This window comes from Muscardinus avellanarius (genome assembly GCF_963383645.1).
Source record: "Muscardinus avellanarius genome assembly, chromosome: 13".
Taxonomy (NCBI): Eukaryota; Metazoa; Chordata; class Mammalia; order Rodentia; family Gliridae; genus Muscardinus; species Muscardinus avellanarius.
In genome coordinates this window covers 6,613,285-6,717,526 of record NC_137799.1, presented here as the reverse complement: position 1 = coordinate 6,717,526, position 104,242 = coordinate 6,613,285, and the positions used below count along the sequence as shown (strand labels likewise).

Genomic DNA, 104,242 nt, shown 5'->3' with positions numbered 1-104,242 from the left:
TGCCCTGTGCTTCAGTTTTATCTTGAAAATACTGGGGGCCAGGAGTGGTGGTGCAGGTTTATAACCCCAGCATTTGGGAAGCTGAGATAGGAAGATCAAGGTTCAAGGCCAGCCTCAGCTACTTAGGGAGGCCCGTTTCAAAATAAATAAAAAATAGGGCTGGGTGTGGAGCTTGGATGAGAATGCCCCTGAATTCCATCCCCAGTACTGCAAAGCAAAAAAAGTACTGGGGATGGAACCGGGGGCATTCTACCTCGAGCTACACCCCCAGCCTTATTTATTTATTTTTATTCTTTATTTTGAAACAGGGTCTCATTTAGTTGCAGAGGGCCTCACTGAGTAGCTGAGGCTGGCCTCGAACCTGTGACCCTCCTGTCTGGGCCTCCCAGTGCTGGGGTGATAAGCGTGCACCCCCGTGCCCGGCTCCCCTGCACGCTTCTTCGCAGTGTTTGTTCCTTCCCCTCTATTAAACTATAAGCTATTCAAAGGCAAAGGTCCATGCTCACCAAAACGCCTTCAAAGAAAAAAACAACCCTTCCCTGCCACGTACGTGCACGGACAGCCCTGCTCACTGATTCCCACTTATTACTGGAACATACACATGAAAATGTTTCCCAATTATGACTGTAGAAAATTTCATCCATAGACAGTAGAAAGAACAGTGTGGTGAGCCCTTCCGTACCCATCACCAGCGTCCATAATCACAAACTCAGGCCCGGTCTTATTTGGAGATCCCCTCCTCATGACCTCCCCGATTTACTGTGAGGAAACCCAAGATTCCCTATCTGCGCTGAGCACGGTGGTGCGCACCTGTAATCCCAGCGTGTGGGAGTCTGAGGCTGGAGGATCCCAGGCGGAGGCCGGCCTCACCAACTCACTATATTTCAGTTCCCACTGATTTTCAGTAACACCTGTCCCTGCCTCCCTTCCCCTCCCTTCACAAATATGTACAGAATAATGCAGGCAATTCTAGCTATTTTATCAGTTTCTTTGGGAGTAGGGAGAACTAGGGATTGAACACGGAGGCACTCTACCTCTGAGCTACACCCCCAGTTCTTTTTTTTTTTTTTGCAGGTCTGGAACCCAGGGGTATTTGACCTACAAGCTACACCCCCTGCCCTATTTTTTATTCTTTAGTTTGAAACCGGGTCTCGCTGAGTTGCAGAGGGCCTCACTAAGTAGCTGAGGCTGTCTGCGAACCGTGATCCTCTGGTCTCAGCCTCCCGAATGCTGGGATGACCAGCGTGCGCCACCACGCCCGGCTCCCCCAGTTCTTTTTACTTGGATGCAGGGTCTTGTTAAATCACCACACACTGGCCTTGAGCCTGCGGTCCTCCTGTGTGGGCCTCCCCAGTACTGGGGGTCTTCTCTGGGCCCCTCTCCTCTTTTGAGGACCTGCTAGACACTCAGACACGTCATCATGAAACGCCCATCGCCACAGTCAGTTCCTAATTCACTCGGAAGCATAAGGTATTTCCCCCTCTATCCTCCTGCTTGAACAAGTGGGGGGAAACTGTGCCAGATTTCCTTTTCCCTCGATTAGGAGCACTTCTAATTTGTTTTCACAACCCAGGCAACCTAGTACGAACCCAAGTCATACAAGAGGAACCGAGGAGGAAAGTTATACGGCCCTTAAAAGGGTCCACTTTTGCTAATTAGGTGTGTGCAAACACTTCCGGCCATCTGTTAATTTATTTTCAAAATGGATATTTGTAAGCATAAGCCGAGATTCTGTCGTGGATCTGTTTAGACAGAGGGTGTTTATGAAATGAACTAGTGCCCTCCGGATTGCAGAAGGAGTAACAGTAGCTGCTTCCGAGGCTCAGAAATGGTTATGTAAAAACAACTACAGCCAAAGAAGAGAGCTGGGGAGGCCGCACTCCCCGCCCGCAATCGCTCCAGCCCTGCTTTACTCTGACACGCGCTTCCTTGGCCTCCTCCCAGCTGGGCCTCGCCCGCGCCCGCACACCGCACACCGCACACCGCACACCGCGGGGATCGCGGGCCGCGCGGGGGCGGCGGCGACTCCGGTCCCGCCCCGGCCGGCGAGGGCGCGGCCGTCGGTCCCGGCCGTCCTGCCCGCGGCGGCCCGGCCCGGGCGCCGGCCTCGGTACCGGGAGGGGGCTCCGGCCGCCGCCGCCCACCTGGGGACCGCCGCCCGACCCCGCCTCCTCCCGGGCGCCGCAGCCGAGCCCCGCAGCGCGCGGCCCCAGCCCCGGCCCCGAGCCCCCGCCGGGACCCCAGCGGCCCCGCCGCCGCCCGCCGCCCGCCCGCCGGGTCCCGCTCGCCGCGCTCGGCCCGCCGCCCCCCACTCACCCAGAGCTCGGCGCCCCAGCTCATGGTGCAGGGCGGGCAGCGCGCTCCGCGGCGGGCGCGGCTCTCGGGTCGCTGCCGGCGGTCGCTGCGCTGAGCCGCGCCGGCGGCCGGGCTCGCGGCTCGGCCCGGGTCTCCGCCGCCGCTCTCCACCGCCGCTCTCCGGCAAAATGGCCCGAGCAGGCAGCAGCCGCGGCCGCCGCAGCGCTCCCGCCCCACACCGGAGCGGGGGCGTGGCCTGGGGGCGGGGCCCGGCGTGGCCTGGGGGCGTGGCCTGGGGCGGGGCCCGGGTGGGCGGGGCCGCGGAGGGGCGTGCCCGGGCGGGGCCGCGCTGACAGCTCGCGCAGGCGCACGCGCAGCCCCGCCGGCCCGGCGCGCGGGGTCGGGAGGGCCGCCCGGGCTGCGGAGGGCCGCCGGCGTCCGCCCTAGCTCCGAGCCCGCGCTCGGCCCGAGGCGGCCGGCTCCGCGCGGGGCAGCAGCACCCTGCCGGGCGCCGGTCCCCAGGCCTGGCGGCTTGCAGCCGCGACGCGGAGGCTCCAAGGGCCCGGGGAGGGGGTCGGGGCGTGCACGCAGGGACTCCTAATCCCTGAGCCTGCGGCGTCCTACGTGCCCGGCCAGCACTCGGCCTTGAATGGCGTTACCGCCGGCTGCGGGGCAGGGAGGCCGCGGCCTCCACTGGCAGCGTGCTCGCTTCCGACGCCGTCCCCCGCGCCGCCTGCTGGCCGGGGCCGCCGCCTCTGGAAGGCGAAGCCCACCGTGCCTGCTGCCGCTGCGGGGCAGGCGCGGCCCGGCCCGGCTCGGTAGGCCTGAGCCGAGAGCCTCTGACCGGAGGGTGCTGGGCTCCCTCTGGACCAAAGGTCCACGCGAACGTCCTGACGAACTGGGGAAATTCAGGAGTCCCACCGGCTTCCCAGCACCCACTGGGCCCTTTCCCCACAATTTCTCCTTTTATTTCAGTCAATGCTGCTACTGAGCCTTTTCTGAGTAACTGTGGGGTCCCCAGAATAGGCCGATATACAAAAACTACTCCTCAGCCATGCATTCTTCCAATCCCAGCCCCCCACACCACACCACACACTCAACCTGCTCATCATTCTCCACAGGGGCGGAGCTGCGAACCCCTTGCAGATAAACCTCCAAATCCACTTCCTGTGTTGAACAGTTACTTTCAAACTGTCAGAGCTGCTTTGGTCTGTCTGTCTTCAGTTACAAGGCCCCAGCGCCCGCCCACCCACATTTTTGTGTCTGTTTTAATACTGTGCCCTTAGAGTTACCAGGCCTCAGTCCTCTTTATTCCGGAGACGACTACACACTTCACAACCAGAAGGGCCAGCGACCTCCCCTCCAGGGCTGGGTATTTAAATGGTGCTGCCCAGTGTCGCTTGCTAGCACTTGGAAATGGCCAGTGAGAAGTGGTCATCTAACAAGACCGTGCCTGGTAGCCGCGCGTGGTGGGCACGCTTGTAATCCCAGCGCTTGGGAGGCTGAGACAGGAGGATCGCACGGGTTCAAAGCCAGCCTCGGCTACTTAGTGAGGCTCTCAGCAAGACCCTGTTTCCAAATAAAAAAATATAAAATAGGCCTGGGAGTGTAGCCTGGAAGTAGAAAAGCCCCTGGAAAGGTTCCACACCCAGTACCAAAAAAAAAAAAAAAAAAGATCCTGTCTGGTAATAACGGCAATTTCCCTTCCTCCTAGGGCTTGAATATTCTTGTGTCAAATACGACGATCTAAGCCAGGTGTGGTGATGCACGCTTGTAATCCCAGCATTTAGGAGGATCTGGGTTCGTGGACAGCCTCAGCTACTACTTAGTGAGGCCCTTTGCAACTCAGTGAGACCCTGTTTCAAAATAAAGAATAAAAAAACAGAGCTGGAGGTGTTGCTCGGAGGTAGAATGCCCCTGGGTTCCATCCCCAGTACCGGGGGGAAAAAAATGATCGAATCTTGCCTGAGTTCTCCCAGACTTGTCCAAGCAGAGTGCCCCTTGCAAAAACAGGCTGATCGGAAGGTAATACAAGCTGCTGCCTCAGAGAGAAGGGGAGGAGAAGGAGGGAGAGAGACGAAAAAGAGCACAGGAAGAAGGAACTCTAAAATGAGTAAGCAGGAAACTGTTAGTTATAGGAACCCACTGAAAGCCACAGCAGAACTGTAGGGCACTAAGTTAACTGTACCACACCGCGAATATCTGTGACTTGATTAAGTTTTGGGGGTGAGCGGAAATGTTTAAAAAACAAAGGAAACCGGCATCATTAACCTTGAAGCAATGGAAACAACACGCTCGGGATAAAGAGGAATAAGTCAGCAGGAAAAAGAGATACAATAAGCACCGCACAGGATTTTAGGAAAAACTAAATCCATTTCGGTTTCCCTTAGAGTAAGGCTCAACCTCGTGGGTGTGCCTGTGGCACTGGGGACTGAACCCAGGGTGCCTCTGAGCTGCACGCCCAGCTCTGTCTTACTTTTTTTTTTGGTGGAACTGGGGTTTGAACTGGGGCCCTCTCCCTCTGAGTTACATCCCCCACCCTATTTTACTATTTCGAAACTGGATCTCACTAGGTTGATGAGGGTCTCACTACTTGCAGAGGCTCCTCAAACCTGTGATCCTGCTGTCTCAGCGCCACGTGCTGGGATTATAGGTGTGTGCCACTGTGCCCAGCTACCCGGGTATCCAGACCCTCTCCATGCGAATGCTGACTTGACGTAAGAGGTCAGTCTGGACTCGGACGTGGCGGCGCACGCTTGTACTGCAGCACTCGGGAGGCAGAGACCGGAGGATCCTGGTTCTCGGACAGCCTCGGCTACTTAGCGAGGCCCTTCGCAACTCAGTGAGACCCTGTTACAAAACTAAAAAGACAGCTGGGCGTGGTGGCGCATGCATGTAAGCCCGGTGCTTGGGAGGCAGAAACAGGAGGATCGCGCTGGTTCGAAGCCAGCCTCTCTGGCTTAAGAGACCCTGTTTCTAAATAAAAATATAAAATGAGCCTGGGAGTGTAGCCCGGAGGTAGAAGGGTTTCCAGGAACCCCAGTGCCACCAAAACAAAACAAAACAAAAAGACTAAAAAATTGGGCTGCAGGTGTAGTTCGGATGTACAGTGACCCTGGGTTCCATCCCAAGTACCGCAAAAAAAAAAAAAAAAAAAAAAAAAGAGGTCTGGGTTTATCAGTGATATTCAGGGGACGCTGATTAACAGTGATCATTACAGAGTAATGATTTTGGTGGTGACTATAAATATTGTCAGTGAATAATCTAATCACATGGAAACGAGGTATCTAGAAATAAGGTATCTGAAATATCTGAAATAAAGTATCTGAAATAAGGTATCTAGAAAAACAAAGCAGAGACCCACCTGCTCTAGGTTTCTATATAGTTAGAAGGAACAATTCACTATTTGTTTTTTTGGCAAGTCTAGCCCTGCTTGCAGTTACTAAACATCTGATTCGCTGGCTCAGACATACAGAGACTTCCACGGCTACAGACAGATATGAGATTTAAAAGCAGATAGGGTTTTGTAATTGCTAGCTGGGATCCCAATGTTCTACTTATTAGGCGTGTGGTGTTTGGCAAGTGACTTAGATTCTCTGGGCTTCAGTGTCCCCATTCATAAAACAGGGGCGTCAGAGGGTGTTACGAGGCTGCCCACGGGCTGTGCTGCGCGCCTGTGATGTCAGCCCGGGGAGCTGGGCCCCAGCTGTACAGCTCCCTTCCCCGGTGTCGCCTCTTCAAATAGAAACAATGCTACGTACTTCAAAGGTATGGCACAGATGAAAAGAACGAATATGGAAAATGCTTGGCACGTAAGGGCCTAAGTATTAGCTCCCTTCTACTCTTGCTGTTTTTACTTATCAAAGAAAGCAATTCTTTATTTTTCTTTCTTTTCTTTTTGTTGCTACTGGGGTTCCTGGAAGCCCTTCTACCTCCGGGCTACACTCCCAGACTTATTTTATATTGGAAACAGGGTCTCTTAAGCCCGCATGGCTGGCTTCGAACCTGCGCGATCCTCCTGTCTCCGCCTCCCAAGCGCGGGGATTACAAGTGTGCGCCACCGCGCCCGGCTAAGAAAGCAGTTCCTGAAGCATTTTTTTTGATGCAGCCAGCACCTTACCTGAACTTTAGCTGCTGCTCATCTGTTGGCAGACTGCTACTCTTTTTTTTTTTTTTTGGTGGTACTGGGGATGGAACCCTTCTACCTCTGGGCTACACTCCCAGACCTATTTTCTCATATATATATATATTTTATTTGAAACAGGGTCTCTTAAACCAGCACGGCTGGCTTCAAACCTGTGCAATCCTCCTGTCTCAGCCTCCCAAGTGCGGGGATTACAAGCGTGCGCCATCATGCCCGGCTAGAGTGCTATTCTTAATAAAGTGCTGTGTGTGTGTGTGTGTGTGTGTGTGTGTATGTGTGTGTTACTCGGGAAGGGGGGCTGAACCCAGGGGTTTTCTACTTCTGAGCTACAACCCAACCCTTTTTATTTTGAAACAGGTTCTTACTAAGTTGCTGAGGCTGTCGTCGAACCTGCAATCCTACTATCTCAGACTCCCAAGTACTGGAAATACAGGCACGCACACCACTGTGCCCAGTTTATGTGTGCATGTATGTATTTATTAATTTGTACCAGGGATTGAACCTAGATATACCCCAGCCCCTTATTTATTTATTATTTTGGAACAGGGTCTTGTCTGAGAGGCTGGTCTCAATCCCCCAGGAACTGGAATTATAGGTATGTACTATCATACCCAGCAATTCTTGGCATTAAAAAAAAGTAGCTTCCATCAAATTTCAGCTGAAAGTTTCCTCTTTTTTTCTTTTATGTGGTACTAGGGATTGAACACAGAGGCAGTCTACCTCTGAGCTACCTCCAGCCCTATTTTATTTTTATTTTAAAACAGGGTCTCAGTGGTTGCGGAGAGCTGAGGCTGGCAGCAAGCCTGCGACCCTCCAGTCTCAGCCTCCCAAATACTGGGATCACAGGCATGCGCTGCACGCCCAGCTGTTTGCCATTTCTTTAGCGTTAAAACTATGGACGCTTCTTGACTTACGATGGGTTACATCCTGACCCGTTTTCTTTTGGTGTTGAAGGTTGAATCCAGGGGGTACATCCACAGCCCATTTTTATTTTATTTTATTTTTTGCAGGTCTGGAGATGGAACCCAGGGGCATTCTACCTCTGAGCTACACCCCCTGCCCTATTTTTATTCTTTATTTTGAAATAGGGTTTCATTAAGTTGCGGAGGGCCTCACTAAGTAGCCGAGGCTGTGAACTGCGATCCTCCGGCCTCAGCCTCCCGAATGCTGAGATTACAAGGGTGCGCCACCACGCCTGGCTTTTATTTTTTATTTTTTAAATTGCAAAACAGGGTCTTCATGAGTTGCTGAGGGCCTCTCTACATTGAGGAGGCTACCTTTGAACCTGCCATCCTCCTGTTTCAGCCTCCCAAAGACTGAGACCACAGATGCCCGGCTCTGATAAACCTGTTTTAATACAAAATGCCATGAACCAAAACTGTACTTAATATTCTGATAAACTCATTATAAAGTTGATAAACTCATTATAAAGTACATGGCTGGGACTGTACCGACCAAGGAGCCAGGAAAGCAGCGAAGGGGAAGAAGCTGGAGTAGGATAAAACAGGAATCCTTACAAGCTCCTAGCATGCACTCGCACGTGCCACCACGAGCGGCTCTACGCTGCATACAATTTTTTTTTTTTTTTTTTTTTTTGCGGTACTAGGGATGGAACCCAGGGGCGTTCTACTTCAGAGCTACACCCAGCCCTATTTTTTATTCTTTATTTTGAAACAGGGTCTCACTGAGTTGCAGAGGGCCTCACTAAGTAGCTGAGGCTGTCCACGAACTGCGTTCGATCCTCCTGTCTCAACCTCCCAAATGCTGGGATGACAAGCGTGCGCCTCCACGCCTGGCTGGTGCATACAATCTTAAACTGCAACCAAAGTCAGGCATGGTGGCATGTGCTTATAATCCCAGTACTTGGGAGGCGGAGACAGGAGGATCCCACGTTTGCAGCCAGCCTCAGCCACTTAGTGGGGCCCTCTGCAACGTAGACCCTGTTTCAAAATAAAGAATAAAAGCCGGGCGTGGTGGCGCATACGTGTAATCCCAGCATTCGGGAGGCTGAGACAGGAGGATCGCGGTTCACAGACAGCCTCAGCTACTTGGTGAGGCCTTTTGCAACTCAGTGAGATCCTGTTTCAAAAATAAAGAATAAAAATAGGGCAGGGGGTGTAGCTTGGAGGTAGAACACCCCTGGGCTCAATCCCCAGTGCCAAAAAAGAAAAAAGGAAAAAAAGAAAAACCCAGAGCCATCATTATGCTAAATAGGGAAAAACTGAGAAAATTTTCTCTAAAATCAGGAACGACACAAGGATGTTCGCTCTCATTACTCCTACTCACTACGCTTCAGTAGAGTACTTCAAATTACCACAGCAATTAGGTAAGAGAAAGAAATGAAAGTGATACAAACAGGAAAGAAAGAAGTCACATGATCCCTATTTATTTATTTATTTATTTATTTATTTATTTATTTATTTAGTGGTACTAGGGGTGGAACCTGGGGGCCTTCTACTTCTGGGCTGCACCCCTGACCTATTTTATATTTTATTTGGAAACAGGGTCTCACTAAGCTGCTGAGAGCCTCACTAGGTAGCTGAGGCTGGCTGTGAACCTGTGCGATTCTCCTGTCTCCGCCTCCCCAAATTACAAGCGTGGGCCACCACGTTTATCCTTATTTTCAGATGCTATGATACATACTTAGAAGACCCTTAAGACTCCATGAGAAGACTTTTAGATATGACAAACAAATTCAGCAAGGTGGGAGGATACAAAATCAACATGCAAACATCGATAGAGGCTGGGCATGGTGGTGCACACCTGTACTCCCAGTACTTGGGAGGCTAAGACAGAAGGATCGCAGGTTCAAGGCCAGCCTCAGCAACTTGGCGAGACCCTCGGCAATTTAGGAAGATCTTATTTGAAAATTAAAAAAAAGAAAGCCCGGTGTGGGGGCATATGCCTATAACCCCAGTGTTTGGGAGGCCGAGATAGGGGGATTGCAGGTTTGAGGCTAGCCTCAGCAATTTAGCCAGACTGCTTGAAAATAAAAGATAAAGCCAGTCGTGGTTGCCTACACTTGTAATTGGGAGGCTCAGACAGGAGGATTCAGCCTCAGCAACTTAGATCTGTTTCAAAATAAAAATAAAACTAAAATAAAATAAAATAAAAGGCTGGGGGAGTAGGTCAGAGGTAGAACTCCCTGGGTTCCCTCCCCTGTATAAAAGAAAAGTAAGCCAGAGGGTTGCAGGTTCGTGGCCAGCTTCAGCTACTTGGTGAGGCCTCTGCAACTCAGTGAGACTGCTTCAAAATAAAGAATAAAAAAATAGGGCTGGAATGCCGGTTTGAAGTCAGCTGAGCTGGTTTAAGAGACCCTGTTCCCCAAATAAAAAGAGTGTAAAAATAGGTCTGGGAGTATAGTCTGGAGGTAGAAGGGTTTCCAGGAACCCCATTACCACAAAAAAAAAAAAAAAAAAAAAATAGGGCTGGGGGTGTCCCTTGGAGGTTGAATGACAAAGTTCCATCTGCAGCACCACAAAAATAAATAAAAAGATAAAAAATAAAAAAGGGCTAGAAATGTGGCTCAGCGGGAAGGGTTCAATCCCGAGCCCCCCCCCCAAGTCAACTGTCCGTCCTGGGGCTGAGCAGGCGCGCTCTGCCACCAGGGTCAGGGAAGGGTTTTGAAGCATCTTCACCTCGCAGGAGTGAAGGTGCCAGGACTTGTCCTGACGTCCTGCCTATCAGGATCGGGCTTCTCCACGAAGACGGCTTGCTTTTTTTTTTTTTTTTTTGTGGTACTGGGGATGGAACCCAGGGGCCTTCTACCTCCGGGCTACACTCCCAGACCTATTTCATATTTTATTTGGAAACAGGGACTCTTAAACCAGCTAAGGCTGGCTTTGAACCCGCGCGATCCTCCTGTCTCAGCCTCCCAAGCCGGGGATTACAAGGTGTGCCACCACGCCCGGCTCGAAGGAGGGCCTCTCCCAGGCCAAGAAACGCCTCAAGAAGTTCCTAGCTTCCATCCGGGAAGACATGGTGTTTCCAGTTAAGAATGAAAGTGGTAGTGGCTCTCTGAAGGTCCTGCAAGGCCCAATTTATCTCTAGCCCCCATAGTGCCATCTATGGGGGATGGAGCTGAAATACAACTCTTCTGAGTGGTGCTCAAAATGCACTCCAGCCCCTTACTGTGAAACGTGGTGGCGCTCACTGGTACTAATACTTAGGAGGCTGAGCCTGGAGGAGCGCGGTTCGCGGGCAGCCTCAGCAACTTAGCGAGGCCCTCTGCAACCCACTGACACCCTCTTTCCAAATAAGAAAATCAGCCTGGGGGCGTAGTTTGGAAGTAGAATGCCTCTGGGTTCAATTCCCAGGACCACGCACGCACGCACGCACGCACCCACGCACACACCCACGCACACACAAATGGCAAGTGTACCTTATTCAAACAAGAGGCTATTCATCCCGGAGGATCGTGGACAACCTCAGCTACTTAGTGGAAACCCTGTTTCAAAATAAAAATACAAAATAGGGAGGAGGGTATAACTCTGAGGTTGAATGCCCCTGGGTTCCATCCCCAGACCCACAAAGAGAGAGAGAGAGAGAGAGAGAGAGACAGACAGACAGACATGGAGACTATTAACCCATTAGTTACTTAGGAGATTTCTGAGAATGTCTAAATTGATGCCAAATATTATTACTAGCACATTCTGCTGCTAGTGACAAACTTAGACGGATCCTGCAAAATTAGAGACAACAGAAAAAGAAAACGTACTTGACTCAAAGCGTAAGGCTGAAAGCCAAGTTCAGAAGCTTAGTCTTTCCTGCCCCTCTAGGGCTTTTTGGTGAGTACCTTAAAGTTTAATGCCCCTTTGAAAATACTGCCAGCGAAGAGCAGGCATAACTCGTTCTGTTACTCAACATGGCTGTTTCCAGTTACAGTATGATTATGCAAACAGTCTTTTCTTGAAACTCTGAAATCACATGCCTAAATATAATTGCCAAAGTAGAATTTTCTTTTCTTTCTTTCTTTTGGTGGTACTGGGGTTCCTGGAAGCCCTTCTACGTCCTGGCTACACTCCCAGACCTGTTTTTATATTTTTATTTGGAAACAGGGTCTCTTAAACCAGCGAGGCTGGCTCCGAACCAGCGTGATCCTCCTGTCTCCGCCTCCCAAGTGCGGGGATTACAAGCGTGCGCCACCATGCCCGGCCAAAGTAGAATTTTCTTAAGTGTGTATGTGTGCTTGTGTGTGTGCACGCGCATGTGTGTGTGTAACTGGGGTTGAACCCAGGGGCATTCTATCTCTGAGCTACACCCCAACCCTATTTTATTTTTATTTGGAAACAGGGTCTCACTAGGTTGATGAGTCCAACTACTTGCTGAGACTGTCCTCGAACCTGCAATCCTCCCGTCTCAGCCTCCTCAATACTGATATCACAAGTGTGTGCCACCATGCCCCACATTTTCTTAGAATATGAAAAGTACTTGTCTAAAAATTATTCCATATTGTTTGTAACCAGTTAGCAAATACTCTGTAACCAGTTTGTCTGTTTGTCTTGTGGTACTGGGGATGTAACCCAGGGCATTTCACATGAAAGATATAATCCCAGCCCCTTTCACTTTGAAACAGGGTCTCCTTAAATTGCTGAGGGTTGCCGGGCATGGTGGCGCACGCTTGTAATCCCCGCGCTTGGGAGGTGGAGACAGGAGGATCGCGCAGGTTTGAAGCCAGCCTCTCTGGCTTAAGAGACCCTGTTTCCAAATAAAATAAAATAAAATAGGTCTGGGAGTGTAGCCTGGAGGTAGAAGGGTTCCATCCCCAGTACCACTGAAACAATAAATAAATTTAAAAAACTGCTGAGGGTCTCAGTAAATTGCATAAGCTGGCCTCAAAACTGGGATTCTCTTGATTCAGCCTCCAAAATACTGGGATTACAGGTGCATGCTACAATGCACAGCTGAGCTTTACCTGTTTTTTGTATTTATTTATTTTTGTGGTACTGGGGATTGAACAGAGGAGCATTTTAGCTCTGAAGTACACCCCTATTATATTTTTTATATTGGAACAAGGCCTTACCAGGAAGAGGCCAACCTGTGATCCTCCTGATTTAGCCTCCCAAGAAACGGGATTATAAACTTGCACCGCCACGCCTGGCCACTTTACCTTTTTCAAAAAATAAAATTAAGCCGGGTGTGGTGGTGCAAGTTTGTAATCCCAGTACTTCGGAGGCTAAGACGGTTTGCAGACAGACTCAGCTACTTAGTGAGGGCCTCTGCAATTCAGTGAGATCCTATTTCAAAATAAAGAATAAAAAAAAAAAGCCGGGCGTGGTGGCGCATGCTTGTAATCCCCACGCTTGGGAGGAGACACGAGGATGGCGCAGGTTCGAAGCCAGCCACACTGGCTTAAGAGACCCTGTTTCCAAATAAAAAATATAAAAAAATAGGCCTGTGAGTGTAGCCTGGAGGTAGAAGGGTTTCCAGGAACCCCAGTACCACCAAAAAAAAAAAAAAAAAAAAAAAAAAAAATAGGGCCGAGGGTGTAGCTTGGAGGCAGAATGCCCCCGGGTTCCATCCCCAGCCCACAATAAATAAATAAATAAATAAATTTATAAGAATTAGAAAGCCATATGTGGTATAGTGTAAGAAGCTCAGATTCAATTCTGTAGCAGCTGAGTTTCTAGTCTTGCTCTGTGTGTGTGTGTGTGTGTGTGTGTGTGTGTGTGTGTGTGTGTGTGTGAGAGAGAGAGAGAGAGAGAGAGAGGGAGAGAGAGAGAGAGAAAGAGAAAGAGAGAGAGACATACATACATACATACATACTGGGGATTGAACCCAGGGACATCTTGTTTTTTAAAAAAAAATTTTTTTTTGAAGCCAGGAGTGGTGGCGCACGCTTGTAATCCCAGCATTCGGAAGGCTGAGACTGGAGGATCACAGTTTGTGGACAGACTCAGCTACTTAGTGAGGCCTTCCACAACTTAGTGAGACCCTGTTTCAAAATAAAGAATAAAAGCTGGGTGTGGTGGCGCACGCTTGTAATCCCAGCATTCGGGAGGCTGAGACTGAAGGATCATGGTTCACGGACAGCCTCAGCTACTTAGTGAGGCCCTTCTCAACTTAGTGAGACCCTGTTTCAAAATAAAGAATTAAAAGATAGGGCAGAGGGTGTAACTCGGAGGTCGAATGCTCCTGGGTTCCATCCCCAGACCCCACCAAAAAAAAAAAAAAAAAAAATTGTGTGTGTGTGGGGGTGGGGGCACTGGGAATTGAGTCCTGGAGCATTCTACCTCCAAGCTTTACCTCCAGCCCTATTTTATTTTTATTTTGAAACAAGGTCTCATTAGGCTAATAAGAGTCTCACTATTTGCTGAGGCTGTTCTTAAACCTGTGATCTTTCTGTCTCAGCCTCCCAAGTACTGAGATTAATGGGTGTGCCACCATGCCCGGCTCAACACTTTGCTTCTGAGCTACATCTCCAGCCCTATTTTATTTAATTTGCTTATTTATTTATTTCACAGTACTAGGGATTGAACCCAGGGGCATTCTATCTTTAAGATATCCCCCAGCCATATTTTTTATTCTTTTTTTTTTTTTGGTCATACTGGGGATGGAACCCAGGGGCATTCTACCTCCGAGTTACAACCCCAGCCATATTTTTTATCCTTTATTTTGAAGCAGGGTCTCACTGAGTTGTAAAGGGCCTCACTAAGTAGCTGAGGCTGTCCGCGAACTGTGATCTTCCTGTCTCAGCCTCCCGAATGCTGGGGTTACAAGCCTGCACCACCACACCCAGACTAACTTATTTTTTTTCTTTAAACAGTATTTCACTAAGTTGTAGAGGCTTGCCACAACCCTGGAATCCTCCTGTCTTGGCCTCCAATAATTGGGATTACAGGCACGTACCACCACGCCCAGCTCCAGGCAATACAGTTTGCGAGTATTTTTTTCCTCATACAATGCAGGACTGAAATTATGTGCTGGGCTTTGTGAAAAGGATGTTAATGAGAGTTCCAGATGGATCATTTATTTAACGGCGGCTTACCCTCGAATACACACGCCTAAGCATGCCTCATCTGGAAAAAAAGGGGGGGATAAAAAAGATAAGCTTTCCCAATACTCGGGAGGCTGAGACAGAAGGACCACCGGTTCTCGGACAGCCTCAGCAACTTAGGGAGACTCTGTTTCAAAATAAGAATAAAGCCGGGCGTGGTGGCGCACGCTTGTAATCCCCGTGCTTGGGAGGCTGAGACAGGAGGATCTCACAGGTTCGAAGCCAGCCTCAGCTACTTAGTGAGGCTCTCAGCAACTTAGTGAGACCCTGTTTCCAAATAAAGTATAAAATAGGTCTGGGAGTATAGCCCAGAGATAGAAAGTCCCTGGGTTCCATCCCCAGTACCACAAAAAAAGAAAGATTTGCCAAACTTAAAATTGTATTTCCCAAGCCGGGTGTGGTAGCACACACTTGTAATCCCCACGCTTGGGAGGCTGAGACAGGAGGATCGCGCAGGTTCGAAGCCAGCCTCAGCTACTTAGTGAGGCTCTCAGCAACTGAGTGAGACCCTGTTTCCAAATAAAATATAAAATAGGTCTGGGAGTATAGCCCAGAGGTAGAAAGCCCCTCGGTTCCACCCCCAGTACCACACACAAAAATAAGTAAGTAAATAAATAAATAAATAAATAAAAATAAATAAATAAAAAATAGGGCTGGAGGTGTAGCTTACTCTACCTGTACCACCCCCAGTACTGCAATAAATAAATAAATAATAAAGAAAAGTAATAAAAAATAGGGCTGTGGGTATAGCTCAGCGGTAGAATGTCTCTAGGTTCCACCCCGAGTACTGCAATAATAAATAAATAATAAAGAAAGAAAGAATAGCCAGGCATGGTGGCGCACGCTTATAATCCCCGTGCTTGGGAGGCGGAGACAGGATCGCGCAGGTTCAAAGCCAGCCTCTGCTGGCTTAAGAGACCCTGTTTCCAAATAAAAAATATTTAAAAAATAGGTCTGGGAGTGTAGCCCGGAGGTAGAAGGCCCCTGGGTTCCATCCCCAGTACCGTAAAAAAGAAAAAAAAAAAATGCCTTCGAAGGGTTTTGTGATATTAAATGAGATAATGTGTATATAAAATATTTAACAGAACACTAAGCATATTTAATCACTCAGTAAATAACCTGCTATCTCCATGTGTGAATTCACAAAATAATTCTTGACTTTCTTGTTCTCAGTTACTTTATCTTATGGGCAGAAGCAGGATCAGTGAAAATTCTGTTCAAACATGTAAGATTCATATGCAAAATAGATGGCCCAAACCAGGAGCCAGGGAGAAAGGAGACCTCCTCCACTCCTGGCGGCCTTCTCCTTTCCCTGGGAAGGCATCTGAATAAACTACCCTCTTCTAGCTCCACCTCAGTGCCCTCCTTTGGGTTTTGCATAGGGTGTGACGGTACCGGTACCGGTTTTTGAGGGACGGGAAGATTTGTGACCAAGATTTCATATAATAAAAACATCTTGCCGGGCGTGGTGGCGCACGCTTGTCATCCCCGCGCTTGGGAGGCAGAGACAGGAGGATCGCGCAGGTTCGAAGCCAGCCGCGCGCGCTGGCTTAGGAGACCCTGTTTCCAAATAAAAATGTAAAAATAGGTCTGGGAGTGTAGCCCAGAGGTGGAAGGGCTTCCAGGAACCCCAGTACCACCAAAAATAAAACAAAATAAAATAAAAAACATCTAGGCCTGGACGTGGTGGCACACAACTGTAATACCAGTACTTGGAAGGCTGAGAAAGGAGGCTCACGGGTTCGCAGCCACCCTCAGTGACTAGCGAGACCCTTAGCACCTTGATGAGAACCTTTTAAAAATAAAAATAGCTGGGCGTGGCGGCGCACGCTTGTAATCCTTGTGCTTGGAAGGTGGAGACAGGAGGATCGCGCAGGTTCAAAGCCAGCCTCCCAGCCTCCGCTGACTTAAGAGACCCTGTTTCCAAATAAAAATATAAAAAATAGGCCTGGGAGTGTAGTCCAGAGGTAGAAGAGTTTCCAGGAACCCCAGTACCACCAAAAATAAATAAATAAATAAATAAATAAATAAATAAATATATATATATATAAATAAAAAACTAGGGGTATAGCTTGGAGATAGAATGCCCATGGATTCAATCCCCAGTACCACCAAAAAAGAAAATAAAGCTCTAGGATCCTTTTTCCCCTACACTCTACTCCCGGAACGTAAGAGCTGGGTTTGGTGGGCATGCTTGTAATACTAGTACTTGGGAGGCTGAGACAAGAGGATCATAGGTTTTGAGGACCGTCTCAGAAACTCAGCAAGGCTCTCAGCAACTGTAATGAGATCCTGTTTCCAAATAAAAAATAAAATAGGAGCTGGGTGTGGCACAAGCTTGTAATCCCAGCATTCGGGAGGCTGAGACTGGAGGATCGCGGTTCACGGACAGCCTCAGCTGCTTAGTGAGGCCCTCCGCAACTTAGTGAGATCCTGTTTCAAAATAAAGAATAAAAAATAGGGCCGGGGGTGTAGCTCGGAGGTTAAATGCCTCTGGGTTCCATTCCTAGCTGGGGTTGCACCTGGAGATAGAATGCCCCTGGGTTCCATCCCAGCAGATTGTACTAGCACACACACGTGTCAGAGTGTAGCACTTTTGTATTTGTGTGTGGTACTGGGGGTAGAACCCAGTGACATTCTACGTACAAACTACACTCTCAGCCCTATTTTATTCTTTTATTTAGAAATAGGGCCTCATGGCTGGGTGTGGTGGCGCACACTTGTAATCCCAGCCCTTGGGAGGCTGAGACAGGAGGATTGCGTAGGTTCGAAGCCAGCCTCAGCTACTTAGCGAGACCCTGTTTTCAAATAAAGTATAAAAAAGGTCTGGGAGGACAACCCAGAGGTAGAAAAGCCCCTGGGTTCCACCCCTAGTACCACCAAAAAAAAAAAAAAGAAAGAAAGAAAGAAAGAAAGAAGGAAGGAAGGAAATAGAGTCTCACTAAGTTTGTGAGGCCGGCTCAAAACCTGGGGTCCTCAGGTCTCAGCCTCCCAAGTATTAGGATTACAAGCGTTCACCACCAGTGCTAGGATTACAAGTGTGTGCTACACCACGCCCGGCTGAGTGTAGCACTTTTATGACATGAAAACATACCGTGTTTTTCTCTGGTCTCTGAAAACATGGAGAAGACTCAGGGACACCCGTGTTTGGAAAGCAGGGTGGTGGCGCACAGGCCGTGGTGCGGCTGGGGCTCTGAGGCCCACTACCTTCGCGTCCGACCTGTAGCAAAGGTGGCTACCGTGCTAAGCACAGGGCAGAGTCGAACGTTGCGGCTCATTCTGCAGCAGGGTGTGAAGGTGCGCATCTGCGATCTCAGCATTCGGGAGGCTGAGAGAAGAGCAGGTCTGAGGCCAGCCTCAGGAATTTAGTGGAGGCCCTCAGCAACTCAGTGAGAGCCTGTTTCAAAATCAAAAATAAGCCGAGCGTGGTGGCACATTCCTGTAATCCCAGTAACTTGGGAGGTTGAGACAGGAGGATTGAAGGTCTGTGGCCAGCCTCAGCAACTTAGTCAAGTCCTCCACAACTTAATGAGACCATTTCAAAATAAAAGAATAAACCAGGCGTGGTGGCACACACTTGTAATCTCTGCGCTTGGGAGGCTGAGACAGGAGGATCACAGGTTCGAAGCCAGCCTCAGCTACTGAGTGAGGCTCTCGGGAACTTAGTGAGACCCTGTTTCCAAATAAAGTATAAAATAGGTCTGGGAGTATAGCCCAGAGGTAGAAAGCCCCTGGGTTCCACCCCCAATACCACACTAAATAAATAAATAAATAAATAAAAGAATAAGCCGGGCGTGGTAATGCACACTTGTAATCCTAGTACTAGGAAGGGCGAGACAACTTTATGAGACTGTTTCTATCATTGTGTGTGTGTGTGTGTGTGTGTGTGTGTGTGTGTGTGTGTGTATGGTGCCGGGGACTGAACCCGGTGCATTCTACCTTTGAGCTACACCCCCAACCTGGTTATTTATTTATTTATTTATTTATTTGCAGGTCTGAGGATGGAAGCCAGGGGCATTCGACCTCTGAGCTACACCCCCAGTCCTATTTTTTATTCTTTATTTTGACACAGGGTCTGACTGAGTTGCAGGGGGCCTCACTAAGTAGCTGAGGCTGTCTGCAAACAGTGATCCTCCAGTCTCAGCCTCCCGAATCCTGAGGATACAAGTGTGAGCCACCACGCCTGGCTTGTATTTTTTATTTGGAAACAGGGTCTCACTATGTTGCAGAGGGCCTCACTAAGTAGCTGAGGCTGGCCATGAACCTTTGATCCTCCTTTCTCAGCCTCCCAAATACCTGGATTTTAAGTATGCACCACCACGCCCAGCTGAGAACCTGTTTCAAAATAAAGAGTAGAAAGCTGAGTGTGCTGGCGCAGGCTTGTAATCAAAGCCAGCCTCAACTACTTAGTGAGGCTCTCAGCAACTTAGTGAGACCCTGTTTTCAAATAAAATATAAAAATAGGGCTGGGAGTATAACCTGGTGGTAGAAACCCTCTGAGTTACACCCCCAGTACTAAAAAAAAAAAAAGAGTAAAAATAGGACTATGGGCATGGCCCGGAGGTAGAAGGCTCCTGGGTTCCACCCCAGTTCTCACACACACACACACACACACACACACACACACACACACATACACGAATAAAAATTAGTGGTAGAATTTTGTCACAAAACACACTAATCCTAACCCCAGGGATTCAGGAGGATTGCAAGTTATAGGACAGCCTGGGCAACTTACAAAGACTCTTGTTTCAAAATAAAAAATAAAATAATCTAGGGCTATAACTCTGTGATAGTACCCCCTGGGTCAAACCCCCCAGTACCTCAAACATAAAATAATAAAATAAAACAGGCTGGGGACATAGCTCAGTGGAAGAGTGCTTGTACCAGACCATTAGTTCAATCCCTAATACCCTGGGGGAAAAAACAAAAACACAAGGGCACTAGTGGTCACTTGGAATTGGGATTCCTGGGGGGTTTTATTTTTTTCCCCTTTTGCTTAAACGAGTACACACAAAAAGAATGCATTATTGGTGTGGCAAGTGAAATATAAGAATCTGAAAACCAAATAAAGCTGGCCAGGCTGTCAGTACTTCTAATAAGCATGTTCCTCTCTATGTCCTTGATGAAGATCAGTAAGTAGAAAAGAATCTGTCACTGAATTGTTTCTTTAAAGAGGTGTCCATAAGTTCTAAAGATTAGTAGGAACGTTTACATACAAAATTAAGAGAAAAATTGGCTGGCACATGGTACATGTCTGTAATCTTAGTACTTGGGAAGCTAAGACAGAAAGATGCAGGCAGACTTGAAGCCAAGCATGTAACTTAGCAAGACCTGTTTCAAAATAAAAAGTAAAAAACAGTTGGGTGTGGAGCTCAGAGTTAGAATACCCTGGGGTCTAATACTACACACAAATACACACACTATGCTGGGCATGGTGGTACATGCTTATAGTTCCAGTACTTGGGAGGCTGAAACAGGAAGATCACAGGTTTACAGCCAGCCTCAGCTACTTAGTGAGGTCCTCCAAAATTGAGTGAGACCTTGTTTTAAAATAAAACACAAGCCAGGTGTGGTGGCGCACGCTTGTAATCCCCTTGCTTGGGAGGCTGAGACAGGAGGATCACACGGGTTTGAAGCCAGCCTCAGCTACTTAGTGAGGCCCTCAGCAAATTAGTGAGACCCTGTTTCCAAATAAAATGTATTTTAAAAAAAAGGTCTGGGCCGGGCGTGGTGGTGCACGCTTGTAATCCCAGCATTCGGGAGGCTGAGACCTGGAGGATCGCAGTTCGCAGACAGCCTCAGCTACTTAGTGAGGCCTTCTGCAACTCAGTGAGACCCGGTTTCAAAATAAAGAATAAAAAAAAAAATAGGGCAGGGGGTGTAGCTCGGAGGTCGAATGCCCCTGGGTTCCATCTCCAGACCTGAAAAAAAAAAAAATAAAAAAAAAAAAGGTCTGGGAGTATAGCTAGGAGGTAGAAAGCCCCTGGGTTCCACCCCCAGTACCACACACACACACAAATAAATAAATAAATAAGTAAATAAAAAATATAAAACAATAGGGCTGGGGGGTGTAGTTTGCAGGGAGACTGTTCCTAGGTTCAATCCCCAGACCGCAAACCAACAGCAATAATACACACACACCAAATAGAATTAAGAGAAAAATGTTTAGATTGACTCCAGTGGTGGCAAAAAAAAAAAAAAAAAAAAAAAGCGCGAGGAAATGTAACCCATTAGTGAAGACCTGGTTTCCTATTTTTTCCTTTATTTATTTATTTTTTTTTAGTGCTGGGATGGAACCCAGGGCCTCGGGCATGCTAGGTGCCACTGAAGTATACCCCCAACCCCAACAGCTAAAGAGCTTCCACGCGACTCCCAGCTTAGTGGGACCGATGACAATCCCTCGGGGGCTCAGGCTGCTTACCTGCAAAGTGGGGAGAACCGGGAATACCTACCTCCCATCTCACCCGAGGGGTCCAAGGGTTAACCGCCACCAAGAGCCCAGCGGACTGCTTCCTAAGGACGCCAGGCATCCTATGACTGCCAACTATTTCTCCTGAGGTTTCCGTGGGAAGGAGGGTTCTGGGGGGGGGGAAGAGAAAGAAACAGTGGACAAGCCGGGCACTCGTGCCCCGCTCATGCCCGCCGGGCACCGAGCGGCCTGGGTCCCTCCGCTCCGGGGTCGCTTCCAGAGGCCCGGCCTGGTCCCGGGCGGCCTCGTTGTTATGGCAACCGCCATCGCGTCCCCACCAGCGGTTTCACTTCTCGGCTGAACCCGAAGTCCGCAAAGGGGAGGCCGGCTGGGGGCCGGCGGTGGCCGCAGAGACCCCGCGACGACGTCCCGGGGGGTCGCACGCTCCGGCCAAGCCGCCCCGCCCTCCTGGGGCCGCCGCGCCCCGCCCCTTCCGGCGCGGCGCCCTTTGACCCCGGAAGTGGCGGGAGGAAACAGCTGGTGATGCTGGAACCAACATGGCCGCCTCGGCGCGCCTCGGCCGCTCGCGCTCCCGCTGGCCGCCGCTTCTTCCGCTGCTGGGGCTGCTGCAGCTGCTGGCCGAGCCCGGCCTGGGCCGCGTCCACCACCTGGCTCTCAAAGTAAGGGCGTTGGGCGGCGGGCGAGGCCGAGGCCCCTCCCGGCCCGCCGCGGCCTGCCTCGGGTCTGCGGGCGGCCGGGGCGGGGGCTGCGGGCTGGCCCTGGGAGCCCGCCCCGCCGCGGCGCCGCCCGGGCCGACTCTCCTCCGACTCTCGGCCCCACTTCCCGGGCCCGCGGGTCCCGCTCGGCCCTGCCCTGGCGTCCGGCGGCGCGGAGGCGCACGGGGCCTCCGCCGCGGTCCACCGACTCGGGGCGCTCGCGGACTGACCCGAGCGGGGATCCCCGGGTGCTTTTCAGATCTCGCTTGATGGACGGGGCTAAGAATGGCAGGTCAGCATTAAAACTGTGTTCCTACCTAGGGAACCTGCCTTTGCTTCCTTGCTCCCGTTACTTAAGGGAGAGATCGTGATGATAAGCTTCCGGTCTTGCTTGACAACTCACAGTTAAAAGTCCTCTGAGACGTCCACGTACCTGCAGGTGTCCAGCAGGTTAATGACTGTACCCCGGAAATAAGTCTTCTCCTTTTTCTTTTTCTTTTAGTACTGGCGATTGAACGCAGGGTGCTCTACCACCGAGGCACGCCCCCAGCCCTCTCTCTCTACATATGTATATATTTTATTTTGAATCAGGGTTTCACTAAATCTTGAGGCTGGCCTTTAACCTCCAACCCTCCTGTTTCAGCCTCCAAAGTACTGAGTTGTCCTACTCATCACTGTCCGGCCATAAACGCGTCCAGAAGATGCCACATGCTGGTTTGTTGTTAATTCCCGGGCTGGCCTCTAGCTCCAGGCAACCACTCCTCTGCCTGGTGCCTCTGTGGTTTGGCCCTGACTGGGTATTTTATAAAAAATAAAAGCACATAGTAGGTGGGCTTTTGTTCCTGGTTTCTTAGTTATGTTTCTGAGGTTCACTACTAGTAATTCGTTCCTGTGTATTGATGGATATTCTACCATCTGAAGAGAAGGGTAGATTCCTTTTTGCTTCGCCATTCCCCAGGTCATGGACATTTGGATTGTTTCCACTTCGTGAGAGTGTGTGTGGGGGTGCTGGGGTTTGAAGCCGGGGCATTCTGCCTCCAAGCCACCCTCTAGCTCTATTTTATTTTTTTGGAACAGAGTCTCTGTAGGTTTATGAGAGTCTTACTCTTTCCTGAGGCTGTCTTCAAACCTGTGTTCCTCCTGTCTCAGCCTCCCAAGTACTGGGATTACTTTGATGTGCCGCCACACTGGGCTTTGTTTCCACTTTTGACCATTATATAAAAAATGCTTCTGTAAGCGCTCACATGTGCAAGTCTTTATGGGGCCAAGTGTTTTAAACATTTCTCCTGCGTGATTCTCAGCAGTGGGGTAGAATTTCTGGGTCATATGGTAGGCTTATGTTTAATTTTTAAAGAAACTCCTGAGCTGTTTTCCAAAGCTAGAAATACGGACTATGCCTCCTGGCTCCCACTCCAGTGCCCTTCTTTATTCTTCAAATTAAAGTACCAGTTGGCAGCCGGGCGTGGTGGCACGCGCTTGTGATCCCAGCGCTTGGGAGGCTGAGACGGGAGGATCGCACAGGTTCCAAGCCAGCCTCGGCTACTTAGTGAGGCTCTCAGCAACTTAGTGAGACCCTGTTTCCAAATAAAATAGAAAAGAGGTCTGGGAGAATGGCCCGGAGGTAGAAAGCCTCTGGGTTCCACCCCACATACCACCAAAAAAAGGTACCAACTGGATAAATGCTGGCTCTGTAAGTTTACCCCCCACCAGCGTTTGTGAGAGTTCCTTCCCCTTTACCCTCATTGCTGGCAGCATGTGTCATTGTCTTCCCATATTATTTGAGAGCAAATTAAAGGGATCATATTATTTCATCCACAAAATTTTCAGTATGTACCTATAAAAATGTTAGGGCTCTGTTATTTTTTTATTTATTTTTTGGTATTGGGTATTGAACCTAGGGGCATACTACTTCTGAGCTATACTCCCAGCCCTACTTTATTTTGAAATAGGACCTCACTAAGTTGCCGAGGGTCTTGCAAATTGCCAGACTGGCCTTGAGCCTGCAATCCTCTGGTCTCAGCCTCCCAAGGACCGGGATTATCCACAGCGCTGGCGCGTGTGGACGCCGGAGGCTTACCTACATCCTTTGCTCTTTATGTGTGCTGAGCTTTTTCATGACAGAATTTGGAGTCTTATGTTAAGGATTATCTGAGTATAGTTTTTACAGTGTGCTAAAAAGCACAGCTGGGTGTTGTGGTGCACTTATAATTTCAGTACTCGGGAGGCTGAGACAGGAGGATCGCGGGCTTGCGTCCAACCTCAGCTACTTAGTGAGGACCTCCACAATTTAGTAAGACCGTGTTTCAAAATAAAAAGTAGGACTGGGGGTGTAACTCAGAGTTAGAATGCCCCTGGGCTCAATCTCAAGTTCCACAAATAAATAGCACAAAATATAGCCAGACGTGGGGGCACACACCTATAATCCCAATACTTGGGAGGCTGAGACAAGAGGGTTGCCAGTTTGAGGCAACTGTCAAGCAATTTAGTGAGATGCTGTTTCAAAATAAAAATAAACAGGGCTGTGGATGTATTGCAGTGGCAGACTGCCCCCAGTTTCAACCCCTAATACCAAAATGCAAGTTATGTTGGTAACTGCTAATTGGAGCTTTCGGGTGGCCACTGCGTGTGAGGCTGGTGGGAGGGAGGAAGGGAAGCCGCGGCGGGTGAGGCCCACTGCTCTTTGGCAGGTAAATGAGGGGGGAGGGAGGAGTTGGCACCAACACTGCTGGGGAGGGCACAGTGGTAGATGTTGGTGCCACCGCCCAGCAGACCCCACCGGGAAGATGAGGTACTGTCAGTGTGCCTCAAGAATCGAGAGGGAGCGTGCGCCAGGCGCATTTGCCTGATACCATGCAGGCCCGCCCTGCACTCGCGTTCTGGGTTGGTTGGAGGATGTGATCGCCTTCCTGGTGTGCAGGCGGGCGGGCCGGGCCCCTCTGCCTCATATTGAACCAGCAGCATGAGCTTTGCCGCCCTTTAAGCAATTGTGTGGCCCCAGGGCAGCAGACTTCCGTTTCGTTGGGCTTGGATAGGTGAAATTGATAAATTGAGGGGTCCTCTTCATTTACCTGCTTACCTTTAGGCACCAAAGTGGAATAATCTATAGCGCTTTCAAGTGACTCTTTTTTTTTTTTTTTAATAATACTGGGGATGGAACCCAGGGGCGATGCCCAGCCCTATTTTTTTATTCTTTATTTTGAAGTGGGGGTTCACTGAGTTGTGGAGGGCCTAAGTAGCCGAGGCTGTCCACAACCACGATCCTCCTGTCTCAGCCTCCTAGATGCTGGGATGACAAGCACGCGCCACCGCGCCCGGCCATTGTTGAAGTTTTTTAATACAAGGCTGGAAAAATTTCAGAGACTCTTTTATCTTCTTGTGTGTGTGTTTGTGTATGGTACTGTGGATTGAACCCAGGGGCATTCTACCTCTGAGCTACACTCCCAGCCCTGTTTTATTTTGACTTTGATACAGTGTCGCTAGGTTGATGAGAGTGCACTGCTTCCTGAGGGTGTCCTTGAACCTGTAGTCCCCCGTTTCAGCCTCTAAGTAGGGGTCACTAGTGAGTGCCACCCTGCCATTCTGTGTCCCTATTTTCTTTTTTCTTTTGAAACAGCTTTGTTAAATCACCAAAGATCTTTTAACAGTGCTGAAATTAGCCTGGAACGTGTGCTCTTCCTGTCTCAACTTCCCAAGTACTCAGATTACAGGGGCGCCCCGGGCTGGCCTTGCTGTTGGGCTGCTTCCTCTCCCTCTCCATTTGTAGTACCAGGGATTGAACCCCGAGGCATCCTAAGTCTGACATACACCCCCAAACTGTGTGTGTGTGTGTGTGGTGGTGGTACTGGGGTGGAACCCAGAGGCTTTCTACCTCTGGGCTACACTCCCAGACCTATTTTATATTCTTTGGAAACAGGGTCTCACTAAGTTGCTGAGAGCCTCACTAAGTAGCTGAGGCTGGCTTTGAACCTGTGCGATCTTTCTGTATCCGCCTCCCAAGCGCAGGGATTACAAGTGTGCTCCACCATGCCTGGCTTTTTTATTTTGAAACAAGGTCTCAATTGCTGTGGGACCTAAGTTGCTGAGGCTGGCCTCAAACCTGTGATCCTCCTGTCTAAGCCTCCCACATACTGGGATTACAAGCACGTACCACCACACTAGCTTTTACTTTTTATTTTGAAACAGGGTCTCACTAAGTTGCTGTGGGACCTCACTCAGTTGCTGAGGCTGGCTTCGAACCCGTGTGATCCTCCTGTCGGAACCTCCCAAGAACTTGGATTTTATTTTTATTTATTTATTCGTTTATTTATTTTTATTTTGCAGTATTGGAGATGGAACCCAGGGGCATTGTATCTGAGTTACGCCCCTAGCCCCAGTTTTTAGTCTTTTTTTTTTTTTTTTTTTTCGGGTCTGGGGATGGAACCCAGGGGCATTCGATGTCTGAGCTACACCCCTGCCCTATTTGTTTATTCTTTATTTTGAAACTGGGTCTCACTGAGTTGCAGAGGGCCTCACTAAGTAGCGAGGCTGGCCGCGAACCGTGATCCTCGGGTCTCAGCCTCCCTAGTACTTGGATTACAAGTGTGCGCCACCACACCCGTCTAGTACTGGGATTTTAAGTGTGCGCCACCACATCAGCTCTTATTGTTTGTTTATTGTGGTACTGTGGATTGAACTCAGAGATCTTCTACCTCTGTGCTATACTCCAAGTCCTATATTTTATTCTTTCTTTAGAAACAGGGTCTAAGTTGGGAAGGCTCAGTTCACTAAGTAGCTGAGGCTGTCTGTGAACCATGATCCTCCGCTCTCAGCCTCCCGTGTGCTGGAATTACAAGTGTGCGCCACCACGCCCGGCTAATGGCTCCTCTTTGATAGGAAACTTTCACCAGGAGAGGGAGGAGGAGGTGCGTGGAGGTGATGTCACTTCGGTAGTCACAGGTTCAACTACAAGCATCTACATGCTGAATTAATTAGAAGAAGCACTGTTTAAATTTCAAGTTTTACTGAAGCCAGGCATGGTGGCCTATGTTTGTAATCCAGCGCTTGGGAGGCTGAGACAGGAGGGTCACAGATTCGAAGCCAGCCTCAGCAACGTAGCGAGACCCTGTTAAAAGAAAAGAATAAAGTAGGGTTGGTGGTGTAGCTCAGAGGCAGAATGCCCCGGGTTCCATCCCCAGCACCACATACAAATATTTACGTATAATATAACATGCTAGCTGGGCCTCGTGTGCACGCTTATGATCCCAGTACTTGAGAGACTAAGACAGGAGGATTTCAAGTTTGTGACCAGTCTCAGCAATTTAGTGAGGCCCTGTTTCAAAATAAAGAATAAAATAGGGCTGGGAGTGTGGCTCAGAAATAAGAGTTCTCCTAGGTTCCATCTCCAGTACCACACACACAAACACACACAATTAATGAAGTAAAATATAAAATGGTAGACAGGCATGGTGGCGCATGCTTGTAATCCCAGTACCTGGGAGGCTGAGACAGGAGGATCTCAGGTTTGAGGCCAGCTTCAGCAGTTTAGTGAGGCCCTCCACAACTTAGTGAGACTTTGTTTCAAAATAAAGAATAAAATAAAGCTAGGATGACAGCGCAGAGGTAGAATGGCCTGGGTTCCATCCCGGGTACCGCGCACATGCTGAAAATGACTCAGATTACCATTATTTAGAATTTACACTTAAACCAGTGTTTTATAGTTTTACAATCCTTTTTAATCCATTCAGTGGAGAATGCCAGATTTCTCCCAAGTTGTATGTTAATTCTAGTATGTATTCAACACCCAAGATAAATACATAATAAACATGGAAATAAAGTCTTAAAAATGAGAAGATCCTCACGGCCCGCCCTCGCCGCGCCTCCAGGCCCGGCCTGTGCAGGCGTTGTGAGCTCAGGGCCGCGACTCGGATGTTCCTTCCTGTGCCCCTGCAGGCCTGCTCACGGCCCGCGCCTGGAGTTCCTTCCATGCTGTTGAGTTATTCTCTCTCCTGCGCACCCAGCATGGTGGTAGATGTGTACCGTCCTGGTAGTGCGCGATCCTCTGAGTCCTGAGAAGGGCGACGAGGTGCCGGCTGCTGGGCTTCCCCCCGACAGCTCGCAGCGCCTCGGAGCTGACTTGTGTCTTCTCTGTGGGAGTGCAGCCTTGCTCCAGCAGGCTCTGTCCTAAGGGGAGTGAAGTCCAGCAGACAGACACCTGAGGAAGCGGGATTCCCAGAGGCCTCCGCAGCCAGCAGGTGAGAGGACAGGGAGCGCTGCGGATGCTGGGCCTGGAGCCCTGCGGCTTTTGTTTGTTATTTGAGTGCACTAGGAGTGGGACCCAGGGACCTTTGACCTCCAGGCTCTGCCCCCAGACGTAGTGTTTTTATTTGGCAACAGGGTCTCATTGAGTCGCAGAGGGCCTCACTGAGTAGCTGAGGCTTCTGTGACCCTCGATCCAGTCTCAGCCTCCCAAACGCCACGCCCGGCTGCATGCTTCCTTTTGCATTGGGTTTTGTCCCTTGAAACTCGGCCAGATCTTGCTGAGTGTGTGTGTTTGGTTACTGGGGATGGAATTCAGGGACATTCTCCCTCCAAGATCCAGCCCAGCCCCATTTTATCTTGAAACATGGCCTTGATAAGTTGCTGAGTCTGGCCACAAACCTGCAATCTCCATGTCTCAGTCTCCCAAGTACTGGGATTATGGAGCCACCCTGGGTGTTGGTACCCTGTCCTTGGTTATCAGAAACACTAAGGTAAGCTGGGCGTGGTGGCGCACGCTTGTGATCCCTGGCTTGGGAGGCTGAGACAGGAGGATTGCACAGGAGGATTGCGCAGATTCGAAGCCAGCCTCCCTGGCTTAAGAGACCCTGTTTCCAAATAAAAAAATAAAAATGGGTCTGGGACTGTAGCCCGGAGGTAGAAGGGTTCCCAGGAACCCCAGTACCACAAAAAAAAAAAAAAAAAAGAAAGAAAAGAAAAGAAAGAAAGAAAAAAAAATACTATGGTAAGCCAGGTGTGGTGGCGCCCATTTGAAGCCCCAGCATTAGGGAGGCTAAGCCAGGAGGATCGCAGTTCGAGGACAGCCTCTGCTACTTAGTGAGGCCCTCTGCAACTCAGTGAGACCCTGTTTCAAAATAAAGAATAAAAAATAGGGCTGTGCCGGGCGTGGTGGCACACGCTTGTCATCCCCGCGCTTGGGAGGCTGAGACAGGAGGATTGCACAGGTTCGAAGCCAGCCTCAGCTACTTAGTGAGGCTCTCAGCAACTTAGTGAGAACCTGTTATCAAATAAAACATAAAATAGGTCTGGGAGTGTAGCACGGAAGTAGAAAGCCTCTGGGTACCACCCCTAGTACCACCAAAAAAAATAAAAAATAGGGCTGTGGGTGTAGCTCAAAGGTAGAATGCCCCTGGGTTTCATCCCCAGTACTGCAAAAAAAAAAAAAAAGAAAAAAAAGAAAAGAAAAGATACTTTGGTAGCTTTGGGTCTTGGGATTGGTGGTTTTTTTTTTTGTGTGTGTGTGGTACTTGGGATGGAGCCCAGGGGCATTATACCTCCAAGCTATGCTCCCAGCCCTATTTTTCTAGTCTTTGTGTGTGTGTGTGTGTGTGTGTGTGTGTGTGTGTGTGTGTGTGTGTGTGTTACTGAGGGTGGAACCCAGGGGCTTTTCTACCTCTGGGCTACACTCCCAGACCTGTTTTATACTTTATTTGGAAACAGGGTCTAAGTTGCTGAGAGCCTCACTAAGTAGCTGAGGCTGGCTTCAAACCAGCACGATCCTCCTGTCTCATCCTCCCAGGCGCGGGGATTACAAGTGTGTGCCACCAAGCCCGGCTTTCATACTACATTCTTGATCACACAGATGGGGTGTGTGTGCAGAGGGATTGGAAGGCCAGCTGAACCAACAGAGCTGCGTTTGACTGGATTTTATTTATTTAGTTAGTTATTTCTGCGGTACTGGGGATGGAACCCAGGGGCATTTTGCCTCCAAGCTACACCCCCAGCCCTATTTTTTATTCTTTATTTTGAAACAGGGTCTCACTGAGTTGCAGAGGGCCTCACTAAGAAGCTGAGGCTGTCTGCAAATCGTGATCCTCCTGTCTCAGCCTCCCGAATGCTGGGATGACAAGCGTGCGCCACCACGCCCGGCTTGACTGGATTATTTTGTTCTTTGCTTCTTGTGTTTTTGTTTTCTGTAATGTATGTATTAATGTCAAAAATAAAGGTATTGTACAAATCTGGAAAAAAGAAATAACCTGATTAGATTACTATATTTATTTATTTATTTATGGTGGTACTGGGGTTCCTGGAAGCCCTTCTACCTCCGGGCTATACTCCCAGACCTATTTTTACATTTTTATTTGGAAACAGGGTCTCTTAGGCCAGCGCGGCTGGCTTCGAACCTGCGCGATCCTCCTGTCTCCGCCTCCCCAGCGCGGGGATGACAAGCGTGCCCACCGCGCCCGGCTGATTAGATTAGTTTAAATGAGATGAGTGTGCAGGTGCCCCCTTCATCCCGCGGTGAGAGGAGTCAGGTGAATCCAGGCCAACTGAGGCACACGTGACAAGTGTGCGCCCGGAGTGAGCGTGTGTGCACCTGGAGTGAGCGTGTGTGCGCCTGGAGTGAGCGTGTGTGTGCCTGGAGTGAGCGTGTGTGCACCTCCCCTCCCGTGCCCATCCATGGTGGGCGCCTCCCTGATGCCAGCACTGTGCTGCCAGGGAGGACTTGAAGATGCGGAGACAGGGCTCATCCTGCCAGTCCTGGAGCGCGCCTCAAGCGCCCTGGGATGACCTAACCCACCTCACCCTCCCCCAGACTGCCGCGCCCGGGGGTGTCTGAGGCGCGCCCTCAGGTCTGAAGGAAGGATAGGCTGCCAGGGCTGTGCCTGAGCGCTCTGCGGCCAGCTCTCCGCAGTGCTGACTGCTCCACCGCGTGTCTCTGCAGGACGACGTGAGGCACAGAGTGCACCTGAACACCTTTGGGTTCTTCAAGGATGGGTACATGCTGGTTAACGTCAGCAGCCTCTCCGTGCGCGAGCCCGCAGGAGCCGCAGACCAGGACGCAGCCGTGAGTGCCTCTGAGGCTGGGCCTGTGGCTTAGTAAAATGTTTAAATAAAGTTCTAGCTGGGTGAGGTGGCACAGGCCAGTAATTCTAGTACTTGAGAGGCTGAGATAGGAAGATTGCAGGTTCAAGGACAGCCTCAGCAAGTAGTGAGACTCATCAACCTAGTGAGACCCTGTTTCACAATAAAAATAAAATAGGGCTGGAGATGTAGCTCAGAGGTAGAAGGTCCCTGGGTTCAGTCCCCAGTAACTAACTAACTAACTAACTCTGTCTCTGTCTCTCTCTCTGTCACACACACACACACACACACACACACACACACACACACACAATGAAACATGTAACAAGATGCATAGTAGGATTAGTTAGGGGTTGTGTGTGTACTATGTCAGTACATCATAGTGTGCCAGTATGCTTCTTGTTACATGTTTTATTTTGTGTGTGTGTGGTGCTGGGGACTGAACCCACAGGCATTCTACCTCTGACCTATACCCCTAGTCTTTTTTTTTGGGGGGGGGGATCTGGGGATGGAACCCAGGGCCATTCAACCTCCGAGCTACACCCCTGCCCTATTTTTTATTCTTATTTTAAAACAGGGTCTCACTAAGTTGCAGAGGACCTCACTAAGTAGCTGAGGCTGTCTGTGAACCATGATTCACTGGTCTCAGCCTCCCGAATGCTGGGATTACAAGTGTGCGCCACCACGCGTGGCTACTCCTAGCCTATTTTATTTTTTATTTGGAAACAGTCTTGCTATATTGCTGAGGGCCTCCCTGAGTCACTAAGGCTATTGCTGAAGTCTCAGCCTCGCAAGCACTGGGATCACAGGCGGACACCACCACACCTGGCTTAGGTTTTTTTTTCCTTCACCTTTTTTGTATCGCGATTGAACTCAGGGCTCACATACGCTAGGCAAGTACTTAACTATGCCCCCAGCCCTTTTTATTTTGAGACAGGATCTTGCTAAATTGGCCAGATTGGCCTCAAACTTGTGATTCCCTTCCTCAGTCTCCCAAGTCACGGGACTTACAGGCATGTGCCACTGCCCTGGCTCTCAAGTTGTAATTCTTTTTTCTTTTCCTTTTTGAGGTACTGGGAGCCCCTGAGCATTCTAACTCCAAGCTCCATTCCTAGCCCTTTTATTCTTTGTTTTTGAATCAGTCTCACTAAGCTGCAGAGGGCCCCACTAAGTAGCTGAGGCTGGCTGGGAACCTGCGATCCTCCTGTCTCAGCCTCCCAAGTACTGGGATCACAAGCACGCGCCACCACGTCGGCTCCAAGTTGTAATTTTTTAATAAATCTAATACTTAGTGATTTTACTCAAGCAGTAATTTCTTACAAAATTAATGCTGAGAAAATTGAGAAAAATTTGGGCCCAGAAAACTCCCTTTTCTGCTCTTTGAATAAGAAAGGCAGTTGTGTGGATATTTACTTCTCTTTTACCTGCCCGTCTTCCCTTAGATTGGATTCAGCCTGGACCGCACAAAGAATGATGGCTTTTCTTCTTACATGGTAAGTGTTGGAGGACTGCTCTCATCCTCGCTGGAGCCCGCACGAGAGGCGGCCGCTCTGCCCCTGCGCGCCCTCTGCCCTCTGCCCTCTGCCCTCTGCCCTCTGCCCCCACAGTTCACTGGCTGGAGCTGCTCATTTGCCTTACGCCTGGAAACGTTCTCCTCTTGGTCTTGGGTAGCGGCTGACACGCTGTACAACTGGCTTTCTCTCTCAGGATGAAGACGTGAACTACTGCATTTTGAGGAAACAGTCTGTCTCTGTCACCCTTCTAATCCTAGACCTCCCCAGAAGTGAGTAAGTAACCCTCGTGCTCCTTCCTTTGGCTCCTAGCGAGCCGCGGGGCAGGTGGTAGGACGCCACCGCCCGGCAGGCCACGTGCCAGTGCTGCAGACCGAAGGCCAGAGCGCGGGGACGCGGCGAGGGCAGCGGAGGCCGAGGGCAGCGGAGGCCGAGGGCAGCGAGGCCGAGGGCCGCGAGGCCACGGGCCTCCCGCAGAGCAGCTCCTACCCCACCAGCTGCTCGGGAGCAGGCAGCGCCGGTGGGAGCAGCCGTCTCCGAGGCGCTCCTGAGCTGGTTATGCATAGAGAACAGAGGTGGAGGGACATGGTAAGAGACGGGACTGGCCTGCTCGCAGACCGTGGGCCCGCTGGCTCACCCGCGGGGCCGGGGTGCAGCCGAGACGTGACGCCTGTGCAGTGTGCCTGAGGTCCTGGGGTCCATCCCCAGCACAGAGCAGACCGTTGGCGAGGAGCGCTGGCAGTTAGCTTTGTAAAATATTTGAATCTAGGTGAGTTTCATGGGACTTTGTTTTCAAGTTCCGCACATTTTCACCTGACTACTTTATAGGTCCCTTGTGTGTAATTTCTTTTCTTTTGATACAAGGTATTGAACTCCGGGGCATTCTACCTCTGAGCTATACACCCAGCCCTGTTTTATTGTATCAAGGTCTTTATACTAAGTTGCTGAGACTGGCCTTGAACCTGAGCTCCGCCTCTTGGCCTCCCAAGTAGTAAGATACACTATGCCATCATGCCTGACCCCTGTGTGTAATTTCTTTAAAGGGTTTTAAGGTGGGATAATTTGGTCAGACTTCCTGGTGCATGCCTGTAATCCCAGTTCTTGGGAGACTGTGGGAGGTTAAGACAGGAGGATCACAGGTTCAAGACCAGCTTCTACAACTTAGACTCTCAAGCAACATGGCAAGGCTCGGTTCCAAAATAAAAAATAAAAAGGGCTTGGGTGTAACTCAGAGGTAGAATGCTTCTGGGTTCAATCCATAGCAACACACACACGCGTGCGCGCACACACACGCGCGCACTCGCACACACACACGATCGGAGCTGGGGAGACTACTCTGAGGACGCTTCTTAAGAGAGCAGTGCTGTACCATGAAACTGAATTCTAAATACCTGCTCTGAAGGGCTCTTTTGCTTGTTTGATTTTGTGGTACTGGGGATAGAACCCAAGGGAATTCTACCTCTGAGCTACACCTCCAGCCCTCTTTTATAATTCTTTTATTTTGAAACGGAGACTCACTAAATAGCTTAAGTTGGCCACAAACCTGTGATTCTCTTTTTTTTTTGCAAGTCTGGGGATGGAACCCCAGGGACATTCAACCTCCGAGCGACACCCGGCCCTATTTTTTATTCTTTATTTTAAGACAGGATCTCAGTAGTTGCGGAGGACCTCACTAAGTAGCTGAGGCTGTCTGTCTGCGAACCGCGGTCCTCCTGTCTCAGCCTCCGAATGCTGGGGTGACAAGCGTGCGCCACCACGCCCGGCCGGTGATTCTGTTGTCTCGGCCTCCCAAGTACTGGGATAACAAGCGTGCACCACCACGCCTGGCTCTCTGTTTTCATTAAAAAGTTAAATCTGACAGTTTCTTATATGCGCCAGGATACATTTATGAGCCAGCAACCAAAGCCCCGGCTCGGCCTGGCTTGACCGAGGCAGGATCTCCTCATGCCTGAAGATCCAGAGGTGGCGAGGTGCGCCCAGGGGCCAGGTGGTCAGTGTCGGCTCACCAGTGCCAGGGCTCCGGCTGCTCTGCGGCTCTCCCTTGCCATCCTCAGGGCCACTTCCTCCTCGGGCAGTGTCCCCGCCATCTGCTTTCTCATTCCTGGCCAGCAAGGGGAGAAGAGGCTGCAGGCTCCTCCAGGGCAGGCAGTGGTGTCAGCGAGTGCCGGGTGAGGTCAGGCACCCACTCAGCAGGGAAGCTCCTCCACAGCAGAGGTGGGGAAAACAGTGGGGTCTTTCAAGAAGGGGGAAGGAGTCAGGCGTGGTGGTGCACACTTGGGAGGTTGAGACAGGAGGATCACAGGTTCAAGACCAGCCTCTGCAAACTCTCAAGCAACTTAAAAGACCCTGTTGCAAAATAGAAAATAATAAGAGCTGGGAGTGTAGCTCGAAGGTAGGATGCTTCTGGGTTCAATCCCCAGAACCACCAAATGAAAAAGAAGAAGGAAGTCAGGCATGGTGGTGCACACCTGTGACCCTAGTACTGTGGGAGGCCTGGAGCGTCCGACTCAAGGACAGCATCCGCAGCTTAGTGGGACCCTGTATCAAAATGAAATACAAAAAAGGGGCTAGGAGTGTAGCTGAGTGATGGAGGGTGTGTCTAGCATGCACAAGGCCCTGGGTTCAATCTCCAGTCCCACAAGAAGACAGAGAAGGGAGGAAACGGCTGCACAGCACCCCCTAATGGTGCCCTCAGTTTTCTCAGGGTCCCCGGGCCTCGGCTTTAACATATTACTGGGTTTCTGCCTCCTCCGTTTCCCTTGCGCACCAGTCTGCTGAGCACATTAAGGAGCCTTAAGGGAAACATACCTAGCAGAATTGTGCGCTTGCTAAGAACCCTGGCTTTAGGAGACTGCCAGGTCCCCGCCCAGCACTCCTGGCTTGGTGCCCTTGGGCACCTTGTGGTCCTGTTCAGCATCTCTAAGATGTGCTCAGTAGAGTCTCCGTTGCAGGATGGCCCTGGGACTGCCCGAGAACGGGACTTAGAGCTCATGGCGATACCTAGCACCGCTCGAACGTATTCTCTTGTATCTCATTTGAACGTAGAGTGAAAATCAGGGCCCCACCAGAGGCTGGTGCCCAGTTACCGAAGATCGTCTTCAGCAGAGATGAGAAAGGCCTCGGCCAGAGCCGGGAGCCTGCCGTCGTTGTCAAGGCCTCGGGCAGCCCGGCTCGGGAGACACCAGGTAAACGGTACTGGGGTGGAGCCCAGGGCCTTTCTACCTCCAGCCTTAGTTTATTTTTTATTTGAAAACAGGGTCTCTCTTAAGTTGCTGAGAGCCTAAGATAGCTGAAGCTGGCTTTGAACTTGCAGTCGTCCTGTCTCAGCCTCCCAAGTATCGGGATTATAAGCGTGCGCCACCACGCCCAGCTTAGTATTTATTATTTATACATTTTCCCCTCGGTTTGTCAAAATTTGACCCAAATCAGAAATCATAGAGCAGCATCAGATTTGTGTCAGGGCGTCTTCCTGTTCAAGGCCAGGTTCCTTGTGTTCACGGATCTCTTTTCCTGGACAGAAAATAAACCTGTTTATCATTCTGAAACTTTCCCGATTTCTGCAGAGAGCCTGAATTCCTGTCTTTCCAAGGAAAGTATCTTTTTTTTTTTTTTTTTTTTTTTGTGGCACTGGGGTTCCTGGGAGCACTTCTACTTCCGGGCTACATTCCCAGACCTATTTTATATTTTTATTTGGAAACAGGGTCTCTTAAGCCAGCGAGGCTGGCTTCAACCTGCACAATCCTCCTGTCTCCGCCTCCCAAGCGCAGGGATTACAAGCGTGCGCCACCACGCCCGGCGGAAAGTATCTTTTTTAAATTTAATTTTTTTGGGGAGTACTGGGGATAGGAACACCTCTAGCCCTATATTTCTATTTTTTTTAGTCTGGTTTTTTGTTGTTGTTTTTTGTAGTGGTGGGTCTGGGGATGGAACCCAGAGATATTCAACCTCTGAGCTATACCCCCTGCCCTATTTTTTATTCTTTAATTTGAAACAGGTCTCACTAAGTTGTGGAGGGCCTCCCTAAGTAGCTGAGGCTGGCCTTGAACTGCCGTCCTCCAGTCCCCGCTTCCCAAATGCTGAGATTAAAAGCGGTCACCCCCACACCTAGCTTATTTGATAACACATAAAATATATCACATTTCAAGCCGGATGTGGTGGCGCAGGCTTGTACTCCCAGCATTGGGGAGGCTGATACCAAAGGATCACAGTTCATGACCAGCCCCAGCTACTTAGTGAGACTTTCCTCAATTTAGTGAGACTCTGTTTCAAAATAAAGAATAGAAAATAGGGCAGGGATGTAGCTCGGAGGTCGAATGCCCCTGAGTTCTATCCCTAGACTCACAAAATAAATAAATAAAATAACCAATCAATCAATCAATCAATCAATAAACTTCACATTTCATTTGCTGCTTCTGTAGCTTGTGAGTTATGTTTTGGGACCTGAGGAGACGGTAGGCCACAAGATTTGGGGGGAAAGTGGTTGCTTGTTTATTAGCCTGTGAGCTTAATTGAGAAAAATGTTTGTTGTTATTATTTTTTATGAGACAAACTGGAGCCTTATCGAATGATGCCATAGTGTGTGTGTGTGTGTGTCTGTGTGTGTGTGATGCCATAGTGTGTGTGTGTGATGCTATAGTGTGTGTGTGTGATGCCATAGTGTGTGTGTGTGTGATGCCATAGTGTGTGTGTGTGATGCCATAGTGTGTGTGTGATGTCATAGTGTGTATGTGTGTGTGGTGCCATAGTGTGTGTGTGATGCCATAGTGTGTGTGTGTGATGCCATAGTGTGTGTGTGATGCCATAGTGTGTGTGTGTGATACCATAGTGTGTGTGTGTGATGCCATAGTGTGTGTGTGTGTGTGTGTGTGTGAGTGTGTGAGCTGAATTATGCAATAATGTTTTTTCAACGTTTGTGCTTCCAGACGGTGTAAAGTCTAAAGGAAGTACAGTGGATCCGAAGGTAAGAACTCACCACCTCTGCCCCGCTGTTCTGGATACATGCACGTATGTGTGGAGTGTGCGCGCCCACGTGCATGTATTTACATACATGTACACATGCGCACACACTAATACACGTGTGTATGTTCCTGATCAAGGCGTCGTCTTGTTTGGGGAGACAATTTCAGAGGAAGGTTGAGGGCTGCTGCGCCACCTGTGTGTGGGTTCCCAGCAGTCTGGAGAGCGCCCTGAGGGAGGCGTCCCCAGGGCGGGGCTTGGCGCCTCTCCAGGGAAGGGGAGGAGGCAGGAAGAGAAGCACACTCACTGAGCGCAGGGTGGGAGCGCGCGTTTGAAGTCAAAGGCACACGTGAAGGGCAGACAGAAGAGCGAGGGCGACCCGGGGCCAGACAGCAGCGGGGCCTGGCACACAGGCCGTGGGAAGGAAAACCGTGATGAACACGGTTCACTGGGAAAGCAGCATGCAGGGTGGCCGTGGGGCGGGCGCGGGGAGCGCACACGTGTGGGCTCACAGTGGGCGCGCTGGCGCGAGCTGAGCAGGGCCTCGCGACGTGAGGGGCTGGCTGCCTGAGAGGCTCTTAGGGGAGGGATGGGAAGAAGGAGAGGAAGATGTTTCTGCAGAGAAGTGGGTGGTAGAAATAGCAGAAGTGGAAAGATAGGAACCTGCTCTGGCTCAGAATGTTTTTAACCCGGGGAGCTCAAATGGCAATATTTTGTTTTATTTTGACAGTTTGTTGAGGTCTAATGGACCTATAATAAGCTGCTCATAGTTAGAGTGTCTGTGGAGAAGTTTGGCTTGTCAGTGAATGTAATGGAGGTATTCCTCCCCTGGAACGTTTACCTCGCCCCGTGGGCCTCCTGTCCCCGTGCGCAGTTTCGCCGAGGCTCTGCAGGGCGCTCTCCTCCTCCCCGCCCCGGCGCTCTGGGGCCGTCCTTACCGTGTGTGTCAGCCCGTGTCTCTTGCACTAAGTTGAGCCTCTTGACACAGACAGCAGCGTCTCGGCCATGAAGTCAGGAGTGGGTAGCAGGGTGTGAGTCGGGCCGTGCCGAGGTCTGCTGCCGTTCGGGCTGGGGTGTCCGGGCTGGGGTGTCCGTTCTGTGCTCTGGCCCAGCCGGAAGCGCTGTGCAAGGGGCGGGGCGGCTCGGGGCAGCTGAGGGCGGGAGTGCTGAGAGCTGCCCTGTCTGTGCAAGGGGCTTTCACACGTGTCTTGAGGACGGCAAACATCCCAGAGAGCTTTGGAAGTCAGCGATTTTAGGGCTGAAGAGGGATTTTCACTAGCTTTAGTTTAAGCGGCATGCTCTCTCATCTTGCCAGTGTGCTCCTAAAGCAGGGTGTGTCTTTGCAGGCAACGGGAGAGAAGTCCTTTGCTGTTCACAGCAGTGATGGGGCAGTTTCATTTCAGGTATGTGTCCTCTTGGAGCAAAATTCCTTAGAATTTATCTACCAGGTCAAAGGTGAGTTCTTTGTTTGTTGTTTGTTTGTTTTTGGTGGCACTGGGGGTGGAACCCAGGGGCTTTCTACTACCAGACCAATTTTATATTTTATTTGGAAACAGGGTCACACTAAGTTGCTGAGAGCCTCACTAAGTAGCCGAGGCTGACTTCAAACCTGTGCGATCCTCCTGTCTCAGCCTCCCAAGCGCAGGGATTACAAGCGTGTGCCACCACGTCTGGCTAAAAGGGCGAGTTTTTAAAGGCTTTTTTCTTCTTTTTCGAGGTTCTGGGGGTTGAAGCCAGCAGTGCCCCACCATTGAGCCACACCCCAGCCTTTTCATTTTCTGTTCTGAGGCAGGGCCTGGCTAAGTTGCCCGGGCTGGCCTGGAACTCGTGACTCTCCACCCCAGCCCCCTGTGTCGCTGGCATCACGGGCTGTAGGTGTGAATGAGAAGTGTCTCGGGCTCGTTCCGTGGACTCACTTCCCTGAGCACGGCAGCTCCCGGTGGGCAGCCTCCAGGGCGGATCGCCCGCGTCTCCGTGAGTGAGGAGCGCTGTGCGCATGCAGGGCGAGGGAAAGGCCCACGTGGAGTCCAAGCCAGTCTTGCCCGCCTTGCCCTGCACACTCTGCCGCCTCAGGCCGGGCCACCTGTCAGACGAGCGGGCCAGAAGCCTAGAATTCCATACCTGGAAGGGCGACTGGCGGTGGTGGAGGGGACGTGGTTTTAGAGGGGAGGCCACTGGCGACCACTGAGCACACGCCAGGCTCTTCGTGGCAGCCTTACGGTCTGTGTAGAGGAACGGGCAAGCGGCTGGGCCTCCTGCTCTGGGCAAATCACAGCACAGCGGCTGAGGAGTGACAGGTGAGCCCGGCATACATGGGAGGCCGAGACAGGAGGATTGCAGGTCTGAGGCCGGCTTGTGGTAATTTAGCAAGACCCTGTTTCAAAAGAAAAAGGTCTAGGGATATAGCTCAGTGGTAGAATGCCCCTGGGTTCCATCCCAAGTACATAAAAAAAAAAAAAAGAAAAGAAAAAGGTGATCATTTTTTTTTAAAGTAAAAATGTTTTGTAAAGCGCTGTACAAATAATTTATTGTTAATTTATAAGAACCATTGCTGCTTTTCTAACTAATTTTCATTAATTAGGGACTAATTTGCTTGCAGTAAAAAATGTACTGTTTTCAAGTGTGCAGTTTGCTGGTGATAGGTGCGGGCTGTGGAGCCCTATGTCAAATGCCCCTCTGTTTTACTTTCTAGAAAATTCCCCAGCACCATTCTCACTCCTTCCACTGTAGATGATCTTGCTTCTCTAGCGGTGTGTATTTTTTGTTGCTGTGTGTGTTGGCGATTAAACCCGGAGACACTGCCTCCCAGCTGCACCCCAGCCCTTTTGGTTTTGTACTTGGAAGCGGGTCTCGCTGGGATGCTGCGAGCCTTGCTGAGTTGGTCCTCAGCCTGCGCTCCTCCTGGCTCAGCCTCCCAAGGCCTGGGATCGCAGGCGTGCGCCTCCCACACCCAGGTACAGGTGGTGGGTTTTATTTTTGGGGTGGTACTGGGGTTCCTGGAAACCCTTCTACCTCCGGGCCACACTCCCAGACCTACTTTTATACTTTTTTATTTGGAAACAGGGTCTCTTAAGCCAGCGCGGCTGGCTTCGAACCTGTGCGATCCTCCTGTCTCCACCTCCCAAGCGCGGGGATGACAAGCGTGCCCACCGCGCCCGGCCTGATACAGTGTCCATGCTCCTTGAGTAACTGTCATTTTCGTCTCCGCTGACCTCAGTAGCTAATTGTTGGTGAGCACAGGTGCCGCTGGCCAGGGTCCTCCGGCCGCTTCCCACCTGTCTCCGAGTAGACTCCAAGGCCTCGGCTCTGCTCCCGACTCTCACCGCCGGCACAGGGCCACCTCTCCCGTCCTGGGAAGAGCGGTCCCAACTCTGCTCTGTGTACGCACTTGGCCTCAGAACCTCAGGCTTTGTCACTAGCACCAGTCCACACAGCCTCTCTGAGCTACACCCTGACCTCTTTTTGAAATGGTCTCACTAAGTTGCAGAGGGCCTGGCAAATCGCTGAGGCTGGCCACCGACCTGCTGTCCTCCTGTCTCAGCCATGAGAACTGGGATTACACAGGCACACAGCACCCCACCTGGCTTTTTTTTTTTAATAAACATGGACTCGCTGAGTTCCTGAGGATGGCCTCAAACTGTGCTCTTCATGTCTCAGCCTCCCAAGTACCAGGATAACAGACCTGCATCACCACACCCGGCTTTTTCTCTTTTTCATAGTCCTAGGGATTGAACTCAGGGGCATTCTGCCTTGAAATAACTACATCTCTAGCCCTTTTTAAGTTTGTTTTGAGATCCTTCTGCCTCAGCTTCCCAAGGCACTGGGATTATAGGCTTGTGCCACTATACCTAGCTTAGGCCACTTTTTATTGCTAGAATGTTTTGCTAATAATAGTAAAGTTTCTAAGAATTGATCAAGGGTCATGTTATATGAGTGAGTGTGTGTTTAGTCTTCTGGTTTATTTGAACCCATGAAATACATGAAAAACAAAGCTGTAGAAAATATAAGCCTTTGTTATTGTCTAATATCAGAGGCATAAGTTTTGTTGAGGAACTATTAAAAAATATGGTGGGCTGGGCGTGGTGGTGCTCGCCTGTAATCCCCGCGCTTGGGAGGCGGAGACAGGAGGATTGCGCATGTTCGAAGCCAGCCGTGCTGGCTTAAGAGACTCTGGGAGTGTAGCCCGGAGGTAGAAGGGCTTCCAGGAACCCCAGTACCACCAATAAATAAATATATATATGGAACCCACTTCCTCTTTTTTGGTGCTGAGGAGTGAGCACGGGCGCATTCTGTCTAGGCGGTATACCCCAGCCCTTTTTATTTCTTATTTTAAGTTAGAGTCTGGCTGTGCAGGTCTCACTGCGTTGCCATGGTTGGCTTTGAACCTTTTTGAAATAAAAAGGGCTAGAGACGTAGTTATTTCAGCATCTTCCTGTGACGTAGTTATTTCAGCATCTTCCTGTTTCAGCCTCCCGAGCATGTGCTGCTGTGCCTTGCGGAGTAGCAGAAGTTAAGCCTTAACACTAATGTTGCTGAGGGTTCTCGCCCTTTGTTTCAGTTCTCCTTTAACGTCAGCACTGATGACCAAGAAGGCCTCTACAGCCTCTACTTTCACAAGTGCTCCAGCAGCGAGGTGCAGTCCAGTGAGAAGTTTTCATTCAGCCTGGATGTGAGTAGCAGTGGGCACTGCCCCGGGGGTCCCTCAGGGTAACAGTCAAAGCATCTGTTTCTCTTTGAGAGTCGTTTGTTTTGGCTCTTATGTGGGTCTTGGGAATAGAACTCCAGGCCTCGGCACATGCTCTACCGCTGAGCTACATTTCCAGGCCCCAAGAATGAGTTTGAAGAACCTTCATTAAGAGGGAAACATGATGCACCAATAAGATTACTTAAAGAGAGAGAGGAGCCGGGCGCGGTGGCGCACTTGTCATCCCAGCAATTGGGAGTATGAGTCGGGAGGATCGCGGTTCGCGGACAGCCTCAGCTACTTAGTGAGGCCCTCTGCAACTCAGTGAGACCCGGTTTCAAAATAAAGAATAGAAAATAGGACTGGGGGTGTAGCTTGGAGGTCGAATGCCTCTGGGTTTCATCCCCAGTACCACAAAAAGAAAAAGAGAGGAAGGGAGGAAGGGGGGAGGGAGAGAGAGGGAGAGAAAGAGAAACCTGGCCAGGTAACATCCCTGCCAGTGGGAGGAGATGTGTGCAGAGCGTCCATGCACGGGGCAGTGCGGGGGCTTGAGGGCGGGCCTCCACTCCACCTTGTGCATTAAGAGTGAGCCATTCTGTGGCGGTCGCTCTCCTGAGCTTGGTGAACGCTCCAGACTGCGGGGTAGGAGATGATCTGTTGCTGAAAAGTGACAGTGTCCTGTTGGTTTCAGATCGACATCACAGAGAAGAACCCTGACAGCTACCTCTCAGCAGGAGAAATCCCTCTCCCCAAATTGTACGTTTCTATGGCCTTCTTCTTCTTCCTTTCTGGGACCATCTGGATTCACATCCTTCGCGAACGACGGTAAACTCTCACTTCCCTGCGCCCTTCACTTGGGTATGTTGGGCTTTGCACGGTCTCCCTGTAGCTGGATTCTGCCCCTGGAAGGAGTCAGCCCTGGTGCCTGTTCTCTCTGGAGGGCTCCTTCCCCGAGACGCCGGGGAGACTGCAGGAGCGTGTGTAGAGGCGCCGCATGCTCTGGTGTGCACTCGTTCCCATGTGGGGTTCAAAAGCAAATCTGACTGTTTCAGTAAGACTCAGGCAAAGCAAAATGCATGAGCAGAGAGTTCCCGAGCAGAGACTCGCCCAGGGCCTGCTCCTTCTGGGGAGGAGGGTAGTGATGAGCGTGCTGCCGGGCGAGGGGTGTGCCTCGGGCCCTGGGCAGCGGCTTGGGGCCTGGCTGCGTCCTGTGCTGGTGACCGCTTCAGAGCCCATCCGCCTGCTCTGGGCCTCTGAAACCCCCGGGGCTTCAGCGTCCTGCTCTCGGCTCTGGAGGGCAGCTTCATGTGTGTGAATTCTCTTAACTCCTTCCCCAGAAAACTGTGGACAAAACATTAGCTCTTGCTTAAAGAATACTATAAAGTATTTATGACATCAGAAGGCTCCTGAGCTGAATAAATGATGGTGTGTGAATATGGCATCGTAGTGGGGATTAACTGAAATTCACAGAATAGCTAAGCACCCTCATGTATTTCTTGTCTGGAGTGTAGGGGCAAAACTTGAGACCTCTCCATTCCTAGCGGCCTGTCTTCTAACAGACACGGTCATCGCCCCAGGTATGGGTCGTAGCTGGTGCAGCCGCTGATGCCGTGTGGTATAATGTCCTTTGCATCCATAAGACAGGAAGGAAATTGTTTACTCACGAGAGTTCTATGTGATCACATTTGGACATTAAAGGGGAGCCATTACAAAGAATCCTTCCTAGTGCTTGGGGGCTGAGATGGGAGGAGCACAGGTTTGCGGCGAGTCTCAGCAACTTAGCTAGACTCCTGACAACCTAGTGAGACCCTGTTTCCAAATAAAATTAAAATATTATGGGGTAGGAATGTAACTCAGAGGTAGAATGCCCTGAGGTTCAATCCCTAGTACTGAAAGAAAATCCTATAAATTCAGGCCACGGTGGTTTTTTTTTTTTTTTGGTACTGGGGTTTCTGCCTCGGGTTACACTCCCTGACCTATTTTTTTATACTTTTTTTATTTGGAAACAGGGTCTCGTAAGCCAGCGCGGCTGGCTTAGAACCTGCGTGATCCTCCTGTCTCAGCCTCCCAAGTGCGGGGATTACAAGCGTCCGCCACCACGCCCGGCGCAGGCCACGGTGGTTTTTGAAAAAGTTTTACTTTGGCCTTTGTTAGAAAAGTATCGGGACTACAGCTGCCTGGTGGCCCATGCTTGTAATCCCAATACTTGGGAGGCTGAGACAGGAGAATTGCAGATTTGCAGCCAGCCTCAGCAACTGAGCTAGACTCTTGACAACTTAGTGAGACACTGTTTCCAAATACAGGATAAAAAAAAAAAAAATCAGGCTGTGGGTATAGCTTGAAAGTACAATAGTACAATCCCCTGGGTTCAATCTCTTGTACCGGAAAAAAAAAAAAAAGACTACAAGTGGAAATGTGCCCTTTGTGCCTTCCTGGCCACTGGCCTTACTCGGCGCTTTTCCTCGGCGGCACACCTGCGGCGGCAACAATTGCCCTGACTCGTGAGTCTGAGACCCCAGACTTGGCGTGAGTCTCCCTGAAGTGAGGAGCCTTTGTGCATCAGGGTGCAGCACCAGGTGGTTTTTTGTTTTTTTTTTTTTTTTTTTTTTGGTACTAAGGATTAAATCCAGGGACAGTCTAACCTTCAAGCCATACCCCAGCCCTTTTTATTTCTATTTTGAAACAGAGTATTGCTAAATTGCCAGGGTGGCCTCAAACCTTTGGTCCTCCTATCTTAGCCTCCCAAGTACTGGGTTGCAGGTGTGTGCCACCATACCTGGCTTAATTCTCCTTCACCTATGAGGACATTCGTTGTTCGCTGTTCCCTATGTGAAGTCGTCAGTTTTAACTGGTTAAATGAGGCCGGCCGGTTCTGTACAGGTCACATCGGAAGGTGTTTGTTGAAGCAGTGTGTGTACAGAAGGGTGTACTGGGGCCGTCTCCATACTCCCCGGAGCCCGCAGCCTGCTCAGTGAGGGTGGACATTGAGTGCTGGAGCCCGCGGCCTGCTCAGTGAGGATGGACACTGAGTGCTGGAGCCCGCGGCCTGCTCAGTGAGGGTGGACACTGAGTGCTGGAGCCCGCGGCCTGCTCAGTGAGGGTGGACACTGAGTGCTGGAGCCCACGGCCTGCTCAGTGAGGGTGGACACTGAGTGCTGTAAAGGCCTGGGAGCTGTCTCCATACTCCCCCGGAGCCCGCAGCCTGCTCAGTGAGGGTGGACACTGAGTGCTGTAAAGGCCCGTGACCCAGGGACTCCGGGAGCACCTTGGAGGCTGGTGGCAGAGATGGGAAGGAGCAGGAGCTCTTGGCCCTGGTGACTCGCTGAGGCCCAGAGAGGGGAGTGAGAGGCTTGACCTAGTGGCCCTGGCTGGGAGGGGGTCCTGGGGAGGGGTCCTGGGCGGGTCCTGGGGAAGCAGCGGTGAGGGCTGATGCCCGTGTGCTGCCTCAGGCACTTGGTATGTTGCGTCCAGCTGCGCTTCAGCAGCAGAGGTTGCTGAGGTTGGAGAGGTTGGGGTCACGGAGGCTGGGGTGGGCACTGTGGCTTCAAGCGCTGCCCAGCCTGGGAGCCGTAACTGCACTGTGGCCAAGCTGGCTCCTGGGTGGGCTGCGCTCCAGATCTCGCTGCCTGTCCATATGACAGGCTCTTCCGGCCTGGCTTCCTCCCTGAACCTCAGGTGGGTGGGCACTGGACCAGGCAGCGCCAGGGAAGAAGCTGAGTCCGCGCGTGCAGCAGCCTGGGCGTGTTCTCGGGCTCCGCCAGCTCCTCTCCAGGAGCAGGGCAGTCATTCCCCTGCGTTTCCTGCCCTCGCCCACTCCTTCCCGGCTAGGGGAGCCGCGCAGATGTCTGACACACCGTTGGGGATGTGTGCGTGCTGGTAATGTTTATGGGTGTTGAGCATATTTCCAGTTTATGGAAACTAAAGCAGCGGTGGCTATTGGTCTTGGGCGCTTCTCACTCAGTAACACACTTTCCACCGTCCGGCCGCATCCCGCTGTGGGCCTCTGGCTGATGGACTCTGAGCCGCTCTGCGGCTCTCCGCGGTCTGCGCTCCCGCTCCTGGCTTGCCCGTCCTTGCCCATGTTACCTCGTCTCTGGCCACCCCAGGCGGCGGTCACAGCAGCCTCCCTCCTGCCCTGAGAGCCCATGGGGCTCTAGCCCTTGTCCTTCCTTCCACACGAGGTGCGGAGGGGTCTGAGGGGTTGGACCACTACCGGCACAGAAGAGGCCGTTTGCAGAAGGGCCCAGGGAGTTCCCAGTGGGGGCCGAACTCAGGATGGCGGGGTCCTTGCTTACTTGCACGAGTCAGTGAGAGCCTAGTGGTTTATTTGGGAAAAAAAGAAATTGACATTCCTGGGAGAAGGCGGCCGGCCCCAGAGCCTGAGCCGCGCTATTCTAACGGGAGCTCCGGGAAGGCGGGTGGGGAAGGCATCCGAGAGTGACCAGGGGCCCCAGATGGCTTCTGCTGCCTGTCACCTTTGGGCTCCTGCTGGAGCCAGTCACCAGTGGGAGAGTTGGCGAGCTCAGGGTAGTTGCTGAAGTGACTTTCCAGAGTGAGGCGGCAGGCCTGGGTTGGGCCGAACAGCGCATGCTCAGGGTCGCCGCCGCCCTCCCCTCCGCTCCTTCCCATGGCTCTGCCTCTGCCCGGCCTCAGGGCCTGATGGCGGTGGTAGTTGCAGGGGCTCGGCCCGTGTGCCTGCCTGTGATCTTTGCGCTCCTGCCTGGCTTTCTGCCTCTCCTGGTTTGCACAAGTCTTTTGCATGCTCTGAGTCAGTCTCTTGTCTCACGTGCTGCGGTTTCCTCCCAGTTGTTAACTGGCCCGTGGTAGTCACTACTGAGTGAAGGTCTTTGTTTTTAGTGGAGTCAGAGCTACTGATTTTGTTCTTTGGGACAGCGCCGCTTGGATGTGAGGAAGATCCTCTCCAGCCCAGGTTCATAAGATTTGCATTTTGTACTTAAAGCTGAAAAGCATCTAGAGCCCGCTACTGTAGGTGGAGGGCCAGCTTTCGTCTCCTGCTGGGAGGTCAGGCCCACCTCTTCTCCCTCCTCCCCTCCTCTTCCCTCCGTCCCCCCCCCCCCCGCACTCTCGGCTCTCCTGGGTAGCTCCCTGGCCTCCCAGCATCAGATGCGCTGCGGCTGTCCCACAGTCTAACTGCGGGTCCATTGCAGTCTCAGTGTCGGCGTGCCGTCCCCGGGGCTCCTACTCCCGTGCTGTTCGTTGCATTATTGATTAACAGTGCTTACCACCATCCTCCTCCTCAACGGTCTCGTGGGTCCTATGGGTTTAATTCCTAGGGGGAGGCAGGATGCTGAGGAGAAATTCCTTTTTCTTTTTTTCTTTTTGTACTGGGGATTGGAACCTAGAGGTGTTCTACCACTCCAGCCTATTTTCTTTCTTTCTTTCTTTCTTTCTTTCTTTCTTTCTTTCTTTCTTTCTTTTTCTTTCCTTCCTTCCTTCCTTCCTTCCTTCTTTCCCTCTCTTTCTTTCTTTCTGCAGTATCTTTTACTCTTTATTTTGAAACAGTGTGAGTTGCAGAGGGCCTCACTAAGTAGCCAAGGCTGTTTGCAAACTGTGATTCTCGTCTCAGCCTCCCAAATGCTGGGATTACAAGCGTGCGACACCACGCCTAGCACCAGCCCTATTGTCTTTCTTTTCTTTTCTTTTCTTTTTTTTTTTTTTTTTTTTTTTTTTGATGGTACTTGGGGTGGAACCCAGGGGCTTTTCTACCTCCAGGCTACACTCCCAGACGTATTTTCTATTTTATTTGGAAACAGGGTCTCACTAAGTTGCTGAGAGCCTCACTAAGTAGCTGAGGCTGGCTTTGAACCTGCGCGATCCTCCTGTCTCAGCCTCCCAAGTGCTGGGATGACAACCGTGCGCCACCGTGCCTGGCTCAGCCCTATTTTCTTGTTTATTTTTAAATAGGGTCTCACTAAGTTGTGGAGGGCCTCGCTAAATTGCTGAGACTGGCTTCAAACTTGCAATCCTCTTCTCTCGGCCTCCTAAGTACTGGGATACAAGTGTGTGCCACCATGCCTGACTTCAGAGGAAGAATTTAACATCTGGCAGCCCAGAGGTGGGAGTGGGGTGGGCACTTTACCCGCCAGCCTGGCCCTGGCACTCCCCCTTCACTGCTCCCGGCTGCTGCGGCTGTGCTAGTCACTCTGCCCCTCTGCTTTCCCAGGCCTTCACGCCACGTCTGTAGCGCCGTCAGTCCCTCACCCGTGTGGCCCCAGGGTGCTTTCTAAGAGCCGAGCTCAGAACCATGGCGCCAGCCTCAGGTGTCCCTTTCACTTCCTGAGGTCTTTCTGCTGGTGTTCGGAGTCTTGTTTTGATTTGTGTTAGAGACAGTGTTTCACCATGGTGCTCCTCCTGCACCTCCGGCCCTCCCTCCTAGGTGCCGGGACCAGAGGCATGCGCCCCGACTGCGCTGTCACTTGTATTTACTGCTCATAAATATCTCTGAATGGGATCTGCTTCGAATTCTTTTCTTTGATGTTTTTATAGGAACGATGTATTTAAAATTCACTGGTTGATGGCGGCCCTGCCTTTCACCAAGTCGCTGTCCCTGGTGTTCCACGCGGTACGTATTGGCATTTTGGAGATGACTTAGGGGATGATACAGGTGCCCTGTGATCGGGAGAGAGACGCAGGGAGAAGGGCGGGGAGGGCGCGCCTGCTCTAGCCCTCCTTTGGGAAGGACTGGCTGGCGTGGAGATGACCCAGCCTCCAGAAGCAGGCTGAAGGCAGCTTTGGCCCTAGGAGGCTTGTTTGTGTCTCCTCGTTTCTGTTGTTTCTTGAGGGGAGACTGCCGCCTGCCATGGTGCGGTCTAAACCCTCCCTCACATGCCTGCTGGATTGGAAATTCACCTTGGCAGACTCACTTGAGAGAAAATTGGTGCTATATAAAGATAGGGCGTAGAATTAAGCTTCAGCTTTGCATATAGAGTCGATTGGTCACCTGAAATGCGCACGGGCCACATTTGGTCTGCTCTCCTGCTGTGCTTAAAAATGGCATTGTAGGCTGGGTGTGGTGGCACATGCTTGTAATCCCAGCATGTGGGGGGCTGAGACAGGAGGATCGCAGGTTCAAGGCCAGCCTCGGCAGTTTGGCAAGGCCCTCAACAACTTAGATCCTGTTTCAAAAATAAAGAATAGCCAGGCTTGGTGGTGTATGGTTGCAATCCCAGCATCTGGGAGGCTGAGACAGGAGGATCGTGGTTTGCAAATAGCCTCAGCTACTTAGTGAGGCGCTTTGCAACTCAGTGAGACCCTGTTTCAAAATAAAGAATAAAAAGAACTGGGGGTGTAGCTCGAGCTAGAATGCCCCTGGGTTCAATCCCCAGGACCAAAAAAAAAAAAAGGGCATCGTAGGAAAAAAACAGTATTTACAGCCACAGTGTCAAGAAGTAGTAGTTCTGTGGATCATTTCCCATTTGGAGATGAGTTCAAAGAGCGTTTCTGGAGCCACGGTGAGTGCCGGCCGAGTCGCTTCACAGAGTGGCAGCCCGCTGCCTCTGCCAGCTGCTGGCTTCCTTGGGCAGGTGTTGGGGCACGGCACTGAATCTCGCCACTTTAATTAAAATGCAGTGATGGCCTCAAGTATCTAAATTTACAGATTTTTCTAAAGAAAAAATTGTCAAAGCCAGGTGATTACATGTGAGTTTTTTTTTTTAACTGACTGGTTTATTTTCTTATGAAAGTAGCAGGGGTATGAATGGTAACCTTCTCAGCTGGGATATTGAAAGACTGGGGCATTTGACCTTGAAGGGGTTAATAAAAGAATAGCCAGGCTCTGCTGGTGTGAGTCGTTCGCCTCAGGAGAGGGTGCCGGGGTGAGTTAGGGGTGAGTTAGTGGCTCCGCAGCTCTGGGCGCGTCCCAGGCCCCCCGCCATGGTCAGCACTTTCTGCTCACTGGGGGTTGGCAGGCCAGGTAGGAGTCCATGGCTGGTGGGGTGGGATCACGCCCTGCAGTCCTCCATGTTTATTGCTTGACTGCAGACTAAGGCCTGTGGGAGGCCAGCCTTTCTAAAACGCCCTGTTTGGTTTCAGATCGACTACCACTACATCTCCTCTCAGGGCTTTCCCATCGAGGGCTGGGCCGTCGTGTACTACGTAACGCACCTGTAAGTACGAGGTGCTCCTGCGGGTGCTCACACCGGCCGGGGTCTGCGAAGAGCTGTGGGCTGGGGAGAGCGCTCGCCGGCTGCGAGCCCGAGGATCCGTTCCCAGCTCCGCAGAAGAGAGGAGAGAGGAAGGAAGGGAAGAAGGAGGGAGCAGGCGGGAGAAGCCACTGCAGGCGGTGGTTGGTGGGCTGGAGCTGCCCAGCCCTGCCCCGAGGCCGCCCGTCTGGGCCCTGCCATCCTAGCCTGTGGCTCCCAAGTCGCTGCCCAGCTTGGGGAGCCGGGCCTGTTGGGTGCTGCTACCTGTCTGCTGCTACCTGTCTGCTACCTGTCTGCAGAGCTGGCGCTCTGTGTTCCTCACGGGCAGCCACTCCTTAGTCTTTTGCAAGATGCGGGTGAGGCGGAGACACTGGGCGAGCAGTGAGGAGGCCCACTGGGTCTGCCGCGGTTCTCTCTTCCAGCCTCAAGGGGGCGCTGCTGTTCATCACCATCGCACTCATTGGCACCGGCTGGGCTTTCATTAAGCACATCCTTTCTGATAAAGACAAGAAGATCTTCATGATTGTCATCCCGCTTCAGGTAAAGGGAACCCCGGGCCTGTCTCGAAGAGGTGTCAGCTCACCCAGAAACCCCGGCTTTTGCCTCTGGGGGTGGAAGATCCGGGCTTCCTCTGAACCCCGAGAGCTAGACGGCATGTCCTTGTCCTGAGTGCTTGGCAGTCGGTGGCCGTTGATGGCCCCGATGCCTAGACTTGGCTAGGGGCTGCAGAAAACAAGGGAGCTGCACTGTCTCTTCTTCTGCCCAAGCACTTCTAACAAAACAGCTCTCTTAACCAGCAAAGTGTGTCAGACCGGCGAAAGACAGCAGGAAAGTTCCTGCAAGGTAGGACACCAGGAAGGAGTGTCTCTTAACCCTTCCTGTGTTTGGCGGCTGCGGGCAGAGGCCGTCCTTCAAGGTGAGCCCCAGAGAGGAACCTGGTCTTGGCGGCTACAGAGCAGTTTTATCAGAGCGGAGCCTGGGCATGAGGACTGTATTTATAATAAACTGAGAGCTGCCAGCTGGGACACGTGACTGCTCTGCTCTGCTGCGCTCTGCCTGCACAAGAGTGTGTGTTCGAGAGAGTTGCACTCCTCGGCTGATCTCACCCTGGGAGCGCAGTCTGAGGGTGGCGGATTGCAGGGGGAGGGAGCAAGCCCCGGGCACCCTGCACATCCGCCCTCACACTGAGTCCTGTGGGCCCTACCAGCCCAAGTGCATCCATTGCAGACCAGGTGCACGGGTTTTCAGGGGGAGCAGTCACCCCAGTGAGTGTGATCTGGACCCAGGGCCTCGGAGCACTTCCCATGAACACCCAGGGCAGGGCTGGTCCCTTCCCTGGGGCAGGTTTTGCTGCCCCGGGCCGTCTCCCCCATGGCCCTGGCGGCTCTTCCTGGTTCCTTCTCGCTTTCCGGAAAGATGGACATGCGAGGTTACATGGAACATCCTCTGAGGAAATAGGGCATGTGAAACTAAACTATAAGGAAGTTATCAACATTAGACAATGGGCCAGCCTGGGAAGGCCTTGAGCATTAGCCCGGAGACTTTCGATTCCTCCTGAGTCTCTGTAGGTAGTGGTAGGCAGCGATGGAGTGTTTCTTCGCCTCTTTCCCTTCCTTTCACTTTTGGTGGGGGAGGCAGTGCGAGGCCAGCGCAGCCCCTCCCCAGCGCCAGCCCAACCGGCGTTTCTGCGTGAGGCGTGAGCAGGCACTCGGGGACTGGGGTTTCGGGAACAGGGTCAGCGCGGCGTTCCACACTCACTTCAGGACGTCCTGCCTCATGTCAAGTGTGAACTAAGAACAAAGTGGACTTATGAATTGAAGATATAAAAGCCTTTGTTTTCCATTTTATATTTATAGCAGAGCCACAGATGGAATATTTAGGATAACCGAGACTAGGAGAAATGGGGGCAAGGGCTGGGGCCAGGGGAACACCCAGAACCAGGGTGTTGGAGGGAGACTGAAATATTCAAACGGGCTTTACATTTTATTATGCGAAGTTTAGCTTCTGTGGTCATTCAGTTTATCCATTCCGTATAGAAGGAGAAACTACGAGACCTGCGGAGTGCAGCACGGCAGGCTGCCCCTCGTGGTCTGTGGGGAGTGGTCCTCAGCGGCTGCCAGGCACAGCGCTGTAGGATGGCGTTGTCTGGGGATGGAACCCAGGGGCATTTGACCTCTGAGCTACACCCCCTACCCAATTTTTACTCTTTATTTGAAACCGGGTCTCACTGAGTTGCGAAGGGCCTAAGTAGCTGAGACTGTCTGAGAACCACGATCCTCGTCTCAGCCTCCGAATGCTGTGACACGCGTGTGCTTTGATGTTGATGGATTGACGCCCCTCACTGGCGTGACAGTGGAGTCAGCACAGCGGCGGGGCGGGGAGCTGCCGCGGCTTCTCCTGTCCTTCCCCAGCATCTTACTTTTTTTGAGGGTTGTAACCTAAGCATTATATTATTAATCACAAGAAGTAACAGAGCAGTGGTGGGTGAGTCAGGGAATGGCACCAGGTAGTCAGATTTCTGTACGGGAAAGAAGGGTAAGCAAGGACGCTGCGGGGTCTTTGCTGGTCGGTCGGGTTCCTTGCTCGTGAGTCCCGCTTGGTCCTTGGAGATTTGTCTGCCTGCACACAGTCCCCACTTGTGTGAGCAGTTTGTGCCCCTCCGGGCTAGACCTAGGCGACCGCAAAGCAGATGGCCAACGGTGCTCTCAACAGAACATCAGGACTGTGGACTCCCATGGGTTGTGCAGGGGTCGCCGCCCCTGCGCGCCTGGTGACAGTCTCCAAGCGAGTGTAGCATGAGACGCGGTCTCCCTGGTGCTCACTTGTGTCTCAGTTTAGTTCACTGGCAGGCTTTTCACACATGCTCAGAGCCCCGTGACAGGACCAGACACACGAGGCGGTGCCCTGACACCGGAAGTGGACGCAGCACATGCGCAGGCGAACCTGGGGCAGAACTGTGCCGGGTCTGGGTAGGGAAGACCCGGGTGTGGGTTATGCCCGAGAGGGCGGCCTGGCCACTCACGAGCTGGGCGAAGTCTGCCCTTCTTGCTGCTCTGGTCTCTGTTATCAGGCATAGAACAGTTATTGTCACCGAGGGTCAGGAGTTCTCAGGAAGAACTCGGCCTCCGGGTTGGCCGGCGCATGTTGTGCAGTGGCGGGCCGCAGGCAGGCCCCATGCCTCCGGCCTCAGCAGCCTCCACGTCCTGTAGGTCCTGGCGAATGTGGCCTATATCATCATCGAGTCCACCGAGGAGGGCACCACCGAGTACGGCTTGTGGAAGGATTCTCTGTTTCTGGTCGACCTGCTGTGCTGCGGCGCCATCCTCTTCCCCGTGGTGTGGTGAGTTGGCCCAGCAGGGAGGGAGGGAGGCATTGCCCACTGCAGCTTGGCCATTCTCCCGTAGCTCAACTGGCCGGTCCCAAGTTGGCCCAAGTTGGGAAAAAATACAGCTGCCCAGCATCCAGGGATGGGGCCCGTGTCTTTGAGTCACCCACAGAATTCTCATAGATTTAGCCTGTCCCATGGCTGGCATGGAGCGCGGTTCTAAGGCAACAGAGGAGTCTGGAAATGACTTAGCATCAGCCTGATGTGGTAGAAAGGGAGTTGAGACCCCATAAATAACCTTTTCTTGAGCTAGGCATAGTGGCACACACCTGTAATCGCCTGTGAGTACTTGGAGGCTGAGACAGGAGGACGGCAGGTTCGAGGCCAGTCTTAACAGTTTAGCAAGACCCTGTTTCAAAACTAAACAATAAACCTTTCTTACTTAGTTAGACGGAGAGTGAGGAAGCGCATTAGCTTAAGCCTAGTGGTAAGTCAGCACGTAAACGTTTCAGATAGCGTAGGACTGGTTTGGCCCATTCTGAATAAGCTGTACCTTGAGTGTGTGTGAACAGTGGTAGCGCCAGTGGGTGGTTGATGTGAAAGAACGTTTTTATCACATCACGTGCAGGGTGATGGGCTCTTGATCTAGCAGCAGCCGCGTGGAGGAAAGACAAAAAGTAAAGGCCTTCTCCCCTGCTGCTTGGACACAAGTCATTCTTCTGAAGTAAAGTCCAAGGAGAGCAGGTGCTTCTTACTGAAGTGTCCCGCGCGGTAGATTAGTTCTAGGACCTCGAGGTGTGCTGGGTCACGATCAGTGATGGCGACTGTGGAACATGGTGGCCGGGGAGCCTACGCTGCCTCGGCAGGCGAGCCCTCGCGCCCCGTGGTCCTCTCCGTCCATAGACACGCCTGCGCATGGGGCGCCAGTGAGCCCTCGCCCCGCGGCCTCTGCCGCCCCGCGGCCTCTGCCGCCCCGCCCAGAAGCAAGGAGCTGCTCGGCGCCTGTGCCCGGGCGGCCAGCACTGGCCTCGGGTGGAAGAGGGCTTGTAGGGAACAGAAGTCACGGTCCTGGAGTCACACGCACCACGACGGGACAGTAGCCAGGAGGGACCCAGCTGCAGGGCCCAGGGACCACTCTCCACCACTTGCCAATCACAGCTCTCGTGAGCAGATGCCACATGGCAGGATTCCTTTAGATAAAATCCCGAAAATGTTGGAAAATGAAAAACAACCCGTAAGTACCAGAAGGTACTTAAGAAACAGTGTCACTAAGAGCCAGTGTCACTAAGAGCCGGGCACAGCGGCGCACGCCAATAATCTCAGGGCTTGGGAGGCAGAGACAGGAGGATCGCAGGTTCGCAGCTAGCCTCAGCCACTTAGCAAAACCCTGTTTCAGAATAAAAAGAGCTGGAGGTGTAGCTCGGAGGTAGAACGCCCTTGGGTTCCATCCCCAGTACCTACAACAACAAAAGGCCTCTGATCTTTGCGTTGGGTTTGGCCAGCCTTGCTTCAGGGCCCGCCCCAGCCTCCTGGCTGCCTGGCCCGGTTCTCACGGGCAAATCTGGGCTCAGGAGAAGTGTCTTCTTCACAGAGGATGGATGGCCGAGCCCCGCCCTGCCAGACCCCCCCTCTTCCCCAGCGCCACCCCTGCTCTGCACAGTCTGCCTCTGGCGCTGGCCTGTCTGGAACTCTGATCCACAGCCTCTTTAATCATGCTAACGTCCCCTGCTAATGTCCCCTGTCTGAACGGTAATGGTGGCAATTAGTCACCGGCGCAGGACAGCCAAAGAAAGACTCCCTGGAGGCCGGCAGTTTTCTGCAAATTAATAATAAGTCTCTGCTCAATGAGATGAGTTTGCGGGAAGCGCCTGTTCGCAGCCCCTGGGTCCAGGCTTAGAAGCCGACGTGACTTCCCTCTGGGGTCAGTTGCCTCGGAGGCAGAGGAGCTCTGGGTGCTCTGTTATCCTGCGAGCGCCAGCTGGGCGGTGGTGGGGATGAGAGCTGAGCTAGAGCCCTCCAGTCATGTATGCCAAGTCCTGCCGGATCGCAGCCACGGGCTCGGCCAGCAGAGGGCAGCCTTGCCTCGCAGCCGTGAGCGCCAGACCCCGAGGGAACGTGCCCAGCGTCATCTAGCCTGAGCTTTTAGTGTGTACCTGGGAACTCGAGGCCCCGGGCTGCTAGAGCTACCAACGAAAAGAGCAGATTTGCCAGCTAAACTTTGTTCTCCAAACGTTTATTTTTAGGTCAATCAGACATTTACAAGAAGCATCAGCCACAGACGGAAAAGGCAAGTTCCCCGTGCCCCTTGTGTCCACTTGCGGGTCTCTGCTTTCCTTCTCGAGTCGGAGTGCTGAGCCAGGGCGGCCCGGCTGTGCAGGCTGGCCGCCCGGGGACTAGGCCGGAGGATGTTGGGGTTGCCTGCTGTGGAGACCGGTGCGGAGTGCCAGAGGCCAGCTGCCCAGGGAGCCACGTCTGCGCCTCAGGGCTCTCCTGGCCTGGCTGTGTCTGTCAGCCATGGTGAAGGCCTGCAGCCATGACTCCGGAGGCTGAGGCAGGAGGATCATAGTGAAACACCATCTCAAAGTAAAAGGACTGAAGCCGGGCGTGGTGGCGCACGGTTGTAATCCCAGCATTCGGGAGGCTGAGACCTGGAGGATCACAGTTCGGGGACAGCCTCAGCTATTTAGTGAGGCCCTCTGCAACTCAGTGAGACCCGGTTTCAAAATAAAGAATAAAAAATAGGGCAGGAGGTGTAGTTCGGAGGTCAAATGCCCCTGGGTTCCAGCCCCAGACCCGCAAAAAAAAGAAAAAAAGTAAAAGGACTGGGAGTGTAGCTGAGGGTAGATAGCGCACCCCTGGGATCCGTCCCCCATACCAAAAACACCCCGAGTCAGAAGAAGCAAGCTTAGCCAGGCATGGTAGTACATACCTATAATCTCAGAACTAGGGAGGCTGAGACAGGAGGATTGCAGGTTCAAGGCCAGCCTCATCAACCTAGCGAGACCTGTTTTAAAACAAAATATTAAAAGGGCTGAGGGAACAGTTCAGTGCTGGGTAGAAAGGCAGGAGGGAGGGAGGGACAAGTTCATCTCGGAAGGGCCAGATAGCACTCCTGTGAGAACAGGAGGCCGTGGACTGGAGAGGTTGTGTGCAGCGGTCCTTTCTCCTGACTTAACACGCTTTCAAAATAGATGTTTTGGTATTAGTTTAAAATGAGACTCTGACGCCAAAAAGAACCTTTACTTAAATGGCTGTGCCATTCTGACCCACTTGCATCTGCTTGGTTTTCCAGCCATGCCTCCTGTATCAGAAAGGAAGCCATAAAAGCTGGGCATGGTGGCTCACACACGTAACCTAGTACTTAGGAGGCTGAGTCAGGAGGATTGCAGGTTCGCGGCCAGCCTCAGGCACTTACTGAGGTCCTTCGCAACTTAGACCATTTCAAAATAAAAGAATGAAATAGAGCTCAGAATATAACTCAGAGGTAGACTGCCCCTGGGTTCCATCCCCAGTATCCCACACAAAAAACCAAGCCATAAAGAAAATGTTGTGTGTGTTCCTGTGTCTCTGGGCTTACTGAGTGCCACCCACGACCCCAGGCTGCCATGGCCCCGACAGGAATGTGAGCCCGTAGGGTTGGCAGAGCTGTGGCCCCCAGAGCATCCGTGAAGCGGATGTGCTGGCAGTAGTGTTTGTAAAGCAGATTATTTTTACCAATATAAAAAAGAAGCAAGCTGGGCATAGTGGCACAAGCCTGTGATTCCAGTGCTAAGGCTGAGACAGGAAGATTGCAGGTTTGAGGCCAGCTTCAGCAAATTAGCAAGACCCCGTTTAAAAAATAAAAAAGGCTAGCCAGGTGTGGTGGCACACACTTGTAATCCTAAGTGGAGGCTGAGACAGGAAGGTCGCGGTTCATTGCCAGCTATAGCTACTTAGTGAGGCCCTCTGCAACCTAGTGAAACCCTGTTTCAAAATAAAGAATAAAAAATAGGGCTGGGGGTGTAGCTCGGAAGTAGAATGCCCCTGGGTTCCATCCCTAGTACCGCAAAAATAAAAAGGGCTGGGGGGTGTAGCTCAGAGGTAGCATACTCCTGAGCACAATTCCCGCTACCAAAAAAATAAAAAAGATTTGTTTTCTTTAGGTAAAATTGACTTTTCAGCTTCACCCCAGGGTTCGGCTAGCCCCACAGCTCTTGTTTAGGGCAGTGCTCAGGAGCTCGCTCCAGTCTGATCCCAGAATAGCTGCCACGGAGAGGCCGACTGTCCGGCTCCTGCGGGGCTCTGGTCTCTGGGCAGCCGCTGTGCGAGCCCGCCCTCAGGAGCCCGTCAGTGCAGAGGCCAGGCCGCCTTTCCGGTAATCACGAGGAAGTCTGTCTCTTGGTTTCCTCCCAGTCCTGAGGCCCGGCCCTTCATTTGTTTGGGAGTGCAAGAACATGTGGAAATTGAGGGCTCACTGTCACCCTGACTCAAGCAGGGAGGCCGCCTCTGGGGGTGGTGGATTTTCCTCCCCCTGTGCCTGTTGTAGAAGAAGATGGCGTTATTTGTATAACTTAGTGAGCAAGGTTTCCCCCTTACTTTAATATATTAACACAAGACATCTTAACATTATCTTTCTACATATTGGTATTTGAGTAAGTTGGGGCTATTGGACCCAAAGTCCTTTGAGATGCCAGAGGCCATGTCTTGGGGTTGTAAGTCTTGTCGGTATTTTCCCCCTGGACTTCATCCTGCCCCTTCCTGAGTTCTCGAGGCCCTTCTTAGCCACCACCCTTCCGACCTGTGCCTGCCCCGCTCGGCGCCTTCCCGGCCGCGTCTACCACCCTGGGGCTGGGCCTCAGCCGAAGACCTTGGTAATGCCTTCTCACTCCCAGTGCTAGATTGCACAGCGTGCGGGGCCGCAGCATCTGTAGTAGAGAAGCAGCGGGTGCCCTGTCGTGGCCTGGTCCCACGCGGCAGCCCTCCCTTTCCAGGTGACAACTGGGCCTTGAGCAGAGCAGATAGGCAGCACCCAGTAGCTCAAGCCCTTTCAGAATGGGCGTGTCTTCGTGTCTTTGGACGGGTGTGGCTCGGTGGTAGGCTGCTTACCTTCGCTCCCTATTACCCCCAACACACCAGAACAGGTGTGTCACCTTGGCAGGATGCTTTCCAGCTAGTCCGCAGTTGCTTATGTCACTCCAGCCTTTGGAACCGGTCGTGTCATGACAGCTCCAGCGTCCAGGCAGCTGTGTCCCCATAGAGAAGTAAGTCTCCCCTGCGGGGAAGGCCTTGGAGCAGCAAGTGGGCCTGCCCCGGGGGGCAGCGTAGGGAGGCTAAGTGCCGGGCTCGCTGCCGACGCTGCGACCCTGGTACACCTAGGCCCATCCATGAGAGAGCCAGCCCAGCCGCACCGCCGTCCTGCGGGCCAGGCCATTCTGGTTCCCGTCCCTGGGCTCCCTTGGCGGGGCTCGGGCCTGAGCTCCCTGTGCGCGTCAGGTGCGTCCGGGCCCAGTGACTGAAGCGAGAGCGGCGTGTGCAGTTGTTCCTGGCGCTGCTGTTGCACAGCGCTCCTGGAGCGTGTTGGACTCTTTCTTTCTTTAGCCCTGGGTTCCCCATGCCTGCCCGGGAGTGCAGAGGAGACCTGGAGGGACGGGACTGTCCGCACACGCTGAGGCCTGCTGGGGCCTTGCTCCTGTCAGACACACCTCGCCCTGCCCCCGCCCCTCTCACCCTGGAGCCGCTTCCGTCCCCCTCTCCGCTGGCCAGGACACCCCATACATCTGGTTACCAGCCTCTCTGCCCTGGGCCCCCTTTGCTCAGCCTTGAGTTCTGAGGGAGCCAGAAGCATTCTCAGCAGCCTTGCGTTCTGTGAGCTACAGGAGCGCTCCCATGAGCGGCGGGGCTGTGGACGAGCAGCTTCCTTCTGAGCCGCGGCCAAGGCCAGGCGGGGCTTGCTGGGCAGCCGCGCTTTGGGGGTGCGGGGCTGGCTGTTTTTACTCCGATGCCGCAGGAGCTTTGGGCTGCTGCGCGGTCAGCATTTGCATTGGTGAACCCGCTGCGAGGACAGCAGCCGGCGCCTAAGGCTGTGGTGCCAAACCCTGCTGTGGCCATGGCATCCCCGCGCCACCCACTCGCAGGGAGACTTAAGAATGGCCGTGATGAGCCAGGCGCAGTAGCCTCCAGAGGCTGAGACAGGAGGATCAGCCTCAACCACTTAGCAAGGCCCTGCTTCCAGATAATCGGCTGGAGTGTAGCTCGGAGGTTGACTGCCCCTGGGCTCAGTCCCCAGTACCTCACATACCAAGAAAAAGATTGGCCTTGACTGCAGGCCTGGTGGTGCGGATCTGTGCTCCCAGGGCTGGGAGGCTGAGTTCAAGGCCAGAGCGAACTGGAACTTGTTTCCAGATTAAAACAAAATAAGGCATTGGGGTTGCATCCCTCCTGCCGTGTGCAAGAAAGAATGGCCTTGATATTGTAAGAGCTATTCATGTTTCTAAATCTCAGCTCTTTATTTGGAAACGGTCTCACTGAGTTGCAAGGGCCTCACTAAGTAGTAGCTGAGGCTGGCCACGAACCATGATCCTCCTGTCTCGGTCTCCCGAATGCTTGAATTACACATGTGCACCACCACGCCCGGCTAAATCTCAGCTCTTAAGTACGCTCTTTTAGAGCACACACCCGGCAGCCGGGCCTCGAGGAGGAAAGAGGGTGACAGACTTGGGCGACTGGCAGAAATCTGTTTGAAATGGATGAAGTGGATATGCCACCTCAAGGAAAACAGCCGACAGCACTTATTGCCAGGGATAAAATCTGTGCTTTTGAGTAAAAAGGCAGGGAAACTCTCATCTACTTCTTTTTTTTTTTTTTTGGTGGTACTGGGGTTCCTGGAAGCCCTTCTACCTCCGGGCTACACTCCCAGACCTATTTTTACATTTTTATTTGGAAACAGGGTCTCCTAAGCCAGCGTGCGCGGCTGGCTTCGAACCTGCGCGATCCTCCTGTCTCTGCCTCCCGAGCGCGGGGATTACAAGCCTGCACCACCACGCCCGGCTCTCATCTACTTCTGTGAGCTTAACCTTGGCCCAGTCTTTAGGCTTCTGATGAGGGCAGAGGTGACACTAACACATGGGGCACTGGCAGGGGTCGCACTTCGTAATCTCAGGACTTGGGAGGCTGAGACGGGACTGCAGGTTCACAGCCAGCCTCGGCTGCTTAGCAAGGCCCTCACGACTCAGTGAGGCCCTGATTCAAAATAAAGAATTAAAATATAGGACTGGGGGTGTAGCTAGGAGGTAGAATGCCCCTGGGTTCCATAGTACCACAACACACACACACACACACACACACACACACACACTCTCTCTCTCTCTCTCTCTCTCTCTCTCTTTCTCTCTCACACACAATGTGGGCGTTTTTGTTTGTTTTGTGCTACTGGGGATTGAACCTAGGGAAATTATACATCTGAGCTATATGCCAGCCCTGTTTTTTGGGTTTGATTTGGTTGTGTTTTCTCTGGTACTGGAGATGGAAGCCAGGGGCCTTACCTGTGAGCCAATGCCCCAGCCCTAGTTTTCTATTGTTTATTTTGAAACAGGTCCCCCAAGTTGCTGATCCTGGCTATAAAACCGCATTCCTGTCTCGGCCTCCCAAGTACTGGGATTATAGGTGTGTGACATCGCGGTGATTTTTCCACGCGTCAGCATCTGAGGGACAAGTGTGACTCGCTGAAGCAGCATCTTCCAGCTGGCCCGGTGACGTGGTGTCTCCTCCTACCAGGATCCTTGGCCAGGGGGTCTCGAGGGATGGAGTCCAGGGACTAGCGAAGGGTATTGAAACAGGGGAGGTGGGGCAGGAACCCAGGGGCATTCGACCTCTGAGATACACCCCAGCCCTATTTTTCTTTTTATTCTTTATTTTGAAACGGTCTTACTGAGTTGTAAAGGGCCTCACCAAGTAGTAGCTGAGGCTGTCCTCGAACCACGATCCTCCTGTCTCAGCCTCCCAAATGCTGGGATTGCAAGCGTGTGCCACCACGCCTGGCGGGAAGTTTATTTTAAGTTAGGGAAAGATAGGAGGACAAAGCAGCCCCCCAAAGGGGAGGGGTCCTAGGAAGAGAGTGGCCTCGAAGCCCTGGGGAGTGGGCTTTTAAACCTTGAAGTTTTCTATCTGTCCTTTTAGGATTGGTCAGAACTGAGTTTGGGGGACCAATGACTTTTGCAGTTTTGGTCCTTAATCTGTGGCTGGTCAGGGCCCTGATTCCCTGGCACCCCTCAGTCTCTCAGCCTGCTCACCCCCCAATCTCACAGAAAAGGAGGTGCAGAGGGGCGCTTTAATCCTTCCTGTTCCCAGGGCCTCTGCCCTGCCTTGCCAACCCTGGTGTTTGACTGCCCAGAGTTCCAGTGTGAGGGGAGCCCCGGAGCCTCCGCAGCGGCGGGCCACGTCTACTGAGCCCGTCGGCCGCCACCTCACTGTTCTCAGGAGCCGGCCCTTGTCATTTCCCCCCCCACTTTTCTTTTTAATTTTGAGATGATCTTCCTCTAAATTGCCAGGCTGGCTTCAGATTGTCATATTCTAATGTAGAATCAAAGGCAAATAATCTCTGCCCTTTGGCACATGATTATAGTTCCAGCTGCTTGGGAGGCCGAGGCAGGGGGCTTGCTCAAGCCAGACGCCGGCTCAGAACAAAAGCAGCACATCTGGAGAGCCCCGTGTCTGTCTGCAGCCTGCTTCCCCACATACTCCACGCAAGCGACCCTCGCAGCAGATGAGAAGCACCGAAAGATCTGCGGGGATTCTCCTCCTCCAGATATAAAGAGGTCTGCCAAGGCGGAAGACGGCTCAGCTCTTTTCATTCAGTACTGCAAAAAAGAACTCTCTGGGGCCCTCAGCCATGTTTAAAGTGGGAGGGGCCTGAGACCAGAAGCTTGCGGTCCGTGAGTTAGAGATGAGGCTTCCGGTCCGTCTTGTCCCCACGACTCTTAGCAGGAGCGCGCGCCGTCCCGCCTGCCACCTCTGCCTGCCGACCTTGTCCAGACCTGTGGGGCCTGGTGCTTGTGGTCATTCGAGGCGTCTGCTAGCTCAGGGCACCGCAGGCCAAAGAACTGTTTTGTTGGATGTGTTTGTAGAAACGGACATCACAAAAACCCTCTGGTGCCAGGCTCTTGTCGTGCCCGTCATTCCAGCTGCTAAGCTGGAGGCTAAGCAGGAGGGTAGTAAGTTCGAGGCCAGCCTGGGCAACCAAAGTAGAAAATGCCAGGCTGCTGCCCAGCGCTCGATCACCCTAGCTCGATCGCCGGGCTCAATCCCCAAGAGCGCAAAATGCAAAGACAGACAAAACGGTGAGAAGAGAGATCTTCACTGGATTCGTCGTTAACTCATGGTTAGATATTTAATTCTTGCTTTGCTTAGGTGCATTTTTTTATTTCTTTGTGGGGTGATTAATTTATCTGAGAACTTAGGGAGGGTCACAGACCTCTCCTGATGTCGGCATAAAGTTCTCCAGGTGATTCATCTGCCCCAGACTCGGAAACCCCTTAAGATCTGCTCACGTCTCAATCATACGTGGTGGTCCTCGCCTATAATCCAGTACTTGGGAGGCTGAGATAGGAGAATTGCAGGTTCAAGGCCAGCCTCAGCAACTTGGTGAGACCCTGTTTCAAATAAGGCTAGGGGCTTAGTTCCGAGGTAGACTGGCCTTGGGTTCAGCCCCCAGTAGCACTGTGGGGGGGTGTCGTTGAAATCACCGCATTCCTCCTCTGCAGTGATTTGGATAGAAACGCCCTAATTTAATTACTGCCTGTGACGCCCACAGGAGTTCAGATCGCAGTGAGCCCTCACAGAGCCTGGGCCTGCGTCCTCCTCTGCCGCGCCCACTGGCCCACGTTCAGCAGAAACGCCCTGACTGCTTTGTCTTTTTTAATATTGTGGTTAAATATACACGGCAAAAATTTAACCATATTTAAGTGTCTAGTTCTGTGGCCTTAATACATGAACCCCTGAACTTTCCGCCTCTGGGCTACACCTCCAGCCCAGCTTCATGTTTTATTTTGAAAGAGGGTCTTGCTAAGATGCTGGCCTCGAATCGTCGATCCTCCTGTCTCAGCCTTCCAAGGACTGGGATTAACGCATGTCACCACCACCCAATCCCCGGGATTTTTTACCATCCCAAACTGAAACTGTACCCACTAAGCAATTTCCTTTCTCTAGTCCCTGGTAGCCACCATTATACGTTATATCTCTATGAATTTGGCTTTAGGGGCTTCATATAAATGGAATGGTTTAGTGCTTACCTTTTTGTGTCTGGGCTATCTCACTGAACATAATGTCCTCAAGGTTCATCCCTGTTGCAATATGGGGGAGGCAGATTTCCTTATTTTCTCTCTCTTCTTTCTTGTTCTTGTGGTGTTAGTGATTGAAGCCAGGGGCATTCTACCTTTGAGCTACACTTCCAGCCTATTTCATTATTTTTATTTAGAAACAAGGTCTCAGCAAATTGCTGAGGCTGTTCCTGAACCTGCGCTCTCCTGTCTCGGCCTCCCCAGTCCTGGGATTCCAGGCGTGCGCCATCACCCCGGCGAGATTGTCTTATTTCTTAGGCTGGATCGCATCCCATTGGTTGAGCGTTCTTGTGTCAGCGAATCTTGGCCTGCTTTCCCCTTGGCTGTTGTGAAGAGCGGTGCTGTGACCTTGGAGGTTCGAGTATTGGAGTATTGCTCGGGCCCCTCTCTTTCAGCTCTTGGGGTATATACCCAGAAGCAGAATTGCTGGGTCGTGTGGGATCCAACTTTTAACTTTTTGAGGAACTGTTCTACTGTTTCCCAGTGGCTGTGACCTTTTATATTCTCACCAGCATCAACACAGATTGCAGCTTCTCTACGTCTTCACCAGCACTTACTGTTTTCTGTTTGTGTATGTTTGTATGTGTGCACCTGCTGAGGATTAAACCCAGAGTTGGAACACGCCCCTCCCCATGCCTCTGTCTTCCCTTGCTCATGCTCTTTCTCTTCTGCCTTTTTGTTTTTTGTTTTTTTTGTACTAGAAATGGAACCCAGGGGCATTCTACCTTTGAGCTAAACCCCAGCCTTATTTTTTATTCTTTATTTTGAAACAGGGTCTCACTAAGTTACAAAGGGCCTCACTAAGTAGCTGAGGTCCGCGAACTGCGATCCTCCTGTCTCAGCCTCCCGAGTAGTGGGAGTACAAGTGTGCGCCATCATGTTTGGCTTCTTTCTCTCTCTCTATTTATTTATTTATTTATTTTGCGGGTCTAGAGATGGAACCCAGGGCATTTGACCTCCGAGCTACACCCCCTGCCCTATTTTTTTATTCTTTATTTTGAAACTGGGTCTCAGTGAGTTGCGGAGGGCCTCACTGAGTAGTTAAGGCTGTCTGCGAACCGCGATCCTCAGGTCTCAGCCTCCCGAATGCTGGGATTATAAGCGTGCACCACCACGCCCAGCTCTTCTTTCTCTTTCCAAATGCTCAGTTTTGTGTATTATTTTGTTACTGTTAATTACTAGGGACTCAACTCAGGGCCACATGCATTGTAAACACCACTGAAGTACACTCCCAACATTTTATTTTCATTATTTGCAGCTCTGGGGATTGAACCCAGGGTCTCATACGTGCTAGGCAAGTGCTCTACCACTAAGCTACAACCCCACCCCTTTGTATTTATTTATTTATTTATTTATTTATTTATTTATTTTGCCGTACTGGGGGTGGAACCCAGGGGCATTATACCTCCAAGCTACATGCCCAGCCCTATTTTTAATTCTTTATTTTGAAACATGTCTCACTGAGTTGCAAAGAGCCTCACTAAGTAGCTGAGGCTGTCTGCGAACAGTGATCCTCCTGTCTCAGCCTCCCGAATGCTGGGATGACAAGCGTGCGCCGCCACACCCGTCTCCACCCCTTTGTTTTAAAAAAGTGTTTCATTTTGGTAGGTTGCCAGGCTGGCCTTGAGCTGCGTCTCCTGCCTGCGCCTGGCGAGTAGCCAGGTTGCGGCCTGCGTCTGTCTGTCTGTCTGTCTGTCTGTCTTTTGCTTTGTTCTGTTTGTTTTCACGGCCGTCCTAATGAGTGTGAAGTGGTTCTTCATTGTGATTTCGATTTGCATTTCCCTAATGCTTAGGCCTGTTCAGCCTCTTGTCAAGTGCGCGTTGGCTATTTGTGTATCTTCTTTGGGAAGATGTCAGTTAAGTCCCTTGCCCGTTTCTTATTGCGTTGTGCTTTGGCTGGCTATGGCCTGTCCCTCAGGGCACGCGCTCTGGAAGCTCCGTCCGGGTGGCACTGCTGAGGAAGTGGCTTCTGGAGGAGCGGGGCCGTGTGCGAGGCAGGCGATCGGGCTGTAAGAGGAGGCCGACCTTTCCCGCAGGAGTGTGTTCTCACCCTTGAAAGGGAGCAGGCTGTGCTGAGCCAGCAGCGCCTCCCCTGACCCTCCTCTCGTGCACCGCTACTCACACTGCCCTTGTTACCGTCTGCCCTGAAGCCCTCGACCGGAGCCAGGCAGGCACAGGCCGGGCCTTCTTACAGACACCCACACTCGTGGCTCCGCAGAGGCCACGGGCGGCCTCCGCTCGTGCACCAGGAGGCCGGTGAGCGTCGCAGCCAGCCTTGGCTACGGAGAGGGCCTCCACGACTCAGTGAGACCCTGCTTCAAAAGAAGGAGTAAAAATAGGGCTGGGGCATAGCTCAGGGGTAGAATGCCCCCGGGTGCATCCCCAGTATGCAAAAAAAAAAAATAATAATAATAATAATAATAGTAGTAATAATAATAATAATAATAATGATAATAATACAGCAGGGAAGCTTGTTAGAACAAGCTACTGACTGTTCTGGAAGACTAATAATATTGCCTTACATTTTACTAAGTAAAAACATAACTAACCTCTTGGGCCGGACGTGGTGGCGCACGCTTGTAATCCCCGTGCTTGGGAGGCTGAGACAGGAGGATCGCGCAGGTTCGAAGCCAGCCTCGGCTACTTAGTGAGGCTCTTAGCAACTTAGTGAGACCCTGTTTCCAAATAAAATATAAAATAGGTCTGGGAGTATAGCCCGGAGGTAGAAAGGCCCCTGGGTTCCATTTATATATATCCTCTTTTCAGCTGGGTGTCATGGCACACTTATAGTCTTAGTATTTGGGAGGCTGAGACAGGAAGATCACAGGCTAAAGACCTGTGTGTAACTTAGCAAGACCCTATTTCAAAATAAAAAAGGCTAGAGATGTAGCTCAGTGGTAGAATGCCCTGGGTTAAATCCCCACTTCCAAAAGGTATAAATATGTGTGTGCACATTTCTGAGAAAATAAACAAGTTACGTCTTATATTCTCTGAACATATAATGATAGTATAGACTAGGGATTGACAAACGTTGATTCCTCAGTCAAATCTCATTCCTACATTTATGTATTTGTTTATGTACTTGTTTATTTATTTGTACTTAGGGATTGAACTCAGAGGCATTCTACCTCTGGGCTATACCTCCAACCCTATTTTTTATTTTAATTTTGTAACAGTGTCTTGCTAGTTTGATGAGAATCTCAATACTTGCTGAGAAAGTTTTCCCCAAACCTGCGATCCTCCTGTCTCAGCCTCCCAAGCACTGGAATTACAAGTATGCACCACCACTTGGTTTTTTTTTTTGTGTGTGTGTGTGTGTGTGTGTTTTCGGCGCTGGAGCTGGAACCCAGGGGCATTCTACGTCCAAGCTACCCGCCAGCACTATTTTATTATTCCTTATTTTGAAACAGGGTCTCACCTGAGTAGCTGAGGCTGTCTGCGAACCATGATCCTCCTGTCTCAGCCTCCCAAATGGTGGGATGACAAGCGTGCGCCACCACGCCCAGCTTTTCTCACTTGTTTTTATAAGTAAAGTTTTATTCTAGTGCAGCCAGGCCCAGTTGTATACACATCACCCATAGCTGCTTTTGTGCTACAGTGGCGGAACTGAGTGTTTGGGACAGATCATCTAGTCCCAAAAGCCAAACATCTACCCCGCACCGTGACGCAGGCTGCGATCCTAATACTTGGAAGACTGAAACAGGAAGGTTGCAGGTTTGAGGCCAGCCTCAGTAAGCTAGGGAGAGCCTATTTCAAAGTAAAAATAAAAAGGACTGAGGGTATAACTCAGTGATAGAATACCCCTGGGTTCAATCCCAAAGAATCCCCCCCTAAATAGAAACAAAAGCAAACACTTGCGATCCTAGCCTTTACCGAGAAAGGCCGCAGCCCTCGCCGTTCTGGACGCTAAGAGGTGGCATGGTTGAGCCACACCATACTGGAGTAATGACTGCTGACCTAACTCTGTTCCCTTTTTTTGCGGGCCGGGGGATGGAACCCAGGGGCACTCGCCCTCCGATCTACACCCCTGGCCCTGTTTTTTATTCTTTATTTTGAAACAGGGTCTCACTGAGTTGCAGAGGGCCTCACTAAGTAGCCGAGGCTGTCCGCGAACCGCGATCCTCCTGTCTCAGCCTCCGAATGCTGGGATCACAAGCGCGCCCACCGCGCCCGGGTTTAACTCTTTCTTGAGCACTTTGAAATCCATAAAGCACGCAAAGTATGTAAGATATTGCTGCTGCTGAGTGTTCGCTGGACTCCAGCCGTCGCTCTGCCGGGAGCCTGCTGTAGGCGGCTCTGAACACGGCTCACCTTGCTGTGAGAGTGTGGACGCGCTCGAGGCTCGGCGGGAGGCTGTGCGCGCTCTGGCCTGACTCCCTTGGCTCGGTGCCTCTGTGCAGTCCCAGGTTTGCCGGCATTAGGTTCTGCTTTCCGAGCAGGAGCCGCCGACACCATTGCCAGCGCGCGAGGACTTACCAGGGCGAGCCTGGACCCCTGGCTCCAGAGCCTCTGGGGAGGAAGGAGGTCGGGAGCAGGGAGTGGGGTGTGGCTCCCCGGCTGCAGCCAGCCTCTACTGGCGCTGCTGTTGGAACGCGGTTTATGGCAGAAGAATCAAGAGGCCCTTGATCCTGGTCACGCGAACATCCTCATCCTTCCTGTCGTTCCCGCGCAGCGAGAGGCTTCAGCTGTCGGTCCAGCCTCTGCGTCCTTGGGTACCAGCAGCAGTGACCCTGGCCTCTGGACAGGGGCATGGGCAGCAGAGAGCAGTCTCCCTCCAGGGCCGGGCTGGAGCACCCAGGAAGCCCCTCTGTCTGGTGGCAGGAGGGCAGTGGCATGTGCCGGCCCTCAGCCGCCTCCCAGCGCGGCCACCCTGCTAATTCACACCTGCTTTTGCGCAGCATCCTTGAGTGTGGCCACCACAAATGAGGTAGAGCCCGACTTCCAGCATCTTCTCAACAGGTTAAATCCTAGCAAGACTTAAAGCATTGCTAAAGCTGGGTGTGGTGGTGCGTACTTGTAATCCCAGTACTTGGGAGGCTGAGGCAGGAGGATCATGGGTTCGAGGCCAGCCTCAGCTACTTAGGCTCTCCGCAACTGTGTGAGACCCTGCTTCAAAATAAATAGAAAAATGGGGCTGGGGCTGTAGCTCGGAAGTAGAATGCCCCTGGGTTCAATCCTCAGTACCACAAAAAGCAAAGAATAAAAAGCACTGCTAAATATACTGTGGTGAGGGGGGGGTGTGCCTGCAAGTTTAATACAGTGGTTTTTTTTTTTTTTTTTTTTTATCAGCAAAAGCCTTTTTTCACGACTTCCCGTCAACACATTACTTTAAAGTGCCCATCGTCACAATCCGTCCTGATCACAGCTGGTGGCCGACACGGAGTGCTGGGTGAGCCTGGATGCCGCCTGGCTTCGTGGCAGCCACAGTCCAGAGAAGCCGGGCTCGGTGGCACCAGGCCGAGGGGCAGCCTTGGCATGGATGCGTTGCCGTTTCTTGTTAAGATGCTGCCAGGCCCTCGGCCGTGCCACGTGGCATGCCATCCCGGGCCCACCTGGTTGGGGTGCGCGTCTGCCACCCGTGGGGCTCGAGGTGCAGGAGGCGGCTCTTCCCAGCGGGTTTCCGCAGCCTCCGCACCGGTTCCCCTGCTGCCCACCAGCAGCCGGCATCTGGCCTGGTCCTCGCTCTCCCACCTCCAGTGTGCCTGCGGTGGGGAGCCGGCGTGTGACGTGTGTGGTGGCGAGCTGGCTGGCAGAGCAGGAGCCCCGTCACCCGGCCCTGGGGCCCTGCTCTGTGGATCAGGTCAGAGGGCGGGCGAGCAGGAAACCCGAGAGGCCTGGAAGCAGGAGCCTCCCTGCTGTCGGATGGGCTCCCGTTTCCCTCCGTCCAGGCCGGCCTCAGTGGGCTGGGTTCAAGCCGTGCCCAGCCCCAGCTCCCCAAGCACCTGGGCGCCTGCGCGCTGTGCCTGGTTGGCCAGGTTTGCGTCTTTGCTGCTTTGAGTTCACTTAAGACATAATTTGCTTAGAATAAGTTGTGCAGCCTTTTTCTAAGGTGTGGTGCTAGGGATTGAGCCCAGGGGTACTCGGCCACCGCGCTACACTCCCTGCCCCTTCTTGGGGGTATGGAGTGTTCAGTCCAGGGGCATTCTACCTCTGCTGTGTCCCTCAGATCCCTCCCCCTTTTCAAAATGTCAAAACAGGGTTTTGCTAAATTTTTGAGAGCCTCGCCAAGTTGCTAAGACTGGCCTCAAAACTGCGACCGTCCTCTCAGCCTCTGCAGCACTGGGATTATAGGTGTGTGCCATCTCACCCTGCTTTTTATTTTATTTTATTTTTTTACTTCGAGTCAGAATCTTACTAAGTTGCCAGGTTCCTCTCGAATTTGTGGTTCTCCTGCCTTCCAAGTACTGGAATTACAGGCACGCGCATCACAGCTGGCTCCTTTTTTATATCGAGACGGGGTCTTGCTGAGCTGCTGAAGCTGGCCCTAACCCTGCGATCCTCCTGCCTCTGCCTCCCAAGCTCTGGGGTTGCAGGCATGCACCTCTGCACCTGGCTCTCAGTTGGATGACTTGACGCCTCTGGGGTCACTGCTTTAAGTGTGTATTAGGTACGTGTGCTCTGAGTCCTCTTCCACGTGGCGCTCAGTGAAGAGCAGAGGGTCCACGCTCTGCCTAGCTCTTCCTGTCTTACCACAGTCCTTCCTGCGCTTGCCCTGGACGCTGCCTCTGCGTCGGTGGGGTCTCCTGTTAGTGGAGATCAGAGGGCACCCCGTGGATGCTTCCAGGTCGGCGTGGCCCAGGTCCACATGTTGCCTGAGCGCTTTGGCGTCTGCATCTTGCTGGGTGACTTGGCGGCTCTGCAGCGGGCTCTCAGGCGGCGGGCCCTCGTGTGGGAAGCTCGTCCCGTGGAGTGGAGCCCAGAGCTCCAGCAGAGCTGGAGAGCCAGGGCCATCAGTAGCTCTTACGTTTTACATTTGTGTGTTTGACTCAGAACGCCCTGTGGGGCCCAGCGGGGAGGAGAGTGGAGAGAAGGATGCTGGGAGAGAAGGATGCTGGGAGAGAAGGATGCTGGGAGAGAAGGATGCTGGGAGAGAAGGATGCTGGGAGAGAAGGATGCTGGGTAGGGGGCTGTTCTAAGCCTGAGGCTCTCCGCACCCCGGGAGGCTTTGGGGGTGTTTAAGCAGCTGCTGTGAGCCTTTGCCCCTGTGCTTCCGTAATTCCTGCAGTATTCGCTCCTGAGAATGGTTGCCAGAGCTCCTGGGCACGGCCCTGAGTTGAGTCATTGCATCTCCCTGAGCCGCCAGTAGATTAAAAGCTGTGCGTTGCCTTTCTCTTAGCGTGATGGACGCGTGGGCACTAGGAGCCTGGCCCTCGGAGGGAGTGGCCGTGGTCTGCCGAGGGCTTCTCCACATAGCAGCCGTGTGTCCCGCCACTGCCTGCCCTTTGCTGGCCGAGCCCCTTACCACGAGGCAGGGGGACAGCCCGCGGTGCCCCGCTAGATGGGGGCGACTCGTACAGAATATTGAAGAGAGGGGCAGTGACCTGTCTGCTGGCACGGAGAGGTGGTGCCTGGGAAGGGCAGCGTCCCTGGTGCGTGGCGCACTTGGGCTCCCTCGCTGCGGGGAGAGAGGGCTGGTGCACTGGAGGGCGCGCCTGCCACAGAGACCACGACCTCCAGCCCCCTGCGCTCTCACCAGAGCTTTCCAGCGGGGCCTGACTCTAAGAGAGGGCTGGCCTGGGTAGCAGCACCTACATGACTCTCCAGGCAACTGGTACCCACCCAGAAAAGCGCCGTTGCTGTAAAGGAATTCTGACCCACTGTTGAGAAATCCTCCCCCGGACTAGAGGAGCCATGTCTGCAGAGGGCGGGGCCGTCGGGCAGGCACGCAGGGGCCTGGGCCTCGCCCACGCTCGTTTTTTTTTTTTTTTTTTTTTTTTTTTTTTTTTTTTTTTACCATATTTGCTGCCTCTGTGGTGGGGTCAGAAATGGCCAACGCGGCCTTACTGAGTGAGCTTTCGTTCCCAGGGGAGCCCAGAGCGCCGCGCGCCCCAGCCCTCTCCGTTCCAGGGAGGCCTTTGGAAGGAAAGCCGAGGGCGGCTGGGATGGGGCTGCTGGCTGCTGCTTGTCTGCGGCATGAGCTCCGGCCAGTGCGGCTTCCAGGAGAGCCACGCTCTGCAGTCCCAGGTCCGCCCGTCCCGTTTCCCGTGAGCCCGTTTCCGCCCATCCCGGCGGTGGCGTTGTGACACAGCACGTGCCCCCCTTGGTACTGGGCGACCATGGAATCCCGGCGTGGCTCTGACACCGTGACGTCATGCGTGAGGCGCGGTGAGCGGCTGCACTCCGTGTACCGTCTTCACCTAAGGGCAGCCGCTGCTACTCTTGCCCCAGCAGGTGGAGGGACTGGGCACAGAGGCAAGGCGGCTCCCAGAGAGCGCACGGCCACAGTCAGGTGGACGCTGTGGACGCGGCCCGCACGGCCCCGCCGCTCTCCTGCTCCGCTGACAGAGCCTGGGGGGCGGGGAGGCGCCTGCCGAGCATACCTGAGGCCCTGGCTCCCATCCGAGCCGCAGAAATAAGTGAAGAAACAAGAGCGGGGTGCGGGGACGCACCTGCAGGCCAGTGTTTGGGAGGCTGAGACAGGAGGGTCTCAGCAGGTTCAAAGCCAGCCGCAGCAACTCGGCCATGCTTCCAAATAAAATAGAAAGTGGGCTAGGGGTGTAGCCCAGATGTAAAATGCCCCTGGCTCAACCCCAGACACACACACACACACACACACACACACACACACACACACACACACACACACACACCAACAAGAAGACTGCAGGAAAGTGGCAGGACCAGAAAGCACTTGAGGGCTGCTGCGTGCGTGCTGAGGCCGTGGCAGCGCTCGCCGTGGGGTCCCGGCCTCGGCATGTGAGGTTCCCGGGAAGGCTCCAGACCATCCCTCCACAGCAGGTGCGCTCGGCCTCCCAGAGCAGGCTGCTACAGCCGGGAGAGCTGGCGTCACCTTGAAGATCACTGAGCGTTGGGGTTTCTGTAGGATCCTCGGCTTGATTGTCCCCCGCTAAACCAGAGCGCAGGGCAAGAGGAAATCTGGACCTTTGCCACGCGCCGTCTCATGCTTACACTGAATCGGTAATTGAACGCTATTAAGAAAAATTAATTTGCTTCCTGCCGGAAGGTTTATCATGCATGGAAGGACTGCTGCTCAGGGAGGGAGCCAGGCTTCCCTCTGCGGTCATCCATATTTTATAGCTGTGGACTGCGGCAGGAAGCCCCACGTCCTGGCGAGGCTGACCTTGGGCATTCGGGGAGGCGTGTGAAGGGCCTACTGAAAGGCTCTAGTGAGTACCGAAGTGAAATTTGCCGAAGGCACCTGAGGGCTAATCGCGTGCACTGTTAGCTGGCGGGAGGCCCCAGCCGGTGCTCAGGGCAGCCTGGCACACGTCCCCGCGGAGGCCCAGCCCCTCCGGGCGGCGCGGGACTACACAGCTGCCCGTGTCTGAGGAGTAAGGTGGAGGAGCAGGGAGAGGGGCGCAGTGCCTCTGGGTGGGAGGGGCTCATGGGATACGGGCGCCTGCTGGGCCAGGGGGGAGACCGAGGCAGGAGGATCTCGCTGGGGCTGGACTGGACAGTGTGCTGGGCCCCGTCTCAAGATGAAGGAAACAGGAATGAACAGAGAAGGAGAAAATCCGTTAACGAGCTTTTTTGTTCTTCTCCCTAGCCGCCATCAACTTAGCAAAGCTGAAGCTTTTCAGACATTACTACGTCTTGGTGAGTAAAAAAAGAAGTCCTAGATCTGTGAGCTGGGCAGAGAGGGAAGAGAGGCGCGGCCTCACAGAGGGGCGCAGACCTGCGCCTCTCAGGCTGGAACTCAAGTGCCTGGGCTGCCACTCTGTGTTTCAGTGTGAAGCTTGACCTTGAGTATTTAGAAAACAAGCCCATGCTCAGTGTACAGGCGCGAGCACACTGCAGAAACGGACCCTCGAGGTGGCCCAGGCCCCGGAGGAGCCAGCGCTCTGGCCCGGCTGCGGCGGCGAGCGCGCCTTCCCGCAGCCCTCTCGGCCCCGCCGCCTGCAGCTGCTCCTTGGATTTGCCACTTTTACTCATTCAGAGATGGGGTTGCAGCGGGGCCTGGTGGCACGCGCTTGTAATCCCCACGCTTGGGAGGCTGAAACAGGAGGATCGCGCAGGTTCAAAATCAGCCTCAGCTACTTAGTGAGGCTCTCAGCAACTTAGACCCTGTTTCCAAATAAAATATATATACAAAAAAAAAAGGTCTGGGAGTATAGCCCAGAGGTAGAAAGCCTCTGGGTTCCACCCCCAGTACCACCAAAAAAAAAAAAAAAAAAAAAAATAGGACGGGGTATAGCTTGGAGGTAGACTACCCTTGGGTTCAATCCCCAAGACCTCCCCCAAAAAAATGGGGTTGCATGGTAGTGCATGCCTGTAATCCCAGTGGCTGGGAGGCTGAGACAAAAGGATTGCAGGTTGGAGGCTAGCCTTAGCAATTTAATGAGACCCTGTTTCAATAGAAATTATAAAAAGGGAAGTATATAGCTCAGTGGTAGAAACCCCCCCCCCCCGGGTTTGAGCCTAGTACCAAAAGAAATGTATGGGGTCTACTCACTTGTCCTTCAGCCTTTTTATTTTTTTTATTTAAAATTATTATTAGAGTATCTACCTCTCTCTTTCAATGTTCCCCGCAGGAAACTTCTTTCATGTTGTGCTTATAATATTTCCCTTAAGAACAGAAAATTGAGGAAGTTTTTATAAAACCTAAAAGCAGTGCCAGGGAGACTCCTGTGAGCGGAGCAGCGAAGACAGAATTGGCTGTAGGCCTCGGGTCGGCACTTCCCGGAGCCAAGAGTGCGGGTCCTCTAGCCTGATTCCTGGCTCCCGAAAGGAGGGCCCCATGTCTTCCATCTGTGGCTTGGGCGCTGACCTGCCCTCCGGGCAGTTCTGCCTGGGGGAGCACTAGAATTTCAGTAGAATTTCGTTTCCTCCGCCATCCGCCCCAGGGGGTTTTGGCACCTCAGAGCCTCTCTGGGCACAGGAGGCCACAGTAAGGAGCGGTCCTTGGCGGCCAAGCCAGGGTGCCAGGCCTTGGCGCCTGAACCCCAAGTGTGCCTGGCTGCCCTGCGCCTGGTCCCGGCGAGCAGTCTGTGCTCGGTGCCATCCCCTGGGGGTGGCGGCCTCGCCCTCGGCAGAGTGCATGAAGCTAGCTGCGGGCCCCGGTGCGCACCGTATCTGTGGTGGGACACCGCAGTCAGCGTTTTCCCTGGGTGGCTCTGCTTTGCCGTTACTGCTGGTACCTTCCTCCTGGCCGGGAATACAATTTGCCTTGGAGACTGAGCCCAGAGGGCCTGTGTGTGGACAGGCGGGAAGAGACGGGGAGCAGCCCACTAGCGTCCTGTGTCCCTGAGAAGGCCCAGGCCTCCCGCGGACCGCGGTGGCATCTCCTCTGCCGCCTGGACGAGTTAGCACCCGAGGGTTTGGTTAGCGCTCTACTCTCTTGAGTGCTTCACTGGTGAGGCAAAGTGTGGGAGAAATGGCGGCCTGACCTCTGCGGCCTGACCTCTGCTGGTTTCCTCCGCGCAGATCGTATGTTACATATACCTCACCCGGATCATCGCCTTCCTCCTCAAGCTCGCCGTCCCGTTCCAGTGGAAGTGGCTGTACCAGGTGCACTGATCTCGGTCCGCTCTCGGCCGGAGAACTGGCTTCTCAGGGCGACGCAGCCTGGGGAGGGTTAAAGTTGGCTTTAATTTCTGGGAATGACCACCGAGACTTCTATCTTAAGATTATTTGTGCCAGGAAGCTTCTGGATTGCATGAGAAGTCTGGGATAATTACATCATTGATTTTAGTTTTCATGTTTAATTTTTTTTTTTTTTTTTTTTTTGTGGTACTTGGGGTGGAACCGGGCTTTCTACCTCTGGGCCATACTCCCAGATCTATTTTATACTTTATTATTTTTGTTTGTTTTGTTGTTGTTTGTTTGTTTGTTTTTTGTCTTTGTTTTTGTGGTACTGGGGGTGGAACCCAGGGACTTTCTACCTTGGAGCTATCGTCCCAGACCTATTTTATATATTTTTTGGAAACAGGGTCTCACTAAGTTGCTGAGAGCCTCACTCAGTAGCTGAGGCTGGCTTCGAACCTGCGCGATCCTCCTGTCTCAGCCTCCCAAGCGCGGGGATTACAAGCGTGCGCCACCACGCCTGGCAGAGAGCTTTGCCCTGTTTAATTAAAACTCAGATGAAACGCAGCCTTTTCCTTCAGTTCCAGGACCTGGAGTAGTTTAGCAAAATAGCCCTACCTTCTTTGCCTTAATATAATTTTAATCACAAAGTATCTTTGACTAGGTGCTAGACTTGGTGCACTCAGGCTCTGTAGATATAGTGAGGTCTACAAGGTATCAGTGAGTCAGGCTGCCCCCCCCCCCCCGCACGCCTGTAACCCCAGTACTAGGGAGACTGAGATAGGAGGATTGTAGCTAGCAACCTAGTGAGACTGTATTTCAGAATAAAAAATAAATGGAGCTGGAGGCGTAGCTTGAGGTGGAATGCCTCTGGGTTCAATCCCTAGTACAATAAAAACAAAAAGGAAAAAGTTACCAGTGAATTGGGCGTGGGGGCGCACGCCTGTGAGCCCAGTGCTCACGAGGCTGAAGCAAGAGGTTCACAGGTTCGAAGCCAGCCTCAGCAGCTTAGTGAGATTCTCAGCAACTTAGACCCTGTTCCAGATAAGAACTAAAATAGGAGCCGGGCGTGGTGGCGCACGTTTGTAATCCCTGCGCTTGGGAGGCTGAGACAGGAGGATCGCGCAGGTTCGAAGCCAGCCTCAGCTACTGAGTGAGGCTCTCAGCAACTTAGTGAGACGCTGTTTCCAAATAAAATATAAAATAAGTCTGGGAGTGTAACCAGGAAGTAGAAAGCCCCTGGGTTCCATTCCCAGTACTACCAAAAAAAAAAAAAAAAAAAGATAAAATAGGACTAGAAGTGTATCCTGGAAGTAGAAGACCCCTGATTTTAATCCCCAGTACCATTAAAAAAAAAAAAGGGCCGGGCATGGTGGCGCACACTTTTAATCCCCATGCTTGGGAGGCTGAGACAGGAGGATCGCACAGGTTCGAAGCCAGCCTCAGCTACTTAGTGAGGCTCTCAGCAACTTAGTGAGACCTTGTCTCCAAATAAAGTATAAAATAGGTCTGAGAGTATAGCCTGAAGGGAGAAAGCCCCTGGGTTCCACCCCCAGTACCATACACAAAAAAAGTTGCAGTGAAGGGGCTGGGGTAACGCCTGCCCAGCACAGGACCTGCTGCGGACGGGTGTCTCCGGCACAGTGCTCCGGGCACAGGCTTCGGCAGGTCCGGGGAATGCCCAGGAATGCGGGCTGCGGGGCGCTTGGTGGGCTCCTCTGCCTCTGGGGCACAGTCTTGCTGACCCTTTATTTGGTGTCTTACAATTTGCAGCTCCTAGACGAAATGGCCACGCTGGTGTTCTTTGTTCTGACTGGGTATAAATTCCGTCCAGCTTCGGATAACCCCTACCTACAGCTGTCTCAGGAGGAAGACGACCTGGAAATGGAGTCTGTGTAAGACACCCCTTCCTCCCTCTGCCTTACCCTGAGCCCTCTGCCTAACTGGCGCTCCAGCCCCAGGCTGTTCCCGGCAGGAGCACCGTGCACCCCAGGCAGGGCCAGCAGCCCGTGCCCGCAGCCCCGGGGCAGGCGCTCGGGGCATCCTAGGCCGGCTCGGAGCCCTGCCCCGCCACGCTTCCCATGCCCCCTGCTAGCAGCTCGTGTGTGAGGTGTCATCGGAGTCACGTACCTGTCCTCTGTGTCACGGGACAGTGCTGCTCACAGCTGGCTGGCGTGACGCGTGTCTGAGCGCCGATGTGGGCTGTCGGAGGCACAGGCTGGGAGACGGTCTCTTCTGGGAAGTGCCGTGGTTTTCTAGAAGGGTGGCCAGGGATGCGCCTACTGTGCCCTCAGAGGTTGCAGCTGGTGACGGCTGCGGGCCTCCCTCGGCGATCACGGCTCACGCTGCACCATGCCAACCCGGGCTGGCTGCCTCTTCTGGCCTCTGCTGGGCGCCGGGCAGGTGCCATGATGGCTGTTCTGTGGGGACAGTAGCCGGGTTCTGTGCGGTGGACCCCACCAGCATCTCCCTGTGCGGAGGAAGAAAAGTGCCTGTTCTGCACAGTGGAGGGGAGAGCAGGAGGCAGGGGAGCCCTGTCCCGCCAGAGCGGCGGAGGCGCCCGCCCAGGTGAGCCCTGTCGAGCAGGCGGCCAGCTCAAGTTCAGCCGCACCTGCAGCAGGGCTGCCCCAGGGCAGGACCTGGAAGCTGAGTGGCTAGGTCACGGCATGCTGCTGAACTGAACTGCAAAATGGCTTCCTCCAGCCGCTCCATGTGAAGTGAGATGCATCCGCCTCAGGGCAAAAATGTTTCCAGCTTTATTTTATTTGTTTCTCTCTGACCGTATTTAACAGTAGTGCTTAGCATTTTAGCATGGGTCTGTGATTACGATCAGGGAGCCAGGCGCGGTGGCACACACCTGTAATCCTAGCAGTGGAAGGCAGGCGCACAGACTCTAAGACCCGGGCCACTTGAGGGGGTGTTCTTTATTCTGTCAAGATGGGGGAAGGTCAGGATGCTGGGCACGGGTGACCCTGGATGACCTCCCTTGGCACTCCTGTGCAGTGCGCGGGGAAGGAAGAATGCTCTGATCACACTCAGCGTTTTCCTGGGGCATGAGAGGGGGGGGGGAGGAAGAGGGAGGGAGAAAACGAACACACGCTGCTGTCGGAACGGTGTGTGGGTTCATAGGACATGGCAGAGCAGAGGCCCGACCGGAGGCTTCGCCACCGGCTGCTGTGCCGACCCACAAGAGCTCGTACTGGCTTCACTCAGGCTCTCTTCTTGTAGACGGCATGTCTCAAATACTCAGAAACAACCAGAGCCAGAGGCGAGCAGGGCCTGGCCTCGGTGTCCCACAAGGCCGTTAGCGTTCCACAGCGTTAGGTGGTGGGGGTCCGCGGAGACACCTGAGTCTGACGCTCGCTGCAGGACAGGCCTCTCTCTGTGGACGCCTCTCCCCGTGCCTTCCACCCTCCTGTGCCCACGTGCCCCGGAGCATACCCACCCAGCAGGCACCGCGCTGGCCTGCACTGCCACGTCTGCTTGCTACCCCTGGGTGTCGGCTCCCCTCTTCTCCGCCCTGGCGGCGGGGACAGGGTCTGCCCTTGATCCCGGCAGGCGCTGAGTGGCTCCCTGAGCCTCGAGCTGCCAGGAGCCGCCCCCGCCCCCTTGCCCTTACCTGGTCCTCCCGCCCGTGGCATTCCTGCAGTCAGAGGAACAGCAGCATCCACCCCTCCTCCCCATCTGTTTCTTTACATTTCGCTTTGGGCCTACCAGGTTTGTAACAGAATTTATTGTGAAAAATTCCGCAAGTTAAAAAGTATTGGATGAAAATTTCGTGCTCGGCCTTAGTAGCCGCCGCCCATGCTGTGCATGGCCCTAATGATCCAATGACTCTGCCATTTGGAGAGTGGTGGAGAAGCAGTGCTTGGGGTCGGTTCAGGGCCAGGAAGTTGTCTCCCTGGGTGCCCACTCCACGGTGCTGTCTTGAGGCCTGCTGAGAGCAGCCTCGCGCATCTGGGCAGGGACCAGCCTGTCCCTGTCCCCGTCCTGCTGAGTCCTGGCACGGCCGGCGTGCCCGAGGAGCCCATGCAGGCCAGGGTGACTGTGGACCAGCTGTGCCTGTGGGCTGCGCCTCGGCCCAGGCAGGGAAGGGGCGTGCAGAGCCAGAGGGGCAGCCCCAGTTCCCCAGCGGGCTAGGCAGCGCAGAGCCTGTCGTGAGACCCACAGTTGGAGTCCCCAAGCCATCCCGGCCACCATGGCCCGAGCTCGTCAGCGCCCGCTGGCCCCTCTGCGGTGGTTGCTGCGCCGGGTTGGCTCTAGGTCTTCGGTCCCTTCTGCATGTGCGTGGAAACTAGACACTCAAGGAGACGCCTGCACAGCAGTGGGACCACGGCCCTCTGGCCCTGCAGAGAGGCTTTAGGGGTCCCGCTCTCCTGCCAGGGTGTCTGAGCGGCAGGTGGAGTCCTGGGGAGCCTGCGGGGGACTGGCCGGGATCACCCATGGCACCCGGCCCAGTGCCCCTTTGACTTCCAGGAGGGTCACTGGGAGGCAGGGCGCCCTCCCCCGGCACCTACCGCCAGGTCCCTTCATGTCTGCAGGTCACTGAGCCTCCCTGTCCCCTGCGCACCCTCCCCCCTCCCCTCCTTCCAGTACTCCCCGTGGCACCTCCCTGGGCCGTGAGCGTGAGCGCTCGCCCCTTGCCCGGCCTGGCCCCTGGTCTCAGTCTGCTCCTCGTGACAGCTGCCGCCCTTGCCCGTCCATCCGCTTCCTGCCTGCTCTCGTGGACGTGCAGTCACCGATAGAGAAGAGTGCCTTGAAGTGTGGGTGCCCTGATGCCACCAGCTGGTTCTCGGTGCTGGGCCCAGGTGTCTGCGCAGAACCCTTCCCACCTCGCCTCACCACTGCGTGGCAGCAGGCTCCCCACGGCACGGCACGCCCCGACTTCTCTGGGAGCCTGGGGGCTTCCCCCAAGCCGTTGCCCACCACAGTTCTTTTCAGAAACTCCCTGCCGCCCCACCCTGTGTCTTGCTGGCCAGCCCCTCCACATCTTGTGGTTTGAGCCCCGGCTCCCCGTTACCCAGGCAGAGGGCGGCCTCACTGCAGCCCAGTCCTCACGCTCCTGCCTGGGCCTGGGCCGGGAGCAGCTGCGTGTGGCTCCAGAAGCCTAGCCCTGCTGGCCCTGGGCGCCCCGGGGCAGCGACTGTCTTTCCTCTGACCTGGCACTGGGCCTGTGCAGGAAAGACACAAGTTGTTTCTCAGCAGGCCCACCATCCAGAGAGGAGTGCTTCTTCAGGGAAGAAAAGACAGCCCCTGGCGGAATGCGCCTGGCCTCTGGGGTCTGTGCCTTCCCAACAAGGTGCCCTGACCAGAGGATGGTTTCTCTGCCGGGGTGTTTTGAAGCCTTGGCTGCCTCCTGGGCAGGATGAGCACAGGGCTGTGGGCAGAGCTGGGAGGGCTCTGGCTCCCTGGCCAGGTGCTGTCTTTGCAGCAGCCCCGGGGCCCTCGGGCCCTCCTGGGGAAGTGGGCTCTTTCTAAGGTCTGTCTGCACAGGACAGCAAGAGGAAGTGAGCCAGGCACCCCCTGTCCTGGGCTGGCACTTGCTGGCGCTCCCTCCCTTCCCAGGAGACGTGTATTGTGCCAGCTTTGCTGGTACAGACCACCTGCGGGCCCAAAGGACCCGAATGGAGAGGAGGCCTCTGGGGAGGGCCACGAGGCTCCGAGACCCACTTTCGGCAGCAGCCTGAAGGGGAAAAGGGGTTCTTCTGTCTTTACCCCCGAGAGCGCTTATTCACCATGCACTCCAGCTGGACACTCAGGATGTGCAGCGTGGAGGCGAGGGGCGGAGCCGTGGAGCGACGGGGCGGGGCCTTGGAGAGTCTGGTTTGACAGGTGGGACTGATTTACTGGTTAGGAAACCGGGGTGATGCTGGGCTGCTGTTCTCTACTCCGTACCCCTGCTTGGTTCTCCTGCTGCTTTATGGAGCCACTCAGCTTCTGTTTACCCTCTGTGAGGCAAGAGGTTTCCTTCCCATAGGAACCCGACAGGAGGGCCGCCTCGCCGCCTCCACGTCCTGGGCTCCGGCTTGAGTTCCCTGGCACTGCCACAGGGCCAGGCGCTGCAGGCAGGACGCTCCTCCCGGGAGCACTCAGAGTGGGGAGGGCTGCCTGCCGAGGCACAGGCATGGCCGGCCCTGGGCTGCGGAGCCCAGCCCTCTGCCTGCAATGGTCAAAGATCTGAGCCTAGCACTTTCCTCCAAACCTGCGCTTCTGTCCTGTGACTCAGCTAGGCCCCATCGTGACTGGTTGTTACAAATTCCCACACAGCTTATTAGCTTTCTTTTGTGAATATTAATTGTGTCACAGATGTTTGTCTCAGAGCCATAGCGTGCGCACGCGCGCGCACACAGACACACACACACCCCATAAAAACTATGGAGGCAGCCGGGCGTGGTGGCGCATACTTGTAATCCCAGCGCTTGGGAGGCTGAGACAGGAGGATCACACAGGTTCAAAGCCAGCCTCAGCTACTTAGTGAGGCTCTCAGCAACTTAGTGAGACCCGGTTTCCAAATAAAGTATAAAATAGGTCTGGGAGTGTATCCCAGAGGTAGAGAGATAAAAAAAAAAAAAAAACTATGGAGGCCAAGGCAAAGTAGATTAATGACAGTCACAGTAACCGTATTGAGTAGGCACTTTAGAGAAACTTATTTTTTCATCATGGAAAGTTCTCTATGGAGTGCAGAGAGGTCAGCTGCCTCGGCCAAGGCGACGCAGCTGGCAGGGAGAGGGCCAGGACTCCTCCCAGCTCTGACCCAAACGCCTAGCCACGGTGCTGCGCGGAGGTGGCCTTCGCCTTCTAGAAGCGAGAGGACAGGAGTCCCCAGTTGTTTTGGTTTCCTCCCTTTTCAGAGTGACGCCGTCCGGTGTGATGGAGGACGTGAAGAGGGTCAAGAAGGCGACCGGCTCCGTGGGGCCCCAGGGCGACTGGGAGGCCACGGCGTGACGGGGAGCTTCCAGCATACTCCTGGCCTCCTGGTGAGCAGGGACTGTTCCGACACCTCCTGACAGCGACACCGTGGAGCTCGGCTGCGCGCAGCCCGCGGACTCCTGCTTTTATACTCTTAGAAGTGGCCCCAGTGGCTACAGGCAGCTGACCGCCGTCCCTCAGGTGGGCGGGTGGGCGGGCGGCGGGCGGGAGCAGGAGAGGCGATCTGTCTCTAATTTAGATGTTTTCAGAAGAGAGCTTGGGTGGCTGGGGAGAGGGGGAGGGTGGCCAGTCATAGCACAGCTCTGCTTGGGGAAGCGGCCAGGTGTCTGCCAAGGACACAGAGAAGGATGAGTGTCGCTGTATCTTGTTGGGACAAAAGGGAATGAAATTACCTTAGAAAGCAGAGTCAAAACCAGTTTAGTATTTAGCACCTCCCTGGGTATCTGGCCCCGAGCGTTGTCCAGACCTTCATTCCAGACCCTGACGGTGAGCAGGACCTGGCAGCCCTGGAGGCCCCCGAGAGATCCCTCAGAAGCTGTCATAGCACCATCGGGCCCACGGCCCGGGACACAGCCCTGCTGCCGGGTGTCCTCCGTGTCGCCTGAGTGGCGAGAGTCTGAGCTCAGAGGGCCCCGCGGCTTCCCTGGGCCCTCCCCACCCGCCCGCCCAGGCAGCGCCGCCCCTCGCTCTCCTCTCCTCGGGCTGCGTGTCTGTTCTGTATGATCACAATTCAGGAGAAAATGGGGGAGTCTCCTTGAGGAGCAGCTGGAGGCAGAAAGGGATTGTTTTAGCAAGTGTAAGTACAGGCAAATCGTCACCATTAAGGAGCTTTCCAGTGGGCCAGGAAGAAGCCGTGAGCAGAGGAATTCAGTGGAACTGGCCCGTGTCCCTGAGCACACACGTGAAGAAGGCGAGTGTGGTTGGAGCACAGGTCCTCCTCAGGGCGGGGGTGCTGTGAGCGAGGTCCTCCTCAGGGCGGGGGTGCTGTGAGCACAGGTCCTCCTCAGGGCGGGGGTGCTGTGAGCACAGGTCCTCCTCAGGGCGGGGGTGCTGTGAGCGAGGTCCCCCAGGCTCAGGACGCGACTTCTGTGGTGAGCAGGGCCATGGCTGGGGAGACGAGCTCGGGGGTCTCCTGGTGCGGGTGGCTGGGAGGGCTGCCGCCTGGGCTCCGGGCAAGCCACGCTTGGAGCCACAGAAGCCTCCTGAGGGTGGCCGTCAGAAACCATGGGTCTGGGGGCTGCAGTTGCCTTTGAGTTTGGGAGCCTGAAAAGTCTCCTCTGCGACAGTGGTGTCCTCCCCTGTGCTACTCTCCCTTCCCAGGTGGTCAGTGGGGTAGCAGGTGTCCTTTCTCTGCCTCTGGGCAGGCGAGAAGGAGAAGTAGGCCCCAGGGGTCCCTTAAGTTAACGGAAGAGGGGGGCTGGAGGAGGGTCCCTCTTTCTAACACTTTGTTTTACTGTGCATAAGCACAGCACCAGTGCTGCAGAAAGGTGGCCATGGCCGTGGCCACCCCAGCCCCGCACAGCCTCCAGGGAGGGACAGTCCTGCTTCCTCCCAGCAGATGTCAGCTAGGTGCCAGACTCCTAGGCTCCTTCACAAGAACAAAAGGCGTGGTGGAAGCTCCCCAGGTTTTTTAAGGCAAGGAGGCTGTGTGACCCAGCCGGGTGAGGGTGAGCCGGTAGTGGCAGGCGCGTGTCCCTCTGGCCCGGGATGGCCCCGTGGCTGCAGTTTGACAGCTGACCCTTGCAGAGCAGAGATGTGGGTGAGAGATCAGTTGGGTTTCAGAAGTTTCTTGGGCTGTAGCTGTTGTTTGAAGTCAGGCTGGTGATTACGAAAATGAAAACTCCAGTCCCAGACTGGGAAGACAGGCACAGGCCCCGGGCTTTGTACGGTACTTGAGCCTCCAGCTTGCTCTGCAGTCATTCGCGCCTTCTCCATCAGCTCCGCCCTTGATGCGCTACTGATGGGGCCTGAGGCCTGGAGGTGGCGCTGCTGCGGCCTGAGGGTCCAGTGCATGGGGCTGAGCAGTGAGTCTGCGCAGTGTTTCGGGACGGACAGGGAAGCGTGTGCGCCTGCGGAGCGGCCTGCGCGGCGCCCCCTCCCGTCTCTGCCTGTGCAGGAGGCCCGTGCTCCTCTGAGCACCTACAGGGAGCCTAACGCAGTGTGCTCACTGGCTAGAGAAGGACCTCTTGGACCAGCGAGCCCTGGATCTCTCGTCCTGACTCGCACGGTGGCCGAGGCCTGGGCAGCCTGCTCTTGACCCTTGGTGCCTCAGGACTCGCGCGGCCATGCGCTGTGGTGTCCAGTGTGACCCTGCGCGTCCGCAGCCCCTCCCCACTGTGGAAGGTGCTCTCTAAGACCACAGCCCAAGCCCAGTCCGTTTTCTGTCAGGAAGCCACGTAGAGTAAGACACCTAGAGTCTTTTTTCCTGGACAAGCCCAGCCGGCTGAGGCACACGCAGCTCCCGGAGTCACTGCAGTGCTGCCCGGCCAGGCTGCGGCTCTGCGGGGTGAGCGCGTCGGCCCTCCCTCCTGCCGCTCCTCCACCCTGCCGGGCCTTTGGCTGCACACGGCTCACTCTGGGAATTGGCAGGAGGTAGTGGTGCATTGCAGCACTTTGTACAAGCAGCTCTGTGAAGGGCGGCTTTTCAGAGCTAAGAGAATTGGATCAAGAGTGCGTGCTGATGCTGCCGAGTGCCGTGGCCTTGGGCTACGTGTGCCGCCTCCCCATCCTGACATGTGTCTTGCTTCAGTACGTGCAGACCACTGAGAGCCCAGACCCAGGAGCGCGTGAAGGTGGCTCCCGTCCTGGAGCTCGCTCCTCTACGGGCCACACTCCCAGAGAACTGCAGGGCGGCTCACACTCCACGCCGCTGGCTCAGGAAAGGCTTCCTGCCCCTCCGCCGCCGGCACTGCCACACTCTGCGCCTCACGCCAGGTCTTCTCTGGCCTGCCCCAGCCGTGCGCCAGCTGTACACATCCAGAGGCCCGAGGCCTGCTGCTGCCCCTTAGGATTCAGTGAGCCAGTGCCTGCATTAGACTTTGGCTGGTAGCACTCAGCTTGCCCAGAAGGCATTCATTTAGAACACAGGGAATGTTCTAAGCCATCGCTCTCCGCTCCGGTTTTCCTGCGGTGTCTCGTGGGTAGTCTAAAAGCCGTCTGCCCAAGCGGTGCTAAGGCTTGTCACCGCGGGGATGTGGTTATTGGCTGGCATGCCAAGCGGTCGCCAGATCCTCCCGGGGCCTTTTCTGTGGCCTGGTGACGCGTCTGTGCCCCCTGCGTAGTCTGTTCTTGGAGAGCATAGTGCTCCAGGTGGCTCAGCACCTGGGTTTGGGACAGGCACAGCCGAGACCCACCTGTGAGGAGAGCTCACTGAGGCGGGACAGGGAGCAGGGCCTGGCCACGCTGCACCAGGGCCTGGCGGGGTTCTCATGGCCAGAGGTCTGCAGGCTGGGCTTTGAAACGGCTCTCACTAAGTTGTTGAGACTCGCTCCAACCTGCAGTTGTCCTGTCTCAGTTTCCTGAGTCTTGGGATTGCAAGTGTGCACCATGGCCGGCTAGCAAGCCTGTCTAGAGGCTGGGATTGCAAGTGTGCACCATGGCCGGCTAGCAAGCCTGTCTAGAGGCTGGTTTGAGACTGTGCGTTGGGAGCCATCGGACAGGAGCCAGGGACCCCCGCCTTCATCTAAGGAGCTCTCACTGTCACGGAGCCCAGACGCCCGTCCACACAGGGACCCTGGACGCCCAGGTCGTGAATCACATTTGCCTACTTGGGACCTCAAAAGAATTGCAACTATTTAATCCAGAAATCGGTTTCACTTGGGGAGGGCTTGCAGATCTGTGAATACCATTCGCTTTCTGGTTACACTGGGTGCGGGAGGAGCTTTCAGTATTCTTTTAACGCGGTCATCGAAGAGTATTTATGTCCACAGTCCCGGTGGGGATCGGGTCAGGGTGTATGGGATGCGGCCTCCTGCTGTGACGCAAACATGTACAATAAAGATTCTATGACGGAACCGTGTGTGTGTGATCGCCGGCTTCCGGTGCTCTTCTCCCCCACCTCCCTCCTAATTTTTCTTTGTGATTTTTGTTCATTAAATTAGTTAGCTGCCTCCCACCTGCTCCCACTGACAGTAGTAACACCTGCTGGAGCGGCTCCGGTGTCGCAGCAGCTGTGGCAGTTGTGCGAGCCACCGAGGCTCGGCGCATCCCCAGGGCTGCCTGCGCCGTGCTGGGCAGGCGCCTTCTGAACCAGGACCTGGTGCGGCTGCCGCTCAAGGGGGTGACAGCGGAGATGGGCAGAGTCCCCACTACGACAGGCTGAAGTGTGTCTCCTGCTGGGGTCACAGCCTCCTCCAGAGGCCTGGGGTCACAGCGGGTGTCCTGGGGCCGAGACAGGAAGAGAGGGATGACCCGCTCGGAGACTTCAGGACAGAGGCTTGGGAGGGCCTTGGGGGTCCACTAACCCAGCAGTTCTCAGGCTTGAGCAAGCATTGGAACCCCAGGTTCTGGCTTGGGAGGCCACGTCGGTGACAGCTCCAGGGTGATGCAAACATGGCTGTCAAGGGCCACCTGATATGGCTCTAGCCAGCTCCCCTCTGAACCCAGGGCCGGTCCCAGCTGGCACACAGACGAGTATTGGGCTCATCCTGAGCTCCCGGGATCACCCCGCAGCTCTGCCTGCCCCCAGGGCTGCGTGGTGACCAGGTGACCTGCACCCCAAAGCCAGCCCACCCCCGCCCAGAGCTTCCCAGCTGGAGGGCTGCTGTCCAGGCTGCCAGGGTGAGCGGGAGCAGCCATGGAGCAGCGCCTTGGACTGGCCACACTTTGGTGGGCCAGCTCCTGGCGCGGAGAGACCCAATGGGGGCCCTTCCCTCAGTGCCTGTCCTCGGCTGGACTCCTCGGCAAGACCCTTCTCAGAGGCAGGTCCTCAGATGTCCCCTGCGCTGCCCTGGGTTCACAGCTCTCCATCCTGTGACTGCTGATGGTGCAGACACCGCCTGGCCATGGAGACCGGCCCTCCTGCCCGCCCAGTCGGGTCGCGTCGGCCCCTCTCGGGTATGCTGGGCACTTGCCACGGATGGCCCGGGCACACTGGTACTCGGTAAATGCTGACGGGGACTGGACCCTCCACAGGACCTGGGAGGAGCGCTTCCTCAGAGGCAAGCCGCCCGCAGAGGCGGGTGCAGGCGGGCCGCAGCACCTCTCCTCGAGCAGCGAGCAGGACCTCATGTCCCCGTCATCTCGGGTGGCCCGTCTCCCTTGCAGCTGTCTGTGCTGAAAGCACATAATCGCCAACAACCTGGCCTGCAAACCTCTTGGAGTCAGATAACGGCCCTCAGTGGCCAGGCCTTCCGGTTTCCCTGATAAAACGGGCAGCCAATTCCAGATGTCCCACCCAGATATGTGCTGCCGGGGACACAGCCCGGGGAGGCCTCCCGACCCCTCGCCAGCCTGAAGCTCCTCCGTTGTCACGGCTGCTCTTGGGCGGCCTTCACAGCAGCCAGTCAAGCCGGCGAGTTGGCGGCCAGGTAGGTGGTTGTGAGGCAGGTAGGTGCTGGCGGCCTCCCCCGACCCGTCCCATCCCCGGGCACTGTGCCCACCCCACGTGTGGAGAGAGGTTTGCGTGGTTTCCCAGTTAGCTGGGAAGTTAGATGAGGAGGTCATTGTGAGCAGGGGAATGCTGACCTGCTCGAAAGGGCGCCATCTGCTCATTAAGACAGTCCCGCAGGAGCCCGGCCTGCGCCCGGCAGCCATTCCAGAGCGCACCGGGAAATCACTGCGTCTGTCCTTCAGAGCGGTGATGCCAGGCAGCCCTGTCAGTGAGGGTGGAAATCGCGCAGGACCATGATATCAAACCCTCAAAACTGTACTATGGCTGAAGGAGAGAACAAGATGGGGGTGCACGGTGGCGCCAGCTCCGAGTGCCAGGCAGAGCACCCCCCCCCCGAGCTGCCCTGATCCTGCCACGCTTCACGCTGCCCACGGCTTCACCCTCTTCTCAGCCGCCCATCAGCAAAGCTGCCTGGTGTCTTTCAGTAAAGGAAAAGAGGTCACTTGACGGCCTTGGCCAGATCTTTCTCTGGTCTATTTCTGCACCTCCCAGTCACCCCAGCAGCTGCAGCGTGGCCTCAACCGGGACACCCCTCCTCCGTTTGTCCACCACCAGCGACTCAGTTGGGCTCCCTGCCGCCCGTCTCCCCAGCATCCTCTGTCCTTCCCTGCAGGCCGGGGCTCCTGGGGCTCTGGCCCACCATTTACCCTGGTGGCCTCCTGTTCACCCGCTCTGATGCCCAGAGTACTTGAGCTAGGGCCGTTCTGAGTGCTCCAGGCCTATTCAGCTGTCTCCTGGGCTGGGTTAGTTGTTTTTTTGTTTGTTTTGGGGGTCCTTTCCCCAGCTTTTTAATTAATTATTATTATTATTATTATTATTATTATTATTATTTGCAGTATTGGGGATTGAACCCAGGGGCATCCTACCTCTAAGCTACACGCCCAGCCGATTTTCTTTCTTAGTTTGAAGCAGTGCCTCACTGGGTTGATGAGAATCTCACTGCTTGAGGCTGTCTTTGAACTTGTGATCCTCCTGTCTCAGCCTCCCAAGTGCTGGGATTGCAAGTGGGCATCGCCACACCCGGCCTAGGATGACTTTTTCTTTTTTTAATTTCTTTAATTTTTTGCAGGACTAGGCATTGAAGTTAGGGGCATTCTGCCTCTGAGCTACACCCCCAGCCCTGGTTTTGTTTCTTATTTTGAAACAGGGTCTCTAAGTGGCAGAGGGCCTCTCTAACTAGCTGAGGCTGGCTGCGAACCATGATCCTCCTGCCTCAGCCTCCTAAGTGCTAGGATGACAAGTGTGCCCCCATGTCTGGCCTCTAGGGTGACTTTAAGTGTCCTCCCACTGTAGTAAGCACAGGGGTGTGAAAGGGAGAAGGGGAGATACAAGATCAATATACCAAAAAAATGAACCGCCTTGCTGTACACTCGCAATGACCAGCCCAAAAGTAAAATAAGAAAACAGTCCCATTTACACTGGCACCAAAGAGGATAAAATACTGGGGAAGATTTTAACAGAAATGCAAAACTTAGGCCCTGCACACATTAATTAACATGCTGGGGGAGGCCTAAGTAAATGGATGACATCCCATATTCATGGATCAGAAGACAGTATTCTGTGTGTGGGGAGGGGTTCCTGGGGATTGAACTCAAAGGCATTCTACCTCTGAGCTTTACCCCCAGCCCTATTTATTTTTTAACAGGGTCTTGCTAAGGTTACAGAGGGCCTCGAAGAGTTGCTGGAGCTGGCCAGGAAGCTCTGATCCTCCCGGCTCAGCCTCCCAAGTATTGGGATTATGAGCACACACCACCACGCCTGGTGACATTTTTTTCTATGACAATATTAACTCAGATTGATTTATGTAATCAACCCGTCAAACTCCCATTTGGCTTCCTTGCACAGATTCACAAAAACTGATCCTAAAATTCATGTGTAAATCAAGGAATATAGAATAAACAAGGTTATAAAGGAACTAAATTGTCAATTGTTGAACTCACTTCTCAGTTTTGAAAATTACTACAAAGTTAGATGGACGTGGGGGTACACACCTGGAATCCTAGTACTTGGGAGGCTGAGACGGGAGGAGCACAGATTTGGGGCCAGCCTCCACAATTTAGCAAGCCCACCAGCAACTTAGTGAGACCCTGATTCAGATTAAAAAAAAAAAAAATAAGCCAAGCCTGGTGGCACACTCCTGTAATCCCAGTACTCAGGAGGCTGAGACAGGAGGATTGCAAATTAGAGGCCACCCTCAGCAAGTTAGCGAGACCCTAACTTGCTAGAGGAAGGCTGTCCTGGGCGGGGACTTCATACAAAGTGACCTCCTGAGCATGGGCCGCAGGCAGTGGGGCTTGAGTAGGTTGTCATGGAGAGGTCCCACCCTGCCCAAGCGGAGAACAGAGACCAGAGAGGGGTCAAGCCAGCCCTGCCCCAGCGCAGCTGGCCTCCGCCTCGTCGCAGGCAGAGTCCAGGTGCAGCCGCCTGGCCACGGCTCTCCCAAATTCACCGCCCCTGTGGGCTCTGACCCGGAGCAACAACCCCCCCAGGGCTGAGCCTGGGCCACAGCTGACTTGGCCATTTTTGAGGAAAAGCTCGTTTACCCCTCTAGAATCTTCTCCCTGCATCTGGTGACGTTCACTCGTCTCTGCCTTTTCACTGTCCAGGCCTCATAAAACCCGCCGGCAGCCGCGTCGACTTAATCATGATTTACCTCCACGCCACGTGTCTCCCGGGCCTTCGGAACTGCTCTGAGCAGCGCACAGCCAGAGCCTCCCGCGCCGGCTGATTCAGACAGGATTATTAACAAGGCCGCACTTACACCTCCAGAGGGCCTGCGAGCCCCCGGGCGGGCGGCAGCGGGGAGCCTCGGGCCACAGGTGGAAGGGCTTCCTCGCCAGTGGTGCCTACGGCCCGGCTGTTCCTCCGGCCGACCCGGGCAGGTGGAAGCAGCTGGCCCTAAGCCGTGCCCAAGCCGCGGGCCTTGTCCTCGCTCGTGCGCTGTCTGCGTCCTTTCCCGCCCTCTGAAGGGCGTCCAGTGGCCAGCTGGGTGTTGACAGGTGTCTCCGTCTATGCAGGTCACTATGACAAAACACCATACACTAGGTGGCTTCTTAAATTTAAGTCTGGTATGGTGGCGCGCGCTTGTAATCCCAGTACTTGGGAGGCTGAAACTGGAGGATCGCAGGTTCCTACCCAGCCTCAGCTGCAACCTAGCGAGACCCTGTTTCAAAATAAAGAATAAAAATAGGGCCGAGAGCCGAGCGTGGCACACTTGTCATCCCAGCATTCGGGAGGCTGAGGCAGGAGGATCGTGGTTGGCGGACAGCTTCAGCTGCTTAGGCCCTTTGCAACTCAGTGAGACCCGGTTTCAAAATAAAAAATTAAAAATGGGGCTGGGGGGGTATAGGTTGGAGGTAGAATGTGCCTGGGGATTCCATCTCTAGTGAAAGTGTGTGTGTGTGTGTGTGTGTGTGTGTGTGTGTATATGTGTATATGTTTTTTTTGTGTGTGTGTGTGGTACTGGGGTTCCTGGAAGCCCTTCTACCTCTGGGCTACACTCCCAGACCTATTTTTACATTTTCATTTTGGAAACAGGGTCTCCTAAGCCAGTGCGCGCAGCTGGCTTCGAACCTGCGCGATCCTCCTGTCTCTGCCTCCCAAGCACGGGGATTACAAGCGTGCGCCACCACGCCTGGCATATATGTGTATATGTATGTGTATGTGTGTATGTATATTTATGTGTGTATATATATATGCATGTATATATGTGTATATGTGTGTGTATATATGTGTATATATGTATATGTATGTGTATGTGTATAGATATGTGTGTACATATGTGTATATATGTGTGTATGTGTGTATATATGTGTATGTGTGTATATATATGTGTGTATATATGTGTATATATATGTATGTGTGTATATATGTGTGTGTATATATGTATATATGTGTATATAGGTATGTGTGTATATATGTGTGTATATATATGTGTGTATATATGTATATATGTGTGTATAGGTATGTGTGTATATATATGTGTGTATATTTGTGTATGTGTGTATATGTGTATATGTGTGTATATGTGTATATGTGTGTATATGTGTGTGTATGTGTGTATGTGTATATATGTCTGTGTGTATATATATGTGTGTATATATGTGCGTATATATGTATATGTGTGTATATATGTGTATATGTGTGTATATGTGTATGTGTGTATATATGTGTATATGTGTGTATATGTGTATGTGTGTATATGTGTGTGTGTGTGTGTGTGTGTGTGTGTGTGTGTGTGTAGTGGTACTGGGGATGAGATCCAGGGACATTCTATGTCAGAGTCACACCCCAGTCTTTTTGTTTTGAAACGGTCTCACTAACTTCCCGAGGCTGTCCTCAAACCCGAGCGCTCGCTGTCTCCAACTCCTAAATACTGGGATTGCAGGTGTGTGGCGCCATGCCGGGCTCAGCCCGCGTGGCTCACACACAACGGAGAGCAGTCCGGTCCCCGGCACCAGCAGCTCTGGTGTGGGTGCCCCCACGCTGGCTGAGCTCTCTAGGGCCTCTTCTGGGGTGCCCCGGTCCCACCCGGGAACTCACCGTCGCAGCCTGCCCCCCCCAGAGCCCCACACCTACTGCCGTCATCTGAGGACTTTGTTCATGTTTCAACATAGAAACCGGGGCCACTCGGGCCCCTGCAGCAGGCTTCCCTCAGGTGGAACAGGGCTGGGGACCACAAGGAGCGGGGAGAGGCCGGCCTCTGTGTGCACCCCACGGCTGCTGCTTCCCTGCTTCTTGCCCCCCCCCCCGGAGCCAGTTCTGGATAACAGTGAGGAGGCGTGCAGGCGGGGCTGAGGTGGCCGCACACCCCACCCTCACCCCAGGTTTAACCAGTTGTGGGGGGCCTAAGTTGGTTGCATTCCACAGCCGACTTCGGGAAGGAAAGCTTTATCTGGCTCACAGTTTCAGAGGGTCAGTCCACGGCTGGCCAGCTCCAAGGCAGAAGCATGGCCGCCAGGGGGGAGAGAAGAGGCTGAACCAGCCAGAGGAGGGACCAGAGGCAGACACAATCCCCAGCCCCGCGCCCCACCTCCAGCCGTGCCCGTCTCTGAACCCTGCTACGCTGGGGACTGTGCTTTTGGAGGGCTGCTCCAGGTCCAAAGCAAGTGAAGCAGGTGGGGCGGCCCTGGCCCCGCGCCTGGAGTCTAGAAGATTCCACACGCCATCTTCAAACCCCAGCCCTGCTGCCCACCTACATCTGAACCTAAAACATCCTGCTTCTCCGCCCCTATCAACCCACACAGAGCCCCACCCGAGCATCCACAGTGGCTCAGTCTGTGGACTTGGCAGGACGTCCGGGCTGCGCGCAGAGCCCTGGGCTGGGGCACTGCATGGCCAGCGTGGACTCGGCAGGGCAGCTGGGAGCCGGCTTCCATAGCAGGTCCTACGGTGCATTCATGGGGCTTCGGAAGGGCTCCGCCATTTCCCTTCCCCTCCCCTCCCTTCCCCTCCCCTCCCCTCCCCTCCCCTCCCCTCCCCTCCTCTTCTTTCCTCTCCTCTCCTCTCCTCTCCTTCCTTCTTCCCTCCTTTTTTGGTGGTGATAGTCCTGGGTTGAATCCAGGAGCCTTCTACCTCTAAGCTACACCCCAGCCCTATTTAACTTTTTGAAACAAGGTCTTACTAGAAAAAGGGCCTCGCTAAGGAAGGTGCCGCGGCTGGCCTGAATCTGCAATGCTCCTGTTTCAGCACCACCATGCCCGGCTGGGGACGAGGGCTCTTAAGATCAGCGGCCCCTGACGGTGGCCCCTGGTTGTTGCGCCCTAGAAGGAAGCTGCCAGATTCCAGCTGCAGAGCACCAGCCCCCCACGGCTGCTTGGAGGGGGGCTCACCTATCCACCCCAAGCACAGCTTTCCCTTGACGCCCCCAAGCCCAAGTGCCGCTGCCGTCTGCCATGCTGGAGCGCCCTGGAACCCGGCGGAGTAACAGGAAGGCAGGGCGTGGCAGAGTCCTTGTTCCTGTCACTGCGCTCTGGAACGTTCTGCGCCACAGAGCGAGCCAGCGAGTGCCCCGCGCGCACAGATTTGAGGGAGGGGGGCCCACAAGCCTGGCTTGAATGCCCTGTGGCCGCGCCCCAGCTGTGTGACCCGGACCAGCTCTCAACCTCTCTGGTCCTTGCTAAGTCCCAGCATCCTGCCAAGGCACGGGAAATGCTGGGCACGAGACCCCACACACAGCATGGTCACAGTCAGCAGGAGCCAGCAGGCCACCGCTGGACGTCAGCTGGTCACCAAGGTGATGCAGGTTCACGTCCAAACGCGAGAAGCTGAAGGACCCCGGAGAAGGTGGTGTGGCCCGCGTCAGTCCTGGCCAGCTCCAGGGCTGCCGGACCCCAACTTAGAATTGTTACAGCTTGCCACGTGTGATGGTGTGCACCTGGAATCCCAGTACCTGGGAAGCTGAGATGGGAGGATAGCAGGTTCAAGGCCAGCCTCGGCAACTTACTGAGGCCCTCAGCAACTAGAAGAAAAGGGCTGGGAGCGTAGCTCAGTGATGGCGCGCCGCCAGGGCTCAGTGCCCAGTGCCACCAAGAAAAAGAACTGTGACTCAGCTCAAAGGAACCTGAAGCCCCGCATTGGGCAAATAGGGAACTGAGGCTGGGCGTGGTGGCGCACACTTGTAGTCCCAGCTTTTGGGAGGCTGAGATGGGAGGATCGCGGTTCGCGGCCAGCCTCAGCTACTCAGTGAAGCCCTCTGCAACTCAGTGAGACCCTGTTTCAAAATAAAGAATAAAAAATAGGGGCTAGGAGGTAGAATACCCCGGGGTTCCACCCCTAATACTGCAACAAAAAGAGCAAATAGGGAAACTGAGGCCGAAAGCAGGAATGATTGGCCAAGTCTGCACCAGAAGTTAGTGGGTCAGCATTGCATTCTGTGCGTGGCTGCCCCGAGGAGACATTTAGTGGCCAGAGAGGAAGGAGGGGAGGCTGGAGTCAGCGTGCCCCCCCCCCCGGCGATGCCCACACTTCCGCTCTGGACTGAGCACTGGGCAGACAGCGGGGACGAGATACATGCCGCCTGCCCTGGGCTGGGTCCGAGACCACTAATGCGTGAGGACAGGCCTCGAGCCCTGTGCGGCTCTCCCAGGTCTCCCTCGGATCTGTCCGGGAAGTCCCTGTCCCAGCCCCGGCTTGGACATTCCTGGTATGAGGAGAGGTTGCGTCTGGCTGGGGAGACAGCTGGCATCGTCTGTGTACAGGTATCGCACTGAAGAGTGGGGCAGGCCAGGTGGGGCGGCCCCCATGGCCAGGGCGCAGATGGGCTCCAGGGCCTGGCTTCTCTGCCCAGGCCCTGCTATCACCTCTGAGCGGAGCCCTGGAGAGCCCGCAGGTGGCTACAGGCTCCATTCAGAACCCAGCCTGAGCTGCAGGCCCCAGCATCCTGGCCCCACAGGGAGAAGCCGGCCTCAGCCTCCCATCTCCCCACCTGCAGAAGGGCCACATCGGATCTGGTGTCTCAGAGCGTGACTTTGGCTTCCAGGATTCTTGAGTGCTGGAGGTGGTTTCTGGGATACCTGCCCGCTCTGTTTTCCTGAGCATGGACCTCGAGCCAGAACTGCCTGAAAGTCCCAGCCCATGTGGTCAGGTCAGACCCCGACGCACACCCCAGCCAGCCTTGTGGACAGGTGAGCTGGGGGCAGATAAGCCTGGGGGACAGGAGGCTCAGGAGGGCTCTGTCTGGGCAGAGATCGCCCCGCCTCCAGGGGAGGGTTCTGGGAGTTTGCCCCCCAACACACATCCCCCATTGTTCTGGGGAAGCATCTGATTACTTTGAGGGACCCTCCTCTTTCCCACTACCACCTGCCTGCCGTTCCCCTTAAGAGTGGTCCTGGGACCCTGTCTCTCCCATGGCTGAGTGTGAGTGTGTGTGTGTGTGTGTGTGTGTGTGTGTGTGTGTGTGTGTGTGTGTGTAAAAGAGAAGAGAGAGAGATGGGAGATGGAGGCATTCTACTTCTGAGCTATACCCCAGCCCTATTTTATTTTTTGTTTTGAAATAGTCTCCCTGCTGGACCTGGCGGTGCACGCTTGTAACCCCAGCATTTGGGAGGCTGAGACAGGAGGATCGCAGTTTGAGGGCAGCCTCAGCTACTACTTAGTGAGGCCCTTTGCAACTCAGTGAGACCCTGTTTCAAAATAAAGAATAAAAAAAAACAGTGCTGGGAGTATAGATTGGAGACAGAGCGCCCCTGAGTTCCATCCCCAGTACCACACACACACACAAAAAGAAGGTCTAAGTTGCTGAGGCTGGCCTCCAAACTGCAGTCCTTCTGTCTCAGCCTACCAAGTCCTGGATTACAGATATGTAGTTACAGATATGTACCGTGACACTTGGCTCCAGGACTAAATCTTGTTAAGGGGTTGTGGGGAGGGCAAGGGTGTCAGGCTCAAGGCCGTGCCCCTTGTTCCTGGGCATTCCTGGCTCTGCCCGCCTGGGCCTGTCTCCAGCTGCTCCTGAGGCCCGCTGGTCCCTGTTGGGGCTAGAGCGAGGAGCTGGCGCCCTCCCTCTGGTGGACCTCACACTCTCCTCTCCTTCTAACAAAACCCCCTTCTTGCTTCACTGGCTCAGGGGCTGCCCGTGAGGATCCCCACAGAGGAAGGCTAGAGGCTGGGACAGGTGCGTGCTGGAGCGTCAGCCGTGACCCCACTCTATCCCCCGCCCCCCGCATACAGTGAGCTCTGCGCACCCACCCCAGCAGACGCCATGGCCGGCCACCCACTTCAGAACAGCCCCTTGGAGGCTCTCACTGAAGCCTGGAGACCTATGGGGGAGGTGGATTTCGTAGAGGGTCCTCTCTCCCCTTATGACGCATGACAAGGGCCGCTCAGGGCCAGAACCTCCTTCTGCTGGCCCTGGGCTCCCGGGAAGGAGGCAAGCAGCTCCCAGGGGTTGAGAGGGAAGGCGTCTGTCACCAGACCAGATGGGCTTAGCACCTGTTTGTCAAGCAGGCTCTGTGTTCATTCACAAATCCACCCAGCCCAGCTGCCCAGCATAATGGCTGCGGCTCCCTCCTGAGGCAGGAGCCATTTCAAGGCCCACAAACAGCCCTGCAAGCCAGCAGGTGCCCCAGGGCACCGCCATGCCACTTACAACTACAGAAACCAAGGCTCAGAGAGGCCCCTAGCCAGGACTGACGCTCAGACTCCTGGGGTAGGGTCCTTCCCACACTAAGTTTAAATGAATGATTTCTTTTTTCTTCATCAAGAATAATGATACTAAGAGCTAGGCGTGGCGGCACACGCTTGTAATCCCAGCATCGGGAGGCTGAGACCGAAGGATCGCAGTTCCTGGACACCCTCCGCTACTTAGTGATGTCCTCTGCAACTTAGTGAGACCCTGTTTCAAATTAACGAATAAGAAATAGGGCAGGGGGTGTAGCTCAGAGGTAGAATGCCCCTGGGTTCAATCCCCAGACTCATACACACAAAAAAGAATAATTATACTAAGAGCTGGGCATGGTGGCGAACGCTTATAGTCCCAGCATTTGGGAGGCTGAGATAGGATCATGGTTCGTGGACAGCCTCAGCTACTTAGTGAGGCCCTCTGCAACTCAATGAGACCCTGTTTCAAAATAAAGAATAAGCCGGGCGTGGTGGCGCACGCTTGTAATCCCCGCGCTTGGGAGGCGGAGACAGGAGGATCGCGCAGGTTCGAAGCCAGCCGTGCGCGCTGGCTTAAGAGACCCCGTTTCAAAAAATATATAAAATAGGTCTGGGAGTGAAGCCCAGAGGTAGAAGGGCTTCCAGGAACCCCAGTACCACCAAAAAAATAAATAAATAAATAAAAAATAGAGCTGAGGGCATAGCTCGGAGGTAGAATGCCCTTGGGCTCCATCCCCAGTACTGAAAAATAAAAAAAGAATAATTATAGCCTTAGGATTATTCAAGGCCGCCCCTCCCCGCTCTCCCTCTTCTTCTGGCCTCCATGATGTGAGAGCAGAGCCCTGCCGCTCCCTCCCTCTGCTGCCCGGCACCATGCCCTGAGCTCTGCAGACCCGGCCTGGCATGGACTCCAACTGAAATCTCCAAAAACTGCAAACAGATCTACCTTCCTCTAAATAAGAACCTGTTTGGGGGGCTGTGGCGTAGCTCAGTGGTAGAGTGGGCTTGGATCGAACCCACCACAACAGGCCCCTAAATACATTTAAATACCTGTTACGTAGCCTCTCAAGATCACAAGTCTATCTTCTTCTTCTGGGAAATTATTTATTTATTTGGTACTGGGGGGGGGGGTTGAACCCAGGGACATTCTACCTCTGAGCTATACCCCCCAGCTCTTTTATTTTTTTATTTATTTAATTTTTTTGCGGGTCTGGGGATGGAACCCAGGGGCATTTGACCTCTGAGCTACACCCCCTGCTCTATTTTTTATTCTTTATTTTGAAACAGGGCCTCACTAAGTAGCTGAGGCTGTCCGCGAACCGCGATCCTCCAGGTCTCAGCCTCCCGAATGCTGGGATGACAAGCGTGCGCCACCGCGCCCGGCTTCTTTTTTTTCATTTTGAAGCAAGGTCTTGCTAGATGACTGAGAGTCCCACTAAATTGCTGAGGCTGGTCTCAAACCCATGATCCTCCTGCTCAGCCTCCCAAGCACTGGGACATCTGCGCCCAGTGGAGATTTCTTTTTCTTTCGTATGAGCCTTCAGCCTGTGGTGACCGGCACCCTCAACGGTGCATCTCCATTGGCGCGGGCCACATCTCCAGGGCTTCACGGGCACATGTGGCCAAGGCTCCTGGTTGGGCACCGCAGATCTAGGCAGCTACTGCAGTAAGGGAGGGGGTGGCCGCAAAGGCCGGGGCCAAGAGCTTGGCCTGTGAGAGGGACAGAGTGCCGGGCAGGACCTCCTGCGCTCAGAGGCTCTGCCCCACGGCAAAGAGAAGCTGTGTGGGGGACACCGACAGCGCGCTCGCACTGGAAAACCGCCAAAACCTCTCCCCGACTGTGGCGTAGGATCGAGAAGGAGGCACGGGGACTTTCGGTAGCACCGGTGTGGTCTGTCTCCAAGAGACAGAGCTGGGAGCGCTGGAGAGGCGCTCAGCACCCAGGGCTTCCAAGGAAGCAGAATCCGTGGACTCGTGTGGGCCACCGACCCACACAGAGGGTGGGTCCTTGGTGCAGCCACACGCTTTCCAGTTGCTGGCTGGAGGCTTGGCGCAGGAGAGGGAGCTGCGTCCATCCCAACCCAGAAAAGAATGACTCTGGGGGGTGGAGGAAGCTGTGATACGCTATTCAGGGCCCGATGAGTTTAGGTGTCTGTGAGTCACAGGTAGACTCGCCCTGCCAGGCTGGGGATGCGCCCACTGAGACCTTGGGAGGCCACCCCACCAGGGCTGCCGCTTCCGCGGGGAGCAGTGGGAGCCCGGGGTCCACAGCGCATCGGGGACATTAATCCCACCCTGCCCGCTGCGTGTGGCGCTCTCCCTCCCCTGGGGGGCCGGGGAGTTCCTGAGCAAGCTTCTCAAGGCCCCCTCCTGGGAGACCTGGTAAAATAGAAGGAAGCTGGGCGTGGTGGCTCACGCTTGTAATCCCAGCATTCCAAAGACTGAGACCGGAGGATCACGGTTCGGTTCGAGAACAGCCTCAGCTACTTAGAGATCCTTTGCAACTCAGTAAGACCCTGTTTCAAAAAAAAAAAAGAATAAAAAGTAGAGCTGGGGGTGTGGCTTGGAGGTAGAATGCCCCTGGGTTCCATCCCTAGGACCGCACACACAAAGCCCTGGATTGTAGAAAACAATCTGTATAAAATACAGCTGAGATTCGGAACTTGATAGCGTTGATGGTTGTACAGCACAGCGAATCACTAAAACTGCTGAGTCAGATGCTCTGAAATGAGGGATTTTATGATATGTGAATTATATCTTGATAGAAAGCACAAGAAAAACTGCAGATGGGAGGAGAAAATAAAAATGGCTTGCATTCTCCCCTTCCTAATGACGGTGGCACCACCTAGGGCAAGAGGCCTGCGGGCAGCTTCCTACGAAGCGTGTGCGTGTGCGTGTTACTGGGGGTTGAATCCAGGGGTATTCTACCTTCAAGCCACACCCCAGCCCTATTTTCTTATTATTTTGAAATAGGTCTTGTTAGGGAGCTGAGTCTCACCAAGTTCCCGAGGTTGGCCTCGAACCTGTCAAACCTGTGATCCTCCAGGCTCAACCGCCCCAATCCTAGAATTACAGGCATAGATAGGCATGTGCTTCTTCACCTGGCCGGTGTTTCTTTTTTCTTTTTCTCCTCCTCCTCCTCCTCTTCTTCTTCTTCTTCTTCTTCTTCTTCTTCTTCTTCTTCTTCTTCTTCTTCTTCTTCTTCTTCTTGTGATACTGGAGATTGAGCCCAGGGGTATTCAACTTCTGAGCTATACTCCCAGCCTTATTTTATTTTTTTAAATTTCAAAACAAGATCTGCTAAGTTGCCAAGGCTAAACCTGCAATCCTCCTGTTTTAGCCTCCCAAGTACTGGAATCACAAATATGCACCACCACGACCGGCACTCACACTCTCTCTCTCTCTCTCTTTCTCTCTCCCTCTCTCCCTCTCTCCCTCTCTCTCTTTTCAGTACTAGGGATGGGATGGAACCCAGGGGCATTTGACCTCCAAGCTACACCCCCAGCCCTATTTTTTATTCTTTATTTTGAAACCGGGTCTCACTGAGGTGCAAAGGCCCTCGCTAAGTAGCTGAGGCTGGCGGTGAACCGCGATCCTCCTGTCTCAGCCTCCAGAGTGCTGGGATGACGAGCGTGCCCGCCACGCCCGGCTTTCTTTTGTAGCCATGAACCTCAACATGCGCATCTGGGTGTCTCCCCGAACCTCAGATCCCACATTTGAGCCCACGATTCTCCTCTTGAAACTCAGCTCTCCTCAGGGCTCCAGCTGTAGGACCGCATCCTCCTCTGGGGGTCCTGGCAGCCCCAGCCCTTGAGCCTCAGTAGTGCACCCTACCCCTGAGATGTCGCCCTTGACCCTGACCCCACCTCCAGGGGCTGGTCTCCTGTCTTCCCCTCTTTCCCTTCTCTGGCTAATCAATTGCTACTCCCATTCCCAGGCTCGTCCACGGCCATCACCCTGCCCCCTGCACCCACAGAAAGGACCCACGTGACTGGGCGGCTGCTCCTGGCCCCAACATGAATATATTCATAATCTCTCCCCCCCCCTCTCATTTTGAACCCAGGGGTTCAATTAGGCCTCAGACCTCTGATCCTCCTCTCTCCCGCCCAGGCACTGGAATCACAGGCACGCACACCACGCCCGGCTGGCTTTTGTTTTTTGTTGTACTGGGAATAACTCAGGAGCCTTCTACCTCTGAGCTGTATCCCTAGTTTTTTTTTTTCATTTTTGGAAACAGGGTCTTACTAAGTTGCTGAGGATTTCACTAAGTTTCTGAGAAAGGCCTCAAACCTGCAATCCTCCTGTCTCAGCCTCCCAAACTCTGGGATTACAGGCAAGGCAAGTGCCACTGCGCCCGGCTCTTTCCAATTCTCTTAAACACAAAATTCCAGGGCAGAAGAAACTGGAGCTTCCATTCTTGAAGAGTGGCCAGGGGGCCAGGGACAGAGGACCCAAGCCCTTGCCCCTGGGTGGCTAGGGCTGAGGTACTTCCAACCCACTGGGGTGGGGGCCCTTTGGGCTGAAGCCAGTTCAGGACGGAGGTGTGGCCAGTGCCAAGGCCTACACCTTTATATTTGGGTGGGGGGAGTTGGGAAGGAAACCCAGGGGCACTCTGCCTTCAGGCTACCCCCAGCTCTTTTTATTTTTATTTTTTTCTGAAACAGGATCCCACTAAATCTCAAAGCCGCAATGCTCCCGTCTCAGCTTCCCAAGTACTGAGATTGCAGGCGTGTGCCACCACGCCTGGCTGAGGCCTACGCCTTCCCACATGATATCCCCACGCCACGTGCCCTGAGACACCCTGGGTACCTCCCTCCTCCCATCCCTTCTAGGCCACCCCCCTTCGGTGATCTTCCTGCCTGGGCACAGACACCCCTGCTTCTCCCTGCCTGGCCTTCAGGGCCCCGCTGGACATCTCTAGAACACGCCCAGCCCCTACCTGCGGCTGGGCCGTCCCCAAGCTCCAGCCACCTCCCCGCAGCCTGCACCTCCCCACTTAGCCGGCCACCCCGCTTAGCAGCCTGCACCTCCCCGCTTAGCCACTGCGCTCCTCAGGGGCTGCGCGTCCAGAAGCCGAGCCGCTCTGCCTGCCCTAGACCTGCGCGCTCCCCACTCTAGCCGACAGGCACCCATTCTGCAAGTTGCCGGGTCAAAATCCTGAGTCTTGCCCTCTGCGGTGGCTTGAGGGTCCCCCAAGGGCTCACAGAAGAGATTTAATCCCCTTTGGGAGGAATCAAGAGGGTGGAGACTTAATGGGCTACTACGGTGTGTAGAGGCGGGGCCTCTGGGAGTGATCAGGATCAGAGGCAAATAGGGCGGCGTCCCCATGATTGGATCCTGGCTTCATAAGAAGAGAGGCCGGGGACACACACACACACACACACACACACACACACACACACACACTCACAGAGCTCTGGCCATGGGAGCCCTGCACTTGGCCAGCAAGGCCATCACCAGGTGTCGTCCCTGGATCTCCAGAACGTGAGCCAAGCCGCCTCTTTTCTCTCTAGTACAGCTGGTCCATGGTATTCAGCCATTAGCAACGGAGAACAAACCTGGCCTCCTCCTCCTTCCTTGCACACCCCCGGGAGGCTGCACAAGGCCGGCCGGCTCCTGCAGGGCCTCAGTCCCCTGCACCCTCCCCTCCGTCACATCACTGGTTAATAATGCTTCCCGTGGGGCGTGGTGGGCACGCTTGTCATCCCCCCACTTGGGAGGCTGAGACCGGAGGATCGCGCAGGTTCAAAGCCAGCCTCAGCTACTTAGTGAGGCTCTCAGCAACTTAGTGAGACTCTTTTTCTAAATAAAATATAAAATAGGGCTGGGAGTACAACCTCCCTGTAGAAAGGTACAGGTTGAGCCTCTGGGTTGAGCCGGGCATGGTGGGCACGCTTGTAATCCCAGCATTCGGGAGGCTGAGACTGGAGGATCGTGGTTCGTAGACAGCCTCAGCTACTTAGTGAGGATCGTGGTTCGTAGACAGCCTCAGCTACTTAGTGAGGACCTCCTCAACTTAGTGAGACCCGGTTTCAAAATAAAGAATAAAAAATAGGGCAGGGGGTGTAGCTTGGAGGTCAAATGCCCCTGGGTTCCATCCCCAGACTTGAAAGAAAAAAAAAGAAAGCCTCTGGGTTCCACCCCCAGTACCACACACACACACACACACACACACACACACACACACCTCACGGCTGAGAGGGGCAGTACTTGGGAGGTTGAGACAGAAGGATCGCAGGCTCACAGCCAGCCTCAGCTGCTTAGTGAGGCCCTCTGCCACTTAATGAGACTCTATTTCAAAATAAAGAATAAAAAATAGGTATGGGGATCTAGCTCGGAGGTATAATGACCCTGGGATCAATCCCCAGCACCACATACACACACAAAAAAATCTCACAGATGAATGGGGCACAGTGGCGCATGCCTGAAATCCCAGTGACTGGTGAGGCTGAGGCAGGAGGATTGCAAATTCGAGGCCAGCTTTAGCCAAATTTAGTAAGCCCCTGACCGGAAATGGAAATGAGACGGCTGGGGACGCAGCTCGGTGGAAGAGTGTGTGGTGGTGGCCTGGGTTCATCGTTGGTGCCACGAAAGAAATCAGATCAAACCTCGCGGCTCCCCGGCTGCCCCACTCCCACAATGCCTCACGTTCTCACCTGAGAATGGCATCTGATTTGCTCCTGAGGCCCTTTGTTTATTGTTTACGTGACACGGAGTTTACTTTTGCTTGTTTATTGCGCTCTGCGCCCTAAGTGCAGACTCCAAAGCCAGGCCTGGTTGCCACGCCTGCGACCCTAGGAGCTGAAACAGGAGGGTCAGCCAGCCTCGGCCTGCTCAGAGGCCCCTCTGCAACTCAGGCTGGGCGCGCAGCTCGGAGGTGGAATGCCCCTGGCTCCATCCCCAGCACCACACACACAAAATGCAGCCGTAAGCCCCCGATGGTATATCGCCAGGCCATCTCCGAGTCCGTCCCCCTCTTCCCAGCCCCAGTCCACGTGTTTGCCACTTGTATGATTCTGTGGGTGCTGTGGGCCCCCGGGGCAGGTCCGTGAGCTCCCATCTTGGCCATGGTGGTGCCCCCGGGGCCCAGCACAGCGTGGCACGTGGACAGTGAGTGGAAAACACTCGCAGCACAAGACCTGGGCTTCTCCAGGGCTTTTTTTTTTTTTTTTTTTTTCTGGTCTGGGGATGGAACCCAGGGGCATTCGACCTCCAAGCTAAACCCATAGCCCTATTTTTTATTCTTTATTTTGAAATAGGATCTCACTAAGTTGCAGAGGTCCTCACTAAGTAACTGAGGCTGGCTGCGAACTGTGATCCTCAGG

At 53.7% G+C, this 104,242-nt stretch overlaps 2 protein-coding genes across 6 annotated transcripts in view; one reads left to right on the top strand and one right to left on the bottom strand.

Annotated features, from left to right (window-relative positions):
• The window catches only part of FNBP1 (formin binding protein 1), a gene marked incomplete at both ends in the record, with an annotated part of 126,146 nt that extends 123,806 nt beyond the window's left edge, over positions 1 to 2,340 (bottom strand). For all 5 annotated transcript variants that reach the window (XM_080709290.1, XM_080709291.1, XM_080709292.1 and 2 more), the window contains one exon: positions 2,317 to 2,340. In XM_080709290.1, coding sequence (XP_080565416.1) covers positions 2,317 to 2,340 — 24 coding nt within the window. The remainder of the gene's footprint in view (positions 1 to 2,316) is intronic.
• A 19,064-nt stretch (positions 2,341 to 21,404) lies between these two features.
• GPR107 (G protein-coupled receptor 107) lies at positions 21,405 to 82,222 on the top strand (the record flags this gene model as incomplete). Its single annotated transcript, XM_080708871.1, has 18 exons — positions 21,405 to 21,527; positions 30,484 to 30,606; positions 32,066 to 32,116; positions 32,331 to 32,410; positions 35,180 to 35,319; positions 37,057 to 37,094; positions 38,437 to 38,493; positions 41,649 to 41,759; positions 42,466 to 42,599; positions 48,282 to 48,357; positions 49,827 to 49,900; positions 50,359 to 50,476; positions 53,146 to 53,276; positions 55,505 to 55,548; positions 73,302 to 73,351; positions 75,179 to 75,262; positions 77,051 to 77,172; positions 82,129 to 82,222. The coding sequence occupies 18 exons, from the start codon at positions 21,405 to 21,407 to the stop codon at positions 82,220 to 82,222; spliced, it is 1,650 nt and encodes a 549-aa protein (XP_080564997.1).
• Positions 82,223 to 104,242: the final 22,020 nt, after the last annotated feature.